The following is a 141378-nucleotide window of genomic DNA, read 5'->3' as shown; positions in this document are numbered from 1 at the left end:
AGCTAAAAAATGGTCAATTCTTGAGTGGCCAAGTCAATCACCCGATCTGAACCCAATTGAGCATGCCTTTTATATGCTGAAGAGAAAACTGAAGGGGACTAGCCCCCAAAACGAGCATAAGCTAAAGATGGCTGCAGTACACGCCTGGCAGAGCATCACCAGAGAAGACACCCAGCAAGTGGTGATGTCCATGAATCACAGACTTCAAGCAGTCATTGCATGCAAAGGATTTGCAACAAAATACTGAACATGACTAATTTCATTTTCATTACATTGCTGTGTCCCAAACATTATGGTGCCCTGAAATGGGGGGGACTATCTATAAACACTGCTGTAATTTCTACATGGTGAAACCAAAATGTATAAAAATGGCCTTTATTAAAATCTGACAATGTGCACTTTAACCACATGTGATTTTTTTTCTATTACAAATCTCAAATTGTGGAGTACAGAGGCAAATAAATAAATGGTGGGTCTTTGCCCCAAACATTATGGAGGGCACTGTATCTCTATCTCCTAATCCCATTCTCCTCAGAAGGGAGATAGATCAGCCACGATTGAATGGCAGAGTAGACTTGATGGGCCGAATGGCCTAATTCTGCTCCTGTTCCTTATCAAATGTCTTGCTGAACTCCATATGGACAATGTCTACAGCTTTGCCCTCATCAAATGTTTTGATTACTTCTTCAAAAAACGTAATCAGATTCGTAAGACACGATCTCCCATGTACAAAATGCTGATTATTCTAAACAACCTCTCTCTATCCAAATGCATGAATATTTTATCCCTCAGAATCCTCTCCAGTAACTAGCCTTCCGCAGACATTAGACACACTGGTCTACAGTTCCCAAGCTTTTCCTTGCAGCCCTTCCTAAATAGAGACACAACATTAGACACCCTCCAGTCTTCCTGCACTGAATCCACGATTCACATATCTCAGCCAGGGCTCCTGCAATTTCTTCTATAGTTTCCACAGTGTCCATGGATATATCTGATCAGATATCAGAACTCTCTTCCCTAGTTCTGGTGAAGGGTCCCAGACCCAAAAGGCTGACTGTTTCACTCTCCACAGATGCTACATGACCCACTAGGTATTTCAAGGAATGTTTGTCTTTTGTTTCAGGTTTCGATCATCTGCATGCTGCCTGGCATACTAAATAAATCCACGCCTATCTGTTTCTTTTGTTTTGGGTTTCCACCATCTGCAGTTTGCTTTTTGAATTTAGTTGTGAATCAATACTTTGCCACAGACTGTCTCTTGAATCATCTGGCATTTTTTAAACACAGAAACAGCATTGAAAACAAGGATAAAATTATCTCTTGATGAAGGTACTGGCAAGCTGACAATTACATGGAGTGCTGGAAACGCATGTTCCTTGAAGAGAACAAACTCACTGTATCTTTATGAAACTCAGAAGCAATAGAGACATTAAAGAGGATGCATTTATCATGTAGATGCACAGAAACTCGTGCCCAAGGGCAGCACAGTGGCGCAAAGGTAAAGTTGCTGCCTTACAGCGCCAGAGATCCGGGTTCAATCCTGACTACGGGTGCTGTATGTATGGAGTTTGGACGTTCTCCCTGTGGCCACATTGGTTTTCTCTGGGTGCTCCGGTTTCCTCCCGCACTCCACAAACGTATAGATTTGAAGGTTAATTGGCTTTAGTAAAATTGTAAATTATGCCTAGTGTGTAGGATAGTCTTGATGTGCAGGGATTGCTGACCGGCCCGGACTGGGTGGGCCGAAGGACCTGTTACTGCACTGTATCACTAAACTAAACTAAAGTAGGAGAATCGAGCACCAGAAGACTTAGGTATAAGTTGAAGGGGAAAAGATTTAATAGGAATCTGAGGGATAACGTTTTCACTTTTCACTGCATCCGCAGTTCCTTCCTACACATGTTAAATAGTTACTTCTCTTCAGTAGTTACCAGAAAGATAGAACGAGAATTTGTTATGGAGCATTAGTCACAGTCAAAGGATAAAATATATGGTAGACATCAATACAAACAAGAAGCAGTCTTCATAAGTTCTTAAGTTCAAAAGTGATAGGAGCTGAATTAGGCCATTCAGCCCATCATGTCAACTCTGCCAGTCAGTCATGGCTGATCTATCTTTCCCTCTCAACCCCATTCTCCTGCCTCCACCCCATAATCCCTGAAATACGTCTTCATCAACTGTTTTGAATAGTAAACCACAAGCAGTAATCAGTATTAACATTAAATGGACAGCTTTATAAACACCTGCAGAACACAGTCCACTTGTACACAACAGATGTCCGCTCAAAGCTTATGAACTGAAAGCTAACATGGCCACGAGACATTCTGGTAAGCATTGGCCTAACATACGGACGATGAAACAAGGATGACTGGCCAATATCCAAGCGGGTATCAGGCATCTTCAGCTGAGACAGTTGGCGCCAGTATAAACGATAACACAGTCGGGTCTGAAGATGGGCCTCCAGCCCGACACGTTGCCTGTCCATGTTCTCCAGAGATGCTGTCTGACCCTGATCCACCAAGTTACTCCTGCACTTTGTGTCCTTTTGACTGATATCAAGGATGGTTTCAGATGGGTTACCTTGTAACTCGCTGCATCAAACATGATCACCAGCTGTTAATCGAAAGCTCGGGTAGTTGTCTGCCCACTGAGACAACCCTCATTACACTAATATTAAATGTCTTTGGTTTCTGGCATTGGAACTTTTTAGACTGTCTATGTGAAGTTCTTTGTCGCAACAAAGGTCTTGTCAGTTAAGATGTGGTCCTGTTGTAAATATTTAATACAATGGAACCATTTGCCAGCTAATTCTATAACCAATTTAATGATACCTTACTGAAATAACATGCTGGGGTAACTCAGGAGGTCAGACAACATCTCTGGAGAAATGGCATAGGTGATGTCTAAAGAAGGATCATGCCTGAAACATCATCTATTTCTTCCCCCCAGAACTGACCCGCTGAGTTACCACAGCATTTTGTGTCTATCTTCGGTTTAAACCAGAATCTGCAGTTCTTTCCTACGTACTTTATTGTCACATGTACCGAGGTGCAATGAAAAGCTCTGTTTTGTATAAAACCCGGTAACATCATGTAGCAGACCTCACCTTGGCTGCAGGTAAGTGCTGCCACGTTTTGGCGCTGACAAAGTTACAAGAGCTCATTGGACAGTGCTATCTGCTCCCTGCGGCCGCACGTGGCCAAAAACAAGACCTGTCAAAGGGCGGATGAGCTTCTAGCGAGCCAACGGCCATCCACACTTCAGTGGAAGTTGCGATCACTGACATACATAGATAGCATTTTTAAGGAATGATGATAAAACACACACACCAAAATCCTGTACTTCCAGCGGCGGAAGTCCGCAGGAACTGGAGGACAGAGAAGTGTGGTGCGTCCGTCACCGTTCCCATTGGAAACCAGCACCACTGCGTCGCTAATGTTTTCAACGATGAGGAATGAATGAATTGGTTAAATGAATACAATAGAAGTATTGCCATCTGCATGGAAAGGCATAACGAGAAGCTATGAAACAAGGTTCAATGATTCAATGGTTCTTTATTGTAATGTATGCACTGCACAGTGAAATTCTTTTTGCATCGCTCACACATGCACAATGGCCATACTTTGGCGCCATTTACAAAAAGACTAAGTCCAAAGTACATGATGGATGTACTGGAGCGCCCCTGATCCAGGTAAGCCCAGGTAAGTCTTCAGGTTCTCCTCCATCACCCTCGACGGGCTCGGCCTGCGAACCAACGTCCCTCTCCTCGCCCACCCGCCTCTGTGCCTTCTGCAGCCGATCTTGAAGACATTGGGGGCAATACCCTGGTCTTTCTCCAACCAGCACTCGCTCCTCACGTCCATTATTGACAGCGACTCCCTCCTCCTCAAATCTCCGGTCCTCAGGGCTGAGCTCAGCTTCCCCGCTGGGTCCTTTTTTGCGGCGACAAGCCAGGCCTGCCGCCGCACGTTGCCATAGCGACCCGTCGGGTCTTTCTTCAATCGTGGCAGCAGCCTGGTCCATCTTTGTTCTCGACGGCCATTGAGTCCGTCCACACAACATTGTGGGAGCTTTCTGCCCGGAAAGAAAACGTTTTTTTCCTTTAATATAATATTTTGAAGACTCCATATAGTCCTGATTTGAGTACCCAGATACACTTCATTTGAACTTCATTCTTCGGTCTGAAGAAGGGTCTCGACCCGAAACGTCACCCATTCCTTCTCTCCAGAGATGCTGCCTGTCCCGCTGAGTTACTCCAACTTTTTGAGTCTATCTACATTTCATTTGATTAGGGTTCACTTATCCACACAAAAATGTAAGTGAAGGCAAGTAATTTTTTGTATTTTATTTGAATTAGTATTAATGTTTTAATTAATTGGTTGAATATGTTTTGAAATACGATACTTAGACATGGTTAAAGAGGGTCTTTAAATACATAGAAACATAGAAAATATGTGCAAGAGTAAGCCATTTGGCCCTTTGAGCCAGCACCGCCATTCAATATGATCATGGCTGATCATCCAAAATCAGTATCCCGTTCCTGTTTTCTCCTCATATCCCATGATTCCATTAGCCCTAAGAGCTATATCTAACTCTCTCTTAAATATATCAAGTGATGTGGCCTCCACTGCCTTCTGTGGCAGAGAATTCCACAGATTCACAACTCTGGGTGAAAAATGTTTTCCTCATCTCAGTCCTAAATGGCCTACCCCTTATTCTTAAACTGTGACCCTTGGTTCTGGACTCCCCCACCATCAGGAACATTTTTCCTGCATCTAGCCTGTCCTATCTCCTAAGAATTTAACATATAAGAATCCCTCTCATCCTTCTAAATTCCAGTAATTTTCAGACAATTTAAAAACAGGATATTTTAGGCATTTATCCTCTTTGGTTCTACAGACCATAACAGCACTCTTACTAGCATTATATTTAATGTCATGTTCCACACCATACACGGAACATATAGTAAGGAGCTGCTGGAGACCAGCGCTAGATGGACTAAAGACCACAAGATCATCTGCATACATAATATGGTTCACTAAAATATTACCAATCACGCACCCAGTGTTACAGGCTTTCAATTGTTTAGACAGATCATCAATATATAGATTAAAAAGGACTGGGGACAAAATTCCCCCTTGTCTAACACCATTGCTAACCCCAAATGGGGCTGAGACCCAATTGCCCCATTTTAATTGCATAGTCTGGTGGGCATACCAGTAGGCCAGAATTCTAACAATGTATTTAGGCACCCCTCTTTGACTCATTTTACCAAACAGCTTTCTGTGATTAACACGGTCAAAGGCTTTGGAAACATCAATAAAGCACATAAGGATTGAAGAGTTTTTGCCTCTATATATGTTTACAATCTCCTTTAGGTAGCAATGTTACAAAATTTTGAGATTTTAAAAATCAAGTCTGTAATTTATCCCCTCAGATAAAGCATAAAAATAAGTTTAATTTGACACCTAATTCACTTTCATATCTCAAGTATTTAAAAAGTTATGGCCATTTTCATACTCGGAAATGAGCATCTTGTTCCCTATTGATTTTCTATGGACATAACAAAAAAGTTGTGATCGTGAACAGTCAAAAGCCCATAACTTTCTTAAAAATTAAGAGAACTGAATGAAATTTTCAGTTATCATAGATTGAAGCATTCTGAAACAAATATAAAATAATCTTACTTGGATGACCTGAAATTAAAGCATATAATTAGTTAGTTACCTAATTGTAGCTAATTTCAGACTTCAATTACTAGATCTAAACATCTATCCATTTCTTAATAAATTATTAACATTTTTAAATAGCCTAAATGTCCAAATAATATTCACAAATAATTCACAATAAAACATGATTTTTAAATCTCATTTACATTAATTTATAGACCAAATGGAAGGAATTCAGTGTTTAATTGCTGTAAATAAATGCCCATTTAAATCAGCTTTCCAGTGGGTCCCTGTGGAACGCGCTGGTTTAAAACGTTCACATTGCGGTAGATTTGTGCCCCAAATGCCCAGAAAAATACTGCGCGACATAATGGGCCCAAATTGAGCTACTCGCAATATTAAATTTTGTATAAAGGGATCTTTAGAAGCCCTTTTTAATGTAAAAATATACAACCTAACTTCTGCTATTTGCTTTATGAGACTCTGCGGTTGCTGGCGGTCGCGGGTTTAGAGATTGATTTTTAAACTACTATAACTATTATACGAGGCCTTTAAACCTAATAATAGCTTTTGCGACGGGGTCTTCCAGCGATTTTTCGTTAATAATTAACTAGGCTGAACATCTTCGATTTGAACAGCCTAGAGAAAATCGCGTATTAAACCCGCCCCCTCTAAACGGCGCCAAAATCGCGCACACACGCAGCGGCAGATTTTCAAAGACGCTTCAGGTAGGCTTTGCAACATACCTACTTTAGGGCATATATGCATAAGTCAGTGCCATGTTTAGCTTTAAAGCCAAACTGATTATCTGTGGAGTTTACAAACTCATTTATTCTATCCAGCAGAACTCTTTCTAAATCTTTTAACAATATGCTGGCTAAAGCTATGGGCCTGTAATTATTTAGGCTGCCTACTTTACCAGCTTTGTCCTTAATGACCGGCACTAACAGGACAGACAACATTGAGTCTGGTAACAAGCCATGAATCATAAAGCCAGTAAAACAAATAGCTAGGAGAGGAGCTATCCTCATACTCGCATACTTAAGATGTTCAGCAGAGGTATGATCCAAGCCACTTGCTTTGTTGTTGGACAGCTTGTTCATGGCATGATACACCTCATGTGACATAATCACCATCGAGTCATTACTCTCAATTACTCTCAAGTAAACCGACCGGTAATGTTAAATGCCTGCTAAACTTTATTAAATGTTGTCTGGCTTCTTAAAAGTGTCTCCACTCCTTCTCCCCCCATTCTCCCCCCTTCTCCCCCATTCTCTCCACTTCTCTATCCTTCTCTCTCCTTCTCTCCCCTTCTCTCCCCTTCTCTCCTCCCCACCCTCTCCGCGCTCTCTAAAGGACTTACCGTAACTGTGCCAGTCGTCTTTTACCTTCCTGTTCATCGCGGGTGTGAATTTCAGACAGCGCTACCCCGCTTTCCCTGGCCCCCGCCTTTGCGATGTGTTTGTGTGTGTGCATACGGTCGATCCAGCTCACGGTTTCATCGCTGACGGTCGATCCAGCTCGAGGATTTTCAGGCGAGTGCCCTCGAGCTTGAAGGTCGAAGACAGTCGCTGAAAAGTCGTGTTAGTGGGACAGGCAGCATCTTGGAGAGAAGGAATGGGTGACGTTTCGGGTCCAGACCCTTCTGCAGACTCTCATACTTCAAACAGATTTGCATCTGTACATGTGCACATTTGCATGCGAACAATGAGAACATACAGTGCTGGAAGTTATCGGTACTTCAATCAGAATTAATTCAAGGTTTAAAATAGTCATAGAGTTTCATACAGCATGCAAGCCCTTTCATCCAACTCAATAATGTTGACTAAGTCACTGATCTGAGCTTGTCCCATCTGCCTGGATGTGGCCCACATCCCTCTAAACCTTCCATATCCATCTACCTGCCTCAACTGGCGGCCACGGTAGCACAGCTGTCGAGTTGCTGCCTTACAGCGAACACAGCGCTGGTGACCCGGGTTCGACCCCAACTACGGGTGCTGTCTGTACGGAGTTTGTGTGTTCTCCCCGTGACCTGTGTAGATTTTATCCGAGATCTTCGGTTTCCTCCCACACTCCAAAGACGTACAGATTTGTAGGTTAATTGGCTTGGTAAATGTAAACATTGTCCCCAGTGGGTGTAGGATGGTGTTAATGTGCGGGGATCGCTGTCCGGCGTGGACCCGATGGGCCGAAGGGCCTGTTATCTCTACACTAAACCAAGACAAACATCTGTTAAATGTTGCAATTTTAGCCGCCTCTGACACCTCCGCTGGCAGCTCGTTCCATGCACCCAACACCCTCTGGGTGAAACCGTTGTCCCTCATGTCCCCTTTAAATCTTTCCTCTCTCACTTTTAACATTTGACCTCTAGGCAGGTCGATGGATAGGAAAAGTTTATAGAGAGATAGGCCGAATGCAGGGAAATGGAACTAGCTCTGGGAGACAGACTTCATTCATTCATTCATTCATTGCAGAAGATTGTGGGCGCAGCCCAGACCATCACACAATCCAACCTCCCTTCCATTGACTTAATTTACACTTCACGCTGCCTCAGCAAGCCCAGCAGCATAATCACGGACGGGTCGCACCCTGGCCACTCCCTCTTCTCCCCTCTCCCATCAGACAAAAGGTATAGAATTGTGAAAGCGCACACCTCCGAATTCAGGGACAGTTTCTTCCCAGCCGTCATCAGGGAAATAAACCATCCTACCAACAACCAGAGAGCTGTGTTGAACTACTATTGGACTATCTTTAATCGGACTTTTTACTGGCTATACCATGCATAAACATTAGTCCCTTAACATGTATCTGTACGCTGTGAATGGCTCGATTGTAATCATGTATTGCCTTTCCGTTGGCTGGTTAGCACGCGGCAAAAGCTTTTCACTGTACCTCAGTACACGTGGCAATAAACTCAACTGAACATTCATTCATTCATTCACTCATTCACAATAGAGGGAGCTAGTAAAGATGTGAAAAATGAGTGCTAGAATCTGAGGGGGATTGATGGAGACAGGGAAAGAATAGGCTACAGGGAAACTTTGTGTGTGAAAGGTGTAAAGCGGCTTTTTCACGGGGCGACTTGACGCAAGATGTAACCAGAGTGAAGTGGTCGTGGTCTAGCACGATATCACACGATATAACGGGGGGGAGATAAAGAGTTCCCATGGTACTCGGCATTTCTGTTATTTGTGCGAGTGACTTGTCCGTCTCCCGAGCTTTCCCGTTAAATCTTGAATGAACATTGTGAAGTGTTGTTAAATCATCATGTGGCACAAATGATGTCACTTTTTTTTCACACACTATAAATATCCTCCCTTGGTTGAATTGGCTCATTTGGAGACATGTTTTACTGTGTGTGGGAGACACAGATGGACTGAGCACAGTACCTCGGTCTTACTGTGTGTGGGAGATGGGGAGAAAGAGACGTACACTCACAGAGGCAGAGTCTCTCAGCCTGTGTAAGAGGGAGGGAGGGAGAGAGAGAGAGAGGCACACACAAGGTGGATGTGAAATCTCACCTGCCTGTTTCAGTGACAGACACCCGCCGCCAGTAAATGAAGACACCCCCATCTGTCTCCCCCTCCTCTCCCTCGACTCCCCCACCTTTCCCTCCCAACTCCAGTCCCGTCCCGACCCCCTGGGAAACCGAATAGAGCAACAATCAACTGCTGCCTGTGCGCTGATATGACAATAAAGGCTACTTTACTTTACTTTACTTTACTGAGTTAAAGAGTTCCCACGGTAGACTGTAAAACTGGGACCCTGGTTCTGGACTCCCCCAACATCGGGAACATTCTTCCTGTATCTAGCCTGTCCAATCCCGTAGATACTGATTAGACCGGTATCTATTTATTTACTTTATTAATGATTTCAATTAAATATTGGGAACATCAGGCCGCAAACGTTATTTCTTGAGTGTTAGTGCTGGACTTTGACTCGACCTTCCTAGTTAGCCGGCGCCTGAGACTGAGCCAAGCAATGTCCAGACCTGACTTCAACACAAAGTGATAGAGGAACACAAAGGGTCAGGCTCGTCCAACGCTCTGTGTTTTGCTCGTGATTCCTGCATCTGCAGTTCCTCGTGTCTACAGACCAGAGTTGCCACTTGACTCCGAGATGACCATCACAGAGCATACGGAAGATAGACACGAAATGCTGGAGTAACACAGCGGGACGGGCAGCATCTCTGGAGACAAGGAATGTGTGACGTTTCGGTTCGAGACCCTTCTTCAGAGTCTCGTCCCGAAACGTCACCCATTCCTTTTATCCAGATGCTGCCCGTCCAGTATTTTATGTCTGTCTCCAGTATTACTGTGTCTATCATCGGCGCAAACCAACATCTACACTTCTTTCCGACACATTAGAGGATACCGTCTCGCCATCACTCGGATTACCCGCTTCATTTCCATAACGTTGCCACCTCTCTTTACTTTGCTTACTGAAGCCTGATCCTTGTCACACCCAGTGCTCTGTCGCCCAGCCTCTCATCTTTCAATCGGGTTCGGCCAGGAAGGAACTGCAGATGCTGGATTAAAACGAAGATAGACACAACCTGTAGATCAGCGGGACAGGCAGCATATCAGAAGGGTCTCGACCCGAAATGTCACCCATTCCTTCTCGCCAGAGATGCTGCCTGTTGCGCTGAGTTCCTCCATTTTGTGGCTACCTTGGGTTTATCCAGGATCTCCCCGTTGATGTCCTAACTCGCTTTGGTTTGTTATTATTGTCTCATATCGAGAACCAGCAGATACAGGTTTAGGTTCGGGGGGAATGATTTAATGAGAGCCTAAGGAGTAATTATTTTACGCAAAGGGTGGTGGGTGTATGGAATGAGCTATCCGTTAAGGTAGTTGAGGCAGGTACTGTCGCAATGTTTAAGACGCATTAGACTGAAGCATGGATAGGATAGGTTTAGATGGTTATGGGCCAAACGCGGGCAAGTGGGACTAGTGTAGATGGGACATATTGGTCGGTGTGGGCAAGTTGGGTCGAAGGGCCTGTTTCTACACTGTATGATTCTATGCAGGGAATAAACTTTTGTTTGCGTGCTATACAATCATATCAGATAATGCTATACATGAATATAACCAAGCCACGTACAGTCTGAAGAAGGGCCTCGACCCGAAACGTCACCCGTTCCTTCTCTTTAGAGATGCTGCATGTCCCGTTGAGTTACTCCAGCATTTTGAACCGTCGAGTTACTCCAGCATTCTCTTTAAACCGGCATCTGCTGTTCCTTCCGACACATGCACAAGAACACCAGGTAGAGCGAAGAGGAAAATACCAGAGTTCAGAATATATGTTTTCAGGACAGTTCCAGGGGGAAAAAGTCCAATGTCCGCATTGAGGTAGGTTGGTAGGTCGGGTCAGTGCCCAAACGAATGGAAGGAAGAACCGTTCTGAAGCCGGATAAGAATAGGTGGTCGGCGCGGACTCGGTGGGCCGAAGGGCCTGTTTCCGCGCTATATCTCTAAAATCTGAAGTTAGGTAATGTCTAAAGGAACTGCAGATGCTGGTTAATACGCACAAAAGGACACAAAATGTTGGTGTAACTCAGCAGGTAAGTCAGATCTGGGAAGAAAAACATAAAAAGCTGGAGTAAGTCAGCGGGTCAGGCAGCATCTCTGGAGAAAAAGAATAGGTGGCGATTCGAATCGGAACCCTTCTTCAGACATCCTAATCGGAATTGAGTCTGAAGGTGTGTCTCGTCCCGAAACATCAGCTATTTTTCTCCAGAGATGCTGCTTGACTCGCTGAGTTATTCCAGCTTTTTGTGTCTGTCTTCGGTTTAAACCAGCATGTGCAGTTCACTCCTTACACGGGTCTCTGGAGAACATTGATTGGTAGCGTTCCGGACCCTGCTTCAGAAAGGCATCGATCGCTAGTCGGCAAGGACTCCGAGCTGTATCTCTCAAAGAAGTACATGTGAAAAATTTCTCACGGACCATAAAAATGCGTAACCTTTCAGTAAAGTCCCTTTTAAAGTCCCTTTTAAAGATTATAGTTATTTTCTTGAATCTCATTAACATAACTCATGACTAAGTTGATGTCCATATGCGGATGCAAATCTTTATTTTTTAAATTCAATCCCACAGAAGACAATTTTTACTCACCTTCTGTCCCCTCTGTCCAGCTTCCGGGTTCACCGTTCGCAGGAGTTCCCACGGTAACCGCAAGAGTTAATACGGATATCGCACGGATATCGCACTGGCCACTACGTTCATATAATGTTGCAATACTCAACCACAAGTGTACAAGTCACTCTTGGAGAAATTCAAACTTTCTTGAATTTTCTCCCGAGTCACCAAGTTACACGATTACCTGCCGTTAGCGCCACGGTGGTCCACGGTGGTCCACGAATGCCGTACTGTTATCGCACGAGGTTCCCACGATGTTAAACTCTGGTTAACTCTTGCGTCAAGTCGCCCCGTGAAAAAGCCGTCTGGCCAAAATAGCCTCCTTCCGTGTCATAACGAGATGTGGAAAATAAACAATTCCTAATGAATTCTGAGTTTGAGACGATGAGGTATGGACAGTATAACATTTAGATGCCAAAACCTGAAGAGTGTTTCCTGAATGGAAAGGAACTGCAAATTCTGTGAAAGCATTATCGGACGTACACATATTTATCACAGTCACAAACATGAACAAAGCAGATGTGAATTGGGATTGCCTGAGAGCAAGTGGCAAAAATAATATCCTGCTGCTAAACACAAAGTACTGGAGTAGCTCAGTGGGTCAGCCAGCATCAGTGGAGGACATGAACAGGCGACGTTTTGAATCGAGAACGTTCCTGAGAAACCCTTCTTCAGTCTGAAGATGGGTTGCGACCCGAAACTTTGCCTTATCATTTCCTCCATTGGAAATGGAGTTTGGTTTAGTTCAGAGATACACCGCGGAAACGGGCCCTTCGGCCCACAGAGACCTCGCCGACCAGCGATCCCCACACGCTAACACTATCCTACACACACTGGGGACAATTTACAATGTTTTACCGAAGCCAATTCACCTACGAACCTGTACGTCTTTGGAGTATTGCAGGAAACCGGAGCACCTGGAGAAAACCCAAGCAGGTCACGGGGAGAACGTACAAACTCCATTCAGACAGCACCCATGGTCAGGATCGAACCCGGGTCTCCGGCGTTGTCAGCCAACAACTCTACCCCTGGCTGGCCCACCGAGTTCCTCCAGCACTTCGTGTTTTGCGCAAGATTCCAGCATCTGAATTCCTTGTAACTCCATATCCTGCTGCTGATCCATTACGGATGTGAAAATCATTAATTTGCTTACAATGGAAAAGACCATCAAAGCAAGTTGCAGCAAACAAAAACTGAAGATCAAAAGAACTTCAGTGTTGGTAAAGTGAAATATTAAAGTCATAAACATTCATCAGGTCAGGGACCGCCTATGGAAAGGGAAACAGTTAAAGATTTTTGAAAAAAAATCCACAAAGAAGCTGGACTAACTCAGTGGGTCAGACAGCATCTCCTGAGAAAAGGAAAAGGTGACATCTTGGGCCTCGACCCTTCTTCAGTCTCGACCCGAAACGTCACCTATTCCTTTTTTCCAGAGATGCTATCTGACCCGCTATCATAGAGTGATACAATATGGAAATAGGCCCTTTGCCCAACTTGCCCACACCGGTCAATATGTTCCAGCTACACTAGTCCCACCTGCTCGTGTTTGGTCCATATCCCTCCAAACTTGTCCCATCCATGTATCTATCTATCTCCTGCTTAAAGCAGCATCTGCAGTTCCTTCCTACGCATAAAGAGTTTAGTCCCAGGGTCACTTCATCAGAACGCATTCCCTTCACACAGATGTTTCCTGACCTGTTGAGTTTTTCCAGCATTCTTTGCACTGTTTACATCTTTTTGCTTCGCAAATGTCTTCCTGAGCAAAGTTTTCTTGCTCTCTTCCCCTTTGTTCCCTCCACTCCTTCTGTTCTTACTTTACTCAGTGCTCAAGGCTGTTTCTCTCTGTACAGTTAGATGCTGCCTGACTCATAATTTCCACCATTCATTTTATTTCATTTTGGATTCCCAGCTTTTGCGGTTTTTAGCCATTAATGAGTTGTGAACCATAGGTATTTTATATAAATTAATAGCACATTGATAATTCCTGCATGCAATTATGCTGATTATAATAACAATAACATGCAAACCAACATATCAAAGTATAAGAGGTATAGACGTTTGCAAAACATGTGTATGTTAGTTATTCTGTCATGCCGGTTCCATGTGTTTCTCAGTGCAAGTAAAGACCGTACCATTACACTACACTTTCTTCATAAACCTGGTTCTTACATGTATAGACACAAAATTGCTGGAATAATTCAGTGGGACAGACAGCGTCTCTGGAGAGAAGGAATGGGTGACGTTTCGGGTCGAGACCCTTCTTCAGGTCTCGACCCAAAACGTCATCCATTCCTTCTCTCCAGAGATGCTGCCTGTCCCGCTGAGTTACCTACAGCATTTTGTGTTTATCTTCAGTTTAAACCAGCATCTGCAGTTCCTTCCTACACATTTTGCCTTAACATATATATTCACATAAACAATAACAGATTAAATAATTGCCAGCTAAGATATCGCCATCAACACTGTAACAAAGCCCTTTACCCTTCTCCCACTTCTCAATGATAATATTAGTTTGATCTTTTAACATATGATTGCCAAATTGGAGGAAATCAGCTTTCCCCATTCACCTTATTAAAAGTTACATCAAATGGCGCCGAACCCAGGCAACTATTTGCATGTTAGCCACGGAAGCAGATCTACCAAACTCAAATTACAATCGCTCCACACTCTTAAATCTTGATTCCTAGAGAAACATTTATTTTACCTTGCACTAAACTTTATTTACTTATCATGTATCTATACACCGTAAATGGCTCGATTGTAATCATGTATTGTCTTTCTGTTGACTGGATAGCATGCAACAAAAGCTTTTCACTGCAACTCAGCAGGACGGGCAGCATCTCTGGATGCTGGAGAGAAGGAATGGGTGACGTTTTGGGTCTAGATCCTCCTCTCTTGGGCCTTTGGTGGAAATGGCTTTGATATCTCATCTGTCTCCTCAATTGGGTTTCATCATTCTTTCTTCCATTCTGGCCAACCCATGCTGCATGTTGACTCGATGGCTTTTACACTCTTTCTGCATAGCCTCCACTCTACTCTGGTGGGTGATAAGATGGTGCCATGTACCACCTCACATCTCTGGGGACTCATGTTTGACCCTGACCTTGGGTGCTGTCCGTGCAGAGTCTGCACATGCTTTCCATGACCTCGTTGTAGGGCAGCACAGTGGCGCAGCGGCAGAGTTGCTGCCTTACAGGACCAGAGACCCGGGTTCGATCCTGACTATGGGTGCTGTCTGTACGAACTTGGTACGTTCTCCCTGCGATCGCGTGGGTTTTCTCCCACATCCCAAAGGCGTGCAAATTTGTAGGTTAATTGGCTTCTGTAAATTGTAAATTGTCCCTATTGTGTGGGATAGTGTTAGTGTACTGGGTGGTCACCGGTTGGCATAGGCTCAGTGGGCCGAAGAGCCTGTTTCCACGCTGTATCTCTCAAATAAACTAAAGGTGATCCGATTTCCCCTCACATTGCAAAAATGTGTGGGTAGTTTAATTAAACATTACGAGTATAGTTTAATGACGACATGAATCAAAGGGGGATTGATAGGTATGTGTGTGAGAAGATAAGTTGCAAGGATACTGAGAAATTAGCAATGGGACTGATGGGATTATTTCTGAGACACAGCATGGACCCGATCGGCCAAATAGCCTCTTCCTGTATCACTATGTGTAAAGGTCTGATCATTGCCTGGTTCAAAGCTGTTAATCCTGCTTTACTCTTGGTGGCTTGATATTCCAACTTGAGATTGAGAGGTTCCTGTATGCTTGCTTTGTAGCACAGAATATTGTGACGTGCATTTCAGTGTGCTTGACATTCTATTGCACGTGACTTCAAACAGTGTCCCACGCTCATCAGTTATAACGTGTGAAATAGTACAGGAGAACTGCATTTCAATGCAGACCGTGAATCCAGAAGTGATGTTTCACTGGATTCCCCGCATTCACCGACACCACTATCAGCAAGTAACTTTTTCTACGGCTAGATTCCTCTTCACGTTTGTATTGTTAGTTCATAAATGTATAAGTTATAAGTGCAGAATTAGGCCATTTAGCCCATCTAATGTGAGCTGTTATGTTATGTTCTGTTATGTTGTCTGTTTATGATGTCTTGTTTGTTCTTCTGTACAGCACTTTGGTCAACATTGGTTGTCTTAAAGTGCTTAACAAATAAAGTTGGATTGGATTGGATCTAGTCTACTCTGACAGTCAATCGAGGCTGAGCTATCTTTCCCTCTCAACCCCATTCTCCTGCCTTCTCCCCATAACCCTTGTTACTAACCAAGAATTTGTCAATCTCCGCCTTAAAAATATCCATTGACTTGGCCTCCACAGCCTTATGTGGCAATGAGTTCCACAGATTCACCACCCTTTGACTAAAGAAATTCCACCTCAACTTCTTTCTAAAGGTATGTCCTTTTATTCTGAGGCTATGGTCTCTGGTCCTATACTCTCCCACTAGTGGAAACATCCTCTCCACAACCAATATATCCTGGCCATTCACTATTTGGTAAGTTTCAACGAGGTCCCCCCTCATGCTTCTCAACTCCAGTGAGTACAGGCCCACTACCGTCCAACACTCATCATATTGCAACTAAGTTACAGAGAAAGGTTGAATAAGTTAGGTCTTTATTCTTTGGAGCGCAGAAGGTTAAGGGGGAACTTGATAGAGGTCTTTAAATTGATGAGAGGGATAGACAGAGTTGACGTGGATAAGCTTTTCCCATTGAGAGTAGGGAAGATTCAAACAAGAGGACATGATTTCAGAATTAAGGGACAGAAGTTTAGGGGTAACATGAGGGGGAACTTCTTTACTCAGGGAGTGGTAGCTGTGTGGAATGAGCTTCCAGTGCAAGTGGTGGAGGCAGATTCGATTTTGTAATTTAAAAATATATTGGATAGGTATATGGATGGGAAAGGAATGGAGGGTTATGGTCTGAGTGCAGGTAGATGGGACTAGGGGAAAATAAGTGTTCGGCACGGACTTGTAGGGCCGAGATGGCTGTTTCCGTGCTGTAATTGTTATATGGTTATATGGTCATAAGTTAAACTCATCATTCCTAAAATAATTCTCGTAAACGTCATCTGCACCATCCGCAATGACAGCATATCCTTCCTCAGATATGGGGCCCAAAACTGCTCACAATACTCCAAATGCGGTCTGACCAGTGCCTCATAAGGCTTCCCCATTTAAGAAAGAATCCACGACTTTATTCCTACTACCAAAATAAACTATTGCTTCCACTGCACTAACCCACAATTCTTCCTTCCTGTAGATGTTTAGACTTTTCTTTACTTTAGACTTTAGAAATGCAGCATGAAAACAGGCCATTCGGCCCACTGACCAGCAATCCTGATACACTAGTTCTATCCCACACACTAGGGACAATATTTTACAGAAACCAATCAACCTAGAAATCTGAACATCTTTGGAAACCGGAGCACCCAAATAAAACCCTCATGGTCACAGGGAGAACGTACAAACTCCGTACAGACAGCAGCTGTGGTCAGAATTGTATCTGGGTCTCTGGCGCAGTAAGGCAGCAGCTCTACCACTGTGCCACCGTGTCACCCTGTGATGCCCCAAGACCCTGTTCTAAGAGTCCTCCATTCGTCTCCCCAGACCCACACTCTCCATCCCTATTATGGGGGATATCATTGAGGTACATTCCCTACTAGGAGGAAAGAAACTTATGACAGAGGATTGGAGAACTTCAAAGAATCACACTTGTTAACAAAGGGATTCAATTCAAATCCAACCCACCTGACCTCAGAAGTGATGGACCAGCAGGTAACAATTAATCTAGGTCACCAGTTTAGTTTTAGTTTAGATAGACACAAAATGCTGGAGTAATTCAGCGGGACAGGCAGCATCTCTGGGGTGGAAGATTGCAACCTTCACGTGGTTTGCCCTGTTTCGACTAATGCAATCAACTCGACGTGCACAAACGGAAGATTAAATAGAACAAGTTGTCCCAACAACTTTAAGCTGTGCACGCCACACGAAAGAAGAAGAAGCAGCATCTCTGGAGGTCTATCAGCCCATTGGGTCCGCTCTGACCAGCAATCACCCCGCACACTAACACTATCTTACAAACACTAGGGACAATTTACAATCTTGTACAAAAACCAATTAGCCTACAAAACTGTCCTTATTTGGGGTGTGTGAGGAAACTGGAGCACCAGGAGAAAACCCTCGCAGGTCACGTGGAGAATGTACAAACTCCGTAGAGACAAGCACGTGGTCAGAATCGAACCCGGGTCTCTAGCACTGTGAGGCCTCCAGTGCTGCTGTTTCCACCCACGCTCCAAAAACATGTAGGTTTATTGACTTTGGTAAAAGTAAGTCGCGCTTCTCCATAATCAACATTCCTAATTAATATTTAACGACAATCCCATGAACAATTTCCTTAATCACTAGTTCTGATGTAAGGTCATTGAGTGGAATCATGAAATAATGCAGGGTGTTGTCAGAGTTTCCTGTTTTGTTTCAAAATTATTAACCATTCCCAATGGTTTCCTCCCAAGTGTTCTGCAATTTCTTTGGCATCCCAATTTGCTATTTTTGGAATGTTATCTGTCTGTGAGGGAACTCCACGATATATTTGTTTAAATTTTGCTTTCTTTTCTCCGTTAAGGGAATCACCCATGGGAGTATCGGAAAATACTGTGTAGGAAGGAACTGCGGATGCTGGTTTACACTAATGATAGACACAAAATGCTGGAGTAACTCAGTGGGACAGGCAGCAAATCTGGATTGAAGGAATTCGTTTCGGGTCAAAGGTCCATTTATTGTCACGTGTACCAATTGAGATTCAGTGAAACTCGAATTATCATACAGTCATACTAAAAAAAGCAACAAGACACGCAACCATGTCCGGAAACGTGGCCAACGGGCAGGACTTCAGACTGAAGCGCAGGGGACTTCGGCCCCCTCTCCCTACTATCCCTACTAGGCTCGAAGGGCTGAATGGCCTACTCCTGCACCTATTTTCTATGCTACTGGCCAATGTACAGTCCCTTGAAAACAAAGTGGAGGACTTAAGGGCAAGGCTGCTTTATCAAAGGGAGCTGAGGGAATGCTCTGTGTTCTGTTTCACAGAGACATGGCTCACCCCCAGCTCCCCAGACTCAGCGGTCCAGCCTGAAGGGATCTCCATCCACCGTATGGACCGTACGCAGGCATCTGGGAAAGGGAGAGGAGGGGACGTCTGCCTCATGGTCAACTCTGCATGGTGTTCGGACGTGGCAGTCCTGTCCAACTCCTGCTCTCCACACCTGGAACATCTGGCAGTGAAACAGAACACAGTTCCCTCAGCTCCCTTTGATAAAGCAGCCTTGCCCTTAAGTCCTCCACTTTGATAAAGCAGCCTTGCCCTTAAGTCCTCCACTTTGATAAAGCAGCCTTGCCCTTAAGTCCTCCACTTTATTTTCTACCTTCCAAGGGAATTCACCTCCATCATCCTGACCGCGATCTACATCCCACCCCAGGCAGACGTCCGTCTGGCACTGGAGGAGTTGCACGCCGTGGTCAACAAACACCAGACGTCTTACCCCGAGGCATTTACCACCATAGCTGGGGACTTCAATGAAGCAAACCTTACGAAATAGCTCCCTAACTTCCACCAACATGTCTCCTGCTGCACCAGAGGACCAAACGCCCTCGACCACTGCTACACCACATTTTTGGCACGTGTACTGAGGTACAGTGAAAAGCTTTTTTGGTGTGTGCTATCCAATCAGCGAAATGACTAGGCATGATTACATTCAGGCCTATGAGCGGGTGAGACTCAAAGGGCTAAAGTGACCTCCTTCTATGTCGTTATGAAAAGTGGAAATGTTATTGTAATTATTGTTACCATAAATCAGTCACGGAGAGCACTTTGTTGATTTACGGTATGTTTGTAAGGTGATCATCTATTGAGGTAGTTGGCTACTGAGGGAACACCTACTTTGCTCCAAAGTATGTGGAGAGCAACCATTTCCAGATTTCAACCCATTGGGTCTCTGTGACTCATACATCAACACCATTTCTCTGTTACATTTCCCTGTAACCCAACCCAGGCGACTATTCTGCTAGCATATTACAATCGCTCCACACTCTTAAATCTCTACCACGCTATAAATGGCTCATTTGTAATCATGCATTGTCTTTCTGCTGACTGGACAGCACGCAACCAAAGCTTTTCTCTGTACCTCGGTATACGTGACAATAAACTAAACTGAACTGAAATGGAAACCCTTTCATAGAATCATGCAACATAGTATTAAACCATATTAAACCACCAAGTCCATATCGACCATTGATCACCCAATCACACTAGTTCTATGTTATTCTATTTTCCCATCCACTCCACCAACACCAGGGGATTTTTATGGTGGCCAATTAATCTACAAACCTTGAAGAAGGGTTCCAGCCCGAAACGTCAACCCAGAGATGCTGCCTGACCCATTGAGTTACTCCAGCACTTTGTGGTTATCTGTGGTAGAAAACAGCAACTGCAGTTCCTTTGTACACAAGCTACAAATCTCCATGTCTTTGGGATGTGGGAGAAAACTGGAGCACCCCGCGGAAACCCACACATTCACAGGGAGAATGAGCAAACTCCACACTAGTAGCACCCGAGGTCAGGATCGAACCTGGGTCTCTGTCGCTGTGGAGGCCTGAAGGTGAAACATGCTTTTATTTCAGGTTTTCAATTTTTGCTGTGTTTTGTCTTTGTGTTGAAATGCTGCCAGTTTTATTTTTAAAGTTTGGCATCAATTAAGCCAATATATTTTCAGTGGTATTCTCTTAGGACACAAAGTTTTCACATGAACTGGGTTCAAATTTGAATCATATTAATATAATTGAGAAGGAAAAACAAAATAACTGCCCTAAGGAAATGTCTGGAGATAGGTCCCGACCTGAAACGTCACCAATCCATGTTCTCCAAAGACCTTTCCTGACCTGCTGAGTATCTTTTTTATAGGAAATGTCTTTCCCTTCTCGATTTACCAGTCTCCTCCTTTTCTCAAACCATAATCGGATCGCTTAGGTTTAAGCTGCAAAGGTTACATTAGAGGCAAGAGAGCTTATATGATTACAGATGTTTCCACTGGTGGGAGACTCTAGGACCAGACTAGGATCAGAGCTTATAGCCTCAGAATTAAAGGGCGCTCTTTCAGTAAGGAGGTGAGGAGGAACTTCTTTAGTCAGAGGGTAGTTAATCTGTGGAACTCAATGCCACAGAGGGCTGTGGAGGGCGTCAGCAGATATTTTTAAGGCAGAGATAGACAAATTGTTGATTAGAACGGGTGTCAAGACTTCCGGTGGCGCTATGGCGACTTAGGACGTGCGCCATTTAGCTCCGTTCCGCTAAATCCGACAAAACCGCCGAAAATCGCATTCAGACAGAAGTAAAATCGCTTACCGGCAGACGCTCATTGTCGCGTAAGTGACGTCATCAGAAAGCAGCTCCGGTATTTTAAATGACCGGTAGACGTTACCCTAGAAGACTGCCTAAAGTACCATGGAAGAAATGGCTAGCAGAGACGGACGAAGGCCCTGAAGAAGCCTCGACTTTGAGTATGGAGCACCCCAGAGGGAAAGCAGCAAGACAACCTCTGATGGAGGACATCAAATCTCTATTGGGTGAGCAACTTGTGGCTATAGAGTTGGAAATTACAGCTGGGAAAGCAGAAATCTGTGATAAGATCGATAAGATTGATGCCCATATAGAGGCGGTGAATTCCTCTTTGAAGGGGGAAATTCAAAGGCTCAACACTCATATCAGCCGTAAGCTGGAGCCTATTCTTGCTACTTCAAAAAAATAAAAGCGAGGCTATTTGGGAACTGGAATCTGCTACTGCCGAAAATGCCCAGATAACACTCAGGCTGACGACTGAAGTGGGGCGTATTTCTGGGCTACTTGCCAAAGTGACTGAAAATGTCTTGATTTGGAAGGCCGTTCGAAGCGCTGGAATTTAAGGGTTGTTGGTGTGAAAGAAGGAAAAGAACATGATAAAAATCTTCGAGATTTTGCGGCTCAATTACTGCAAGATGCACTTAGTCTGGATGAGAAACCTAAACTGGACAGGGCTCACAGAGTTCTGAGAGCCCGGCCAGATCTCACAGCTCAACCAAGGCAGCTGGTTCTGAAGGTACATCACTGCAACGTTTTAGAAGACATCATGAAGAAAGTTGCCAACAACTGAAACCTAACCTTTGAAGGGGAAAACATCCGAATCTTCAAGACTATCCTGCTGAAGTCATTAAGAAAAGAGCACTCTTTACCAAGTCAAGAGCCATTTAGAGACACAAACCAAATCTCAAATTTGGTCTACTTTATCCAGCCAAACTGCGAGTTACATATAATGCGACCGAATACTTCTTCACCGATCCGGCCAAAGCATTCAAGTTTGCCCAAGACACTGCGGGTTTTGCCAAGGATAAGTAACTGTGTTACCGAGTTTCTGCTGTGATGCCAACCAAGAGGATTACACTATATCTATACTGAATTTATACTGTGTCTTTAATTCAACTATATTGTATGTGGCTTGCAAAAGTATTCATACCCCTTGAACTTTTCCACATTTTGTCACGTTACAACCACAAATGTAAATGATTTTTATTGGGATTTTATGTGATAGACCAACACAAAGTGGCACATAATTGTGAAGTGGAAGGAAAATGATACATGGTTTTCAATTTTTTTTACAAATAAACAACTGAACAGTGTGGCGTGCAAAAGTATTCAGCCCCCTTTACTCTGATGCCCCTAAATAAAATCCAGTGCAACCAATTGCCTTCAGAAGTCACCTAATTAGTAAATAGAGTCCACTTGTGTATAATCTAATCTCAGTATAAATACAGCTGTTCTGTGAAGGCCTCAGAGGTTTGTTAGAGAACATTAGTGAACAAACAGCATCATGAAGCCCAAGGAACACACCAGACAGGTCAGGGATAAAGTTGTGGAGAAGTTTAAAGCAGGGTTAGGTTATAAAAAAAATCCCAAGCTTTGAACATCTCACGGAGCACTGTTCAATCCATCATCCGAAAATGGAAAGAGTATGGCACAACTGCAAACCTACCAAGACATGGCCGTCCACCTAAACTGACTGGCCGGGCAAGGAGAGCATTGATCAGAGAAGCAGCCAAGAGGCCCATGGTAACTCTGGAGGAGCTGCAGAGATCCACAGCTCAGGTGGGAGAATCTGTCCACAGGACAACTATTAGTCGTGCACTCCACAAATCGGGCCTTTATGGAAGAGTGGCAAGAAGAAAAAAAGCCATAAGAAGTCCCGTTTGCAGTTTGCCACACGCCATGTGGGGGGCACAGCAAACATGTGGAGGAAGGTGCTCTGGTCAGATGAGACCAAAATTGAAGTTTTTGGCCTAAATGCAAAACGCTATGTGTGGCGGAAAACTAACACTGCACATCAGCCTGAACACACCATCCCCACTGTGAAACATGGTGGTGGCAGCATCATGCTGTGGGGATGCTTTTCTTCAGCAGGGACAGGGAAGCTGGTCAGAGTTGATGGGAAGATGGATGGAGCCAAATACAGGGCAATCTTGGAAGAAAACCTGTTAGAGTCTGCAAAAGACTTGAGACTGGGGCTGAGGTTCACCTTCCAGCAGGACAACGACCCTAAACATACAGCCGGAGCTACAATGGAATGGTTTAGATCAAAGCATATTCATGTGTTAGAATGGCCCAGTCAAAGTCCAGACCTAAATCCAATTGAGAATCTGTGGCAAGACTTGAAAATTGCTGTTCACAGACGCTCTCCATCCAATCTGACTGAGTTTGAACTATTTTGCAAAGAAGAATGGGCAAACATTTCAGTCTCTAGATGTGCAAAGCTGGTAGAGACATACCCCAAAAGACTTGCAGCTGTAATTGCAGCGAAAGGTGGTTCTACAAAGTATTGACTCAGGGGGGCTGAATACTTTTGCACGCCACACTTTTCAGTTTTTTATTTGTAAAAAAATTTGAAAACCATGTATCATTTTCCTTCCACTTCACAATTATGCACCACTTTGTGTTGGTCTATCACATAAAATCCCAATAAAATACATTTACGTTTGTGGTTGTAACGTGACAAAATGTGGAAAAGTTCAAGGGGTATGAATACTTTTGCAAGCCACTGTATATTGCGGTTATAATTAGGGTTAGGGTTTATACTGTGTCTATAATTCCCTTCAGAATCGTCACTGAAAAATGTAGATACCTCGGAGTTTACGTGACTAGAAAATACACCTCCCTATTTAAAACAAATTTCCCACCACTAATTACTAAACTAAATGCCCACATACAATTCTGGAAAACACTTCCTATTTCCCGTATAGGTAGAGTAAATGCCATAAAGATGATCTTCCTTCCACAACTCCTATATTTATTTCAATCAATACCGATATATCTCCTCAGAAGATTTTTCAAAAAAATTGACTATTATTACAAACTTCATCTGGGACTACAAAACCCACAGAATACGCAAAAGACATTTGTGTAAATCCAAAGAAAATGGAGGATTAGCTCTTCCTAATTTTCTTTTCTACTATTGGGCGACCAACATCAAAATATCATCTTCTGGATGGATGATACATGTCAACAGGTAAATTGGTTAAAAATGGAGAGGGACGATTGTTTGCCTTTTAACATAGGCGCGATTCTTCTTTCTCCAATACATCTGAATAAATCAACGTATGAGCAAAATCCGATAATACACAGTACCCTATGTATCTGGAAACAGTTGAAATTAAGTCTCAAACTGAGAAATTTGTCTCTCCTTTTACCTATTGCTAACAATCCTTTGTTTAAACCGTCTACTTTAGATAAGGCGTTTGCGTAATGGAAAAGCATAGGAATTAAAACAGTGGGAGACCTCTATAAGAAGGGGACTTCCCTCTCTTTTCAAGAACTACAGGAGAAATATCATTTGAAAACAAGCAATCATTTTAGAAATCTTCAAATCCGCGATTATGTGAAAACATACTCACAAGACTGTCGTCTTATGGGTCCAAATTTATTTTATCATTTTATCATTAGGATTGAGAGTGACATTGTTAATTCAGAAACAATGGTTCTGAACTTAAAGAAAGGTAACTTTGAGGGTATGAGACGTGAATTGGCCAAGATTGACTGGTAATTCATTCTAAAAGGGTTGACGGTGGATATGCAATGGAAGACATTTAAAGACTGCATGGATGAACTACAAAAATTGTTCATCCCAGTTTGGCAAAAGAATAAATCAGGGAAGGTAGTGCATCCGTGGATAACAAGGGAAATCAGGGATAGTATCAAAGCGAAGGATGATGCGTACAAATTAGCCAGAAAAAGCAGCATACCGGAGGACTGGGAGAAATTCAGAGACCAGCAGAGGAGGACAAAGGGCTTAATTAGGAAAGGAAAAATAGATTATGAAAGAAAACTGACAGGAACATAAAAACTGACTGCAAAAGATTTTATAGATATGTGAAAAGAAAGAGATTAGTTCAAACAAATGTAGGTCCCTTGCAGTCAGAAACAGGTGAGTTGATCATGGGGAAAAAGGATATGGCGGACCAATTGAATAACTACTTTGGTTCCGTCTTCACTAAGGAAGGCATAAATAATCTGCCGGAAATAGCAGGGGACCGCGGGTCAAAGGAGTTGGAGGAATTGAGTGAAATCCAGGTTAGCCGGGAAGTGGTGTTGGGTAAATTGAATGGATTAAAGGCCGATAAATCCCCAGGGCCAGATAGGCTGCATCCCAGAGTACTTAAGGAAGTAGCTCCAGAAATAGTGGATGCATTAGTAATAATCTTTTAAAACTCTTTAGATTCTGGAGTAGTTCCTGAGGATTGGCGGGTAGCAAACGTAACCCCACTTTTTAAGAAGGGAGGGAGAGAGAAAACGGGGAATTACAGACCAGTTAGTCTAACATCGGTAGTGGGGAAACTGCTAGAGTCAGTTATTAAAGATGGGATAGCAGCACATTTGGAAAGTGGTGAAATCATTGGACAAAGTCAGCATGGATTTACAAAAGGTAAATCATGTCTGACGAATCTTATAGAATTTTTCGAGGATGTAACTAGTAGGGTGGATAGGGGAGAACCAGTGGATGTGGTGTATCTGGACTTCCAGAAGGCTTTCGACAAGGTCCCACATAAGAGATTAGTATCCAAACTTAAAGCACACGGCATTGGGGGTTCAGTATTGATGTGGATAGAGAACTGGCTGGCAAACAGGAAGCAAAGAGTAGGAGTAAACGGGTCCTTTTCACAATGGCGGGCAGTGACTAGTGGGGTACCGCAAGGCTCAGTGCTGGGATCCCAGCTATTACAATATATATTAATGATCTGGATGAGGGAATTGAAGGCAATATCTCCAAGTTTGCGGATGACACTAAGCTGGGGGGCAGTGTTAGCTGTGAGGAGGATGCTAGGAGACTGCAAGGTGACTTGGATAGGCTGGGTGAGTGGGCAAATGTTTGGCAGATGCAGTATAATGTGGATAAATGTGAGGTTATCCATTTTGGTGGCAAAAACAGGAAAGCAGACTATTATCTAAATGGTGGCCGACTAGGAAAAGGGGAGATGCAGCGAGACCTGGGTGTCATGGTACACCAGTCATTGAAAGTAGGCATGCAGGTGCAGCAGGCAGTGAAGAAAGCGAATGGTATGTTAGCTTTCATAGCAAAAGGATTTGAGTATAGGAGCAGGGAGGTTCTACTGCAGTTGTACAGGGTCTTGGTGAGACCACACCTGGAGTATTGCGTACAGGGGATCTTATAGAAACTTACAAAATTCTTAAGGGGTTGGACAGGCTAGATGCAGGAAGATTGCTCCCGATGTTGGGGAAGTCCAGGACAAGGGGTCACAGCTTAAGGATAAGGGGGAAATCCTTTAAAACCGAGATGAGAAGAACTTTTTTCACACAGAGAGTGGTGAATCTCTGGAACTCTCTGCCGCAGAGGGTAGTCGAGGCCAGTTCATTGGCTATATTTAAGAGGGAGTTAGATGTGGCCCTTGTGGCTAAGGGGATCAGAGGGTATGGAGAGAAGGCAGGTACGGGATACTGAGTTGGATGATCAGCCATGATCATATTGAATGGCGGTGCAGGCTCGAAGGGCCGAATGGCCTACTCCTGCACCTAATTTCTATGTTTCTATGTTTTCTAAATATACTAGATGACTGTTTGAATAGACATGCTGACACAAGTAAATTAATATCTTATATTTATAATACTCTCCTAAATGTGGATACCCCACCTTCTGAGATGTATAGGCGAGCATGGGAAGACGAGTTGGGTTTATTAATTTCAAAAGATATATGGGAGGAAAGCCTACTGTATATACATTACTGCTCTCGCAATGTCAGGCACTCCCTGATACAATTTAAAATACTGCATAGGCTATACTATTCTAAGACTAAATTGAATAAGATCTTCCCAACTGTCTCCCCTATCTGTGATAAATGCCACCTCCAAGAAGCGACCTTAACCCATTCCTTTGCATCCTGTTTAAAGATACAAAACTTCTGGATGGGAATATTCAATATCTTCTCTAAAACACTTTAAATTAAACTGGAATCAGATACAAAACTAATAACTTTAGGTATGTCAGAGGCCCGTTCTAAGTTAACGATATTTCAAAGACGCTTCCTTGTCTACGGCCTAATAACTGCGAAAAAACTCATACTGAAATTCTGGAAAAAGACAACAGTTCCCACAGTGAATATGTGGAATACTGACATGTCCGAGACACTACATTTAGAAAACATTAGGCTAGTTTTGGCTGAAAAAAGCAGACCAATTCTTCAAAACATGATCTCCCTTCACTGAATTTCTTCAACAACAGAATGGTTTAACACAAATTTAAAACCAATGCTAGGGATGGGTGAGCGGGGGGAGGGGGGGGGGGGGGAGGGGGGGGGGGGAGGGGGGGAGGGGGTGGAGGGAAGGACAGTGGGGCATGTCTCCATCTCCTTTTTTCTCATTTCTTTTTTTTCTTCTTGCACTTCTTTGGTAGTTTAGGGGACTTTTCTTCTATCTCTTTTGCATTTTTTTTCTTTTCCTTCATTCTTTCCTTTTTTCTTGATTTATGTGTTAATGTTAAAAATCAAGCTGTACGAAAATTGTATAACTTTCATGTCGATTGCTTTATTCTTGTACAATTGCTTCTAATAAAATAAATTCAAAAAAAAAGAACGGGTATCAAGAGTTCTATGGGGAAGGCAGGAAAATGGGATTAGGAGGCAGAGATCAGCCATGATTGAATGGCGGAATGGACTCGATGGGCCGAATGGCCTAATTCTACTCCTATAACTTAAATTAAATATGACCATCTGTCCACTTTATTTAATGCCCTAAAGCAATTTCAATAAACGATTTCTTTGTATCGTTGATGTAAATTCCCAAAACAAGGTCTTCTTTTGATTTGAAATTAATATGTATATTTGATACATTAAAAATTAAAGGAATATTCCTTATTGACTTCAATCTAAAGTTTGGTACACTTTATTTAAATGAGCCTATTTTCCTTGAGGCCCCATAGCAGATGCGTCCACGACATGGGACTGGAAACTAGAAGTATCCTGAGCAAATTCTGCTTCAACCATCATCTATTGTGACAAGTGATGGCTCCCACTGATTGTCGCCGGAAGCTTGCGTCCTTTTCAGGATGGACGATGACAACAAGCTCAACATTTGTAACAAGATGGACATGAAAAGAAGATTTTCCTTCAGGCATTTTAATTGAGAATAGGCAATGTTTGATTTAGAAGTCACTTTCAAAGATGATTTTATGTGGAACTTAAGCAATCAAAAGAAAGGAGAAAAACCTTCTTCCCGACAGCCATCAGTAAAATACCTACGCTGGCCACAAGAACAGGAAGCACTGGGATTCTGCTCACAGGGAACCACTCAAGGTTTTTTGAGAATTGAATGATGGATTAAATGTTTTAAAATATAAGGTTTTAAAATGAATTCCAATCATGTGATCATAATATTATTTCCAAAATTATAGAGGAAATGTTCTTTAGACTTTAGATATACAGCGTGAAAACAAGCCCTTTGGCTCACCAAGTCCGTGCTGACCAGCGATCCCCGCTCACTTCCACTATCTCAAGGGGCTGTCTCACTTGGGCGACCTAATTGGCAAGTTTAGAAGAGTTTAGGAGAGTTTGAAAAAATGTCATGTTGAAGACCTCCTTCGACTATGTTGAAGACTAGCTTCGACTAGCTACGACTAGCTACTACTAGCTACGACTAACTTCGGGAAAATTGGACACCGAATAGCGAAGAGTGAAGACGACCTCCTTCGATCTCCTTCGACCTCCCTTCGACTATGATGAAGACTATCTACAACTACCTTCGACTACCTCGATTACCTATGACTAACATGCCGACCTACTACGACCTACTACGACTAACCCTACGAGTAAAAAAAGTATCGATTTTTTCCATGGCGACCCTTTTTTACTCGTGGGCATTTTTCAATCTAACTGAGGCCTCAAGTACGCGGGGACTACTCACGACCACGAAGGAGAGTTACAAAGACCTCCTACGACCTCGTGTCGACCATGCTGCGAGTATGAGTCGAGGGCAAACTCGACAGAACTCGCGGATTAGGTCGCCCAAGTGGGAGGGGCCCTTTACACTTGGGATAATTTACAATTATATCTAGTTAATTAAACAACAACCCTGTACCTCTTTGGAGTGTGGGAGGAAACCGGAGCACCCAGTGAAAACCCACGCTGTCACAGGGAGAATGCACAAATTCCGTACAGACAAGCACCCGTAGTCAGGATCGAACCCGGTTCTCTGGCGCTGTAAGGCAGCGACTCTACCGCTGCACCATCATGCTGCCCTGCAGTTCTTGCAGTTGATCCCCAATCTAATTTCATAACAAATGCATAAGAAGTAGAAGTGGGAGCTAAGGCATTCAGCTCACTTTGCCTACTCCACTCTTGAATGACATCATGACTGAGCTATTACCTCACCACTACTTTCCTGCACCAAGCTAATATCCCTTGATCCCCTTATTGTCTAAGAATGTTTCATTCTCTGCCTTAAATATGCTTAATGACTAAACCTCCATGGCATCTTTGGTGGAAAATTCCAAAGATCTGTCATCATCTGGGTAAGAAAATATCTTGTCAACTCCGTTCAAAATGGCTATCCCTTCAATGGTTCAATGAGTTCTTTTGTGTGTAGGATAGTGTTATTGTAATTGTAATCGTAATTAATTTATTAGCCAAGTATGTAAAAACATACAAAGAATTAGATTTGCCATACAGCCATACCAAAAAAGTAACGACACACAGCATAAAAATTAACATAAACATCCACCACAGCACACTGTGATGGAAGGCAATAACATATTATCTTCTTCCCTCCTTTTCTCCCGCGGTCGGTGCAGTCGAACCATCCGCAGTCGGGACGATCGAAGCTCCCGCAGCCGGAGAACGAAGTTCTCGCATTAGGGTGATCGAAGCTCCCTACGTTCACTGCTAGATTCCCCAAACCCCCACATAATACAAAACTAAAGATTCACTAAAACATACATTTAACAACAGACTAAAAACAAAAGAAGAAAAGGATGAGACCGACTATTGGCGAGGCTGCCATCGTACAGCACCACCTAGTGTTAGTGTACGGGCATCGCTGGTTGGTGCGGACCCGGTGGGCCGAAGGGCCTGTTTCCACACTGTATCGATCAACTAAAAAACTCAACATCAAGTCCAGTGTCAAGCCGCAAAATTTATTCTATATATTTCATTAAGATTACATTCTTTGAAACTCTAGACACTAAAAATCCAAATAACTTTCTCCACATAAGAGATTAGTATACAAACTTAAAGCACACGGCATTGGGGGTTCAGTATTGATGTGGATAGAGAACTGGCTGGCAAACAGGAAGCAAAGAGTAGGAGTAAACAGGTCCTTTTCACAATGGCAGGCAGTGACTAGTGGGGTACCGCAAGACTCAGTGCTGGGACCCCAGCTATTTACAATATATATTAATGATCTGGATGAGGGAATTGAAGGCAATATCTCCAAGTTTGCGGATGACACTAAGCTGGGGGGCAGTGTTAGCTGTGAGGAGGATGCTAGGAGACTGCAAAGTGACTTGGATAGGCTGGGTGAGTGGGCAAATGTTTGGCAGATGCAGTATAATGTGGATAAATGTGAGGTTATCCATTTTGGTGGCAAAAACAGGAAAGCAGATTATTATCTAAATGGTGGCCGACTAGGAAAAGGGGAGATGCAGCGAGACCTGGGTGTCATGGTACACCAGTCATTGAAAGTAGGCATGCAGGTGCAGCAGGCAGTGAAGAAAGCGAATGGTATGTTAGCTTTCATAGCAAAAGGATTTGAGGTTCTACTGCAGTTGTACAGGGTCTTGGTGAGACCACACCTGGAGTATTGCGTACAGTTTTGGTCTCCAAATCTGAGGAAGGACATTATTGCCATAGAGGGAGTGCAGAGAAGGTTCACCAGACTGATTCCTGGGATGTCAGGACTGTCTTCGGCCCACTGAGTCCGCTGCAGACTCCGCCCAGGACAGGAAGGCTCTGCAGGAACGGAAGGGACGTCACGACCGCGGTGCCACAGGTGCGGCCCGGGCTGTCGCCGAGGGAGGACGGACGGAGCCGCGGCTCGAGAGGCTAACAGAGGCTAAGAGGTTTGCCACGCACTGCAAGGGAGCAGTGGACCAGACAGGAAGAGCGGACGGAATTACCACTAGACAGCCAAACCAGTAGGTAATTTACGGCTGGGGTGAGTACTTTCCCATTTATAGGAGGTAGGATTATATAACTAAGGGGTGTATCAATACAGTAATCCGGGTAGGGGATTCTTAAATAGGACCAGTTAATTACTTATATAAGATGGGCGGCCAGGAGATGTGCCAATACTGTGAGATGTGGGAATTTGTCGACACCATTGATGTAGATGATCCCTACAGCTGCAGTAAGTGTTTGAGGCTAGTGGAACTCGAGCTCCGCATTGATGAGCTGGAGACCCAACTTCATACGCTGCGGTACATCAGGGAGGGGGAGTATTACCTGGATGTTTTGTGCCAGGGGATGGTCACACCAACCAGTTTAACTAATTCAGTAGTTAGTGAGCAAGGAAAGGAAGGTGTGGCCATAAGCGAGGCAGGTAGGGGGAACCAGGATGCGGCAGGAGCCACAGCCCTTGTCCCTGACGAGCATGACCGAGGCTCTTACTCAATGTGAGGACGGGATCAGGGGCTGTGGGAGGGATGAGCAACCTGGCTGCAGCACCGTGGAACAGGGGGCCATTCAAGAGGGGGGAGTTAGAAGAAATGCCGTTGTGATAGGGGATAGTATTATTCGGGGGGGTAGATAAGGTTCTCTGCGGCCAGCAGAACATGTCCCGAAGGCTGTGTTGCCTACCCGGTGCTAGGGTTAAGGATATCTCTGCGATGCTGGAGAGAAATTTGCAGAGGGAGGGGGAGGATCCAGTGGTCGTGGTCCATGTGGGGACCAATGACATAGGAAGGACGAGGAAGGAGGATCTGCTGAAGGAGTTTGAGCAGTTAGGGAATAAATTAAAAAGCAGAACCTCGAGGGTACTGATCTCCGGATTGCTACCTGAGCCACGGGCCAAATCGGCGAGGGTACGTAAAATTAAAAAGCTGAATGCGTGGCTCAAAGACTGGTGTGGGAAAAATGGGTTTGGTTTCTTGGGCCACTGGCACCAGTACTGGGACAGGGGGGATCTGTTCTGTAAGGACGGACTTCACCTGAACGGTGCTGGGACTGGGGTCCTGGCAAATCATATAACTAGGGCAGTAGAGAGGTCTTTAAACTAAGTAGCGGGGGGGAGGTATCAAGGGGGGTAATAACGGCAGGGGTAGAGGAAATAGAGCAGGGTATCAGTGGGGAAGCGGAAAATCAAAATGTGACAGGAGGATCCAGAATGTGTGAAGATAAAGCTCTAGATGTAAAAGGGGCAAAAACGGAAAGGAAGGGTAGTAAAAATCATCTGAAAGTGCTTTATCTAAATGCACGGAGTATTCGAAATAAGATAAATGAATTAACGGTGCAATTAAGTATATATAGTTATGATATCGTGGCCATTACGGAGACATGGCTGCAAGGGGATCAGGACTGGGAGTTAAATATAGAGGGGTACTCGACAATTAGAAAAGATAGACAGGAAAGAAAGGGAGGAGGGGTGGCCCTTTTAATAAGGGAGGGAATAACGGCAATAGAGAGGAAGGATATTGCGTTGAAGGATCAGGATAGTGAAACTGCTTGGGTACAGATAGAGAATAACAAGGGGAAAAAAACACTAGTGGGTGTAATTTATAGACCTCCAAATAGCTGTGACGCTGTTAGTCAGAACATAAATCTGCAAATAGTTGACGCATGTAAAAAGGGAACTGCTGTAATCATGGGGGACTTCAATTTTCATATTAATTGGGCAAACCAAACTGGGCAGGGTAGACTAGAGGAAGAGTTTATAGAATGTATTAGAGACGGGTTCCTAGAACAGTATGTCACAGAACCGACAAGGGGGGGAGGCAATCTTGGATCTGGTCCTGTGTAATGAAGTAGGATTAATTAAAAATGTCATAGTTAGGGACTCGTTGGGAACAAGTGACCACAATATGGTCGAATTCCATATTCAAATAGAAGGGGAGCAGGTTGAAACTCAGGCTAGGGTGCTTAGTCTAAATAAGGGGGATTATGAAGGTATGAGGACTGAGCTGATCAAAGTTGACTGGGATAGCAGACTCAAGAATAAGACGGTACATGAGCAGTGGTGTACGTTTAAGGATCTACTGTATAACCTTCAAGAAAAATTTATTCCTATGAAGAAAAAAAGGGGTAAGGGTAAGAACAGTCAGCCATGGCTCAGTAAAACTATAAAGGATAGTATTCGGCTGAAGGCAAGGGCATATAAGGTAGCCAGAGATAGTGGGAGGGTAGAGGATTGGGAAGCATTTAAAGGTCAGCAAAAAATAACTAAGAGATTAATTAAGACGGGGAAAATAGACTATGAAAGGAATTTAGCGAACAACATAAAAACTAATAGTAAGAGTTTTTATAGCTATATAAAAAGAAAAAGGGTGGCTAAGGTGAACGTTGGTCCATTGGAGGGTGAGACTGGAGAGTTGTTGGTGGGGAACATGGAAATGGCAAAGGCATTAAACGAGTATTTTGTATCAGTCTTCACCATAGAAGACACAAAAAATATTCCAACGCTGGATAAACAGGGGGCGGTAGGAATGGAGGAGCTAAATACTATTAAGATCACCAAGGAGGTGGTATTAGGGAAATTAATGAGACTGAAGGAGGATAAATCCCCTGGGCCTGATGGATTACATCCAAGGGTCTTGAGGGAGATAGCGGTGGGGATTGTGGATGCATTGGTGATAATTTTCCAAAACTCCCTGGAGGCAGGAACGGTCCCAGTGGATTGGAAAATGGCCAATGTAACACCTATATTTAAAAAAGGAAGTAAACAGAAGGCGGGTAACTATAGACCGGTTAGTCTAACATCGGTGGTGGGTAAAATGTTAGAGACAATTATTAAAGAAACACTAACGGGGCACTTGGATAAACATGACTTCATCGGACAGAACCAGCATGGTTTTGTGAAGGGGAAGTCCTGTTTAACGAATCTGCTCGAATTCTTTGAGGAAGTAACAACCCGGGTGGATAAAGGGGAACCGGTGGATGTGGTATACTTGGACTTCCAAAAGGCTTTTGACAAGGTGCCACATAAGAGACTATTGCTAAAAATAAAAAATTATGGGATTGGGGGTAATATATTAGCATGGGTAGAGGACTGGCTAACAAATAGGAAGCAGAGAGTGGGGATAAATGGTTCATACTCGGGATGGCAACCGGTAACTAGCGGGGTTCCGCAAGGGTCGGTGCTGGGACCCCAGTTGTTCACAATTTATATAAATGATTTGGAGGAGGGAACCAAGTGTAATATATCAAAATTTGCGGACGATACAAAAATGGGAGGAAAAGTAGGGGATGAGGAGGATAGGAAGAGTCTGCAAAAGGATATAGATAAGCTAGGTGAGTGGGCAACAACTTGGCAGATGAAATTTAATACTAATAAATGTGAAGTCATTCACTTTGGGAAAAAAAATGATAGGGCAAGTTATTTTCTAAATGAGGAGGAGCTGCGTTGTAATGCAACGCAAAGGGATCTAGGGGTATTAGTACATGAATCACTAAAAGTTAGTATGCAGGTGCAGCAAGCAATCAGGAAGGCCAATGGAGTTTTGGCCTTTATTGCTAGGGGGATTGAGTATAAAAACACGGAGGTCTTGCTGCAGCTGTACACAGTATTAGTGAGACCACATTTGGAATACTGTGTACAGTTCTGGGGTCCATACTTAAGAAAGGATGTACTAGCCCTGGAGGCAGTGCAGCGAAGGTTTACAAGATTAATTCCTGCAATGAGGGGATTGACATATGAGGAAAGGTTAAGTAGGCTGGAACTCTACTCTTTGGAGTTTAGAAGAATGAGAGGCGATCTCATTGAAACATATAAGATCGTGAGGGGCCTTGATCGGGTGGATGCACCGAGGATGTTCCCAATGATCGGGGAAACTAGAACTAGGGGACATAGTTGCAGAATAAGGGGGGGCTCTTTTAAAACTGAGATGAGGAAGAACTTCATCACCCAGAGGGTGGTTAATTTATGGAATTCACTGCCTGGGAGCAGTGGAAGCAGAAACGTTAAATATATTTAAGTCTAAAATAGATGGTTTTTTAGCTGCCAAGGGGATAAGGGGCTACGGGGAGAGGGCAGGGATATGGACCTAGGTATGGTTAGTATAGTAAGACCTGAGTGATCTCCTGGACAAGTGTCGATCGCCTGGATTGGGGTCGGAGAGGAATTTCCCGGATTTTTTTTCCCGAATTGGACCTGGGTTTTTATCCGTTTTTTTGCCTCCCCCAGGAGATCACGCGGTTCTTGGGGTGGAGAGGGGTGATAGCGGTATAAAGGGGAGGGTAGTGTCTTGTGTTCTGTGTCTTGTGTCTACTGTTTGTGGGTAAGTGTGTCTGTTTAGTGTTCAGCCATGAGCGAGTGGCGGTGCGGGCTCGACGGACCTGGTGGTCTACTCTCGCACCTACTTTCTATGTTTCTATGTTTCTATGACTGGATAGACTTGGTTTATACTCTCTAGAATTTAGGAGATTGAGAGGGGATCTTATAGAAACTTATAAAATTCTTAAGGGGTTGGACAGGCTAGATGCAGGAAGATTGCTCCCGATGTTGGGGGAGTCCATGACAATGGGTCACAGCTTAAGGATAAGGGGGAAATCCTTTAAAACCGAGATGAGAAGAACTTTTTTCACACAGAGAGTGGTGAATCTCTGGAACTCTCTGCCACAGAGGGTAGTCGAGGCCAGTTCATTGGCTATATTTAAGAGGGAGTTAGATGTGGCCCTTGTGGCTAAGGGGATCAGAGGGTATGGAGAGAAGGCAGGTACGGGATACTGAGTTGGATGATCAGCCATGATCATATTGAATGGCGGTGCAGGCTCGAAGGGCCGAATGGCCTACTCCTGCACCTAATTTCTATGTTTCTATGTGTAAAGGAGTGATGTCTGACACACTGTAACCTTTACTGGTAGTTTATTATAGCACATGGCACACACGTCCCAGCACTGACTGCATCCAGCCTTCAGGCGTACTGGGACCTAGTGGGAGGAACAAAGGGAGGATACTACAGTTATACTAATATGATGGGGCGTGGTTAGTGGTGATGAGGTAACTACATTATAGGTTGCATGCATAACCCATCTACACCCTTCCCCTTACAATTTAAACAAGTTACAACAATGGCAGGTTTGTTATACAGAACCTGCAAAGCTAAGCATACTCTCCGTAGCGAGCCGGAGGTTTTACAATCCGACCCGAGCGAGTGCGCACCGCACCTTCACCCTCCCCACCCGAAAGAAGAGGAGGAGGGACAGGAACAGAAACAGGACGGGGAGAGAAGGTGGGCGGAGAACCCAGCTTGGAGGGGGAACGGAGAGGCACAGGTGAGCCAGGTGAAACAGAAGGGGTAGAATGAGCAGAAGTGGGAGAAAGAGAAGACCTTGCAGGGGACAACAGAGCCTGGGGAGCAAAACCGGGAGGAGCAGGGGGGGGTACCCGAGGCAAAAGGACCGACCGTGGCATGCAGGGAGCAGAGGGTACGTTAGTGGAGGAAGGCTCGACACGCGACGGAGGGGTATACGGAATCGCAGGAGGTGGTTTGGGCTCGTTAATCGCCAACAGGTGCTGGCGGCTGCGTCGGTATACAGTCCCTTCAAAATCCACGAGGTAGGACCGTGGCGCGCTGTCAAACCCGACGACGGTGGCAAGTCGGGAGTAGCCGGTGGGCGTCTGCAAACGGACGACCTGTCCAGGCATCAGTGGCGAAAGAGGGCGGCAGGATTTGTCATGCGAGCGGCGCTGGATTTCGTGCTTCTGGGCAATACGTTGCTGGACATCAGCAGGCTGCAGGACTTTGGGCATCAGGGACTGCTGGGCAATAGGCATTGGAGGGCGGACAACACGGGACATGAGTCGCTGGGCAGGGGATCCCATGGTACTGTGTCTGGAAATGTTCCGAAGGTTCAGGAGACCCTGATAGAAATCCCCGTTCGAGAGGCGGGTTTGTTCAAGCAGATGCTTAGCGCTGCGGACCGCCCGTTCAGCTAGACCATTGCTCTGCGGGTACTCCGGGCTGCTGGTGAAATGATTAAAGTTCCACTTTGCAGCAAACGCACGAAATTCGGCGCTGGTGAACTGTCGTCCGTTGTCTGTCTGCAGCCGGACAGGGGAACCAAACGTGGCAAAGTGACGGCGAAGTTTGCTGATCACCATCTCGGAGGTGATGGCAGGGAGGAGGTCCACCTCGACCCAATTTGAGTAAGAGTCTACTAGCACAAGGTATTGCTTCCCACGCCAGTCGAAAATATCGGCAGCCAGAGAAGACCAGGGCATGTCAGGGGCAGCCTGCTGCAAATGCGGCTGGCTTTGCTGATGCGGGGCAAGAGAGTTACAGTCCGGACAGGAATCCACCCTGGCCTGGATGTACTTAGCCATGGCCGGCCAGTAGTACTGTTCCTGGGCATGCGAGATAGTGGCATCTGCCCCGGGATGCCCCATGTGGGCGGCGTCAAAATACCAGCCATGCAGCGAGGCAGGGACGACCACTTTGTGTCCTTTGATAATAATGCCGTCCCGGAGGACCAACTCATCGCGGACCAAAAAATAGGGGTGGACGCTAGCAGGCAACGAATTCCGTTTGGTGGGCCACCCGCGCTTGATGACAGCAGCAAGCTGCTGCAGGTCAGGGTCGTTTGCGGTATGTGCAACCAAGCACTGTAGTTGCTGAGAAGGGACGAAGTTAACATTCAGTACCTGTAAGTCCGACTGCTCGAAGGGGTGCCGGTCACAGGAGGCCCGGGAGGCCCGGGACAGCGCATCAGCAACATGCATCTCGGTGCCCCTCTTATATATGATTTTAAAGTCAAAGCGCTGTAGCTGCAGCATCATCCGCTGTAGCCTGGCAGGGGCGCAGTGTATTGGTTTGTTCAGTATCGTTACCAGTGGCTGGTGATCCGTCTCAACGGTGAACCTGGTGCCAAATAGGAAGTCCTTGAACTTCGAACACGCGAAAACCACCGCCAGCAGCTCCTTCTCTATCTGAGCATAGCGCTGCTCTGTGTCCGTCATGGTCCTAGAGGCATAGGAGATGGGCAGCAGCGAGTCATCAGCGTGGGGTTGCAGGCAGGCAGCACCCAGTCCAAAGCGAGAGGCGTCGCAAGTGACCACGATCGGGCGCAGTAGATCAAAGAACTTCAGGGTAGGTGTGCTGACCAGCCTCGTCTTTAGCAGGTCGAATGTCTGCTGGTGGTGTGGAAACCATGCCCAGGCAATGTCCTTTTTAGTGAGCTGTCTCAGGGGTGCGCTCAATTCGCTGAGGTCGGGGATAAACTTCCCCAGGTAATTCACCATACCCAGGAAACGCTGCAGACTGACAACGTCTGTCGGGGCGGGCAGCTCAGAGATGGCGCTGGTCTTTTGCGGGTCTGGCTTCAACCCTTGGGCCGTGAAAATGTGGCCAACATATGTGACCTCAGGCACCCGGAACTTGCACTTTGACCGATTAAGCTTCAAATTTATCTGCCGAGCACGGTCCAAAATCCGTTGGAGGTTGCGGTCATGTTCGGCCACATCCCTCCCATAGACCAGTATGTCGTCCACAATGATCGCGCAGGGCAGACCTGCAAACAATTGTTCCATTGAACGCTGAAATACCTCGCTGGCGGAGTTGATGCCAAACGGCATCCGCAAAAACTTAAACCTGCCGAAGGGCGTACTGAACGTGGTCAGGTCCGTGGAGCGTTTGTCCAGGGGTATCTGCCAGAACGAACTTCTGGCATCGAGGACGGAGAACACTGTGGCTTGTCCCACCTGGGCGGCAACATCTTCGACAGTCCTCATGGGGTAGTGGGGCCGTTTAATCGCCATATTCAAGTCCTTGGGGTTGATGCATACCCGTATCTCATTTTTTCCTTTCTTCAACGTGGCGACCATGGTGGAGACCCATTCGGTTGGATCGCTGACAGCCTCCAGCACTCCCATGTTGACCATGTCTTTCAGCATACTCTCCACCTTGCCCTTCATTGCGAATGACACCCTATGGGGTGGACGGATCACAGGCACCACAGATGGGTCAGTCACGATCTTGTACACCAACGGCAGCTTCCCCAACTTGTCGTCAAACAAGTCTGGGTACTCGGATAGTGGATCCATCACAGCTTGCACCTCGTGGACCGTACGGTCAAACGACACCAGACCAAGATCCTGGCATGCCTGGTTGCTCAGCAACGTCACACAGTCACTGTCCAGAATAAAGAAAGACAGGTCCTGGGAAGATTTCTGCAGCACGCAGTGGAAGGTCGCCCTCCCCACAGGTGTTAGTTCCTCTCCCCCATATGCACGCAAAACAGAGCGATCTGCAATCAGCAGCTCATTCTTCCTTATCTGGTGGAACAGCTTTGTTGACATTACGTTCACTTTCGCCCCCGTGTCCAGTTTAGCAGAGAAGGACTTGTTGTTTACAGTTATATTCACAGAAGGATCAGGGAGGCGAGATCGGCTGTGGAGGAGAGTGTAAATACTTACATCTCCCGTGGAATAACTGAGCTCAGAGTCGGGGGCAGCGTCAACAGAGGACTGAGAATCCATCTCGCTATCAACTTGCAGTAGGTTGTTTAGGAGTTGTCTGGGAGCTGAGGGCACTTTCCCACGGGACCGGCAGGCAGCTGCAAAATGGTTCCTTCTCCCGCAGAAATTGCAGGTCTTCCCAAGGGCTGGGCACTGTGATTCTGTGTAGTGCACATAATTGCAGTTTGGACACTTTTTAGATCTCGGGTCCCGGGATGTACGAACGGGCCGCGGTGGAGGGCGAAAGTTGTCCCTCATACGACGTTGTCCAGCAACACCAGTTAGATTTATGGCTCGGCTGTCAGACCCCCTCTGCCCATGCGGAGGGGTGACCACTTCGGCAATGTGACACGCATGCATTGCCTGAGTCAGGGTTAGGTCAGGCCGTTGCAGCAGGTCGGCACGTAGCTTCTGATCAATCATGCCAGTGACGAGAATGTCTCTGGTGAGCTGGTCGAGCATGGTTTCAAATCGGCACCGCTGGGCAAGGTGTCGCAGGTCGGCGATGAAGCACTCAACAGGTTCATCCGGCTGTTGCTTGCGTGAGAAGAACCTGGCCCGCTCCAGTATACGGTTGGAGGGCAGGTCACATATCTCCGCGAACTTGCGCAAAAGACATACCGGGTCGTCGGCCGATTCAGCTAGCTCGACCGGCTGCTCGTTGTCATCCAGGACTGCTGGTTCGTAGACAAAGGCTTGAGCTCTCTTCATTGCGTCGGGACCAGCCAGATTGAGCAGGAGTGATGCTTTAACCGCGGCTGGGTCGTTCTGGTGCGCAATATTGACGTAGTGAGTGTAGTCCATCACGAAAGTCGACCATCGCTCCGCAATGTCAGCGTCGAAGACAAGGGGAGATGGCTTTCGGCATGAGGATGCCATGTCAAGGGAAACCCAACACTGGGCACTAACGGGGACAAAATAAATGAAAACCGGTAAACGGGAAGCGCGAGTTTTAAACTTCTGACGCCATGTAAAGGAGTGATGTCTGACACACTGTAACCTTTACTGGTAGTTTATTATAGCACATGGCACACACGTCCCAGCACTGACTGCATCCAGCCTTCAGGCGTACTGGGACCTAGTGGGAGGAACAAAGGGAGGATACTACAGTTATACTAATATGATGGGGCGTGGTTAGTGGTGATGAGGTAACTACATTATAGGTTGCATGCATAACCCATCTACACTATGTTTGGTACAACATTATCCCAGAATCAATGCATTTCTTCCTCACGTTTATCCTTCCTTAGATAGGAGGGAGGTTCCACAGAGATATTCCTGACGCTCTTTCACCATGTAGTAATTGAACTATTTGTTGCTCGCCTTGTACTCAAATGCTTTTGCAATAAAGACCAACATATTGTTTGCCTTCCTAAATATCAAATTTAATCCATTACAAAATAACACAAAATTCAAATCTGAATGCAGAACATTAAAAATGCATTAATGAGAAAACAATTTGCATAAGCATCAAAGCAATTTCCTGACAACATCTCTAAAATATTTCACATGGAGTGAATTTAATATTTTTAGTTATTACTCACATGATGTAAGTGTCACTGGAAAGGTCACCATTTATTAGATCTCACAATTGTCCTTGAGGAAGTTTAGTTTAGTTTACTTTAGTTTAGTTTAGTTTAAACGCCAGAGGTCCAGCTTCGATCCTGACTACGGGTGCTGTCTGTATGGAGTTTGTACATTTTCCCCATGACCTGTGTGGGTTTTCTCCGGGTGCTCTGGTTTCCTCCCACATCCCAAAGACATACAGGCTCGTAGGTTAATTGGCTTCGGTAAAAATGTAAATTGTCCTTAGTGTGTGTAGGACGCCGTTTGTGTACGAGGGTCGCTGGTCAGCGCAGACGGGGTGGGCCGAAGGGCCTGTTTCTGCACTGTATCTCTAAAGTCTAAGTGATTTTATCTCCAGGCAAGTTTCCACTGGATGTGAGGTTAGGGCTGTGGGACAGTAGGTGGAGGTGTCGAGAGGCTTAGCAATGCTTAATTGGTGTTGCCATTCACTTAGCTAAGTGAGGAGAAAGAAGTTTTATTGAAGGATACAACATGGAAACAGGCCCTTCAGCCCAGCAAGTTCACGCCGACCATCGATCGTTCATCCATTCACACTAGTCTAGTTTAGTTTAGTTTAGAGATACAGTGCTAAACAAGTCCTACGGCCCACCGAGTCCGCATTGAGCAGCGATCACCCACCCATTAACACTATCCTACACACACTAGGGACAATTTACACTAAAACCAAGCCAATTAACCTACAAACCTGTACGTCTTTGGCGTGTGGGAGGAAACTGGAGATTCCGGAGAAAATCCACGCAGGTCACAGGGAGAACTTACAAACTCTATACAGACAGCACCCAGGACCGGCCTTAAGCCAATTACACCAATTGCTCCCAATTGGGCCCCGCACCTAAGGGGGGCTCCGCGCTAGAGTAATCTACTCCCTATGTACTTTTCAGAGGTGATCTACACATTTTGTTTGTTACTTGTAGGTTTACATGTATACAATTTTACATTAAAATGTCGCTTAGATCTGTTTGGTCCATTAACTCACATGCACTTTTTAAGCGCACATTTTAATTACTTTCCATTCTACCATAGAGATATAAAGTCTATAATAGACTTTATTTGGATTTCTATGATTCTACAGACCTTGGCTGGGAACCTGGGGCTCACCAAAATTGTTCCCAATTGGGTCCCGCACCTCCTAAAGCCGGCCCTGACAGCACCCATAGTCGGAATCGAATCCGGGTTTCTGTCGTTGCAAGCGCTGTAAGGCAGCAACTCTACCGTTGCGCCACCGTGCCGCACCATTAGTTCTATGTTGACTGACTTGCCGTGTGTTTACAATCCTTTTTGTTGTTATTTCCAGCATCAGTAACGCTTGATTTTCACTTATAAGTTGCTATTAAAGCACAAAGTACTTGTGCTATAACACCAGGATAAGCACTCAACCAAGAAAACCAAGCCCAAAGCCAAAGTAATATCTAAACAACTTATACACACTTACTGTATTCTATAGGACCACAACTAACTCCATGTGCAATAATAAGCTATCTACATGTGAACAAACACATAAAAACTGAATGTTTAGATGCCAGTATATCATTGAGGTTAACAAGTGGGTACGTGCCATCACTGATATATCAATGAGTCAGGCCCACAACACATCGGGAAGGCTCAACAGTTAGTTCTGGCGTCACAAAACTTCTCCGCTCAATACCTGCTCTCACAGCCAATGCTACCAGTATTTACTACAGAAAGGAAACGACAGATGATTAATTCACTCAAACATATAATGAGACTGTAGCCTTGCACTGTGTTGAGAGCATCCCCACCTTCAAAGAAACACAAGAGGTCAGCATATCCATGCAGAGTGAGATGCACTACAATAGGAACCTAGTCTTTCATAAAAAATGAATGGTAGTTTTTAAAGATAATCAGTAAATGCTCTGATTGCAGTTGATACAACATCTAACAATCACACTCATAAACAACCACAGTATAGATCATAAATAGATCATTCAAGATCTGTGTCACAAAATTGCAACCCAATCTTATATTTTGAACACTTTCCACTGATGAGCTGTTTGCTGCAGTGGTGTAGTCTAGTTTTTTGTAGTGGGTATACTGTGATGATTCCCTCCTAGCCTCTTCCACACCCGTCCTACAAACACCGCCACACTCACTGTCGCATACAGTAGCCTACAACCACCATAAGTAATTGAGATTATTCAACACTCGATATTGTCATCAGTTTCTAGGACAATAAACAGTCAAATTAAAATCACCATTAGGCACTAGCATCAAATAAACTATAAAGCATCAATAAATAAATAACTGTTGGCTATATAAACACTGTAAACATAGAAATTAGGTAACATAGAAATTAGGTGCAGGAGTAGGCCATTCGGCCCTTCGAGCCTGCACTGTACTACTGTATATGTAACCGGCCTGGCCTCAGTACTAATGTGCTAAGGAGACGACGGGATTCTTGAGCCTTTTGCACAGGACATTTATTGCTGCTGCTGCTGCATGCTCAGTTTAGAGTTTTGAGACAAGAAAAAACAGAGTTATTCATTTGTCAGAAACAATTACAACTCAATAAAATAAAATACCCTATATAAGAAACAATAAATGCAAAAATACAAAATAAAAACATGTTCTTTAGAATTATGTTTCCCATACAAAAATACTTAAATAATAAATTAAAATAAATAAAACATATCAGCAACTGTTCTAAGACGTCTCACACTCATACTTAATACAGCAATCACACAGCATCACAAAATACACGTTTTCAATCACAGTAAGTCCTATGCAAATAACATCTGTTCAGTGTTTAACAGAGAAGAAAAACAGTACATCCGCAAAAACGACCAGCGGAGGGCGCATGACCCATGCAAAATAAAACAAACACCACAATCCCTTCATTGTAAAAAAGTAACAAACAAAGGTGAATACACAGTTACATGAGGGATATTTAGTGGAATACAAACACTTTTCCATACCTGCTACTGTAGCAGGTATGGAAAAGTGTTTGTATTCCACTAAAAGGGATTTTGTCAACAATTGTTTTTCACTTTAAATGTAGTAGCCTGCTAGTTTACAAAACTTTCCAAATTTGCTTGTACTCAGGCATCTGAGGTGTACTCTGCCTTCTTGCTTGCGTGGCAGAGCGATGGCTTCGTAACCATGTTGATACATATTTGCTTGGCTCAAAAAGGCTTACAGGGGGCCCATTGATGCTGATCATCATCAAATTGCTGACACTAGACAACAACATTCTAGATCTTTGGTCTGTGTACACAATATTCATCAGACTGAAGCCCCTTTCACACTCTGCAGTGCTGCAAGGGATGGTCTGCATGCAGTGGATGAGTGGTTTGAGGCATTCAGGTTCACTCTCTGGGTGCTCGATGAAATCTCTCATTCCATTGACAGCTTGTTCTTGACAAAGATTGAATCGCCTGCACAGTCGTTTTACCTGTGACTCACCGTGCCGTATGCCAGGTGTTGATGGCCAGGTGCTTGAATCCAGAATGCTGAGATCATGAAGAATTTCATCCTTAAATGAGAGCCGCTTCTCCATGTTGTTGATCAGACTTTGTAGGAACTGCTTTGTATTGATCGGCATGAGCTTAGCATTTGACTCCAGGGACACTGATCCAAACTGTCCCAAAGCCTGTGCTTTCAATGCTTCCTCCAATTTCTCTCCTGGAGAATCTTTAAATGATGCCAGCACTTGGATGGTGCGCTTCAGCAGCTGTTCTGCTCTTAAAAGTGTGATTGAATGGGCCTGTAATTGCTGGGACAGGTTTGAAAGTTCAGATAGTGCATCATACATGAGTCGAAGGTCACAAAGAAATTCCTTGCTTTGCATACGACGTGCCAGGCCTCTGTAGGTTTGCCTCTCTTTGCCGTTTCTTGTTTGGTCTCCTGCAGCATTCTCAAAGTGTCTGTTAAGTGCTTCGTATGACCTCCACACAGCCTTTACAGAACGGAAACTGCTGGCAACCCATCGGGTATTTAAAACTCTGCAAACTTCAGGACTTGTGAGCCCACTTCTTGTGCTGCTTCCATAAGTTCTCATGAATTTTTATTGGACTGACTGTAGAGATTGTGGAGTTTGTCCATGAAAACTTTGAAGTGGTTGACTGCCTGAACCTCATCCACAGCATCATTTACAGCCAGTTCTAGATGGTGGTTCATACAATGCCATGTGAAGAGGTTAGGGTACCTTGCAGTCAGCCTGGTTGCCACACCAGAGTTTTTGCCTAACATAACACTGGCTCCATCAGAAACAAATGAGATCCAGTTGTTTTGAAGCCACTCTTCACTAAAGCCTGCAGTGTCCAAACAGTTTAATAGAGCTTCCTCTATAGACTCTGCCCTCTGGCTTTCCAGCTCCACCAGGTCCAAAAAAACAAATTCAGGAGTAGCTCCATCTAAAGAGGCCTTCACATTGACAATCATGGCTGATTTATGGCTGAGAGAAGTTGCCTCATCAATGAGAACAGACAGCTTGCTTGAAGATGACACAATGCTGTCAACTATTTTTGTCTGCATCTTTTTTGCTATGTGTTCCACAATTTTTGTTGAACTGAACCTTGAGTGCAGACTTGTGCCCATGTTGACGCCGTTTTTTTCCTGAAGCTCAATGAGATCGTCATGGTCAGAGAAAGATCGGTTCATCTTGGCAAGATAATATGCTGTTCTGAATACAGCAATTGTCTCAGCTAACACAGTGTCTGACACAGCTCTCACAAGATTCCCAAGTAAATCCTGTCCACCCTTTTCAGTGAGCTCCTGAGCTATTTCGTGTGCCCTGGACATCTCATGCCGTCTGATCTTGTTTCTCAAGGAGGCCAGGGCTGTTGGTCTGCTTGAGCCTGATGACTGGATCTTAAACATCGCCCACTCCTCAGATATGGACATTCTTTTCTCTGTTAAGACGCCAGTAGATTTTGTTGAGCTGCAAATAGCACAACCTGGAAGTAAACAAAAACATGACTAATTAACATCATACAAGTAGTCTTTTTTGAATCTATATTAGCAATAACACCTTCTGAACTGGATAAGAATCTATTCAAAATAATTGAATGAACTGTAAATAAGCTTCACTGTGACAATATCATTATAATTTAATTGTATAAACGTGAAATTAATGTATCTTTAAGATGAAAATAAACCAGCTATACTCTCATTTGCATAAAGTTGACTTCATGTGTTTATACCAGCTTTACAAGTTGGCTGATATTTACCTAACTTTCTGTCCTTCCATTTTAACCAAGAATGCCTGCTTTTAAACTCCCTAGCCTGACTCTCAGTCCATAGGGCTGGCCAGGAGTTATCATCTAGAAGGAACAAGGAGATATTCAGCACACACACACTCACAGTCTCACAGTAAAATGTGTAATAACTACGTTATTTACTACTTTACTACAACAAGATTGAGCTAGCAAGGCCGTTTAATGAATATATGTGTGGTATTCATTCAGTTTGGGAAATCTCTTATAAGCTAGTAGCTAGTAGTCTAATATCTGCTAAAGTTCACTTGTATACGACTTTCACTTAGCCGATACACTGCTGGCATCAGGCTCCGCTGTAGTTCCCTCTTCTTCATCTAACGTCCTAGTGACTGCTGGAGTGTCGTCCGAGGCAGCAGCAGGCTTGTTTTTGTTTATTAAATGGCTAAGGGTAGTTTGTTGCTTCCGCTTCATATTTAATGTTGAGCCGCTGGACATCACCTCGGCGCCGACTGAGTTGATATCGCTGTCGTCTAGGTGACGTGACGTCAGGTCTAGGTCACGGGCGGTCACCACGGGCACGGGCCATGGACGGAAGCCTCTGTATGGCTATTATAATGCTGCGTTCCATTGTACTCGGAACTCGGGACTTTCCGACTTCCGACAAGGAAAAGTGCGACTCTGACAGAGACACAGCGCACAGGTTGAATTTATGAATGAAAGTATGACAGTTCTGTGACAGAACTGTCATACTTTCATTCATAAAATAAACAGAACTTCTGTCACTATCGAAGTTGATACGTGTCATTTCGCATTTCTAAGTGGGCATACGGAAATGCTGGAGCTTTCTTAGTGGGTATACGGCATATACCTGCGTATCACGTAGACTACACCTCTGGTTTGTTGGTGTTCTTTTTAACTGCATAATTTGGTATACGATGAATCACGAAATGACAAAGCAAATTGATTTTAATTGGGAGCAAAAACAAAGGATTGTTGTGCCCAATGTTGCTGCATTAGCATTACTTGTCCTTTGAAATAAGACAGCTTTTCCCTGAGATAATAATCAATTTTAGACATTTTTCATCTTTAACTGTAGATCACAGCAATTAAGGAGGCATTACCTTAATTGACAGGCGAGAGGACCAATCAGCTGATCTCAAGATTTTTTAAACACTCATAATTTTTATTTTTTTCATCGATCGGAAAAATCCTCAGGGCTGACTCAGCGGAGGAGGACTGTGCGTAAGATGGCCAAAAACCATAGCGATATAGGGTAGCGTTTTTTCTAAAATCAATATACAGAGCAGACAGGAAGTGGTCAAGATGAGACTTTTAGTTATATATATGTTAAATTAGGCATACCAGGAATGCTGTTTGTACGGCACGGTGGCGCAGTGGTAGAGTTGCTGCCTTACGGTGCCAGAGACCCGGGTTCGATTCGGACCACGGTTGCTGTCTGAACGGAATTTGTACGTTGTCCCCGTGACTGTGTGGGTACTCCAAAAATGTACAGGTTTGTCGGTGAATTGGCTTTGATAATGTTGTAAATTGTCCCTAATGTGTACGAGGTGATCGCTGGTTGGCGCAGATTCAGTGGGCAAAGGGGCTTGTTTCCGCGTTTCTAAAGTTCTCAATATTTTGTAAATAGGATTTTAATCAACGTAAAATATAAAGCCTGATATTCATTCTGAAATTGCAACAAATGAGTCACCATTACCAATGTATTAAATCTTAATACATAATTCATGGTTGCATGATTAACTAACCACATTGTAATTTTTCAAGCACCATTACAAAGCTCTTTGTTATTTCTTCCAAATAACTAATTGTTATCATTTTGCATCATAAACACTTTGGTTAGACAATTGATACTTTCATTAGCATCACTGATTCACCGCTAACAATTTATTTTGTACTCTTCTTGTGGATAAGATTGTATTAAAATATCTCCTATTGGTAGAATCAAAAACATTGTACAAGGAATGGCCAGTTTCTGACTGATCAGAAAATGTCTCAAATTAAATACTTTTGCTAATGGAACTAAACGACACACTCCCTGTCTAATACAAGTAGCGTCAAGTTTGATGAGAAATTAAGCTGGATTAGAAATTAAATCAGTTCAGTTTAGTTTAATTTAGTTTATTGTCGCGTGTACAGTGTAAAGCTTTTGTTGCGTGCTGACCAGTCAGCGGAAAGACATGCATGATTACAATTGAGCCATTTACATTATATAGATACATGATAAGAGAAAAATGTTTAGTGCAAGGTAAAGCCAGTAAAGCCCAATCAAAGATAGCCCATAATCATGAAATTGCAAAGTGTCCCTCAAATAACATGAAAGATTTTATCCACCTGAACAGTGGGTAATATCTGTAGGAAGGGACTGCAAATGATGGTTTACACCGAAGATAGACACAAAATGCTGGACTGAGAGTCAAACGTGGGGAAACTAGAGGTACGAAAAGGTTCAGAACAAATCAGAGCCGACATCGATGACCAAGGATAGGTGGAGCCCACAATGATCCATTGTTGGCTGTCAAAGAGGTGATAACGAAGGGGTGTATGGATGCGAACAGTCGAACTAGTGGGGGAGAGGAGGACAGAGAGGGAATGCATTGGTTACTTGAAATTTCCCCCCTAACTCTCAGTCTAAAGAGGGGTTCCGATCAGAAAATTCACCTACTTCATTTCTCCGGAGATATTGCCTGACCCGCTGAGTTACTATGGCATTTTGTGTCTGTCCAGAGACTTTTGTTATTTTGCTTTGGTATTTTGAATTCCATTTTGTGTAATTTGACTCACTCTAATTTCCTTTTGATCACAGAATGTTTTACATTGATCCAATAAGTCTCAAGCCACAGTAAGATTATCGCCATCATCATTTGGATCTGTAAGATGGAGACAGACATCAGACTTAGTTAATTGGGCAGTGAAATGGCAAATGTAATTTAATGGGAGGTAAAAGGTCATGCAATTAGGGAAGGCAAACATGAAAAAGGAATATGCAGTAAATGGGATTATTGCAGGTAGAAGAACAGATCGATCAAGGAATGCAGGTTTAAAATAAGCAGGATGGATGGAATCAGCGAAGTATACAACATAGAAGGAAACTAATCAATGCATCATGGCCGCACAAGTCAAAAATGGACTTGGTTCTACTTCCCAACTGTATAGGAAGGAACTGCAGATGCTGGTTTACACCGAAGATGGACACAAAATGCTGGAGTAACTCAGCAGGACAGGCAGCATCTCTGGTGAGAAGGAGTGGGTGATGTTTCAGGTCGAGACCCTTCTTCGGATATGAAGTAAGGGTCTGTACTAGGGTCACAACCCAAAACGTCACCCATTCCTTCTCTCCAGAGATGCTACCTGCCCCGCTGAGTTACTCCAGCATTTTGTGCCTATCTATTCCCCAGCTGTTGGTTCTATATGTTAAGACTCTACAAGTTATCATCCAGGTAGTTATAAGAAGGTTTGTGCCTACACCATTCTACCAAGCAGTGAATCCCAGTCTTCCACCATTTGTTTAGTGATTTATTTTCTCAACTCCCTTCTAATCCTTTTACCAAGTAACTTAAATTTATGCCACATATCACCAACCTTTTTGTTGCAACAATCCAGTATTTTGTAGCTACCGTCTCTGTAGCTGGATCGCTGGAAAACTAATTGCTTGGATTTAAATTTCTCAGCTGCTATTGTGAAGTTTGAAATCCTCCACAGTGGTGCAGCAGTAGAGTTGCTGCCTAACAGCGCCGGGTTCGATCCTGACTACTGGTGCTGTCTGTATGGAGTTTGTACGTTCTCCCTGTGACCGCGTGGGTTTTTCTTGAGTGCTGCGGTTTCCTCTCGCACTCCAAAGACGCACAGGTTTGTAGGCTAGCTGGCTTTGTTAAAATTGTAAATTGTCCCTAGTGTGCAGGGTAGGTGCTAGTGTATGGGGTGACCTCTGATCGGCGCGGACTCGGTGGGCCAAAAGGCCTGTTTCCATGCTGTATCTCCAAAGTCTCAAGCCTAAAGTCTCTAGATCAATGGTACAAACCTTAGGTTGTTGACTCCAGTAACTTTAACCACATTGCTGCTCCAATACAGCAAACACATACAGTAAGTTACAAGTCTGGACCTTTTGACACTGTAGCTTGATACCATAATTAAAGCCATTGTCTGTCCAGCGGGACTGTTGATAAGGAGCAGAGTTGACATGTTTATTCTGCATTACATGCTCATTCCAAGATAACAGCTGTTGCAAAATGAAAATTAATATCAAATTATTCTATCTGAAGTTGACAACTTATTTCCTGAAAATGTAATCTAAAACATGAGCTGGCCACAGCCACCTGCTTGAATGTTTTTTTAATTTATTTATTTTTTAGGTTGTAGTCATCACTGCCAAGGTCCACATTTACATTAAAGGTCCCGACCCGAAACGTAACCTATCCGTGTTCTCTAGTGAAACTGCCTGACCACCTGAGTTACTAGAGCACTTTGTGTCTTTCTTCAACATTTAAGTATTGCACTTTCCAAATTACCTCTAGGGAAGTGGATGATGAGACACTCAGAACTCAATTGTTATTTAAGCCATTTAGTCATCCAGATAGTGGTAAATCTGGGAACACAGAAAAGACACACCAGGTAATGACAGCAGATTTTCTTCGCTCTCTGAAGGGCATCAGTGAGTCAGATGGTTTAGAGTCATACAGTCATACAGGCTCTTTGGCCCAACTTGCCCATACTGACCAACATGCCCCATCACACTATTCCCCTCTGCCTGCATTTGGCCCATATCCCTCTAGATTTATTCTATCCACGTTCCTATTTCAATGTTTCTTCAACATTGTGATTGTACCTGCCTCACCTACCTCCTCTGGCAGTTTATTCCACATACCTAACCCTTTGTGTAAAATAGTTGCCCCTCAGGTTCCCATTTAAATTTGTCCCCCCTCATCTTCAACCTATGGGGTCAAGGAAAGAGCGTTCACATCACGGCCCTGTTTCCACCAATCTTTCCACCACCACGCACCAGCACAAGAAGCGACAAGAAAGGCACTATTGTATGCAGATGCTGAGAAGTGTGTTCAGCTCTGGCTGAACAACTTCTAATCTTGTGTGTGGACTCGATAAGAAAAAACCTTCAACCTATGTTCTCTGGCTTTCTATTCCCTGTCCATCTGTGACCATGACTGTGCATTTATCCTCTCTATTCCTCTCATGATTTTATACATCTCTATAAGATCACCCCTCATCCTTCTGTGCTCCAAGGAATAGAGTCCTAGGCTGGTCGACTTCTCCCTAGAGCTCAGACATTCTGGCACTGGTAAAATCCTCGTAAATCTTTTCTGCACGCTTTCCAGCATTCTACCTCAATCCTACGCCTTATGTACTCATCATCATTCAGGCCTGTGTCACCCCCCCAGATTATTAACTCAATTTAAATTCCACAGCCCCCAGATTGTTACTCCAGATCTCTGGATTATTGGTCCAGTTATTTATCCCTTAGTTCTCAGTGCCCCTCTCTCTTTGATGTCTCTGGCCCTGTATTCATTGGAGGATGAAGGGGTACTTCATTGATACTTATCGAAGAGTGAAAGGCCTGGATAGAGTGGATGTGGGGAGGACTTTTCCACTAGTGGGAGAGTCTAGCACCAGATGTCATGGCCTCAGTTGTTGGGTATTTTTAAGGCAGAGATTGACAGATACTTGATTGGTAAGGGTATCAAGGGTTATGGGGAGAAGGCAGGAGCATGGGGTTGAGATGAGCCATGATTGAATGGTGGAGTAGACTTGATGGGCCAAATGACATAATTCTGCTCCTATGATCTCTGAACTTTGTTCCTTGTATGCAAAACCTCTCTCCTGTGAAATTACAAACATTTAGGTCATTTCAAGTATCTTTTCACATGAAAACTCCCAGTAGCACACACATGCACACGCGTGCCCACACATAATTTGCAATTATAAAGCCACTGAGACTGTTAAAATAACAAGCCACCCGTACTAACAGTCCATTTCTTTAGCATTGGGAGTGCTGCTGTTTTATACATTAGGTGATACGGTTAGTTCATATCACAGAAACTGTTCAGCGGGAGTTTTAAACAATTTTTAAAAAGTGCTGGAGGAATGGGACAGGGATGGACAGGAATGGACATCTGTGGAGGGAGGGAATGGACAGGCAACATTTTGGGTCAGGAACCTTCTTCACACTGAAAGTTGGACAAGCGAGGTGGACAAAGCCTGGCAAGTGACAGGTGGATACAGGTGAAGGGATGGGGGTTGGAGGGCAGATTGGCAGATGGGTGGCAAAGTGACAACGGCTGGAGGTGAAACGGTGACGGAATAGGAGTGGGCAATACACAAAGCGCTGAAGTAACTCCGCGGGTCAGGTAGCATCTGTGGAGGGAATGGGCAGACAATGTTTCTGGCCGGGACCCTTCCGTAAAAAGGAGTGAAGTATAAAGCCAGGGGGGAGGATATAGGTAGGACAGGAGAAAGGAAGGAAAGTGTGGTTTTCGGAGATGGGAGATGAGTGCACTAAAGGGGGGGGGGGACAGGGTGACGGTGGGGAGTGGGAGGTAACGGTGAAAATGGGTGCGCACCGGAATGTGGTGGGAGGCATGTATATTAGTAATTACACCTGTCCTCTTGTTCTTTATATAAATTGCTGACATTAGTTTTCACTTGGTACACAAAAAAGCTGGAGAAACTCAGCGGGTGCAGCAGCATCTATGGAGCAAAGGAAATAGGCAACGTTTTGGGCCGAAACCCTTCTTCAGACTGATGGGTGGTGGGGGGATGGGGAGAAGAAAGGAAAAAGGAGGAGGAGCCCGAAGGCTGGGGGATGGGAGGAGACTACAGGAGGGCTGAGGAAGGGGAGGAGGCAGCAAGGACTAACAAAATTGGGAGAATTCAATGTTCAAAAAAATAGTTTTCACTTGTCATGTTTGCTTGTCATGAAGAATAATGCGTTGGGGGGGGGGGGGTGTATTTTAACGTTATTGCCTGACAGATAATATTTGGGGAGGCACTTCGAAACTTTTGAAGTCTAGAAGGGAAAGAATGGCCCTGTGTATAAATCCATTCGCCTGGACATAGGGACAGGGCAAATATTTCCTTTCCAGTCCTATATAGTTTGGAGAGTTTTTGCATTTCACTGGTTATGGACCGGGCAATTATATTGTGTCGGGAGGAACTGCAGGTGCTAGTTTAAACCGAAGCCGAACACAAAATGTTGGAGTAACTCACTCAGTGGGTCAGGAAGCATCTACGGAGGAAAGGAATAGGTGACGTTTCGGGTCAAGAGTCGACCCTTCTTCAGACTATCGTTGAATTATAATAATTATTGTATTGTATTATACTCCTGAACTATCATGTATTGTGTTATATTCTTGAATTATATTATATATTTTTTAAATTTAATTTAACCTTTATTTAACCAGGAGAAGTCTCATTGAGATTAAAAATCTCTTTTACAAGAGAGTCCTGGCCAAGACAGGCAGCAGCACAGTTCCACAGTTACAGACAATAATTTAAAAACAACAGAGAACATATAAATAGAGTCATAGTCAGAACATCATCAAACAATGCATGTACAGACAGAAGAGCCCGCTTCAACATCATTAAGAAGGGATTTAAATCTGTTTATAGAAACCAGCTCCTTAAGTTTCAATTAATTCTGCAGCTGGTTCCATGCGAAGGGAGCAGCATAACTAAATGCCCTTTTCCCCAGTTCAGTACGGACTTTAGGTACAGTTAGTAAGAACAAGTCCTCAGAGCGGAGCTGATAAGTTCCTGTGCTTTTTCGAATTACATACTTCTGCAGGTATGAAGGAAGAACACCGAGGATAGTCTTATAAATAAGGATATGTCAATGATGGAGTCTGCGGGTGGACAGGGCAAACCATCCAACTTGAGCATACAAAGAGCAGTGGTGCGTGAGGGTTTTAAAATTAGTAACAAATCTCAGTGCTCCGTGGTAGACCGTGTCCAAAGACTGTAGGCATTTTGAAGATGCATTCATATATAAAACATCACCATAGTCCAACACAGACATAAACGTTGCAGCAACAAGTCTTTTTTTGGCTTCAAAAGAAAAACAAGATTTGTTTCTAAAGTAAAAACCTAATTTTATCTTTAGTTTTTTCACAAGTTGCTGGATATGAGGTTTAAAAGAGAGAGAATCATCAATTATAATTCTTAGATATTTATATTGAGACACAGATTCAATCACAGAGCTCTGCAAAGTGGTGATAGGAGGGAGGTCCGAGGGCTTTGATTTAGCTTTAGTGAACAGCATGAGCTTTGTCTTGTCAGCATTTAAAACAAGTTTTAAATCACACAGGTTACGTTGCACAGTGTTAAAAGCAGTTTGGAGCTGACAGAGAGCCTGATTTGGGGTAGACGAAGAGCAATATATCACTGTATCGTAAGCATAAAAGTGAAAATTTGCGTTCGATGTATGTTTCTATGTTTCTATGGCCCGAAACGTCGCATATTCCTTTCCTCCAGAGATGCTGCCTGTCCCCGCTGAGTTACTCCAGCATTCTGTGTCTATCTTCAATCATACCCATTCCAGTCCTCCTTCGCTTCAGTCTGAAGGAGTGTCCCGTCCCTAAACGTCACCTGTGTCTTCTCTCCAGAGAGGCTGCCTGTCCCGCTGAGTTGCAGCTCCAGCATTCTGTGTCTCTCATCTCCATAGTTATGAGTTCCTCTGCATTTTATCCTTGTTCTTGATTATGGACAACGTGATTATTTCCTTTCCAGTCCTCATCGCCGAATGGAAAGGTGACTGTTTCCGGGTTTAGTCTATGGCTGTAGCGGTCAGCAGTGCGTCGTGAAGGTGAGCGAGGTGGGAAGGGTTTGGGGTGGAGGGAGGTGCGGGCGGAGGGGGCGAGTCCCACACAGTCTCAGTGTCTCGGCGCTCAGTCGCTGCCTCGATGTAGTGCGGCGCTTGTCCCATCGCTCCTTCCTGCTGCCGGAGTCAGCACAGTCTCCAGGAAGAGTAAAGGCTTGCACCTCCTCCTTGGGTTCTGTCTGTCGGGAAGACAGTCACCATGAGCTCCAGCAACCTCAGCGCTTCCAGGGAGAACGCCGACTTGCCGCTCTTGGGGCCAGGAGTGGTCGTACCGGTGATATTTGGCTTCATATTTCTTCTGGGCATCACTGGGAACACTCTGGTGTTGGTCGTCTTGGGACGGACCAAGTCGAAGAAGGCGCGGAGTACAACCAATGTCTTCATTCTGAACCTCAGTATCTCCAGCATTGCGTTCCTGGTCTTCTGTGTGCCCTTCGAAGCCACCATCTACACGCTGCCCGACTGGATCTTCGGCGCTTTCCTCTGCAAGACGGTGCACTACTTTAAAATGGTCACCATGCTGGTGAGCATCTTCACCATGGTGGCCATGTCGGTGGACAGATACATCGCCGTGGTCCGCTCCATGCGCCCCCCGTCCATCAGGACTACGAGGAACGCCACGGTCGGGGTGGGCTTGACTTGGTTGCTGTCTTTGTTGGTTGCCGTCCCCGTAGCTCAGCAACAGAACCTGCTGGGACACCACGGAGCGCCCAATAACTCCTTCTGCTGGAACTCGTGGCACAACAAACCCCAGGAACGCGTCTACAAAGTTGGCATCTTGGTGATCGGTTACTTGCTGCCTCTTCTGCTGATCTGCTACTGCTATGCCAAGGTAACTGTACCCTTGTGGAGTACACGCCATGTCCCGGGGTGTCGGGGTTCAACGGCCAGCCCAAGCGCAGCAAGTTGTGGGGGAAGGTACGGCAGATGCTGGTTTGCACCGAAGATAGACACGAAAGAAGCTGGAGTTAACTCAGTGGGTCGGGCAGCATCTCTGTAGAAAAGGAATAGCTGACGGGTTCGGGTCGAGACCCTTCTTCAGAGTCAAGGGGAAGGGGAACGAGAGATATAGACGGCACATTGAATAAATGAATGAAAGATGGTCAAGGAAATGTGGCTGTGGGCTAGGTGACAATGAGTTAGAGACAGTGAAACTCAACAGGACGACTAGAGTGGGGGAGGGATGGAGAGAGGGGGGGGGGGGGGGGTGCAAATTGTTGCGGGGAAAGTGATCTCGAGAGCTACTGTGAGAAGAGGAGCGAGCCGGAGAATGGTGGCAGCTCACAAATTAGTAATCAGGTCCCAGTTCGCATTCGGTAACGTGCCGCCTCGTGTAGCTCAGTCCCGAGGTCTCTGAAAAGCCCTTCTTATCGCAACTGGTGAACTATTCTGTAGCACGGTCCCGACCCGAAACGTCCTCTGTCCATTCCTTCCACAGATGCTGCCTGACCCGCCGAGTTCCTCCAGCACTTTGTGTTTCCCTCCACAGATCCACTGCCTGGCCTAATGAGTTTCTCCAGCACTTCGTTTTTCCCCTCTCCCTGCTGTGTTATTCCGTGCGTTTAAAAGTCTGGGAAATCTCAGTACAATCCTACAATGTAAGGTTAGAATTAAGAATTAAAATACATCTGACTGGTGTTCATATTCTGAAGTTAAGGAAAAAACAATAATGTTAGAAACGCTCAGCGAGTCAGCTAACTATCTGTGCAGATAAATAGTTAACATTTCAGATCCAAGATCCTTCATCAGATTGCAATACCCGGGCACGGTTAGTGCAACAGAGTTGTATCCAAGGGTTGATATGGTCTGACGGTACTGTGGTGCATACGGGCTCGTTGCTAGGATCAATCCCTTATCGAACAGGATCTGCAGAGAATCTATCTGATATATTATTGAAAATGCGTCATTAACCCGCTTAATATTTAGCGAAGTGTTCAAGAAGGAACTGCAGATGCTGGAAGATCGAAGGTACACAAAAATGCTGGAGAAACTCAGCGGCATCTATGGAGCGAAGGAAATAGGCGACGCCGAAACCCTTCTTCAGACTGAGGGGTCAGGAGAAAGGCTGAGTTTCTCCAGCATTTTTTGTGTACCTTTAATATTTAGCGAAGTTGGGTGTTTATTTTAAGCCTCACACTGGGTCGAACTGTACACAAACCTGCTTGCTTTACTTTATCAACGGTGGTAAACAAACACTTGTAAATCATAGATAGACACAAAATGCTGGAGTAACCAAGCGGGTCAAGCAGCATCTCTGGAGAGAGGGAATAGGTGACGTTTGGGGTCGAGAACCTTCTTCAGACTGAGGGGTCAGGGGAAAGGGAGGCGAGAGATATGGACGGCACATAGAACAAAGGAATGAAAGATATGCAAAAAACAACGTTGATCAAGGAAAGGTGGAGCCCACAATGGTCCATTGTTGGCAGTGGGCTAGATGATAATGAGGCAGTGAAACTCAACAGGCCGAATAGTACGACGACGAGGGTAGGGGAGTGACAGAGAGTGAGGGGATGCAAGGGTTACTTGAAGTTAGAGAAATCAATATTCGTACCGCTGGGGTGTAAGCTGCCCAAATGTGACGTTATCCACTGGTATAAAAACCAGGAAGGCAGATTACTATCTAAATGGCGTCAAGTTGGGAAAAGGGGAAGTACAACGGGATCTATGGGTCCTTGTTCATCAGTCTATGATGGTAAGCATGCAGGTTCAGCAGGCAGTGAAGAAAGCGAATGGCATGTTGGCCTTTATAACACGAGGAGTCGAATAAAGGAGCAAAGAGGTCCTTCTGCAGTTGTACAGAGCCCTATTGAGACCACACCTGGAGTATTGTGTGCAGTTTTGGTCCACTAATTTGAGGAAGGACATTCTAGCTCTTGAGGGAGTGCAGCGTAGGATGAAAGCCCTGTCCCACGGTACGAGTTAATTCCAAGAGCTCTTCCTACTTTGCCCTGATTCGAACTCGGAGATTTACGGTAATGGCCACTCGTCGGTACTCGAGCTCTCGTGGACATTTTTCAACATGTTGAAAAATCTTCACAAGTCTTCCCGTGCTTACCTGCCGTTAGCAAGTCTTCCCGGGTACCTGCCGTTAGTGTTATGAGCCGCTAAGAGACGTCCCCGAGTTCTGACGTACCCGCTACGTTCATTCTCCGTGCTTACCACGAGTTTGATTTTTTTAAAACTCGGGAGAGCTCTTGGAATAAACTCGTACCGTGGAACAGGGCTATTACAAGGTTAATTCCCGGGATGGTGGGACTGTCATATGCTGATGGAGAATGGATCGGCTGGGCTTGTACATTCTGGAGTTTAGAAGGATGAGTGGGTTCTTATTGAAACATATAAGATTGTTAAGGGTTTGGACACACTAGAGGCAGGAAACATGTTCCCAATGTTGGGGGAGTCCAGAACCAGGGGCCACAGTTTAAGAATATGGGGTAAGCCATTTAGAATGGAGACGAGGAAACACTTTTTCTCACAGAGAGTTGTGAGTCTGTGGAATTCTCTGCCTCAGACGGCAGTGGAGGCAGGTTCTCTGGATGCTTTCAAGAGAGAGCTAGATAGGGCTCTTAAAGATAGCGGAGTCAGGGGATATGGGGAGAAGGCAGGAACGGGGTACTGATTGGGAATGATCAGCCATGATCACATTGAATGGCGGTGCTGGCTCGAAGGGCCGAATGGCCTACTCCTGCACCTATTGTCTATTGAATCATAAGTGTGCTACACATGAGAGCTACTCTTTCGTCACTTCTTATCTCTCCTCCAGATCTTGTTCCATCTCCACAAAAAGATGAGGAATGTTTCAAAAAAATCAAAGCGCTCCAAGAAAAAGGTAAGAACGCAGCGTGGATTCCAGACTTCTGAAACATTGCCATTCTTTCAAGGCATATAGGATACTTTGAATAGTAGAAACAAGGAAACTTCCACTAACTTCCCTTTGGAAACTCCTCTGACACCACTCCTGGTAGCATTCAACCCATACCATCGTAACCCTGAATTCATTGCCCAACTTCCAAAAAGCTTTGGCTCAAAATACTATTCCATAACGCAAGAGTCAGGAGTTTCCTAATGTAGAAGATAGAAACAAAATGCTGGACTAACTCAGCGGATCAGGCAACATCTCTGGAGAACATGGATAGGTGATGGTCTGAGAAGGGTTCCGATCCAAAACATCACTTATTGTTTTTCTCCATAGATGCTGCCTGTCCCGCTGAGACTTACTCTAGTATTTTGTGTCTATCTTCGGTATAAATCAGCATTTGCAATTCCTTCCTGTACATACAGCTTCTTAATATAGCCAGCTAGGTTCATAATTCACTTTGTGCCTTTCAATCTATTCTTGAAAACAAAAATCAAATTCCATTCTGATACCTGTTGTTATTCACGGACAGATCAAGCAAAACAGATTGTCACAATTACTTTTGTACACATTTTCTTCAGAAGACAACAGAACTCAAAGTGAAAGCAGACACAACATTGTCAAGATTTCTATTAAATTTTACACCATTGAATAAGTGAAGAGATATCCCTACAATATTGTTACATCATAAAAGCAAGTAATGCTTTCAAATGGTCTCAAATTACGTATTTCCCTTTACTTTCTTTCACCTAAAAATGTAACCATGTTTAAATCAAAGAATAAGGCAGAACTCATACACTTTGTGTATGCTATATAATAGACAATAGATGCAGGAGTAGGCCATTCGGTCCTTCAATTAATTGTTTTTCTTGAAAATAAATCACAAAATTAGCAAGCGATTTGATAGGATACTGTGGATTGAACATAGAAGATAGGAAAGTATAGTGCAGGAAAAGACCCCTCCATATGACCATAAAACAAGCACACACATAGCTTGTTTCCAAATGTCGATCACCTAGTTTCCAATGTCAAGAAAATCTTCCTCAAAGTACCATCAAGTATGCAGTTGTTCAAGGAAATGGCACTCGAGATTCCGCTACCTCCTCAGCCCATTTTGATTAGGTGGGGGGTACATGGCTCTCTATTGAACTCTACTATGCTGCAAATTTTGAAAAGATAAAATAAATCGCCAACTGTTTTGAAAAAGAAGAATCTGCTGCAGTCAGGATCGTCAGTGAAATCATGCAAAAAAAGTCCCTCCAAGCGATCTTGTGTTTATTGCTTCCAATTTTGTAAACTTCTCACAAGCTATCACTTCCCTTGAGAAACGTGGCAAAACATTAGTGACTAACTTGCAGATTTTTAACAAAGTAACTGACGATATTTGTAAAGTTCTTGGCGATGTAGGTAAAGACATACAAGGAAAACGTGAGAGTGATTTTAGCTAACAAAGATCTTAAAGAAATACAAAACATAGCTAAAGTTCTCAAAGGTAGTTGTAATGAATATAGAATCTGTAGCTTGTTTCGGGTATGCACCAGTGACCCCAGTGAAGCATATTCTGTCTGACAGACAGCATATTTTAACACAAGATCATTTGAAAAAAAGCTAGTAATTATGTGCAACCAGGCAACTTTGGTCATTTAATGGAGTATACCTTTATTTTATTATTTTGAACCATATTTTGGTGGTGGAAATAAATGTGTTATGCCTTTTTGTCAATAAATGCCTTTTTCGTGCCTTTTTTGTCATTTTATTATGCCTTTTTGCCTGCCTATTTCAGAGTATTTTAGTGCCCAAACATCCTGGCTCTAGACATAACAGTCTTAAAACATAATAGTTTAGTTTAGAGATAGTGTGGAAACAGGCTCTTAGGCCCAGCTAGTCTGCTGCTGACCTGCAATCCCCGCACATTAACATTATCCTATACACACTAGGGATAATTTACAATTTTACCCATCCAATCAACCGACAAATCTAAGATGAGTCTGAAGGGTTTCGACCCGAAATGTCACCCATTCCTTCTCTCCAGAGATGCTGACTGTCTCGTTGAGTTACTCCAGTATTTTGTGTCCACGGTTTCAACCAGCATCTGCAGTTCCTTCCTATACAACCTACATGTCTTTGGAGTGTGGGAGGAAACTGGAGCACCCGTTTTTTTCCACCATGGGAGAAAACCCATGTAGTCATGTGGAGAATTCCATACAGATCACCTGTAGTCAGGATCAAACCCGGGTCTCTGGTGCTGTAATGCAGCAACTGTACTGCTGCGCCACCGTGCCTCTAGATATATTTATTAAGATATCACCTAGTATTTACATAAATCTAGTATTTTTAAAGATACTGATATCTCTGAATATCAGAAACAGTTGCAGCACTTTTAGCATAAAACATTAAAAAGGCTTTCGGGAACAGGCTCAGCTGTCTGAGGTGTAGTCACCATGTGCACATCACTCTGTTTCACGAGATCAGTGTAAGGTGAGATCTGTAGCTCAATTTGTTCCAATGAACACGGTGCATGAGTGCACTTGAGGTTTATGCTGGGGCAGGTTGCAAAAGCAAGGCATGGGGCAGATTGAATATCAGGTACATGTTTTATTATTCTCATGTCCAGCCAGTTTTGCTGGCATGTACTGAGAGAAAATGCCTGATCAATAGTTCTGTCATTTTGCTGTCATTGCCTATGAGTTGGTCTTCCTTAGTCTATATTCATTAGTCTTAGGATTTCTGTCATGATTTCATTATGATGTGGTTGTACACCATTTATTTATTGAGCATTTATTCATTTTTTAGTATTTAACTTACAGTATTCCTGATTTTTTTTTTCATTTGCATGCTTCTTAACCCTCTCAAGTTCCATTTTCACTCTCGCTTTTCTCATTAATCCTTGTTATTACATCCTGTCCAACTGGAAAGGAATAGATGAAGTTTCATCAAAAAGTAGATAAATGTTACAGCCTTCTGATGAATTTCAGACACGAACATTTACATTATTCTTTTGTCTGAATTTGCATTTAACAGTCTTTCACTATAATAATACGACATATAAAGGATAATTTTTGCGGGATGGGTGTTTTCAAATACCTTATTTCTATGGCTGTTTCCAGATGCTCCTAAAATTCATTTCATTTTTTTTATTGGCCCCTCAAATGCAAAATGATCTGATAGTTAACACTGAGGAAATATGTCACCAGGAAAGAATTTCTAAAGAATGATAATCTTATGGTTTAATATTTCTTGCTTGTATATATTATCGAAAGTTTTTCTTTCAAGCCATTTTAATAGAAGGGAAGAAAATGAAATGGACTTTGCGTATAACTGAGAACTCTTCACAATCAAATTTGTGTAGATTAATTAACTTCGATCAGTCTTAAGTTATGTTGATGGGAGATTTGGTGCAGATTTTCAGAATGATATTTGCAGTAATGCATAATGACATAACATTATGGTGATACCTGTAATGAAATATCCCCATATAAAGAAATCAGAAAGCTGAGATGTCAGAGCAGCTTTTTATTGCCAGATTAATCGTAAACTAATGAAATAAATGTTGCTAAGTTTTCCTTATGGTAATGTTTATTTGATAATACCAATCTTACGGGTCCAAACAGAAAACAGTCAAGCCGAGTAATATTCAAGATCAAAGCTATTTTATGGTAACTAGGAATCGTGATTAATGCCTATCTTCATATTAAAGCAGGTTGGGTGCACATGTTTGAAACTGACATGTGCTGGTTTCAAATTCATTGTAAAAATATCTTTTGCCTCAGGTGAAGAATTGAAAGTTGGTGTAAGAATGCTCACTAAATTGGCAGTATCCTCTGATGTTACTCGGTGATTGAGTTTTTGATCATTCTGTAACTTACTGCAATTCCTATTCCATCATCTATCTATATTACTAAATCTCTGTTCTTGACCGCTTTTGGCCGTCTGTGCTGCGATTTCCGAGGGAACGCCGCCACCTACGGCCGTCATTTTTGGCCACCTCGCTCAGAGCCCCCCTCCGCTGCATGTGTGCCGAGGATTTTTTCCGTCGATGAAAAATGACGGAGATATTAATGTTTTTACAAAATTCACCATTCTCTCTGCTGCCCCTGCTGGAGGGAGGGGGAGGGACTATAAAACCAGGAAGTGGTGGCCTTAATTAGTCTCTGCAAGATGGAGCTCTGTCAATTAGTCTCTGTCACTCTGAATGACACTGAACAAATGTCTACATCACTGTGAGTACCCTTAATGTGGTTTGAAAATGAATATATGGTTAGTTTGAAGTAAAAAAGCACTGCCTGCAAATGGTTGTTTGGGTTTGGGTTGAAGTAAAAAGGCACTCTCTCTCTCTCCTCCTCTCTCTCCCCACCTCTCTCTCCCTTTCTTTCTCTCTCTCTCCCCCCGTCTCTCTCCCTTTCTCTCTCCCCCCTCCTCTCCACCCCTCTCCTTTCCCCCCCTCTCCTCTCTCCCCCCCTCTCCTCTTACCCCTCCTCTCCCCCCTCTTCCCCCCCCCTCTCCTCTCCCCCCTCTCCCTCCTCTCCCCCTCTCCCTCCTCTCCCCCTCATCCCCCCTCTCCTCTCCCTCTCCTCTCCCTCTCCTCCCCCTCACCTCCTCTCACCTCCTCTCCTCCCCCCTCACCTCCTCTCCCCCCCCTCACCTCTTCTCCCCCCCTCACCTCCTCTGCCCCCTCTCCACTTCTCCCACCCCCTCCTCCTCCCCCCTCCTCTCCCCTCTCCTCTCCCCCACCGTCCCTCCCCTAAACCCCCCTCCCCTCCACACACCCCTACCCCCTTCCCTCCACCCTCCCTGCTCCCCACCTCTCCCCCTCCCCTCACCTCACCCCCCTCTCAGCACACCCTCTCTCTCCCCTCCATCACCCTCCCCTAAACCCCCTCCCCTCCACACCCCCTACCCCCTCCCCCCCCCCCCCCCCCCTCCTTCCCCGCTCCCCACCTCTCCCCCCTCTCAGCACCCCCTCACTCTCTACTCCCGCCCCCCCCCTCTAGATGTGACTGCAAGTTGGGGGCTATGCGCCAGTAGATAGGGTGGTTATGGGGTAAAAGGAGCAAATTAATAATATTAATATATCAAGGGGGGTAATTAGCGTGAGTGCGGGGGGGGGGGGTAGTTAGTGTGTGTGACGCTGCATGCCACCTCCCCCCCACAATCGCACGTTGGGGGGACAGACCCAACGGGTCTGCACTTGGTCTAGTATATTACTAAATCTCTGATCTTGACCTCTTTTGGCCTACTGTGCTGCGATTTCTGACAGAACGCCGCCACCTACGGCCGTCATTTTTGGCCACCACGCTCAGAGCCCCCCTCCGCCTTACGGGTGCGGAGGATTTTTCCCATCGATGACAAATCAGAGAGATATTAATGTTTTTTAAAAATTCGCCATTCTCTCTGCTGCCCCTGCTGGAGGGATGGGGAAGGACTATAAAACCAGGAAGTGGTGTGCCTCACAGTCTCTGCAAGATGGATGAAGCCAAGGGTCACGTCTCTCTGAGCTCTGAATAACACTGAACAAATGTCTACACAACTGTGAGTACCCTTAATGTGGTTTGAAAATGAAAATATAGTTTGTTTGAAGTAAAAAGGCACTGCCTGCAAATGGTTGTTTGGGTGCTTTGGCTTGAAGTTGCAAGGCATACTTACTGCAAATGGTGGCTTGGGTGCTTTGCTTGAAGTTGAAAGGCACTTACTGCAAATTGTGGCATGAAGTTGAAAGGCACTACTTACTGGAAATGGTAGTTTGGGTTCCTTGGCTTGAAGTTGAAATGCACTATTTATTGCAAATGGTGGCTTGGGAGCTTTGGTTCAAAGTTGAAAGGCACTACTTACTGCAAATGGTGGCTTGGGTGCTTTGGCTTGAAGTTGAAAGGCACTACTTACTGCAAATGGTGGCGGGCGATTTGGCTTGAAGTTGAAAGGCACTTTTTACTGCAAATGGTGGCTTGGGTGCTTTGGCTTGAAGTTGAAAGGCACTACTTACTGCAAATGGTGGCATGAAGTTGAAAGGCACTACATACTGCAAATGGTGGCTTGGGTGCTTTGCCTTGAGGTTGGAAGGCACTACTTACTGCAAATGGTGGCTTGGGTGCTTTGCTTGAAGTTGAAAGGCACTACTTACTGCAAATGCTGGCTTGGGTGCTTTGGCTTGAGGTTGAAAGGCACCACTTACTGCAAATGGTGGCTTGTGTGCTTTGGCTTGAAGTTGGAATGCACTATTTACGGCAAATGGTGGCGGGCGCTTTGGCTTGAAGTTGAAAGGCACTACTTACTGCTAATGGTGGCTTGGGTGCTTTGGCTTGAAGTTGAAAGGCACTACTTACTGCTAATGGTGGCTTGGGTGCTTTGGCTTGAAGTTGAAAGGCACTACTTACTGCAAATGGTGGCATGAAGTTGAAAGGCACTACTTACTGCAAATCGTGGCTTGGGTGATTTGGCTTGAAGTTAAAAGGCACTACCACAAATGCACTTACTTCCTGTTTGTACTGTATATTGATTTTAGATAAAAAGCTACACTTACGGCTGTGATTTTTTGGCCATCTTACTCAGTCCCCCCTCCGCTGAGCAGGTGCAGAGAATTCTTCCCATCAATGAAAAATAAAAGTGTTATTAGTGTTTAAAAAATGTAGAGAATCTCTCTCCTGTCAATCACGCCCTGAAAGCCACACCTTTTCCGGTGGGAGGGGGAGGGGTTATAAAACCCAGAAGTGTGGGTATGGCTCAGTCTCTGCATGATGGGTGGGGGAGAGGTCATGACTGTCTGAGCTGTGAATCAACTGAACACACTGAATGTCTACTGAACTGTGAGTTTGGTGTTTTGTGTGGTTTTATGGTGGTTTCACCCTGCATGAAATGGTATGAAGCTGCATTTGAATTTGGTGGCCTTGGACCCTGGTTGAAGGGGAATAAAACTGCACTGAATTTGGTGGCCTTGCACCCTGCTGAAAGTGGTATGAAACTGCACTTGAATTTGGTGGCCTTGGATCCAGCTTGAAGTGGTATGAAACTGCACTTGAATTTGGTGGCCTTGCACCCTGCTTGAAATGGTAGGAACATGGATTTGAATTTGGTGGCCTTGCACCCTGCTTGAAATGGAACTTCAAGGAATAGTGGCGGCGCGGCTCTGGCTGCAGCGGCTCACCGGCAGTCCTGTTTGTTTTGTGTTTTTTGTGTTGTTTATTTCGTTTTTGGTTAGTCTAGTTTTGGTTTTTAGTTTGTGTTTGGGGGGGGGGGGGTTGAAACGGGGATTGCTGTCTCTCCCTGTGGGGGAATGCGACTTTTTTGTCGTATTCCCCTTCTCTGCCTCCGTCTGCGCTGAGGCCTAATGGCGGAGCTGGCGACCTCGAGGCTCAGGAGGCAGAGCCCGCCAGGACTCGCCCTGAGCTCGCTCCCGTGAGGGCGGCCCAGCTCGGGGCTGGAGCAGTGCTTCCGTGAGGGGCTGTGATGCTCCCGGGAGGGCAGCCTGGCCCGAGGAAGGAACGGTGCTCCCGTCGGAGTGGCCGAGCTCGGGGAGGTATGGCGTTCCCAGCCCGAGGGAGGAGCGGCGCCCATGTCGGGGCGGCCCGGCCCGGGGAAGCGACGCCCAAGTCGGGGCGGCCCAGCCTGAGGGTGGTACGGCGCCCATGTCGGGGCGGCCCAGCCCGAGGGAGGTACGGCGCCCATGTCGGGGCGGCCCAGCCCGAGGGAGGTACGGTGCCCATGTCGGGGCGGCCCAGCCCGAGGGAGGTACGGCGCCCATGTCGGGGACGGCCCAGCCCGAGGCTGAAGACGGCACGATACTCACGTGAGGGTGGCTGGGACGGTGTTCTGGCGGTGGTGGCCTGAGTCCGGGGTTCGGCCGCGGGCCAGCGGCTGCGTCAGCAGGACTGGTGGGCGGCAGCTTCGACCACCCCGGGGTGCGGTGATTGAGCCGCGGGACAGTTTTTAACATCGCCCGGTGGGGGATCGCCTCAGCGCAGAGGGAGAAGAGGAGGGAAGAGACTGCAGACCTAAAGACTTTTGCCTCCATCAGTGAGGAGATGCTGGGTGGACTCACTGTGATGGATGTTAATGTGTTTATTGTTGTTTTTTATTGTATTGTATTGTATGTATGACTGCTGCAATTTCGTTCAGACTTCGGTCTGAATGACAATAAAGGCTATCTAATCTAATCTAATCTAGTCATGAGTCAACTGCCAGCCCACCAGCTGTGAGTGAGCTGCCAGCAGATCAGGCTTGAGGGACTGAGCTGCCACCCCAAGAACCCATACCAGCACTCCAGAAAGCCCCCCCCCCCCCACTGGCCACCAATATTGGAATTGGTGGAGAGGTGGAATATTGCATCGGGGGACCAGCCCTCCCATGTGAACATGGGACCCAACGGGTCCCACTTAGTCTAGTAACCTATAAAGCCTTTCCTTGTCATGAGAGGAATCGATAGTGTAAATGCAAAAAGTCCAGGAGTAGGGGAATCAGGAACCAGAGGACATAGGTTTAAGGTGCGGAGGGAAAGATTTAATAGGAAACTGAGGCGTACATTTTTTAGACAAAGGGCAGTAGGTATATGGAATGAGCTGCCGGTGGAGGTAGTTGAGGCAGGTTTTGTCACAACGTTTCAAGAACATTGGACGGGTACACTGACAGGATTAGTTTAGAGGGAAATGGGCCAAACGCACGCTAAGGGCCTGTTTTCACATTGCATCACTGTATGACCGTGACTTGGATTTCAAGATCATAATGGTGTGCTTTTTCTAGCTCATGGTATTTTGTTTTGTATTTGTTTTTATTTTCAATATTTTTTTAATTGGGATTTGCAAAGCACTGTTGAAAGAAGTCTGCTCTAGTGCATTCTATGGACACGGTGATAAAGGGCATGAATATTTAAGGCAGTGGATGTGGTTCCAATCTGGTTATTTGATCAACTGTTCAGCCCTGAAGCTATAAGGGAAGGTTAGACAAACTTGGATTGCTTTCTCTGGACAATTGATGGTTGATAGACCTGATCGAAGTTTAGAAAATTATGAGAGATAGCACAGTCAGAATCTTTTTCCAGTGTAGAAACATCAAATACTGGATGGCAGAGCTTTAAGGGTAAAAAAGGGAAGTTCAAAGAAGATGTGCATGGCAATTTCTTTTACACGCAGAAAGCAGTAAGTACCTGGAACACACTGTGGCGGTTGTTGGAAGCACATAAGATTGTGGCATTTAAAGGGCTTTAGATAGCACATGAATATGCAGGAAATTAAGGTATAAAATCAAGTGCGGGCAGAAGGAATTAGTTTAAATGTGTAGAAAGGAAATAAAGATGCTGGTTTATACCAAAGATAGACACAAAGTGCTGGAGTAACTCAGAGGGTCAGGCAGCATCTCTGGAGAAAAAGGATGGGGGATGTTTTGGGTTGGGACTCTTCTTCAAACTGAAAGCAAACGGAACTGAACTGGAGGTAAGAAAGGCCAGAACCAAGCAGGGCTGGTAACAGATGACCAAGGAAGGGTGGAGCCATGACGACCCATTGTTAGCGAGGGAAGAGGTGGTAATAAAGAGATACAAGGATGTGAACAGTGGAACTAGCAAGATGACTAGGGTGGGAAAGAGGGGGAGAGAACGCAGGAGTTACTTGAAATTAGAGAAATCAATGTTCATACCGCTGGGTTGTAAGCTGCCCAAGCAAAATATGAGGTGCTGTTTCTCCAATTTGCATGAGGCTTCACACTGACAGTGGAGGATAGAAAGGTCAGTATAGGGGCTGTCCCACTGCGGCGACCTAATCTGCGAGTTCTGGCGAGTTTGCCCATAACTCATACTCGCAGCATGGTTGACATGAGGTCCTAGGTCTTTGTAACTCTCCTTCATGCTCGAGAGTAGACCCCGTGTACTCGAGGCCTCAGCTAGGTCGCGGCATATTTTCCAACATGTTGAAAAATGCCCGCGAGTAAAAATAGTCGCCATGGAACAAAAATCAATACTTTTACTCGTACGTTTAGTCAAAGTAGGTCGGCATGCTATTCGTAGGTAATCGAAGGTAGTCGAAGGTAATTGAAGGTAGTCGAAGGTAGTCGTAGATAGTCTTCAACATAGTCGAAGGGAGGCTGAAGGAGGTAGTCTTCAATCTCCACTATTCGGTGACCAATTTTCCCGAAGCTAGTCTTCAACATAGTTGAAGGAGGTTGTAGGAGGTCTTCTACATAGTCGAAGGAGGTCTTCAACATGACATTTTTTCAATATCTCCTAAACTCGCCAATTAGGCTGCCGCAGTGGGACAGCCCCTTATGGGAATTTAAGTGACTTAAATTTGTTTAAAATCCTGAGCTGATCCTGTGCTCCAGTGCACTCTGTTTACTTGTACATGGAGAATATGCAATCAATTCAGGTTATCTGCATGGAAATGATATAAAGCCTCACTAATAATTACAACTGAATAATGCAATTGTCCTCAGTATTTGAATTTTATTTGAGCTAATTATGAAATTAAATTATGTTTCTTCTTTACTCTCTCCACAGACTGCCCAGACAGTCATGCTAGTTGTGGCCACTTTTCTTCTGTCTTGGCTGCCTCAACACATCATAACCATGTGGGCCCAATTTGGAACTTTCCCGATGACTGATGCATCCTTTGCATTCAGGATCATCTCGCATTGCATGGTGTATGGAAATTCCTGCATCAATCCCATAATATATGCATTCCTGTCGGAAAACTTTCGGAAAGCCTGCCATCAGGCCTTTGTGTGTAAATTCCTTTCCCCACATCCCATTGAGGAAAAAGTTGTCAGGATCCGCATGGACAACTTCTCTGCTGCCCCTACAAGGACAAACACTTGAAAGCATTGCCTTCAGATGCGACCACCAGCCGAACGCACAGCCTGTGAATATGCACATCTATCTAGAATGCAAACAACGATGATAGCAGATGTCTGCATTATACAGACACCTAATGCTGGGATCATAAACTAACTCCATCATAGTTAGGTTAACATTGGTCATAAATCATCCAATGTGAACAGATAATGGTAACTATACTGGAGCACGTTACAAATATTGAATGGGTATGTACTTCACACTCTTGTAAGACAGGAGACATGCATTGAGATTTAGCAGTTGGTAATAAGTGGAATTCTGAACAGATGCAAAAGAAAGGTTCTTGAATGGTAAGCTTTAACTATCACTGTGACATTTTCCCATTTTAGAATTTAACAAATTTTTGGTTATTGTTTGTAGGTGTCTAATCAATAAGACCGCTTCTCATAGTTCAATCTGGGAACTGATCTCCATTTGAATTCTTCCAGATTTCTAAACCAGCTTGTAAATCATTCTTGTGCAGTTTGATTTCGCTTTACGCTCCAGTTCGACTCAAAACTTGGTGACAGTGCTTAAAAATATGTTTTGAATTAGAATTCATAAACCTGTTTAATTTTTCCACCTTTACCTTAGAGCAAGAACACTCAAATTATAGCCCAGAGGCCAACATTGTCTTGGGAGAACATTTGGATTTTCTTGCTAAGGTGCCTCTGATATTATGCCATGTACTAGGTCTATGGTAGACCATTGTTTATGATCTCCCTCACTGGTCACACAGGGTAGGTGGGAAGAAGTGACAGAGAATGGTATGGGTTAGGGTTTAGATTTATGAATTGGATGTGGGGGCTGCCAGGGAGATGGTAGAGTCATTAGACCTGGTAAGGTGTATGCAAGTAGAAACAAACAGCTGCAGTTGCTGGTTTATACCACAGATAGACACAAAGTGGTGGAGTAACTCTGCAGGTCTCTGGAGGAAAAGAATAAGAGACGTTTCGGGTCAGCAAATGTCTTCAGAATATAAGATATAAGGTTGGGTAGATGATCATAGGGACCAGATGGATAGTGGGGTAACACAGATAATTGGAAAGTCATTAGGATCATTGAGTCCTAGCAGTACAACCAACAGTCACCATGATGAAGGTAACGTTCCTTCCGGGGGGGGGGGGGGGGGGGGGGGGGGGGGGCAGGACTATAAAACCCCGGATGCCTGGACGCGAGTCAGTCACTCTGGAAGATCCCGAGGGAGAGTTAACAACTCTGAGTCTGCTGTGAGTCTACTGAACTGTGAGTCTGCAATGTACTTGCAATAAATGATTTGTTAGCCCATAATGAAAATGAAATGAGTTGTTTGGCCTGCCCTGTGCTTGAAACTGCAATGAGCTGTTTGGCCTGCCCTGTGCTTGAAATTGAAATGGAAATGAGTTGTTTGGCCTGCCCTGTGCTTTAAATTGAAATGGAAATGAAATTAGTTGTTTGGCTTGCCTAGAACCACTAATTTCGGCCCACAAAGCCCCCATTAGCAGAGAATCCTGTCACTTTTGCCCAAAATGCCAGTATTAGCCCAGGAGGAGCGTTTTGGCCTAAAAGGCCCATGCCAGGCCAGGAAAAGTGCTTTTCACTGAGATTACTCAAATTTTTTTTTTGAGTGCCCCTTCGGCCCATCAGGCCTGTGCTAGTCCAGGAGGAGTCCCTTTGGCCCATCAGTAAGTATTCCCCCTGCAAGTATTAGACCTCACCCCAGTATTTTTTCTCCCACCCTTCATTGGCTCCATGTGCACAGGCCAGGATAGACTTTTCCCCTTCATTGCTATGATCTGCAGGAAAAAAAATGAAAAATGTCTAAAATTGCTTCTCCACCCTTCCCCCCTTCTCTATGAGTCCCTCACCTGTTTTGGGCAGAATTTCTGGCAGTTTATGAGCTGCCAGCCCACCAGGCCGAGTGACTGAGCTGCCAGCCCACCAGGCCGAGTGACTGAGCTACCAGCCCACCAGGCTTGAGTAACTCAGCTGCCAGCCCACCAGGCCTGAGTGACTGAGCTGCCAGCCCAAGAATCCATTTGGTCCACAATGTCCATACTAGCCCTCTGGAAACCAGCCCCTTTGGCCCACAACACCTATACTAGCGCTCCAGAAAGCGCCCCCACCCACTGGCCACCAATATTGGAATTGGTGGAGGTAGAATATTGCGTTGGGGGACCAGCCCTCCCGTGTGAACATGGGACCCAACGGATCCCACTTAATCTAGTTCAAATATATATTTGTTCTTGACTATTCCCTGGGTCTAAATCTAATCAATGCTATTTTTAAGTATAGCTTCTCTCTCTCTTGCTCTTATTTGTCCTCCCTCATTCTGTTTCTCTTTCTGTTTGTCTTTTCTGTCTCTTGCTCCGTCTCTGACCTTCACTCTGCGTTTCTTTTCTCTCTCACTCTTTCTCTCTCCGTGCTATCTGTCTTTCTCACCCTCCCTCTGTCTCCATTTATCTTTCTAATTCTCGCTCTTGGTTCTGTGGTAAGTCTGAAGTCAACCTTTGCTAGATGCACATGTCTGAGTGTGGCCTAGAAAATGGTACAAAGATAATTTCCTGCTATCTTAGTTCCATGGCCATCCAAATGAAACTGAATGATGCCAAGGGCAAGATATAAATAAAGTATATTCATGATTAAACCTCTAATAATACACTCTCCTAAATGGATCTAAACGCGTTTCAATATAAATGGTATCGTAATTTGCAATATTATTTGATTTTTTTAAATAACTGCTGTCATGTTATACTGTGCTTATCTCACCTGCTGAAGTTCCTGCTATTGCCTGGCAATCCACAAGCTATTCATTTAGTCAAGCATAATTAGTCGGAGAAGGACATGTTGGAATGTTCAGCAAGGAAATAAATTTTGTAGATTATAAAATTACAAGAGCGCACTTGACCTTTGTTGGTCCAGCAAAAATAAATAATCCATAAAGGCTCTGGAATCAAGGGTGCTAGGAAATTGGCAGTGGACCTGTAATAGAAAGGGTTTTAATCCCAAGTGCCACAACACACTTAGACAGGAGAAAACTTCTACCGGTGAGATAAGCACAGTATAATGTGACAGTACTTCTTTTAAAAAATCAAATAAAATTGTAAATTACAATACCATTTATAATGAATCACATTTTGATCCATTTAGGAGAGAGTATTTTAGAGATTTAATAATGAACCATGTATTGTATTATTTGTATCTTGCCCTTGGCATCATTTAGTTTCATTTGGTTGGCCATGGACACAAGATCTAGTGCCTTGGAGTTTTGATTGATGGCATTGGGAAATGAATCCTACATTTAGTAATTAAAAGTAAAATTTTCACATGAATTTAAATGGAATTTTTATTTTAATATTAAGCGTAAGACTATTAAATGTGCAAGTTTAACAGTACAACTACATTATTATCCCAAAAGCCCAATACAAATAATTGTGCTTTAATCCGTATAATTCTAATTGTATCTTTCCAATATCAAGAGAAGGAGACTATTTTATAAAGAGGAAGCAGTTATTGTAAAATGAATTTGGTTCTTTTGCCTTGCGAAATGATGTGGGGTGTAATACTGTACATTTTAAACTTCTCAAATCTGTGGAATATATTTGTAGCTACAAAAAATATTGAATATAAATATAACTAGACAAAATCTACTTCTAATGTTCAACGTATTATACTGAATTAGTGTGAATAGATGGTTCTGTGCCTCTGAAATCACCTTGACAATGTTGAAATGGGTTCATGTCCACATTTAATGATATATAACTTTATCCTTCTGGAATAGTCTGGGTGAGAAATTAATATTGTCTATTATTTTTGGTTGCAGTAATGTGTCTAATGTTGAGAAATATTTATCACTGTTGTTCACAATCTATCAGTATTTTTGTTTTAAAATAAGTATCAGTTACTTTCTGAATTTCAATCATGCACACAGAATGATTTTACTGTTTATTAGGAGTGAAAATGCTTCCCAAAAGCCTTTTGGGAAAAGGTATTCATTGAAATGCATTTATTGTTCATGCTTTCTGGTGAAGAGTTAGTATCACGCTGTTTATAGTTTATGTTGCTAAATTGTTACCGATATACTCAATGTCAAACCTGTACTGAAAAATAAATTGCAGTTCATCATGGAAATAACTGCATAAAACTATACCATATGGTGTGAATGGGAATTTCAAAGTTGATAAAAATAAGATCTCTTGTAGGCAATTTGCTTTTAAAGCCTGATTTTTTTTCTCCCTCGTTACCTTAATGTTCTAAATGATCCGGAAACAAATCATCGGACAAGTCTCATTAGAATATTAGAACCCTCATATTTAAAGAAAAATAAAGGAAAAATCAGAATGCTTAATGAGGTTTGTTACGCTTCCAAATCTTTAAACTAGTCATCTATTATCACCTCCCTATTGGCTGCAATCTTATTGAATTTTCAAATATTCAGTTATATTAATTGTCCAAAAATCAAACACCATACAAACGCTTAATGAAAGCCCTTGTTTTAAAAACAATTTAGTTTATATTGTTGACTAATTTGTTAAATGTGGCTACACCTAGTATTAGATAGAGTTGACCATGACTATTATTAAATAATTCTAAAAGAATATTAAGTTTTCTGAGCCAAAGCAAAAAAACTCAGGATTTAGAGTAGATTAGGATAATTTAATTAGGAGGAAAGATAGCTTTTATTCAAAATACTTTGCAACGTTTAAGAAATATTTAGACAGGTACATGGATAGGACGGGTTTAGAGGGATATGGGCCAAACGCAGGCAGGTGGGAGTAGTGTAGATGGGACATGTTGGTCGGTGTGGACAAGTTGAGCCAAAGTGCCAGTTTCCACGCTATATGACCCTACTGAATAAATCAAATAGGCCATCATCAACAACTTACCTTGTATACTGCCGTTCACAATTAAACTTTCAAAAGGGCTTCTTAGGTATGATGCAAATGAAATCGACATTCAACAAGATATTAAGAACCAAGGTAGACATTAGGTAGCTTCAAGACAAACTGGAGGTGAAAACAGAAAGTCTCGTAACTTTTGTTGCTTAAGACAAGGTTTCAAGGTTCAAGGTCAGTTTATTGTTACATGTACCAATTATGGTGCAGTGAAATTTGACAAAACCTCACACAATAGACTGGTGCGCAAGGAGAAAAGCACATGGGGTTAAAGAGCTTTGAGAAACTGTATCCAAAATCGGCTTGATGATAGGAGTAGGGGGTTGTGGCAAGTGGTTGTTATTCTGACAGGAATTCGGTAACCAGTGGTGTAACACAGGTAAGGGTGCTGGGACTTATGTTGTTTTCCATATAAAAGCAACCCACAACCCCCCAACATTACAGCCGGTCAGATAAATGACATTTTGTGTTACAGAATTAACAAATCACAAAGAGAGAGAGAGAGATCATTTGGGGTGCAAATTCATAATTTCCTGGGAACAATTATTTAGGTGGAATTGAGTGGTGAAGGCAGCACTTAGTGTGATTGCTGTCATAGGCTGAGATATTGAGTACAAGGATTGGTTCATCACGAAACACCTATACAAAATATTTGTCAGACTGCACTGGAGAACATTGTGTGCAGTTCTAGTCACCAATGGAAGGATGTGTTTGCATTAGAGAGGGTGCAGATGAGATTCTACAGGACACTGCCTGGAAAGGAAGAATTCAGTTACAAAGCAAGATTAGGTAGACTGGATATCTTTTCACTCACTTCCCTCTAAACCTTTCCTATGCACGTACCTGTCCAAATGCATTTTAAATATTGATAGAGTACCACCAAAAGAGAACACAATACTCTTAAGGTGCAGTCTCGCCAATGTCTCTTAAAACTGCAACACAACATTCTAACTTCTGTGCACAATACGATGACAGCCATTATACCAAAAGCCTTCTTGATCACCCTATCTAACAGTGACACCTGAAACTTATGGACACAACTTATATCACATCTTGTTTAAGAAGGAACTGCAGATGCTGGAAAATCGAAGGTACACAAAAATGCTGGAGAAACTCAGCGGGTGGAGCAGCATCTATGGAGCGAAGGAGATAGGCAACGTTTCGGGCCGAGGTTTAGGCCTGAAACGTTGCCTATCTCCTTCGCTCCATAGATGCTGCTGCACCCGCTGAGTTTCTCCAGCATTTTTGTGCACTTTATATGTCTTCTTACTTTTCAATGCATAATACTATTGTCTCTAAGAATCTGTTTCATTTTTGTAAACAATTTAAGTTTACTTCAAAAGCCGAACTTACTAAAATTGTTACAGCCAATGTGAATTTGTCAGTCTGAACATCTCACTTCTCATAATTCTGCTATGATTTTCGTTGTTGCCTCGCTGATTTTGGACTCCATGCCAGGGAGCATCAATTTTTGACGTGCTGAAGCTTCAATTTTCTGCACCAGTTCAACATCCCAAGGGTGCGTAACAAAACTGATAACAGTACCCAAAACCTTGCCCCCAACACGCCCCACTCTCCCAGCTCTGTGGATGTAATCACACAGAGTTGGTGGGAAGTCATAATTAATTACAATTTCCACCCTCCGAGTGTCCAAGCCTCGGGATGCAATGTCTGTGCAAAGTAGGACATCTACGAGACCCCTCTGAAAAGTATCAAAGATGCTGCTTCGCTTTTCAGCCACCATATTCCCCTGCAGCCGGAAGTGTTTGATGCGATGGTCTTCCAAGATATAACCAAGCCAATTAACAGTTGCTGCATTGTTGCAAAACACAAGAATTCCAAACTCAGGTCTTTTTGCAAGTTGCTTCAAGACTTGCAGGAGCTCAGACAATTTATCAGCCCGCTTCACCTTCGTAAATTTTTGCTTCACGTGCGGCATGAGGTAGTGAAGGCCTTTGCTCTTTATTGTGGTGATGCTGCCCAAATCCGTGATTTTGCTGAGGAGTTCTCCCACTCCACCTGGGAATGTTGCCCCTGTCACCACCAGCTGAGCTTTCCTTTCCACCCCATGGGTTTCAGAGACGTTGGAAGCTATTTGGGTATGGTTGAGAATGCCCTCCAGCAGCTCCACAAAGCTCGCATCAAACAGAGTGTCCGCCTCATCCAGTACCAGGTAGGTCAACTCACGTAGACTGATAAAGTCCCTTTTCAGTGCCTTCCAAAGGATACCAGGTGTGGATATTAGGAGGTCAATCTGTCCTCGGGACAGGGTGAGTTTTACGTTGCCCAACCCACGACCTCCACCGACCGTCTGCACATTCAGATTGAGGTTGGATGCCAGGGACTGTGCCACTTGGCAGACCTGGTCGGCCAGCTCCCGGGACGGGACCAACACTAGACCATGCGGACCAGTCCAGTCGGCATCGGTGGGCACAAGCCTTTCAGAGATCAAGGTATGCATCAAGGGCAGCAGGTAGCTCAGGGTCTTGCCGCTGCCAGTCTCGGCGGCACACAGAATATTCTTCCTTCTCATGAGGGCCGCGATGGCCTGGGATTGAACCGTGGTGGGGCGAGAGATGCCCATTTTGTCCAAGGCGTCCTGCAACTCAATGCACAGCCCCAGCGAACTGAAGCTCGGCGCCTTTCCACTGGACTTCTGCCTTTCCTCCTCTTCCTCCTCCTCCCCCTGGTCTCCGGGCAAGGCCGGGGGCCGAGTACGGGTGTTGTTGATGGTGAAGTAATCCCCGGCTGCCTTCATGTGCTTCCATCCCTTGGAGACCAGCGGCACCTGGTCGAACTTGCCGAAGATGCGGCCGGAGTGCTGGTTGAGTTGAGGACGCTTGCCCACGATCAGCAGACGGCCGGGCTTGGCCAACGTGAGCCCCACCGCCGCCACCTGGTTCCCCGCCCCGCGCTTCAGCTTCTGCTGCAGCTGCTGCGGGACGCGGATAACGGGCAACTGGTCATCGTCAACGGCGGTAATGGTGGAGGAGGAGGAGGAGGAGGAGGAGACCATCCTCAGTTGCCCCCAGAGTCCCACAGCCGGGCACCGCGGGTGAGGGGGGAACGTGTACCTGAGCGCCAACATGTCGGGTCAGGGTCGCGGGCGGGCGGGCGGTGACTCTGGGGGCGGCTCGAGCCTCTTGGCCAGGAGGGAGCGCGCGCTTGACTGCAACGGCCGGGGGGGAGGGGGAGGGGGACCTGAGCCCGCGCACGCGCACGCGCCCCGACCTCAGGCCTCCAGTGGAGCTCGAGCCCGGTCAGGAGAAGCGCGCCAAACCCGCGGCATCTCACGGGCAAAGATCATCTGCGAGCAAACGGCGGCGCGCGAGACTGACGCGGCGCAGGCGGCGGACGTGACCTGTGCGCGGCGGAAGTGCCGTACCTTGCCCCGCAGCGAGCGTGTGAGCGCCGCTCAGGTGAGCGTCCCACCTCTCCCCCTCTCTCCCCCTCAGTTGAGCGCCCCATCCCCTCCATCTCTCTCCCTCCCCTCTCCCCCCCCCCCCTCCCCAACCCAACCCCCTCCCTATTCCCCTCCCCCCCCCAGGTGAGCGCCCCATCCTCTTTACCCCCCTCCCTCTCTTCCAACTCTCCTTCCTTCTCCCTCTCTCCCCTCCCTCCCTCCTCCTCTCCCCCCTCCCTCTCTCCCCCCCCCCCCCCTCTCTCTCCCCCCCCCCTCTCTCTCCCCCCCCCCTCTCTCTCCTCCCCCCCCCTCTCTCCCCCCCCCTCTCTCTCTCCCCCCCCCTCTCTCTCTCCCCCCCCCTCTCCCTCCCCCCCCCCTCTCTCCCCCCCTCTCTCTCCCCCCCTCTCTCTCTCCCCCCCCCCTCTCTCCCCCCCCCTCTCTCCCCCCCCCCTCTCCCTCCCCCCCCTCTCTTCCCCCCCCCTCTCCCTCCCCCCCCCTCTCCCTCCCCCCCCCTCTCTCCCCCCCCCCCCTCTCTCCCTCCCCCCCTCTCTCTCCCCCCCCCCTCCCTCTCCCCCTCCCTCTCCCCCCCCCTCTCTCTCTTTCCCCCTCTCTCCCCCTCGCTCTCTCTCCCCCTCTCCCCCCTCCCTCCTCTCCCTCCCTCCCCTCTCTCCCCCTCCCTCCACGACAGTCTGAAGATCTCGGGTGAATGGCCTAATTCTGATACTATCACATGACTTGCATATCTCTGTGACTTCTCCATCCTGACGTTCAGTCTGAAGAAGGGTCTCGACCCGAAACGTCACCCATTCCTTCTCTCCATAGATGCTGCCCTATCCCGCTGTCACTCCAGCATGTTGTGTCTGCGTTAAGTGTAAACCGGCACCTGCAGTTTCTTCCTACACACTTCTTTCAGTCTTACTTCTTTTTCCCGTCTCTCTCTCCCATCCCTCCCCCTCCTGGTTCTCCGAGCAGTCTGACTGTCCCACTGATTACATTTTGTCCGAGCTAACAATGGTCTATTCTATATTTTCCTTGAACTTCATCGCTTTAGATCTCTTATACTTCATTATCTCTGTGACTCCCTCTTCCCTGACTCTCAGTCTGAAGAAGGGTCTCGACCAGAAAAGTCACCCAGTCCTTCTCTCCTCTACAGAGATGCTGCCTGTCCCGCTGAGTTACTCCACCTTTTTGCGTCTGTATCTTCTTTCAATCACGTTGCCCATTTGCCCCGCTCCCCGCACTCCCACCATGTGACGTGCAACCATTCACTGTTTTCCACAGCAGCCCCGGCGCCTGATGGCCCCAGTCATTTAATTTGCTCCTCTAACTATTGAAGTTCTTGTAAATCCTGTAAATATTAAAGTTCTAAAATATTAAACCTCACGAGATTTAAAAAGCAATCCATTTTGTTTGGCACAGAACATAAAGAATGGGAGGAAACAAACTAGTTCTTTTAACAGGACTTGAATTTGACGTCACTTCATCTTGACTCGTGGGTTAAACTCAGGAAAAGCTGAAAGCTGCGGATAGAGCTGTACAGCGCAGAAACAAGCCCTTCGGAAACTGGGCCATGCCAACCATCACTTACATACTCATCCCATGTACCTTTTATATCCTTAAGTCACGACTTTTTGTCTTTTCATCCCTGGACTTTGTTCAACCATCTGCCAATCAAGCAACCCCCTCCCCCCCCCCCCTCCCACCTGTATCCACCTATCACTTGTCAGACTTTATCCTGCCCCCACCTCTCTTCCAGCTTTCTCCCCAGATCCCTCCACCATCAGTCTGAGGAAGGGTTCTGACCCGAACTGTCACCTATTCATATTCTCCAGATATGCTGCCTAAGGCATTGAGTTTCTCCAGCACTTTGTGTCTCTTTTTGTAAATCGGCATCCGCAGTTCCTTGTGTGTCTGAAATATTCATCAGGTTAGGAACGATCTGTGGACAGGTGCAGAATTAACCTTTTTGGTTGTTTCCCTTTCATCTAAACTGTTCTCATGCAACCTCCCGCAGCAATCAGACACGCTTCACTTTCAAGAAGACAGTCTGCCAGTTTTACTGTGGGAGGCCATTGAAATCAACAAACATTCGCTGTAACTGCCACTTGTGCAATGATGCTCCATTAAACAACGTAACAGACAGACAGCCTTCAATATTTTTTTAAATGCAGAGATAACCCCCTGTTCCCAGTGACAAAATTATTTAGTTTATAGTTTTAGAGATAAAGCACGGAAACAAGCCCTTTGGCCCACTGAGTCCGCGCCGACCAGCGATCATCCCGTACACTAGCACTATCCCACTCACTAGGAGTAATTTATCATTTTACGAAAGCTAATTAGCCTACAAATCTGTACATCTTTGGAGTGTGGGAGGAAACCAGAGTATCCAGAGAAATCCCACGTGGTCACAGGGAGAACGTACATACTCCATACAGAGAACACCCATAGTTAGGATCGAACCTGTGTCTCTGGCACTGTAAGGTAGCAACTCTACAGCTGCGCCACTGTACTGCCCCTATAGAGCGATTTTCTTTCACACAAGGTTTCATAGGAATGTTACTATTGATTTATAGCAGAATAGCCTGTATTAATTATAGCACTCTGGCGAAGTAAACATTATTGTCTTGGATGCTTAATATGTAGCAATTGGGCAATCAAAAGAGCTGGTATTAGTGAATATAAATAATGCCAATTTTACAGTTAAAATGCTTTGTGTCCTCTGAATCATCGCTGATCTATATTTTCTCTCTCATCCCCATTCTCCTGCCTTCTCCCCATAACCCTTGACACTCTTGCCAATCAAGAATCTGTCAATCTCCACCCTAAAAATACCCAATGACTTGGTCTCCACAGCCATCTGTGGCATTGAATTCTTAAGGTATGTCCTTGAATTCGGGGAGGAATACAGGAATATGATTTCTCCTCCCTAATATTATCCTTCTTTTGATACATTATCCTTCAAATTAAACATAATGACACTTTAAAGCAGGTTTTCATTAAGTGCTGAATATTTGCTGACTCAGTGGGGCATTCAGGAAAAATTATTTAACCTGCTCCTCTGTCCAACCACCCCCACCCACCCACCTCCCAAACCAGATCTTTGGACGCGAAATGGTCAACCAAGTTATTGGCAGACTTTGTTACGGAAACAAGATGATTCTGGCCCCCATGGTGCGTGTGGGCACTTTACCAATGAGACTGCTGGCACTCGAGTACGGAGCAGATATTGTCTACTGCGAGGTAAGGAAAAGTTCCCGTATTGTACCCGGAGATGATGCAGTGCATTTGGCAATGTAATGTGGGGGTACTTTATAACAAATAGTTGTGAGACCATACGAAACAGAAGCAGAATTAGGCCATTCGGCCCATCAAGTCTGTTCCACCATTCAATCATGGCTGATGTTTTTTTTAACCTTTCACACCTTTACTAATCAATCTGTTTTAAAAATAACCAATTATTTGGCCTGCACAGTAGTCTGTGGCAATTAATGCCACAGATTCACCACCCTCTTGCTTCTCATCTCCATTCTAAACGTACATCCTTTTTGCTGAGGCTGTGCCCTCTGGTCCTAGAGACGCTCCTATGCTTGTCATGCTTTCTCAATTGAAAGACCTATTTGTTATTATAGCTGTGACAACAACCATAGATGAGTATTTTCAGGTCTCTGTGTCAAATTTTAAACTGATTTAAATGTCTGAGAATGTTCTCTGTCACAGATCTAATGTTACTTGTTCATTACTAAATGAATACTGAGAATGCTGGAAAAACAAAGCAGGGGTCAGCCTCAATAGAGAAGCAGGGTTGTGACATTTGGCTATTGAGTCTACTTTTGGAACAGAAATACATTAGGATAGTCTTTTGTGGAGCTTGAGCCAAGGTACAATTTTGTCAGCTTTCTGCTTTCTAATTTTAATCTTTTTCATTGTCATTGCTGAGGGGATTATCAATCATCGCTATCAAAATAGATGAAAATCTCAGCACAAAAGTTAGGATCAGTGAGCTGGTCTAATTGAACCAAGTTCTTCTGAATACGTCAATAAAAAGCCCGTAAGAAAGCAAAATATGATCTTAAATTCTATATTCAGCACAATAGAACTGGATTTATGAAACTTTGACTGCAGGGATTTAAAAAGAAAGCTCTAATCTCCTTACTCTGGCATCAAATGTAAAACCTATACACTCGACAAGAAGCAGTCTGCTACCTAGATGTGGAACTAATGTACAAAACTTGCTTTGTTTTACAATTTGGTGAATACTGAATTGTGCGAATTCAGATAACAAAATATAAGACCTTGGCGGAAGAGCCTTGCTATATTCCAAATTCATGAGGTGACAAGAAGATTTTTACCTTTCACAATGGGTGAGAGTGATGACTGGCTGTGCTCCAGTGGCTCCTGTGTACATCGATCAGTGATTAGTCTGTCATTGGTCGCACATGAGCATGAAATCAGTGGTGTCGACACATTCACTTTTACCACTCCAGGCTGCTCTTGCCGACATCTCTAGGATTACTTCCACTGGCATTGATGGGTTCTACATTAAACACTGAGTATCTGTTCCTGTCTGGTGCTGATTAGAAACATAGAAAATAGGTCCAGGAGGAGGCCATTTGGCCCTTCGAGCCTGCACCGCCATTCATTGTGATCATGGCTGATCATCCACAATCATTAACCCGTGTCTGTCTTCCCATATCCCTTGATTCCGCAGATAGACTGCAGATAACAATACACCTGTTCTTACCAGTTTTCAACCACTGCATTGTATATTGTAAGGAAAAAATGAAGCATTTCTTTTTGAAAGGTGATTAAAATTTGAAACAGTTTATTACAAACCATGAGGGATGCACAAAATGCAATTTGACACAGTCATGTAGAAGGAATCCTGGAGAGCTCAGTCAAGGTTCAAAATGATTTTTTCCATATACCCTGACCATGTTATTTAAACCTCTTTGATCGTTGTGGTAAATGTTTTGTGAAATAGTCAGGTTACCCCGTGCCTTTGACATTGTTCTTTATTCATTTGATGAATTAAATTGGCAGATGAGTAATACTGTAACAAGGATTGAATTTAATAATTTTTTTCTCTTTTAAATAGGAATTAATTGATTTAAAAATGATGCAATGTAGGCGAGTTGTCAATGGTGAGTTTGCAAATATTTGTCTTAATATATCTGTTCCTTCCTTCACCTTTCTGCTTAGAAATGAATAATGAGTTGTTTTTCATGTATTTAGAAATAAAAATTGGACAATTGATTGATTGAAATATAAAACATGGAAACAGGCCCTTTGGCCCACTGAGTCCACACCAACCTTCAATCACAGTGATAATGAGATGCATCAGTTATCCAGTATAGATTGAGATACCACAAAAAGCAAAGATGGGAAATATGTCCTGATGTGTGGTTGGGAAGACTTTATCAAAACGTTTCGAGTCCAACAAGGCAGGAGGTCACTGCCTGATCCTGATCTGGGAGTCAAGTGGAGCTAGTGTCAGTGAGGGAACATTTAAGGAATTGTAATCACGCTATCATAAGGTCTGGTTTTGCTGTGAAATCGGACAAAGATCAATTTGAAATGGATCTGGCCTGGATGGCGACTGGCAGATGAAGCTGTAATTGAACATTTATTGGGCAGATTTTCAAGTGGATGTGGTTGAATAAATTCTTCCATTTATTTTTGAAACATTTTTCCACAGTAATAAAAACTGTAAAACGTTTCATGGTATTCAATAATGTGGATATAGTATTGTTTCATTATCAAGTGTTTGGATGATTATTCAATGAAGTAAAAGATTAATAGCAAATATATGAGGAAAGACGTAATATTTGATCGAGTCACGACAGAAAATTGATGTTTCAGACTGACGGAGAAATCATCTTACAGCATTTTTCAGGAACGGATCCCTTGCAGAACCCTGGGACTGCCTGTATTGCAAGTCTAGGTTGTAACAGGAATATCGAGCACTGTACGTTATGTATCTCTAAATACTCGTTGAACTCGATTTGCAAAGTTGTCAATTTGTCAGTTGCTGTCTCTTCCACATACTTTAGTTTAATTTAGAGATACAGCACGGAAACAGGCCCTTCGGCCCACCGGTTCCGCGCCGACCAGCGATCCCCGCACATTAACATTATCCTACACTCACTAGGGACAATTTTTACATTTACCAAGCCAATTAACCTACAAATCTGTACGTCTTTGGAATGTGGGAGGAAACCGAGGATTTCGGTGAAAACCCACACAGGTCACGGGGAGAACGTACAAACTCCGTACAGACAGCATCCGTAGTCGGGATCGAGCCTGGGTCTCCGGCGCTGCATTAGCTGTTAGGCAGCAACTACCGCTGCACCATCGTGACTGCTGCTGTTCATAGTTACTTGCAGACTGTCACACATCCACATTTCTAAGCCAGTCTTCCCATTTATCTTCCTCAGAGGCCCTGGAAACAATAGATTATGTTGCAACTGACGACCGAGTTGTTTTTCGGACCTGTGAAAGAGAAAAGAATCATGTTGTTTTCCAAATGGTAAGAAAGAAACATCTGTGGAGAAACATAAGAACCACTGCTGGTTTCCAGTAGCTGATTAATTTGAATGGATGCAAGTTCTTTGGTTGAGTTATTTCTTGATCAGTTGCCTATTTATCTCACAATTATACAGAAAATGGAAAGGGTGCCACTAAGAATATGATGGCATCATGGCCCGCGGCTGCATTTCACTGAATGCAACTGCTTTGTTTTTTTTAAAGGTCATTCATAGTGATATAAAAACTCTGATAACCCCAAGGCTTTCTTTGTGTCGTCTGACCTGATCTGGCAATCCTTGTATTTTTCTTTCTGTTGCAGGGTACAGCAGATGCACAGAGAGCATTGACGGTCGCACAGCTTGTGTAAGTCTTTAAACTACTAGTGACAATCTCAATATTTGCGCAATTATCACGTCATGAGATTTAAAGAAAACAATTACATAATACATCGAGACGGGGGATCTAAACTATGAGATTTGGAAAGTTTAGTGTAATAAATCAGAAATGTTACATGTAATTGGTGAAGAGCTAGAGATGGTGAAGAGCTAGAGATGGTGAAGAGTTGAATACTGCTTTTGGTTATGATGTACTGTCCTGTTTCCTCGTGAACCTAGTAATGAAGCAATTAATTTTTGAGGCATTTTACAGACTTGGGAACAAAGTTAAACACGCCACACAAACGGGGGAAGTAAGGCTCCCACATTTGTTGTTATTCACACCATTGTTGTAAATTTATATGTCCTACAAAGCAAAAAATACTTGAATCTGAAGAAGGGTTCTGACCCAAAACATCATCTATTCCTTTTCTAAAAGAGATGCTGCCTGACCCGCTGAGTTGCTCAACGCTTTGTGTCTATCTTCAGTATAAACCAGCAGCTGCAGTTCCTTACTACGCAAAAAATAAAGTTATTGAGGAACTCAGCAGGTCAGGCAGCATCTGTGGAGGCAAAGGGGTAGTGAACATTTCGACTCGAAACCCTGCAACAGGATTGAGAGCATAGAGAGAAGATTACAATATATAGAGAGGTGAGAATGAGGGGTAAGTCAGGGGCTGGCAGGGTGAAAGGAGAGGTTAAAGGAAACTCTATCTCTGTCTTTTCAGACATTTCAGATGTTCTGGAATGGAAAGCCTCATCTTGAAAACAGATGTGGTGGAGAAAGCGAGAGAAAGACCTGATGTCCTTGCAAGTGAATGGGTGGGAAGAGGTGTGGTCAATGCAGTGGTGAAGCTAGTGGGTTTATAATAAATGCCTCCAGATAATTTGTTTTCTGAGATGGGGACAGAGATCCAGCAAAATATGTCAGAAATGGTTCAAATTAATTTGTGCCTGGGATGGAAGTTCGTAGCGAAAGTGATAAAATTGACAAATTCTGCACAAATGCCTGATGCATCACCAATGCTGTCGTTGATGTAACTGAGAAAAGAGTTGGTAGCAATTGCGTGTTTGACTTGTACCTTGAATATGGCTTTGATGTGGGGCCCTGTCACCCTCTTACAGCAGTTCAGGGCAGCTCACAGAAAATAAATCTCAGATGCACACAATATTCCAGGTATGGTCTCACTAGGGCCCTATACAACTGCAGATGGACCTCTTTGCTCCTATACTGAACTCCTCTTGTTATGAAGGCCAACATGCCATTCGCTTTCTTCACTGCCTGCTGTACCTGCATGTTTACTTTCATTGACTGATGAACAAGGACCCCCAGATCCGGTAGTACTTCCCCTTGTCCCAACTTGACACCATTTAGATAATAATTTGCTTTCCTGTTCTTGCTACCAAAGTGGATAACCTCACATTTATCTACATTAAACTGTATCTGCCATGCATCTGCCCACTCACCCAACCTGTCCAAGTCACCCTGCATTCTCATAGCATCCTCCTCACAGTTCACACTGCCACCCAGCTTTGTGTCATCTGCAAATTTGCTAATTTTACTTTGAATCCATTCATCTAAATAATTGATGTATATTGTAAATGGCTGCGGTCCCAGCACCGAGCCTTGCTACATCCACTGGCTCTCCCTTGTTCATTTTCCTAGTTACATCGTCAAAATATTCCAGAAGATTAGTCAGGGTTTATGCGGAGAAGGCACGAGAATGGGGTTAGGAGGGAAAGATAGATCAGCCATGATTGAATGATGGAGCAGACTTGATAGGCCGAATGGTCTAATTCTGCTCCTATCACTTATGACCTTATGTTTCGCCAGTATGTACGCTCCTAGGTGAAACATATCACTATTATAATTTTCCTATAATTTTCCAAATGTTCTTATAATTTCCAAAAGATCAGGGAGTATGTATCCCACAACTCATCTGAGGAACATCCTAGAAGATTAGGTTAGATGCCATGTTTAAGAAAGAACTGCAGATGCTGGAAAAATCGTAGGTAGACAAAAAAAAGGAATAGGCGATGTTTGGGGAGAAATCATGGAAGTTCTCAACATTTCCAACTAAAGCTTTATGAAAGATTATGAAAATACATATTTCAATATTATATACCCTGGCAAAAAAAAAAAGCTTCATTCTAGAACAAGATGTTGTTTTCCCTATCGCAAGAACTGCAAGGCTTGTATCAAGAGTCCTGCGTTTCGTGTGCATTGATGTATCTCACTTGTGTTGAATGTGTAATCATTGCAGATCATGTGAAACAATGTTGACTATCGCAAGTATGCAAAATATAATTGTCAGGAGTGTAAAAATAATGAAACTAGAACATTTGTCAGAGAGTACTTTCCATAGATATTCATTTATTAAATGTATTTTAACTGTCCTTGCAGGGAAAATGATGTGGCTGGTATTGATGTAAATATGGGCTGTCCTAAAGAATATTCAACCAAGGTAAGATAGCCTTTTGTTTTCACCCATCATAACTGATATTTCCTAAGATTAAAAATCTTACACATACAATATCTATGTTTACACCCATAATACTGAAACAAAATCTTCATTACAAGTTGATCAAGTATTGCTTTTGTTCGTTGTGCACCAATTTGGTGTAATAACAAAGGCATTGAGGTGGGGACAAACTGCACCTACTTCACAGCTAATTACCTAGCATCCACTGGAATCTTTTTGGATGTTTCCCTGGTTATTTTCATAGATAGGTCACTCTCGTTAGTTGGGTCATATCCATAATTTATCAAGCTTGCAGAACCTTCAATGCAAGGTGATTAATAAAGTTCAATGTACACCAAACAAAATGTCAAAACATTTTTTTAAATCCTGGCCAATCAAATAACCTGTAAATCTGCCATGCCATATCCATTTTACTGAGTTGCCACCAATAAAGTTATATTTGGTGGTACACAAAAAAGCTGGAGAAACTCAGCGGGTGCAGCAGCATCTATGGAGCGAAGGCATTAAATCTTTCAATAGCTGTTTAGCTTAAGGTGCAACATAATGCATTTTCCATTTGTTTCAATAGCCCTCCAAATTTCTCAATGATCGCACTTGATTATATATTCTCTATGAAGAGAATTTAGAGCCAAGAGAATATAACTGTCATATGTACTGACAGCAGAACAATGGAATTCTTACTTGTCACAGTTCACTGGGGAATCCTATGTAATATTACTATGCTTTGCCTATAACATTATGCAATTGTCAAACTTAATGTCTCCAACTAATTTTCTTATTTTATATTTATGCAGGGTGGCATGGGAGTAGCATTGTTAACCAACCCTGACAAAATTGAGACGGTAAGTAGTTATGAGGACCCATATTGAAATAGTTTGCTATCGATTCAAAAACAAATACAGAATTGATGTAATAAATGCTAATCTAGTTAAGTGAGGGTATTTATTCCTTGAACTTAGACTGTGTTTCCCATGCTGTTGTGTGGGAAATGATACATTGTCAGGGAAATGTGAAAGCTAAAGCAGAGTCAGGACTTGGTGGTGTATGAAGTCTGCATCTCTGGTAACGCTGCGATGAAAGGCCTAGATAGACACAATGGCATCCTGTTACTTTCAGTTGTGCATGCGTGTCTGTGAATGGAAAGTGTGGTTCAGAAACAAGCAGACCTCCACAATGCTGTTCAATTCTTGTTTAGTGTTAATGAAAAGATATTCAAAATTAAAATATTGGAGATTTTGTCAATCTTAAATTTAAAAAAAAGAAAATGCTGGCAATATACGGAGGGTCAAGCAGCATCTTTGGAGAGGGATAGATGTTTAATGTTTCAGGTTGATGACCTTTGATTACCATTCATCAACTTAAGACAAAAAGTGCTGGGGTAACTCAGCGGGTGTCTTTTTTGTAAACCAGCATCTGCAGTTCCTTGTATCCACATCTTATATGGTTAACACTGACTTAGCTTAGATGGGGCAACTCAGTTGGCATGGACGAGTTGGGTCGAAGGGCCAGTTTGTATGTTATATGACTTGATGGCATGTTTTAAAAAGTACCTTAAAGGAGGAAGATCGGTGATGAGACAAAGATTTGGAGAGGGAACCTTTAGGAAGATGATGGTATAGTTATCAGTAACAAAATGATTAAAATCAGAAATGTTCAAGGGTCCAGAATTAGAAGATCACAGGAAGCTTGCAGAAACACAGAGCTGTGGAAGAAATTGCATGGCATCACCTGCTTCACCAGCTTCTTGTGCAGAGGAAACACAGAGTTTATTATAGACAAAATTGCTGGAGAAACTCAGCGGGTGCGGCAGCATCTATGGAGCGATGGAAAGAGGCAACGTTTCGGGCCGAAACCCTTCTTCAATCTGCGTTGCCTCTTTCCATCGCTCCATAGATGCTGCCGCACCCGCTGAGTTTCTCCAGCAATTTTAGCAACTGACCATTCATTTTGATCAGTCTATCCCACTGCTCATGCTTCACTGAAGCCACTTCTCGGTCTAACAGTGGACTCCACAACCACCCGTGACATTCAAGCACTCCTTCCTGTCTTATATCCATTTTTTTCTCCTCTCTCGTCTCCACTTTCTCTGAAACTTAAAACTTATACTCTGCTTCTCTTGCCACAGCTGCTACTTGACCTGCTGAGCTTTTCCAGCATTTTCCATTTGATTGGCCTGAAGGTTTGTTTGACATACTAAAAATCCAACTCAGTGACTGTGGACAACTTTCCCACCACAGTTCACAGACAATGCCAATCTCCACTTGTAGCAATCAAAAAGGCTTGTTCTTTATTTAGTACGTCAAAAGCATCAGGGAGTAAGCATACATTTACATTTCCTACAGTTACACACAGGATGACATGAGGATTTGAAGGGTCTACTCAAGAATAAAAGCATTTTACCAGAAATCACTGCAAGTAATCTATTCTGCACCATTAATGACCTATATGGAATTGTAATTAGTGGCTGGATTATTTTTATCACTGCATAAAACGGAGGTATCTCTCTCTACAGAGCCTCTGGTTTGTGAATAGGGAAATTGACTATGTCTCTCAATAGACAATAGGTGCAGGAGTAGGCCATTTGGCCCTTCGAGCCAGCACCGCCATTCAATGTGATCATGGCTGAGCATCCCCAATCAGTACCCCGTTCCTGCCTTCTCCGCATATCCCCTGACTCCGCTATTTTTAAGACCCTATTTAAGACCGCTATTTTTAAGACTATAACCCATAAGATGGAGGAACTGAGGACTGAACAGCACTGTGTTTGATTCACAAAGGGGCACAGTGCTGGAGTAACTTAGCGAGACAGGCAGCATCTCTGGTGAATATGGATAGGTGACGTTTTGGGTCGGGACCTTTCTACAGTCTTGTGTATCATTGAATTGTACAGAAAGCTTAATAAATGGATGGAAAGAAAAAATGGATTAAGAGCAAGGAAAAATAGAATAAAAGAAATGAAAGTTGAAACAAGCATCTGTTAAGCGTCAAGAAGGTTGTAATTGGGTCAAGCACTGGGAGAGGAACAATTAAATTATTTCTTGCTGCGGCCTTGCAGGCACATTAACACAACAATAAGTATACAATACAATAAATTCTCAGTAATACTAGGTAATCAGACCATATTAGTATGTGGTGCAACCAATACTAAGTCCATAGTAGTTGATTGTAGAGGTAGGGTTGTGCAGCATGGTTCAGAACCTATTGGTTGATACGAAGAAGCTGTTCTTGAACCTGGCGGTCACGGTTTTCAAGCTCCTGTACCTTCCTCCTGATGGCAGCTGCAAGATGAGAGCGTGTCAAAGGTGGGTTCATGATAATAGCTACCCTCTTGAGGCAGTGCTTTCTATAGATCTCTTCGATGGTGGGGGGGGTCAATACCCGTGATGGACCAGACTTTCTGCAGCTTCCTTTGTTCCAGGGCATTCAAATCATTGGTTATAATGCAACCAGTCAATAATGTTCTCTACTGCACACCTGTAGGAGTTCGATGGTGTATTCGGCCACATGCCGAATATGTGATTGTTAAATTTGAGGACCAAAGATGTTTTCTGCCAGTAGTTAACACGATTGTGTTTAAATACATTCACATCTTTGCATGAATTTGCTGTGCAATATGTTCTTGAATAACAATGAACACAATTAGCTTTTATGCTAATACTGTGTTTTTATTTGTAAACAACCTTTGTCCATGGGAAGCTATTTTTTGGGATTCAGGATTACACAAGCTGTGTGAAATGTTATCAATTCTCTCATTTGCTCCTGCACTTGGAGCAGCAATTAAATGGCATTCTTCCTCATCAAAGATGCTCAATGAAACCAAAGATTTCCTTTTTAAAGCAACCAGTAACTGCTGAAATGTCAAATACTGAATCATGGAATGTTTTTGAATAATTTTGTAAAACATTTAAACTTGAGGGAATAATTCCCAGATAGAACTATATTTGGATAAAGTAAACAATCTGACAGATGTTTTGAGACAACTGGCTTCTGTTTGAGTTATGACGCTGACACATTTTGTCCAATCCTTTCCTGAGCATTGCTGTTTTCTTGTATGTCAAAGTTACACACTGACTTCCCCTTTATCCTTAATTAATAACTGAAAAGCATAGAAGGTCAGCAAGATTTAAGTTAGTTCTGCAACTTGGACTACCGTCTGAACTGGCCTGGCGTATATCTTTATGATCTATTTTCACCAGATCATTATACGTAACCCACTGAATCTGGAAAACATAAATGTTTTCGCTCAAATCACACTTGGAGGCATCAAGAAGATGGCTGCACACCTTGCTGCACACCACATGAAGCACCTGCATTATTAAAAAGCAATAGTAAATGTTAATTAATGGCTGGGTTTGTGTAATCAATGCACAAACACAAGCTTGCACATCAGGACTGACATTATCAATAGGTCACAAAATACATATTTTAACCGCCTGATCGTTAATTTGAGCAAAACTGTCGTATTCTTCATGTGTATGAATTTTGAGTTAATTGCACTCACTCAGTTTGACATTTGGCAGAAGAACCACATTTATGTATGAGACAAGACTATTTATGGATATACAGTAGGAGTTTTCGTATTGGTTGTCTTTCACTGGTGCTCGAGTAACATTTAATCTTTTCTGGCATTCTTCATGATCAAAAGACAATTCTCTTGTACTATTTACACTCTGAAATTTTGTCTCTGTTTTACTCGCCTGCTTGTTATAAATTATATTCATTAATTTTTAAATAATAAAATGTTGATTTCCTCTTAATTTACATTTATTTACAGACGGTTACTATATTTTGTGTGGTAATTTCCCCCGAGAAAAAAAATATTTGAAGCTGTTCCACATTATCCAAAACGTATTCAGAATTCTGTACCCACAAGACTTGTTTTCCAGAGTTCACCAGTTTAATTTGCACTTTAAGTTACAGATACATATATATATATTCATGTATAAAATCATGAAGGGGATAGATAGGTGAATGCACAGCCTTTTACCCAGAGAAGGGGAATCAAGAACTAGAGGGCATAGATTTAAGGTGAGAGGGGAAAGATTTAATAGGAACCTGAGGAGCACCTTTTTCCACACAGAGGATGGTGGGTATATGGAACGAGCAGCCGGAAGAGGTAGTTGAGGCAACATTTAGAACAACATTTAAGAGACATTTGGACACGTGCATGGGTAAGAAATGTTTGGAGAGATATGGGCCAAATGGGCAGGTGAGAATAGTGTATTTGGGGCATCTTGGTCGGCATGGACAATTTGGGCCAAAGGACCTGTTTCTGTGTTGTATGACACTTAGGCTGTCTAGCTTGACTTTGTTTTGAACTGCACACTTATATATTGAAATTATTACAAAACATGCTCTCTTTGCCTCTGCCTATGAAGCTCGGGGGTTTGGAAAATGTTTCTTGAAGTATTTTCTGACGCTGTTCAGCAAAATATGATATTTTATCTTCCATTAAAATACAATTTTATTCTGATTGACTCAACATGACACAGACTCCTTACCTCTGAGGGACAACCCTTAAAGACACTGCTCATGTTAAACATTGTGAAGATTCTGCAACTATAAAATGTTAGAATTGTTGAATTAACATAGTAGAGGATATTGTCTGTAAGGACCAGCCAGAAGCTGTACATTGATTTTCACCTTGTTAAAGTATTGCTCTCTGCTGACTTAACTTATAGTTAACAGGGATCAATGCTTGTGTTCTGTTTTAACCTGCAGCAAGTAGGATTGTATTTTATTAAATTAAGGCTTTATTGTTTTTGGATCACCTTTTACTATGTCTCTTTTATATTTGTGCACATTTAATCTTCCCAGTTCCTTGGCGTGCTTGCTTTTGGTAGTCCAGGCCTCAGGAGCATATAGGAGGGCAGGGATCATACATATCAGTGGCTTCTGTAGTTATGTAACTCATAACTTGTCAGGGTTGTATAATTTGGCTGCTCCTTAAATTCACTGAGCCATCACAAGAGGGCAGTGTGTTCCCATGACTGGTGTTCTTTGGATCAAATCCTCAATTGCTGAAATTCAGAATTGTTTTATTCTTATTTGAATTACTGGCAATTCTTAAAGTATTATATTAAACATAAATTAAGATGATCAATTATTTGCTGAATCGCAGCATTATTTGAAAATTAGTTCATCTTTTATTACTCCGTTAATCAAAATAAAACTAACATGTGGATGCGCAGCTGCCACGCATGCTTCTGTGCTCTAATTCAATGAAATGTGTATTTAATGGCTAACCATCAAACGTTTTTGCAAAGTATTTTTATGCTGGAACTGGCTTTTATCAGCAATGCAAAAGTGTACTTCGCTGTGGGATTTTCTTATGAAATTATGTGCTTGTTGGCCGTTTTAACCACACATGAGTAATCTGATGGAAGGAGAAATGGAACACATCGACAAGGTTGGATTTGTATTGCAAACATAACAGCAGGCTTGGAATACAGGTCGAGGCATTGTTTATGTGGTCGATCATGTGGCAATGCATGACCCCCCTTTGGCCTCATCTGCTAGTCACAGTGTGACAGAAAATCATTCTGTCCTCGCAGTGCGTTTGCGCATGGCCACATTTTCCTACTAGACTGGCCATACTTGAAAGTACTTCACAGCGAGGTCTTAAAGTCATGAGCGGAGTACATTTTTTTTTCATGCCATGACTTCTTGGTGTAAATCGGCAGTGAGGAAAGTGCCATTTCTAATTCTCTTGCTTTTGAGGGGAATCTATTGGGGGTGGGTATTTTGTATCTGGTTCTTGCAGCTGGGGAGAACATTCTATGTAGTTCACAATGATTTATGACATGCTATGATGCCTTAAAACATTGTCTGCACTGTCTTAGTGTCAGTGCTCCAGCTTTCAACTCCATTAGGTAGACATAGATGCTGCCTCACCCGCTGGGTTTCTCCAGCATTTTTGGTCTACCTTCGATTTTTCCAGCATCTGCAGTTCTTTCTTAAACATTTCAACTCCATTAGCCTGCCTGTCTGTGTGTTGGTCTCCTTCTCCTAGGCTTCTAATTAAGTAGTTGACCTCCACTGTGTTGGTCTGATTGTCTTGGGCTTCCACTCAGTGCTTAAAGCCAGGAGATCTGAGCAGATCTTCTGATGTTCAAGGGGAAAATCAGCAGGAGGATGCAGAATAAAAAGGAAGAGGCTGGAAGAGAGGAGAGTGAACGAGAAACAAAAAGCAACATGGAGGGAGAGAAACCGTGCCAGATGATGTGAGAAAGCCACACAAACAAACGTTAGAAAAAGATAGACACAAAGATAGACATAGTCTTCAGTGTCTGAAGAAGGTTCCCAGCCCGAAATGTCACCCAACAATTTTCTCCAGAGATGCTGCATGACCGTCTGAATTACTTCAGCGCTTTGTGTCAATCTTTGGTATATACCAGCATCTTCAGTTCCAACATCAGAAAAATTCACATGTAAGAAATAGAAGCAGGAATGGGCCAGAACCCATCAATTCCTTCTCTCCAGAGATGCTGCCTGTCCAGCTGAGTTACTCCAGCATTTTGTGTCCTCCATCAATTAAGATAATGATTGACGTTTACAGCCTCGGCTCTACTTCTCTTGATCTTTCCTCATAAACCTCAACAATCTATGACTTGAATATATTCAATGATTCTATCTCCACAGCTCTCTAGTGCACAGAATTCCAAAGTTTCTCTCTGGGAGGAGTAACACTGCCTCACCTTAAATGGATGACTTCTTATTCTGAAGCCTTGCACCCAGTCCTGGACTCCCTAATAAGAGGAGATATCTTGTCAACATCCACCTGTCAGGCCACCTCCAAATCTGACACATTCAATAAGCTCAAAATAGGGCAAGAGATCAAGAGAGAGAAGCTGCAAGAAAGATAGACGATTGCACGCTGGGGTGAAGGGGGAGTTTGTGTCAACCTGTGCCCAGCATTTATTCACACAAAGGGTGGTGTATATTTGGAGCAAGCTAGGGGAGGTAGTTGAGGCAGGGACTATCTCAACATTTAAGAAGCAGTTAGACAGGTACATGGACAGGATAGGTTTAGTGGGTTATGGGCAAATGCTGGCAGGTGGGACTAGTGTAGCTGGGACATGTAGGCCGGTGTGGGCAAGTTGGGCCGAAGGACCTGTTTCCACACTGTATCACTATAACTCTCGTACACTTTTAACTTTAAAGTAAATTCAGTGCTGGGAAAGGAAGGGACGGAAACATTTTGAGACCCTTAGGTTTCTCCCCATAATGGAGTTTATTTTGGAGGAATAACCTTATGCAGTACATAAATATACATTAAAGAATCAGTGCTTGATTAGCACCAACATTGGTGCTAACGTGCTGTTGTTTACTTGCTGCATGTGATTGAAGATTTCAGTCCTGTGAGTCGGTTTTTTTCATCTTGAGTACATTTTGGCTGAGAAGCTGAAAGCTTTTCCCTTCAGTTTGTTATTACAGATGTTTGAATTCCTTATGTGATACCTGACAGGTAGGCAATGATAGAAAAACAGAACGATGATGGATGATAAGGTTGGAAAAACAGTCAGGCTATTCTTGAAACGTATTTCTGCCCAAGGTGCTTATTTCCAAACAATCTGTGGAATGTTTAAATCTGCGCTTAACTTGAGTAAATTGAAACTGTCAAGTGTGCACTGACTTCAGTGAAAAAGGTCATAACTTGACAGTTATTGGATCCTGTTTATTCTCTTCTCCATTGAGAATAATTCACTGATGGATGATGAATTGATGAGTGTATGACAGCTATTAAAGGTGGCCAGGCTGGTAAGCATGGTTTGGCAACAGCTCCATCCAAGGCTGCAAGAAATTGCAGAGAATTGCAGATGCAGCCTAGACCACTCAAACCAACCTCCCTTCCATTGACTCCATCTACACTTCACGTTGCCTCGGCAAGGCCGCCAGCATAATCGAGGACGAGTCTCACTGCGGACACTCTCTCTTCTCTCCTCTCCCATCAGGCAAGAATGTACAGAAGTGTGAAAACACATACCTCAAGGTCCAGGGACATTCTTCCCAGCTGTTATCAGACAACTGAGTCACCCTATCAATGACTAGTGAAAGGTCCTGAGCTACCATCTACCCCTCATTGGAGAAAAGAAAGAAGTAAAAGTGAGAGAAAAATAGAGGAATCAGGGGTAGAAAAGCAAGGGCATAAGTAGTAAGTACCATGGAAACTTCTGAGACTTCCCGATTGTGGAAATTGCCTTGAAGCACTTGAGAGTTGAACAGGAGATAATATGATGGTGAAGTGGAGTGAGGAAAGAGACAAAATTGGCCAGACACAAATTGGAAGAGAAGTATAGATGTCTCCGTTGTCGTTGGGGCTGCAACGAGGAGCGGCCTCCAACAGGAAGACCGGGGACTCCAGTGCCGACACTCACCTCACCGTCGCGGAGCTGGCCGAGTCCAGAGCGGGTGGAGCTGTGGTGGACGCTGCTGCGACCCGACCCCCGGAGATTCGGTGGCTGCAACTGCGGGTTTGGCGGACGGCACCGGGAGCCCGCGGGTACCTGGAGGGAGACCGCTTTTCAGGGCTCCCGCAACGGCGACTTCTCCCGCCGAGTTGCGGGGTTGAAGAGCTCCTGGAGCGGGGCCTACAGCACCGCCCCGCGCGGCTTGGAATGGCCGCGGGAGTTTGCGAGCGCGCGCCGGGGGCTCTAACACCAAGACCCGGTGTGCGACCTTGCATCACCTGGCGTGGTTTAATGGCCACGGGACAATCGCCATCGCCCGCCGGGGGCTTTGACTTTGACTCTGACATCGGGGGGGGGAGTGCAGTGGAGAGATAATTTTTTTTGGCCTTCCATCACAGTAATGTGATGGATGTTTATGTAAAATATGTTGTGTCTTGGGTCTATTTGTTTGTAATGTATGGCTGCAGAAACGGCATTTCGTTTGGACCTCAAGGGGTCCAAATGACAATAAATTGAATTGAATTGAGATGGACAGGGTGGGTGGAGATCCCCTGACCAGTACACTGCTCATTAGATGCTGAGAAGAGGGTCCCACTCGCAAGTACTGGTTTCCATTTTCCTCAGAAGTGATGCTCCACACCATCCCTGGTAGAACTAATGAGGAGCAACAACTGTGGTGTGAAGTTATCCATATTGACATTCAGACCAAATGACAACAACACATTTTATGCACAGACATAGACCTAATAGACCAATCGGAATCTGGAACAACAAACAAGTCTGCTGGAGGAACTCAGTGAGTTGAACAGCATCTTTTTTTTAAGAGATACAGCACAGAAACAGACCCTTCGGCCCACCGACCGCGCCGACCAGCAATCCCCGCACATTAATACTATCCTACACCCACTAGGGACAATTTTTACATTCACCAAGCAAATTAACCTACAAACCTTGACGTCTTTTACCCTGGATGTCATTGCTGCCAGCTACCATATTACCACTCAGGTAATCAATATTATTAGTCGTGTGGCCAGCATAATCCCATCTGTAAAGTGAATTTATTGAAGGCTTATTCTGTCCCTTCTTAAATACAGAACAGTACTAGGAATCTGAGGGATAATTTATTCACACAAAGGGTGGTGGATATCTGGAACAAGCTGCCAGAGGACATAGTTGAGGCAGAGACTATCTCAACATTGAAGAAGCAGTTAGACAGGTACATGGATAGGACAGGTTCCCTCTGTGGAGGGAAAGAGACAGTTAACATTTCGGGTCAGGATCCTTCATCTGAATAGTCATCACTCCAGCTGGCAGCATCATTAAGGACCCACACCATCCTGGCCACACACTCATCTCTCCGCTGCCTTCAGGTAGAAGGTACAGGAGCCTGAAATCTGCAACATCCAGGTTCAGGAACAGCTTTTTCCCCTCAGCCATCAGACTACTCAACTCCTCAAACAAAAATCTGAACTTTAATAGCCTTTTGCACTTTATATACGTGTGTGTGTGTGTGTGTGTGTGTGTGTGTGTGTGTGTGTGTATACAATGGTATATGGACACACTGATCTGTTCTGTATTTATTTATGCCTACAATATTCTGTTGTGCTGAAGCAAAGCAAGAATTTCATTGTCCTATGTGGAACACAGGACAATAAACGCTCTTGAAATTGTTTGTTTGTTAACGTAAAGACCTAGTTTTGTTTCTCGAAATTCTCCTATAATGGGTGTTCCTAGGAGAATTTACAAAGAGGTTCAGGTGCTGAAATTCTTACCTGGGCGAAACCACTCAATCCAGCCAAAAGGACCATCCATAAGCCAGGGTACTGTTCAATTCACCATTACCCCATGGCGGACGTTGGACTTTGTCCATGGAACTGATGTGCAACAACGCTGAGAAGTATATTCTTCCCCTTTGCACTATCTATTGTATCTATAATGGTATATCTGATCTGTTTGGAAAGCATGCAAAACAAAGGTTTTTGCTGTACCTCTACACACGTGACAATAAAACCTAAAATTTAAAAATAAAAACGAGTTTTCTCACACCTTCAGCGTATTTCTCAGATAAGTTTACAGTTTACAATGTATGTACTCTTGCATAAGCACTAAATGTTACACAGTGGATTAATAGACCTGGTTGACCAGAGGCATTTCTCCCATTAGTGTGCCTGATCAAACCAGCCAGCTGTCAGCAGTATAAATGGCACTCTGGTGCGGTGCAGTCAGAAGTTATATTCCCAGATATGGCCTTTAGCCAAGTAATAGGTGGGGTAGCAATGTTAATAGCTGAACAGGCAGTGGCTGACATTTAAAGAACACGTGCAGGAACTACTGCACCTATGCCTTCCAGCATAAACACACAAATAGAAAAACAACACAATTAATAAAGTAAATAAACTATTAGATCCAAGGAGGAGTCCTATAATATTACCAGACAAAATTGCAAAGTTGAAGATTTGAGTCAATTTACATTATCAATCTACAGGACAAAGAATTTATAAAGAATGCAAAAATCAGTTTGGAATCAATAGACAATACATGCAGGAGTAGGCCATTCGGCCCCTCAAGCCTGCACCGCCATTCAATGTGATCATGGCTGAGCATCCACAATCAGTACCCCATTCCTGCCTTCTCCCCATATCCCTTGACTCCACTATCTTTAAGAGCTCTGTCTAGCTCTCTCTTGAAAGTATCCAGAGAACCAGCCTCCACCGCCCTATGAGGCAGAGAATTCCACAGACTCACATCTCACTGTGTAAATTGTTTTTTCCTCATCTCGGTTCTAAATGGCTTACCCCTTATTCTTAAATTGTGGCCCCTGGTTCTGGACTCCTCCAACTTCGGGAACATGTTTCCTGCCTCTAGCGTGTCCAAACCCTTAATAATCTTATATGTTTCAATTAGATCCCCTCTCATCCTTCTAAATTCCAGAGTATACAAGCCCAGCCGCTCCATTCTATCAACACATGACAGTCCCGCCATCCCGGGAATTAACTTGGTGAACCTACGCTGCACTCCCTCAATAGCAAGAATGTCGTTCCTCAATTTGGGAGACCAAAACTGCACACAATACTCCAGGTGTGGTCTCACTAGGGCCCTGTACAACTGCAGAAGAACTTCTTTGCTCCTATACACAACTCCTCTTGTTATGATGGCCAACATGCAATTTGCTTACTTCACTGCCTGCTGTACCTTTTATTGACTGATGAACAAGGACCCCCAGATCCTGTGCCACCCTGTGTCGGCAGAAGCGTCATGAAATTTTAGAGAAGGCGCTTGTTTTGTTCTTTGGTTTAATTTTGCTTGGAGTTGTGAAATCTTTGGAGCTTGTGCTCTTAAGGATCATGAGGTTCAGATTGCTGGCTTTCCTTTTGTCCGTCAGATGGTCATGCCACATGGAATGTTACATTTAATGTGCATAAGAGGTTTGTGCCATCCTGAAATAAGAGTTTCCTTTATGCTACAAAAATGGTATGATGCATCTAGCTATGTGTTTCCCTGTGAAACATTAACTTAGGGAAACATAATAAGAATTAAAGATAATAATGATAATTAATTGAATTCAGAGATGAAAAACGTTTTGATAACATTTCTCCAAATATTAATTTCATTTTTACTCCATCATTTTAGATCCTTTCCACTCTAGTTAAAGGAATCTCAAAGCCAGTGACATGCAAGATTCGTATTTTGCCATCTGTAAGTGACCAAATATTTGCTCATGTTGTCATAACTCTCATTGTCATAATTTGTCTTTATTGCTTTTGGTATTGATAGAAGTAATTTAGTTTCATCATAAATTGGCTCGTAATCCAGAGACTTGGACTAAAAAGCCAGTGAACACAAATTTAAATTTTGCTTTTATTTTAATAAAATCTGGAAATAAATACCTTATTCCTCTAAAAGAGACGGTGAAACCATCAGACTGGTATTAAACTCCAATTGTACCATTAATGACAATAACATTAGATCTGGCCTTGTATTATTCTAATCATGTGCCCTACCTACCTTCTGGTGATAAGACTGCATTAAGAACTTTGGAAAGTTTGTCAGCATCAGAAACAGGACGACTGTCTGCTGTATTATTTTAGCGGATTGTATGCAAAAACAAAGAATTTCACTGTACCTAGATACATGTGAAAATAAAATATCATTGAATGAGTGTAGCTAGCCATTCACTTACAGTTGACCTCTCTGTTTTGGCCGTTTAGGTTACAGAAATTCACCTATCAGTATTGATGAATCACACCCAAAAATGTTGATACACGGAACAAAATTCACGCTCAATACTTCTCCTTGCTCTCTTTCAGCCTTATAACCCCTCACTTAACCGTCCCTCCCTCCATATACTTTACCTTCTGTTTGCCCACTGTCAACAGAGGAGCATCTGGGCTCTTCTTTCTGAAAATTTGCTGATGCCACAATGGTTTGGCAAAGACCACAATTGACCAACATATAGGGGAAGAAGGGACGTGTGGAATACGCTGACTGGTGACAGATGCACCTTTAATTTGTGAGCTGCGAGTTGATATGGTGTCAGATGCAAGCCAAATGTACGAGAGAAAGCACGAAAAGAAAATTACTAAAGTGTGTTGATAATAGAGGTCAAGTAGTTAAAGTAACCACCAGTAGTGTGGACTTTAAAAATAAACGTAAAGCATTAATAAATGAGTACAAAGTGGTTATGACCCGGTTATGGGACCATTTGCAGTCTGGCTCCTGATTGTAGCAAGCCAACAGCACAGACAACTGCCAGGTGGTAAATGTATTTCACAAGAGATGAATGACACAGTGGTGTTTTTATTGCCACAGCACTTAAGATGACATTTAACAGAGGCATTTAAAAGTTTGAAGGGTTTTCATGGTGATTATCATAGCTATTTGCATTGGTTGCGAACTTTGATACAAGCCTCAACAATTTAAACTTATCATTGTATGGAAGCAGAGAGGGATAGAACAGTAAAGCACAGGGACAGTCCCTTTGGCCCACGATGCCTGCTGAACATGACGCCAAGATGAACCCTTATACATCTGCATATAATCCTTATCCCTCCTTTCCCTGCATACCCATATGCTTATCCAAAAGTCTTTTAAATGCCACAATCGTATCTGCCTCCACTTACCACCCCCAGCTCAAGGCACTCACCACCCACTGTTTAAAAACGTACCCAGCATATCTTCCTTAAACTTTGCCCCTCTCACCATAAAGCTACGCCCTCCAGTATTTGATATTTCCATCCTGGGTAACGGTTCTGACTATCTTCCCCTATCAACGCCTCTCATGATCTCTGCAACTGCCGGCATTCTAGAGAAAACCATCCTGTCTGTTCAACCTCTCCCTGTAGTTAATACCCTTAATTCAGCCATCCTCTGCACCCTTTCCAAAGCCTTCACAGCCTTCCTTTAATGGGCAATCAGAATTGCATACGATATAGTCTAACCTCGTTATTACCGACCTCCATAACGGATTTCAGTTATAGCAGACGGACTGACTGCTCGGTGGTGGTAATAAGCAAGAACAACAGCACTCATTTATAAAGAATTAACTGCGCTACTTTCACTGTTTATATGAATCTCTTTCCAAATACATTACAATCCATGATGGAATATGTGAAGCACTGCAGGAAGTTGGTGTTATTATCGTGCTTTCAGTATTAATTTTATCTTTCATATGCCACTAGATCTAATGTTTAAAATATATGAACTAACATCCCCTTACTCGATTATAGCGGACAATTGACAATAACCAATACCATTCCCCTACCTCCCTACCCCTCCCCTCCCAGTCCATTACAATGAGGGTTATCTGTACTCCAAATGTGGTATAAGCTGCATCATAACATCCTGACTCTTATACTCAATGCCCTGACCATTGAAGGCAAGCAAACCATATTCCTTCTTTACCACTCGATCTGGTGTGTTGCCAGTTTTTTTTGAAGATTTTTTCTCTCTCATTGGGTAGTTAGAACACCCAGCGGCATGGTGGCACAATGGTAGAGTATTTGCCATACAGCGCTTGCAGTACTGGAGACCCGGGTTCGATCCCGACTACGGGTGCTGTCTGTACGGAGTTTGTACATTCTCCCCGTGACCGCGTGGGTTTTCTTCGAGATCTTCGGTTTCCTCCCACACATCAAAGACGTACAGGTATGTAGGAAAATTGGCTAGGTATAAGTGTAAATTGTTCCTAGTGTTCAGAGACTGCGGGGATCGCTGGTCGGTGCGGACTCGGTAGGTTGAAGGGCATGTTTCCTCGCTGTATCTCTAAACTAAACACAGAATTTTCTTTTTGTGTTGGTGCAGCAGATTAAATTCAAATATATATATTAAACAGAGAGGGTATAAGGTTATGACAGGAGCACATAGAGTTTTTAGAGATACAGCGCGGAAACAGGCCCTTCGGCCCACCGGTACCGCGCTGACCAGCGATCCCCGCACATTAACACTATCCTAAACCCACTAGTGACAATTTTTACATTTACCAAGCCAATTAACCTACAAACCTGTACGTCTGACGTGTGGAAGGAAATCGAAGATCTCGGTGAAAACCCACGCAGATCACGGGCCGAACTTACAAACTCCGTACAGACAGCACCTGTAGTCGGGATCAAACGTGGGTCTCCGGCGCTGCATTCGCTGTAAGGCAGCAACTCTACTGCTGCGCCACCGTGACTGGGATGGATTCCCAGTCAATGCAGAGGCAGAGAAGGCACAGATGGGCTTGATTTCCTTTTGCAAAATATTTAAATCCATCTTTTCTACTATGTATATGACTTCTCCTCCATAACCTCATTCTGCGTTCCCAAAAGTCTGTTTTCCATCTTCAGAACACCTTGGGACAAGTTAAAACCATAAAGTGTTATGCAATTTACATGTTTTAAAACTAATTGGTTATTCAGGGCCCTACTAAACTAGTCCTGCATATTATTTTGTATAAATGCTCCCCCTTAGTTGTTGTCATTGAGCAGTCAAATGTTTCATAGCTAGCCTTAAATAACATATTATTTTGCTATTGCAAATCCATTGAAATTGTGATGGTATACTGGCGTAGGAATTGTTACTGTGCGAAATGGTTGTTATGCATTACACAAAAATAGGTTGCGGTCTCAAGGTTTCAATCGTCATTGGCACCCAGGACCCAAGAAAACCAGATGTTATTTCCTAAACAAAATGATTCAGTCAGATAAAGCAAAATTTTCCTGTTTAAACTACTCTTGTTCGCAGGCTGTTGCTGAACAACACATTTAGACATCAAGCTGCAGTAGCTCCTTCAAAAAGCAATTATTCCCAACGCTTTCTCCGCACACACAGCTCAACAGCATGGATGCGGGGAGCACTTTACTCCAGCTGAGGAGAGGGGGAAGCAGGCTATTTAGGACTAAGGCAATACGTTAAAAGACTACAAAAAGTTGTGACCACTGCCCAGTTCATCACCGGCTTTGACCTCCCCACCGTCGAAGGGATCTATCGTATTCGCTGTCTCAAAAAGGCAGCCAAAATCATCAAGGACCCACACCATCCTGGCCACACACTTATCTCACCGCTGCCATCAGGAAGAAGGTACAGGAGCCTGAAGACTGTAACGTCCAGGTTCAAGAACAGCTTCTTCCCCACAGCCATCAGGCTATTAAACACAACGAATAATCTCTGAGCTCTGAACTGCAATAAAATATATTATTATTTGTTATTAGCACTATATTTGTTATTTATTGAACTTTTTCTTATTTTTTCCCGTTATATCCAATGTTTACATATTCACATATTCTGTTGTGCTGCAGCAAGTAAGAATTTCATTGTCCCGGTTGGGACCTATGACAGTAAACCACTCTTGACTCTCTTGACTCGTGATGTTTCTTCAATCAGAGGGTGGTGATGTTTTGGAATTCTCTACCCGGGAGGCTGTGGAGCCTCAGTCATTGAGTTCATTCAGAATAAAGATCAGCAAACTTCTGAATATTAAGGAAACAAGGGGTGTGAAGATAGTGCATGAAATACTTTAGAGATTTAGACTTTAGAGATACTGCACGGAAACAGGCCCTTTTGGGCCACCGAATCCACGCCAACCAAAGATCACCCCGTACACGAGCACTATCCTACACAGGAGGGACCATTTACAATTTTACCGAAGCCAATTACCCTACACACCAGTACATTTTTGGACATATGATAGAAGGTCAACCATGATCTTGATGAATGGTAGAGCACACTCACAGGGTTCGTCAGCCAGCTCCTATTTTTATTTTCTTAGTTTTCATTAGATTCCACTGGACTTTATTCCAAATATTTCATTTTGTTGATGGCGATATTTGCTGCTTAAAGTATCGTGGTTGAATCAATAACATTTGCCCGAAAACTTTGTTTCATCTCTTGATTTTGTGATTTGTTTTGCCTTTAATTGCAGCTGGAAGACACCATTAACCTGGTAAAACGTATCGAAAGAACAGGCGTTGCAGCCGTGGCTGTACACGGAAGGTAAGACTAAAGTCTAGCCACAATAATCAGATTCAAGTCTGATTGATGACTTGCAGTGAGTAATGGGAAGACCTGTGAGAAACCAGGAAGAACACCATTAGCTGAGCCCTTAAAATAATGGATTAGATTTCTGGAATTTGCAGTCAGTTTAGTTTATTGTCACGTGTACCGAGGTACAGTGAAAAGCTCTTGTTGCGTGCTATTCAGTCAACAGAAAGACAAAACATGATTACAATCAAGCCATTTACAGTGTATAGATATATGAACAGCATCTTCCAGCTTCCCATTGCTATTCTTTGTGGATGTTAGAACATTCAAAGTGTTTGAAAGATTCAATAACTTATCTAATTTATCACCAGACAACAGAAGTCATGGTGTCCATGCCAGCTCCCAGCAGAGCAATCTCATCAGCTCTGTTTTCCACTCCCCTGCACCATTCTTGGTTACACCTATCTCCTCCCCCTTTGATTCTTGTTACCACATCCACAATTAGGGTCATTTTTCTAAGTCATCCCAATCTGCCCCTGCCTTCCCCCAAACTCCCACTCCTCCCTTTGATTCTTTTAGCCACATCTGCAATTGGCGTAATTTGCCATTGCCAATTAGCCTCTCAGTGAAAGTGGATCATCCAGGGGAAGGTGCGTAGTCACAGGGAAGTTGTGCAGTCTCTCGAGGTCAGGATTGAACCTGGTCGCTGAGTCTGTGAGGCAACACCACTAACTGCTGCAACACATTGCTGCACTAGTAATGTCAGGGAGTGTGGCATCCCCAGGGGTCAACAGATTTTCAACCATTAATATGTTCAGGGCTACTTGTGATCCCAGGTTTGGTCATGAGTGAGCAGGGCTGACTTCATTCCACAAATTTGTGCTGGGGAAATGCTCCAACTAGGTTTGTGCATTGGCCAGCATCACAGCTGGTAAGGCAGTAGTCCCTGACTTGAGGAGGGCTCAGGGGGATAATAACGTTGCTACCTTTAGTTGTACTGCAGCCATTACTAATTCCAGGCAATTAGATCACTGCTATGGCTTATTACAGACTTCCTGTCTGACTCTTATGCAATGGCATAACCTAGGCCTGAGTGTTGAAAAGCGAGACACATGCAGTTCTCCAGGCTCCCCTGCAGAAATCCTGGATTTAAGTAGGGCATGGGCTTAAGTCAACAACAGTATCTTCCAGCTTCCCTTTTGCTGTGCTTTTCATGGAGTCCAAAGAGGCAGTGTGTAAACCTCCGCAGGCGTCCCAGATCAGCTGAGAAGTAACCTTTCAAATAAATACAAGCAATTGATTCCTGGCATTTAGTTTAGTTTATTATTACATGCGGTGAAGTGCAGTGAAAAGCTTTTTTGTTGCCTGCTATCCAGACAACGGAGAGATTATACATGATTACAATCAAGCCATCCACAGCGTACGGATACAGGATAAAGAGAATGATGTTTAGTTCACGATAAAGTCCAGTAAAATCCAATTAAAGATAGTCCAAGTGTCTCCAATGAGGTCGATGGTAACTCAGGGCCCCTCCCTAGTGGGTGTTAGGATGGTTCAGTTGCCTGTTAACAGCTGGGAAGAAACTGTCCCTTCTGAGAGGAGATTAAGAAGAGCATAGTTAGTGTACCTCTGCGCTTGGGGTAGAGGTTTAAAAGAGTGGAGCGATTGTAATGAATAATTGCAAATCCGCTTCTGGAACCAGCACTCATAAAGTCGCCTGGCTTAGGTTGGAAGACTTGGTGGAGTTATTTTTTAAATATTCTTCAGTTTGTTGAAACATTTTTCCTTCACTTTGTGTGACTCTTGGTACATTAAATGTTTTAAAAATTGTCTTTTTATCAATAGTTTTAGCAGTTTGGCTCAATATCTGTGACTATCTGATATTTGCGCTAATTTCTCTGATAATGACAGCTGGTGAGCAGAGAGGTGGGGGAGGGAAGTGTTCACCATTGTATGAGAGCAGCCAGCTGCTGTCACGATGACAACTCCTGTATTGAAGTGATGGGGGCTGGCGGAAACAAATCATTCAAGGTCATGGTTGAAAACAACATGTCCCACAGGCAGGTTTCCTACAGCTTCTGCTCCAATATGATGAGAGTTTTCATCCCAGTCTAGTTAGCATCCGTCCATCTGCGGGAGATGATGGTGCGGCTTTGACTTTAAAGGCACAGCGTGGAAACAGACCCTTCGGCCCTCCAAGTCCATGCCGATCTGCCATCTCCATTCACCAGCACTATCTTACACAATAGGGGCAATTTACAATTCTTCCCAAGCCATTTAACCTACAAATCTGTACGCCTTTAGAATGTGGGAGGAAACGAGCTCCTGGAGAAAACCCACATGTTCAGATTGAGAACGTACAGACTCGGTACCGACAGCACCTGCAGTGAGGATCGAACCCAGATCTCTGGTGCCGTAAGGCAGCAACTCGACCATTACACCAATATGTCGCCCTTTGATAACAATGCGTAGTGTCACGGAATGAAAATCAAAGAACTGGAGTTGCAAGAAGTCTGAAACAAAAATGAAAAATGCCATGTTTATAATAATAATAATAATAATAACAATAATAATAATAATATCTTTTATTGTCATTGCACGTCAGTGCAACGAGATTTAGTATGCAGCTTCCAACCGATGAAAAAGAAAAGTAAAATAAATAAATAAGCTGTGTGTCGTGACCATCCGAGGGAGACAGTCCAGGGGGGGTGGGGGGCACTCAGCAGGGCCGGTTCAGAGCCGCTATAGCTCTTGGAATAAAGCTGTTTCTGAGTCTGAAGGTTCGGGCGTAGAAGGCCTTGTAACGTCTGCCGGAGGGAAGTAGTTCGAACAGACCGTTACAGGGGTGTGATGAGTCTTTATGGATGCTGACGGCCTCCCTGAGGCACCGTGTGTGGTAGATGCCCTCCAAGGCTGGTAGCTCTGTCCCAATGATCCTCTGCGTTCTGTGGACGACGCGCTGAAGAGCTCTCCTCTCCGCCTCCGTGCAGCTGAGATACCACACAGAGATGCCATACGTTAATATGCTCTCTGTGGTGCAGCGGTAAAACGTTGTCAGCAGCTGTTGGGGCAGACCAGTCTTTTTTAATGTCCTCAGGAAGAACAGTTGTTGCTGTGCCTTCTTGACCAGCGCAGCGGCGTTGGTGGACCATGTGAGGTCCTCTGAAATGTGAGTGCCCAGAAACTTAAAGCTGGACGCTCTCTCCACACTTTCCCCGTAAATGGAGATTGGGGCGTATTCTCCATTATGGGACCTCCTGAAGTCAATAATCAGCTCCTTGGTGTTGGAGGTGTTTAGTGCCAAGTTGTTATTGGCGCACCAGTCTGCCAGGTTCTGCACCTCCGCTCTGTATTTTGTTTCATCACCGTTGGTGATCAGCCCAATCACTGTTGTGTCATCTGCAAACTTCACGATGGTGTTGGTGTCGAATGCAGGAACACAGTCGTGAGTGAAGAGGGAGTAGAGCATGGGGCTTAGTACACAGCCCTGTGGTGTGCCGGTGCTCATGGTGATAGTGGAGGACAGGTGCGGGCCCAGTCTCACTGCCTGCGGTCGCTCCGTCAGAAAGTTCAGGATCCAATCGCATATCGGCGAGCTGAGGCCTAGCTGGTGGAGTTTGGTGGTGAGCTTGGTGGGGATGACCGTATTGAATGCAGAGCTATAGTCAACGAAGAGCATCCTCACGTACGTGCCCTGTCTGTCCAGGTGAGTCAGGACTGTGAAGAGCCAGAGAGATGGCATCCTCTGTTGATCAATTTGCCCTGTATGCAAATTGATGAGAGTCCAGTGAGGCAGGGATGCTGGATTTGATATGGGAGAGGACCAGCCTTTCGAAGCACTTCATTGGGATTGGAGTTAGGGCAACCGGGCGGTAGTCGTTCAGGTTGGTGACTTTGGACTTTTTCGGCACCGGCACTATGGTGGCTGTTTTCAGGCACTTGGGGACCGTTGCCAGAGATAGAGATAGATTGAAGATTCTCGTGAATACCTCCGCCAGCTGTACAGCACAGCCCTTTAGTACCCTTCCCTGGACTCCATCCGGGCCTGCAGCCTTGCGTGGATTGATCCTATGCAGAGCGCACTGTACCTCCTGAGTGCTCAGTGTTAAGGCCTGTCCCTCCGCCATGGCCGGGGTTATTCCACTCCTGGTGGTGTTGACAGTTTCGAACCGGGCAAAGAAGGTGTTCAGTTTGTTGGCCAGTGTGATATCACCGTGGGGGCAGGCGGGGCTGCTCTTGTAGTCAGTGATGTCCCTGACACCCTGCCACATGCTTCTGGTGTCCGCGGCATTGAAGTGTTCTTCTACCCTTTGCCTGTGGATGTCTTTGGCCTTTTTTATGCCTTTGTTCAGGTTCGACCTGGCCACACTGTAGGCAGAAGTGTTCCTGGATTTAAAGGCATTGTTGCGTGCCCTTAGCAGATCCTGAACCTCCTTGTTCATCCAGGGTTTCCGGTTTGGGAACATCTTTATTTGCTTGTCCACTGTGACAGTCTCCACACAGCAGTTGATGTAGGAGAGCACAGTGGATGTGTACTCCTCCAAGTCTACCTCTGTAGGGACTGATACTGCCTGACTTAATAGACAATAAACAATAGGTGCAGGAGTAGGCCATTCAGCCCTTCGAGCCAGCACCGCCATTCACTGTGATCATGGCTGATCATCCACAATCAGTACCCCGTTCCTGCCTTCTCCCCATATCCCTTGACTCCGCTATCTTTAAGAGCTCCATCTAATTCTCTCTTGAAAGCATCCAGAGAATTGGCCTCCACTGCCTTCTGAGCCAGAGAATTCCACAGATTCATAACTCTCTGGGTGAAAACTTTTTCCTCATCTCCGTTCTAAATGGCTGAATGTTTCCAACATTTTCCAATCCTTTGATTTTCAATCTGAAGCACTACGCTGTGTTATCAAAGGGAATTTAACAGTGGCTATATATTGTGGGGTGCTCACAAGGGGAAGTTTTAATGAGCTTTTATAGTGCATTGAACACTTTTACATAGATTCCAGGGTTTGGGAACTGGGAAACTAAAGGCATGTAGGAAGGACCTGCAGATGCTGGTTTGATTTTAATTAGACACCAAATGCTGGAGTAACTCAGCAGTTCGGGCAGGGTAGAAGGATAAAAGGAATAGGTAACATTTCGGGTCGGTACCCTTCTTCCAAAGGCTTACAATGGCTGAAATGCCAAAAAATCAAGGATGTGCACGAAGGCAGAATTAGAGGAACACGGGAGATGTGACAACTGGGAGTTAGTCTGGAGTTAGTCTGGAGGAGGAATTTGGAACAATGATATTTATTGGTTCAGCTTCTACTGGGGGAAATATGTGGAAAGAGGCCATGTCTGCCTTCTGTAAACACTGCACAATGTTTAATGTGCTTTTTCAACAGAAGGAAGGAGGAAAGACCGCAGCATCCTGTGCACTGTGACGTAATTAAAGCGGTCTCTGAAGCTGTGTCAATCCCTGTAATAGCAAAGTAAGTACAGTAAACCATCCAGCCCGACACAGACTTAGATCTACGAGTACAACTGGACTTATTTGTTTCGGAAAACAACCAGCCCATTATACTCCACAATCATATGAAAGGGAAAATCAGTCTGGGGTTGACGACTGGGCAACCATTAATTTGGTAGTTTAGATTAGCCCTTACATTTTTAGTGAATGTTTTATAAATTAATAGCCAAGCTTTTGGTAGAACGGAATAATATTATCTTCATAAGCAAAAGACCTTGACCTACAAATTCTCAGCTGCTCAGTAAAAGTGGTGTTGTGGACTCACTGTTTTATTATCTGCCACTGTCTGTGAGTAAACAAGTTGTTTTCAGTTCATACACTTAGTTATACCCTACCCTTTAATTTGATCAATGATCGTATTGTACCCTCTTGCTCTCACATAAAGCTACGCAGTGTTTCTTTTTAATCCCTTTTGAGAAATTAATTTTAGTAAACCTTCACTGAAAATTAAACTTTACACATCCTCCATGTTAGATGCACCGAGAAAAATGAACAGAAACAATAGGGCTCTCTGACTGGATAATTACAGATGGCTTTATGATACAAACTCAGGTTAGCTAGCCAGGTAAGGGAAGTAAAAAATACTATTGAGTTGCAATTTTCCATAATATGTTAGAAAAATGTTGCTGTAAGATGTCTCACCCCTGCTATTCTTACAGAAAATTAGAGCAACTGAACTAGTCTTTAATGAAATAACAGTTGTTAATGCAATACCCACCAACCTCCCCAGCGCAGGGAATGAATGGTTTAAACTGTTTCATTTCCACATGCAATAAATTTAACTTTGACAAAGAAATGTTAATTTTCTTTCTTGCCTTTCCTTCGTCATTTTTTCCTCTTTCATAATCTGATCATTCTTCCCATTTTTCTTACTTATTTTCTGTGGATTGAATTAATTTTTTTACATCTCTCTCCCTCTATTATTTTCATTCATTGATCCCAAATGCCCCATTGTAAATTGCAATTCCAGAATATAATCAAGCTGAAGGGTATAGGAAATGTTAGTCATTCGTGGTGCAAGCAGCAAGAAGCCCTGCTAGGTTTAGCCCACTCTCATAAACCCACAAGCATAGCATTGTTATTTTTTTTGTCACATAAAACCAGATGCTAATAAATTTAAATCATGCGAATAACACAAATCCCTCTTCCCCTTCCACTGCTGAAAAAAATAAGCTTTAGATCACAGAAAATTGAAAGGACAAAACAAAAAATCATCAGTATGTTACCTGGGCTTGCAGGCTTAAGTAACAGGAAGAGGTTGGTTTGGCTGAGACATTTTACTTTGGAGCATAGAAGGGTGAGGGGTGATCTTATTGAGGTGTACAAGATCATAAAGGGCATGGATAAAGTGAGCACTCAGTCTTTTTTACAAGGTTAGAGGATTCTAAAACGAGAGGGCACAGAAAGATCTAAGAGGGACCTCAGGGACAATTTTTTCATTCAGAGGGTAATCCATACCAAGAATGAGCTACCAGAGGAAGCTGTAGAAGTGGATGCAATTATGACTTTTAAACACATTTGGACAGATGTGTGGCCAGGAAGAGTTTGGAGGGTGCTGGCTCATTGCAGGCAAATGGGGCCAGTCCAGTATGCCAACTTGATTGGCATAGTCAAGATGCTACTCTAATGCTTCCTTGATTGGTAGGCAAGCTAAATTAGTTGGATAGAAAATATAGTTTGATCTATTTTAGAGCTGCACAAGATTTAAAACAGAACTTTAACAATATTTGCAAATCATGACGTCTGGTTTGATATTGGTGTCATAGTGAACCATCCAGAGATCTCTTATGTGGTACCACATTATGTAATACACAACATTGTTGTGTACCAAAGATAAATACAAACTGCTGGAGTAACCCAGCAGGACAGGCAGCATCTCAGGATAGAAAACACGGATAGAAGGAATCCCGAGATGCTGTCTGTCCTGCTGAGCTATTCCAGCATCTTTGTTTTAAACCAGCATATGTAGTTCCTTCCTACATATTGTTCTGTACCACACGTCCATAGGTCACAGGAGCAGAAGCATTCAGCCCATTGAGTCTACTCCACCATTCAATCATGGCTGCTCTGTCTTTCTCTCTCAACCCCATTCTCCCCATAACCCTTGACACCCTTACCAATCAAGTATCCGTTAATCTCCCCCTGAAAAATATCCAATGACTTGACCTCCACACCGTCTGGGGTAATGAATTCTGCAGGTTCACCACCCTCTGACATTGTAAGAGATTATCCACTGGTAAAATAGATTATTTTGTTTTATGGTATTTCATTATCCGTTGGGCAGCATGGTGGCACAGTGGTAGAGTTGGTGCCTTACAGCACTTTCAGCGTCAGAGACCTGGGTTCGATCCTGACTACGGGTGTTGTCTGTACGGCGTTTGTATGTTCTCCCCATGACCGAGTCGGTTTTCTTTGGATTGATCTCTGGGTTCCTCCCACATTCCAAAGACGTACAGGTTTGCAGGTTAATTGGCTTGGGATGAATGTCAATTGTCCCTAGTGTGTGAGGGGCAGTGTTAATGTGTGAGGATCGCTGGTCAGTGCGGACTTGGAAGAGCCTGTTTCCGCGCTGTATCTGTAAACTAAACTAAATGCAAAATTACCTCAACTTATTAAAATGGCCATGCTCTCTCTCCCTCTCCCTCTCCCTCTCCCTCTCCCTCTCCCTCTCCCTCTCCCTCTCTCTCTCTCTCCCCCCTCTCCCTCTCCCTCTCTCTCTCTCTCTCCCTCTCCCTCTCTCCCTCTCTCCCTCCCTCTCCCTCTCCCTCTCCCTCTCCCTCTCCCTCTCTCTGTCTCTCTCAGTGGAGGATCTCAGGAGATTATCAAAGATTTTGCAGGCATTGAAGAATTCCGCTGGGCAACAAATGCTTCTTCAGTGATGATAGCCCGGGCAGCGATGTGGAATCCGTCCATCTTCAGGAAGGAAGGACTGTTACCAGCAGAAAAGGTGTTGAAGGAATATCTCACATACGTGAGTATTTTAGTTGCAACTATCTTGGAAGCAATGTAACATGCCTGTGCTAAGTGTAGAAGGAAATACGTCCCAGACTTGCAACTTGCATCCTAAATGGAGCAATTTCAGGGTGTGATTAATTGAATGTTTTATTTCAGATTCCACATACAAATAGTAAGCAGAGTACTTGCCTAAATGTTTCGGAATATTAGAATCAATGGTAATCTTGGTCTTTTGGTGCACTTTGGTCTTTTTAGAATCTGGCTGTGTTGAAACTAAATCAAAACGAAAATGGTCATAAAATCGATCGATCAAAAATATTGTAGTTGCTAGAAATCTAAATCAAAACAGAAAATGCTGGAAATACTCTGCAGGTCAGGCAGCATCTGTGGGAAAGGAACATGGTCATAATTTCAGGTTGGAGATCCATCTCTATCAGTCATCCATCTGCAATATTAGCTTAACTTGGCCTTTTTTTTGCTCCTTTCTTTTCTCTCTGGAACTGAACTTGCACCCTGATCTGCTGGCCTTATCGTCCTGCTCCACATTTCACAACTCCCATATTTGTTAGTCTGGGCTAGACACAAAATGCTGGAGTAACTCAGCGGGACAGGCAGAATCTCTGGGAGAAGGAATGGGTCGTGACCCTTTTTCAGACTCAGATTTATTAGTCTGGGTTCTTTTCTCAATGTTCACACCGTCTAACTGCTCCCATTCACTCATTGACCAGATAACCTTGTTTACTGATTATCCCCACGTTCTCCCCGGCTTTTATCCTACCAGAGCTAGGGCGCCACAGTGGCGCAGCGGTAGAGTTGCTGCCTTACATCGCCAGAGACCCGGGTTTGATCCTGACTACGGGTGCTGTCTCGATGGAGTTTGTACATTCTCCCTGTGACCGTAAAGGTTTTTTCTAGGTGCTCCAGTTTCCTCCAAAGACGTATAAGTTTGTAGGTTAATTTGCTTTTGTAAATTGTCCCTGGTATGTAGTATAGTGTTAGTGTATGGGGTGATTGCTGTTCGACATGGACTCGGTGGGCTGTCGCGCCTGTTTCCGCTCTGTATGTCTAAAGTGACATCGCCTTAGGTTTAGATAATCAGTCTCTTTCCCTGGAGTGGAGATGTGTAGTACCAGAAGGTATAGATTTACGGTGAAGGAGGGAAAGTTCAAAGGAGATTTACGAGGCAACATTTTTTTTTACACAGAGATAATTTTAGGTGCCTGGAATGCACTGCGGGGAGGTGGGTGGGTAGTGGAAATAGATAAGACAGTGTTCTTTAATTTAGATGGGCACATGAACAGGGATGGAGGGATATAGACCATGTGCCGTTTATATTGGCATCATGGTCAGTATAGGCACCATGGGCCAAAGGTATAACATGTTCCATTATTATACTGTTCTATGTTCTCTGTTAAATATGCGTTTCTAAAGCAAAAAAATAGTTTTACATTGATATAACCTGCTATTAATTGAGATATATTTCCAATTGCAGTCTTCATTCATCCTACAATATGCTCATATATCTGCTACATTAATTAAGCAGAAGAATATCGAAAGGGATGGAAGTTGATTTTAGCCTTAAGTGGACAGCGTTTCACTGGCGATTTGAAATCCCTGAGACTGGAATCTAAGATTTAACCCAAGTTTCACTTGCTATACATTAATTTGACTCAAACGAAGTCACAATTACACAAAATAATGGAAACAGATAAAGGGAAAAATAAACCTGGATAGATTATTTTAGATAAAGTGCTATAAACGCGTGTGTGTTACATTAACATGGCTGATACTACACAAACATTATTATACACAATTTTACAAGATATTGAACTACTTTGAAACAAATTGTATGATTTGTTTTTAAAAAAAAGTATACACTTTTCATCAAATTATGAACCTTTGAGAAAGTATTGGTGTAATCATATTCTTTCATTAATTCCTATTCTCTAGGCAATTAAATATGACAGCCATTACTCAAACACTAAATACTGTCTCTGCCAAATGTTGAGAGATAAATTAGAATCAGCTCAAGGAAAAAAGTTACACGCTGCACAATCAAATGAGGAGCTTTGGTAAGTACAGAATTTACAGATTGTCGAGGAAACCATGTATCTGTCGTAACACAGAATCTTTATATGTGAAAAGAGAGTTGTGTAATAATTTTCATTTAATTCCATTTCAGAAACACTTAAAGTTGAGGACAGATTTAGTCAATTAGACAGGTACATGTATAGTGTAGGAAGGAACTGCAGATGCTGGTTTAAACCAAAGGTAGACACAAAATGCTGGAATAGCTCAGCGGGACAGGCAGCATCTCTGGATAGAATGAATGGGTGACGTTTCGGGTCGAGACCCTTCTTCAGTCTGAAGTCTGAAGAAGGGTCTCGACCCGAAACGTCACCCAGGCTTGACTGGACGGAGTTTGTACTTGCTCCCTGTGTGGGTTTTCTCCGGGTGCTCCGGTTTCCTCCCATACTCCAAAGACGTACAGATTTGTAGGTTAATTGGCTTCAGTAAAATTGCAAATTGTCCCTAGTGTATAGGATAGTGCTAGTGTATGGGTGATCGCTGGGCGGCGCGGACCTGGTGGGCCGAAGGGCCTGCTTTCGCACTGTATCTCTAACGTCTAAGGTAAAGTTCTTGTTCAAGATTCCACCATGATACAATGATACAATTTATTTGTTGTCATTTGAACCTCATTGACGTTCAAACGAAATTTGGTTTCTGCAGTTATACACACAAGTTGAAGAATCAAGACACAACACAATTTACACAAACATCCATCACAGCAAATCTCCTCCTCGCTGTGATGGAAGGCAAAGTCTTATCTCTCCATTGCAATGCAGCTGTATGAATTTCTTTGGAAAAACTATATGTATGTTGTATGTGCTTTTTACAACCCTTTGAAGATCGTGGCTCTATTATGGCCCTTCTTTTTGACAAATAGCTTTTTCTGGTTTCATTAAAATACAGTTATTTTTTGTTTAAACTCAATGTGCATAAAATCAAGCTCTTGATTGAAAGTCTCATTATAAAAGCATCCTATCTGATACTGGAAACTAGCACAATGCTTCCAAGCTGGCTTAAGCAACTGATACCATATGTGACCAACCATATATTGAGATCTATAGTTTAGTTGGCCTTCCGTTCATTAAGCTGGGAACTGACTGGAAAATTAAATCCAAATGAGTCAATGTTTACACCATTTGTTGATGGAGTATTCAGTTCCTGTTGCATGCTGACATCTCACCAAATCAACCTACATTACATGTGCTAATAGTGCTTTGCTCGAAATTTCTCCTAATACTATAATAGTTTACAGTTGGGCATTGGAGAATAATGAATATCAAGTTATCGGATTCAGCAGAACTGCTGTGCGAAATAAAAAGGAAACATAACATTAACTTTTATATTTCTAATAATACCAGCAGAGTATTTATTGATCAGTTTTTTATATTGGTCTAGTTTCTCCAGGTTAAAATTATTTTAACAGTTTTAATGAACTGACCTGTAAATTAACCAAAGTGTTCAAGCCGTAATGTTGAATTTTGAGCGGGAGAATTATGTTTTCCCCCACATAGGAATTTTCTTTCACTCATCATTGCCACGTCGCATTTGATTAATAACAGACCCAACGTACCCCAAACTCTTCATTAACACTCTAATGCAGCAGGGTGCTTCTCCTACTGATCGTCACATGGATACAGTACAGCAATTTGCAATGCTACTCATGCTTTTTTTTTAGTTAGCTAATCATGCTGTAAATCAGTTGGCACATGATCAATGTGTCCAGTCTAAAAACAGGTCCAGAATTGCAAAAGAAAATAAAAATAGAAAAACCTGAACATAAAACCTGTCAACTTGTCTAAAAAAAACTAACATATTGATATTCCTGATAAAAGATCCTTCCACAAATCTTTCTCTTTATATTTCACTGTTGTTTTTGCATGTCTATCCTTTCATTATTGCAAGACAGCTAGGCCCAAGCTAAGTGCAATTTTCTGAAGATTATTATCCTTGAAAATGCTTATTGCAGCTGCTTTGCAATAACTGAACATTTTTCTTGTAAATGTTTGCCTCTACAATCATTTTCTCTGAGCTCACATCTAACAAACTTGTCTAACAATGTAAATCACTCTGATTCTTCACTGTTATTTGGCGCGACTTCTTGAATTTCATACACATATACCTTTATCCGTGGTCACATTTAATGTTGAATTTACTCATTCTAATGTTGCCCGTTGTGTTTCATTGTGCTCACAATTTTCTGATAGCATTTTCACATTTGGTCATCAATAGTATTTAAGCAAATGTAAAAATTTATAAAACTAATACTTTCAAATAGCTCCAAGAAATTGGAGTTGCGTACAGCAGTAATTCAGTATTAGGATAAACAAGGGACCTTGGCTGTATTTGATGGATTGTTAACTATTGGATTATTTTATAACCTAACATTTTAATTGTGGAATCAGTCTAGTTTGGAGATACAGCATGGAAACACACCCTTCCACCCAGAGTGTCCATGCCAACCATCGACCACTTGTTCATACTAGTTACAATACAATACAATACAATTTTATTGTCATTTGAGCCTCAGTGAGGCTCAAACGAAATTTCGTTTCCACAGCCATACAAACAGACAATTTCTAGACATACACACAATTTAGTTCACACAAACATCCATCACAGTGAACCCACTGTGATGGAAGGCAAAGTCTTTTCTCTCCCCTGCTCTCCATGTCTCTCCCGATGTCGAAGCCCCAGGCGGGCGATGATAAGTCCCACGGCCATTTTAGGCCGTGCCGGGCGATTTACGGCCCCGCTCCCGGTCTAGAAGTCTCGAAGTTGGAGCCCCGGCGGGCGCTGGAATGTCCCACGGCCATGAAGCCGTGCCGGGTGATGTACTTCCCCGCTCCGGGTCCGACACGGGCTGGAGAAGTCGCGTTGCGGGAGCTCCGGGAAGCGGTCTCTCTCTCCCCCCGGACCCGTGAGCTCCCGATGTCCCAGTCCATCGGACCTGCGGCTGCGTTGCTGGAGCCTCCGAACCCCAGGAGTCGAGTCGCAGCAGCGAGTCACCACCGCTCCCCACGTTCCGAGGCCGGCCAGCCGCACGATGGTGAGTAGTCCGCAGCTCCGCAGTCTCCCGAGCCCCCGGGTCGTTCAGGTTGGAGGCCGCTCCACGGTGCTAGGCCCCAATGACAACGGAGACCCGACAGGGAAAAGGTCGGGTCTCCCGGACAGGGAAGAGATTTCAAACAGTTTCCCCCGCCCCCCACATATACACATTTAAAACCAGTATTAAAAAACACCAAACACTGCATTTAACTAGACAAAAAAAAAGACAGACAGGCTGTAGGGGCCGCTGCAACGGGTGAGTCGCGCCGCCACCCTTTGGTCTATGTTCTATGTTATTCCACTTTCTAATCCAATCCCTACGCATTAGGGGCAATTTACAGAGGCCAATTAGCCTGCCAACCCACTTTGGGATATGGGTGGAAACCAGAGCACCCGGAGGAAACCCAGTTGACCACCCATTTGCTGAATGGGGACATAGAACAGTGCAGCACAGGGATGGACCCTTCGACCAAACATGATGCCTATTTAAACTGATCTAATCTGCCTGTACTTGTTGTCTGTACTCACTATTGCCTTGACCTCATCTGCTCCACATCGGGATGTCTGATTCTTGGAGCTGAACAGTGAACTCCTGAACCTTGGCCGGTTCTCGAGGACCATAATCGGTTGATGGGGGCATCCAGAAAAAAGTCGCCCCATTCATCTTAATTTGTAAAAGTTATCAATATGTTTCAGCTATTCAGAAGCATTTAAAATTGATTAAAATCAGATCAAAGGATATAATATGAAATCATTTTTCAAAAACATGAAAATAATAATCGTACAACAAATAAACAGATTTAAATAAGGAAAAACATTAACATTAAAAGAACTATCACTTGCCTTATGTTTCTTGTCGTAGTTCTACAATCCCTATTCCAATAAACAGCTGATCCCACACCAGGGCTAACTTGGCACAGGATGTGCAGTCAAAATGTGTCGGAAGGAACTGGAGATGCTGGTTTACACCGACGTCTCGACCATAAAAGTCACCTATTTTTTTTCTCCAGAGATGCTGCCTGACCCACTGAGTTACTCCAGCATTTTGTATCTATTGCAGGAAGTGAAGACTTCCGAAGATAGGTGGCAGCACAGAGACACCGCTGGTGGATCTGCCTTACAGCACCTGAGACCCATATTCAATCCTGACCTTAGTTGCTATCTGTGTGGAGTTTGCATGTTGCCCTGTGACCGCATTGTTTTCCTTCAGGTCCCAAAGACGTGCAAATTGGTGGCCATTGTAAATCGCCCCTAGTGTACGTTAGCAAGTGGTGGAATCTGGGTTGATAAAAATGTGTGGAGAATTTTTTGTTTAATTGGATTAATGAAGGATTTGTGTACCTGGGTGGTTGATGGTTGACGTGGACTCAGCAGGCAAATGGACCTTCTGCTTCCATGTATCTCCCTGTAACTCTTGACTACGAATGGGAAACCTCAGCAAATTCCTGCCATGTTTGCGAGCCAAGCTGAGGACAACCAGAAAGTAGCTGTGAGATTGCAGTCAATAAATTCAGGACCTCCATGTGAAAATCCAGGGGTGATGTTGGAAGGTGGTAGTTGTGAGGATAAGAGGATTCTGCAATGATGCCAAACTACGTTTTGAGGTTGATGAACCACAGTTGCCATCTAATGGCACAGATAGCAAATTACAAGCTAGCTTGATTTAATATTGCCTCGAGATAGATACAAAATGCTGGAGTAACTCAGGGGGTCAGGCACCATCTCTGGAGAAAATGTGTAGGTGATGTTTCAAGTTGGGTCCGACTTACTCCAGTATTTTGTGTCCATCTTTGGTATAAACCAGCATATACAGTTCCTTTTTATTTTACATCAATATTGTCAAGTCTTGGTTTAATCTTGCTCTTTGCTTCATCACATGATCCCATTTATTTATTTCATGACCTCAATTTTATTTCGTTTAACATAGCTGCATCTTAACTATTCTTTCTTAGATTTAATATGAGAATTTTCTGTAATTTATGTTCAAACTTTCAAACAATTTCTCACTTTGTTTTATTTTAAGAACTAACCCTTTCTAATGCAATTGCAAAAACCCTTAAAATGAGCATTGCTTGCTGTGAGAAAAATGCAAGATTTAAAAAAAATATGCAGCATGTTTTCTTATGATTGACGTTTGGATCTCGACCCAAAACGTCACCCATTCCTTCTCTCCAGAGATTATGCCTGTCCCGCTGAGTTACTCCAGCTATTTCTGTCTATTTTCTATATTAGCTGTTTATTTGCAAGAAAAACCGTGAATATCATGGAGGTTGACCTGGAGGTTTGAATCAAATGGTCACATGCAGTACATGGTTTAGTTTTATTCCTGTTGGATTAGCTTTTGGGATTTTGTGAGGTGGAACCATGTTGGTTTGGGAAACCCATGTGGTCACAGGGAGAATTCATAGACAGCACCAGTGGTCAGGATCGAACCTGGGTCTCTGGCGCTGTGTTATATCATTGGATAACTGAGGCCAAGGATTGATCTCTGTTGGCAAAGCATTGTGAGAAACTGCTCATCTTCTCTGCTGTTGCAAAGAAGCTGAACAGTCACTTCTGTTTTTTTTGCCCCTCCCTGTTCTGGGCTACCTACTCCTGCCAGGTTGGAAGGAAGAAGGCTGCAATTGGGAATAATGGTGTGTGTTGGATGAATGGACGGAGAGCCTTCATAGAGGAACCAAGAGGCAAAGGCATAAAATGAGAAAGTGGGAGAGTTAAGTGTGAGTGGCATTAGGACAGTTAGGGAAGTGAGGAAGAATATATAAAGGAATGACTTTGCTTGCAAGATGAATTGGTGTGATGAACTAAACTCGAGAAGGCCGATTGAGCGTGGTTGGAATAGTACAGGATATGGGTGAGTGTGCCACCTTGCTCATCTTTCCGGATACGATTAGGCTGCTATACTGTTTTTGGCATTAAATCCATGAGTGTGGAACGATGCTCCTGCTGCTAACATCGCTGACAATCTCAACCACTCCTCCTTACAGACACTGGCAGATTACCTCTGTTTACTCATACAGCCCCATTATCAAATTCAGTAAGGTATTGTGAAAATGAGCATAAACTGTTGAATGTCTGCACTGCATTCTGTCAATTCTTTGTCACCTTCCAGAATCCATCAAACATCACATTTGAATTGTCCTTCTACCTTATGGAGTTAGAATGGCCTCCTCTGTGTTGTTGTCAAGTTTGCAAGGATGAGATTTATAGATTTTGTACCTAATAAGAAATTGTGAGAAACTCAGCGGGTGCAGCAGCATCTATGGAGCGAAGGAAATGGCAACGTTTCATCCCGAAACGTTACCTATTTCCTTCGCTCCATAGATGCTGCTGCACCCGCTGAGTTTCTCCAGCACTTTTGTCTACCTTCGATTTTCCCGCATCTGCAGTTCCATCTTAAAGAAATTGTGAGATTGGGGATTAGTGCAAGAAAGTAGTGCTGATGTGTAAGATCAGGCATGATTCTATTCAACGGCAGTACGGGGGCAGAAGAACCAAATGGCCTGTTCCTGCTCCAAGTTCTTGTGTTCTGGTGGAATTGGGAATTCATACAAAAATTCGGTTAATTAACTGTTGACACAAGCTGATGACCGGCAGACTGGACTTAGAGTCATACATTGTGGAAACGAGCCCTTCGGCCCAACTTGCCCACACCAACGAATATGTCCCTGCCTGCTTTTGTCCCAGACTTGCTTCAAGACGTTCTGAATATTACCAGTTCATCCCACCCATTTAACACCCCTTCGATCACACCCTTAGCTTAGAATTCTAGCTCTGTTGATATATCCATCTTTACTTTGACGAGAATACAAAAGAAAACAACACATCTGGGGTGATTTGCTGTTCATGACCTTAACTGGTCTCTGCCCTCAGCTGCCTTTCACCTTAACTTAATATTTAGGCTTTCCATTTGAGGTGTTTAGATAGTTTCAATGTTAAATACTGGCTTAAAACCGTATCCAAGAATTACAACAAGAGGAAGTGGAAATGTGAACAAGATGTTTCGTTATACAATCCAAAAACATTTAAGCAATGGGGACAACATAAAACATCACACTGATGGAAAACCCTTATTTAATGCGTCACACAGTGTGAATTTTATACGCAGCAATATTTATGTCTCAGCCACTATCAGAAAAGAGGAAAAAATGATCACCAGTTTTTGAGTGTTTTTGGAAAAAACATCTTCCCCAAAAATATTATGTTTCAATTTTGCCTAAATCCATGTTGTAATTCTGTCACATAAACTGAATTGAACCAATAAACCTAAAAGAAAACAAATTGTACTTGCTCATTTTTTAATTTCCATTCAATTTATTGCCCACGAATAGACTTTCCAATTGTACTGCCAGTGACCAAAAGGTTGAATAAACATCAAATTTCTGAATGTTACAGAAAACCACGATCTGGATCATGTCAATTTTTTGGGGACTGTAGGCGACCAGGGTCATTACAAAGGTAAATGCCACAGCCAGTTTGTGCATTGGAATTACACATGGCCTTTGGCCTGTTTTGGAGTTGATAATGCTAGCCAGGGCATCAAGATCAGTCTGAAGAAGGGTCCCAGCCCGAAACATCACTTACCTACCCATGTTCTTCAGAGATACAGCCTGACCCGTTAAGTTTCACCCAGCAAATTTGTCTTTTTTATAAACCGGCATCTGCAGTTCCTTGTTTCAACACCAAGAGCACACCCTTGATCTTCAAGTTAACCAGGGGAACTTTTGTGTTAATTGAACAGGGGAGATGGGCAATGGTGAAAATAAAAGAAATACTAACCTGCCCCCATCATTATTTAACGTTAATGTCAGCAACAAGTTTGAACTGGGATGGCAGACTGGTGAAGCACAATCCCTGCAGGAGTGTGCACTTTGCGGAAGTCCAGAATTCTTGCGAATCTGTGTTGCCCACCCTATGTATTCCTGTACAGAATGTGAAGTGGACGAAGTCTCCTGCTTTTGCCTATGAACTTGGGTGACTTTACTGAAGCAGCCAACCTTTGAGATGTGGCTTAACTCAGTTGAAGCAGCCTGGAATAATCCTGAGTTTGTGCAGCTAAGAGTGACCATGAATTTAGCCTTGACAGGCAGACAGTCCAGGCCTGTGAACTTGCTTGTTTTTGCACTCAACAAAGAGTTTCTCAGTGAAGCATAACGTGTCTCGACATTGTTGTTTAGAGAGTTCTACATCTGAGCAAGGATGTCTGGAAATCCTGACAGGATAAGATATTGGATAATGAGCCCAATTGTGCCTCTTTTTATATACCAAATTGTGGCTCCTTTAATATACCACCCCGTCCTACAGCTCTTCCCCGTGTGAGATGCCTGTGGTTCATTTCTGTGCCATCCAGTAAAATAAGTTTACTATTTTTGCAGACAAATCCCTGTGGGAGATCATTTTTAATTGCAGAAATGTGTAATGATGTAAGCCCCAAGGAATGTTTAGACCTGGTGTGAGGGGTGTGTGGAGTGAGCAGTGAAGTTGCAGAGTGCTGTGAAGCAGCTTGACGACTTCCTTAGAAGGCTTAGGATGTTCAGCATGTCCCCAACCACTCTCACCCACTTCTGCAGTTGCGCAGTGGAAAGCATTTTTATCGGGATGCATCACAGCATAGCTTGGGAACAGCTCCATCCATGAACCAAAAAATTGCAGAGAGTTGTGGACGTAGCCCAGACCATCACACAAACCAACCACTCCATCTACACTTCACGCTGCCTCGGCAAGGCCACCGGCATAATCAAGGACCAGTCTCATCCCTGTCACTCCCTCTTCTCCCCTCTCCCATCAGGCAAGAGGTGCAGAAGTTTGAAAATGCATACCGCCAGATTCAGAGACAGTTTCTTCCCAGCTGATATCAGGCAACTGAACGGTTCTCTCACCAACCAGAGCGGTCCTGACCTCCCATCTACCTCATTGGAGACCTTTGAACTGTCATTAATCGGACTTTACAGGAATGATCTTGCACTAAATGTTATATCATCTCGATTGTAATCATGTATAGTCTTTTCGCTGACTGGATAACACACAACACAAAGCTTTTCACTGTACCTCGGTACACATGACAATAATAAACGAAACTAAATTTGACAAACTACTCATTCTATGAGCAAATAAGAACTGTTGCCTTTCATACCACTGAGATTGAATGACATGCTGGCAACTAATTTGTTTGTTGCATTATTATTTATGTTATTTGGGTGAGTTGTACGCTAGCACTTTTTCCTACTGCTAATGAAAATCCCACTGGGAATCCTCACAGCACCAAAGACCCGAGTTTAATCCTGACCTCGGTTGCTGTTTGTGTGGAGTTAGCACGTTCACACTGTGACCGCATGGGTTTACTCCGGGTGCTCCGGTTTTCTTCCACATCCCAAAGACATGTGGGTTTGTAGGTTAATTGGCTTGTGTAAAATTGTCCCCAGTGTGTAGGAAGTGGATGAGAAAGTGGGATAACATAGAACTAGTGTGATCGGTGGTCGACATGGAGGGCCAAAGGGCCTGTTTCTATGCTGTGTCTCTGAGCTAAACTAAATTCTCATAGCAGTAAAAAATGAAAAAAATGTTGAATATTGGTAATGTAACTTGTTAAAACAATTGTTTTTGTAACTAATATTAAAGACCATTCGTTGATTGTGGCTGGATTCTAATACAGTGAGGCTTTTGAAATGATCGATTTTTACAAAGAAGTTATGGCTGACTTGGAGTCAAAAAGGGATCGGCTGAAATCAAGAGATGAAGGGAAGTCAGAACAAAATCCTGAAGATAAAGAATACACTGATACCATACAGATGGCTGTCAGATTCAACAAGTAAGCAACAAAGTATTTCATTTGTTGGAATGGCGATGTTGATTGTTCGCAGTATGTACATGTACTTCAATATTTATGTAAATTTAGATATGCATACAAACACATTTACTTTCAAAATGGTTGGGGGTTTTTTGCACACAGTTTCAAAATCGAATTCCTTTAGTGGGTTATAAAGTGTAGTCCCCTCTTCCCCCCCCCCCCCCCCCCCCCCCATCCCCCAGGCAAACTTTTATATTATGAAAGTGAAAGAAGTCTAACTACTTAATTTCATCAGGGCTTTCTCATGATAACACATTTTTAATCATGCAGCAATTATGTGGATTGATTTAATGAAGGAGTAAGTAATTAGATGGCCCTGGTGTCTTTGTTTAGTAAACTCTTGAAAACCCCACACATGCAGTGTCCCTGTGCAAGCAGACGTCTGGTGATCAGTTCCAAACACGGGGCTGATTAATGGTAAAAATCCAATAAATGTTTTATCAGCTTTGAATCAAATTGGATTCTTTGGGAATCGCAAAATAAAGTAGCATTACTCAGATGAACTTTGTTAAATCTCACTCAGATTTTAGTTCTTAATTTTATATTCTTAAATGTTGGTTTACTCGTCAGGCACAGTTGGTTCAGAGAAGGGCAAGATGTTTAGCTGTTGGTTAGGCTGGGAAGCCTATGATCCTTCCCCTTTGGAATGTAGTATTTTTCAAAACACTTTTGTAATTTTCACCCAAACTAAACAAAATAAATCAGGAGGAGAGGGAATAAGGAAAATAAAAAAGTTTCAGGGGAAATTGGTAATTCCTATCATTGGTTATGTTTATTTAGAATGGAAAATATAATTTAACAAGTCTAATAATAATCTAATAATTTCCCACAAGATTGTTTAGTAGTATATGGGCTGTTGTAGGAAAGTCCTTGTTTGAGTTAAACTCCACTGCTTTCCATAGCTACTGATTTCCCTATGCATTACGTACATACATACGTACATGCACATATGAATCACTTCAACAGATACATGAACGCACATATCTATAAACACACATATGCAAACAATGTATTTGCTCGCACAGATGCACATAGCCACATGCGCCAAAAAGACACACATGCACACGCACACATTTTTGTTGACTTATAGCCCTGTCCCACGGTGCGAGTTCATTCCGAGAGCTTTCCCGAGTTTAAAATAAAATCAAACTCGTGGGAAGCACGGATAATGAACGTAGCAGGTACGTCGGAGCTCGGGGAAGTCTCTTAGCACTAACGGCAGGTACTCGGGAAGACTCGTGAAGATTTTTCAACATGATGAAACGTCCACGAGAGCCCCGAGTACCGACGAGTGGCCATTACCGTAAATCTCCGAGTTCGAATCAGGCAGATTCTGGAGAGCTCTTGGAATGAACCTGTACCGTGGGACAGGGGTTTTACTGTGTTTCAACTGAGGGAGCACTCTAGTTCCAATCATGTTGGGTTCCTTTTCCTGATCATCAACCACTCCTAGGAAGAATAGGAATGCAAAGCCAGCATTCTGTGGATGTTATACTCATCCAAAAGGGCCCATGAACTGCAACAATGAAGAATGTGAAGCCAAAGGAATACTTAAGCCTTAGAAATTGATTGCTGATCAAAGTTCCTGTCAGTTCAACAAACTACTATTTTCCTGAGTTTGGGCAATGAACTGTGTTTCCTGGCAGAGGCACCACCCATGTGTACATGCGATGTGGCTTAAGGCTGAGTCATAGGTGCTGATTTGATAAGCTGTGAGGATGGGAAAGTTACGCTTCCCTGCCTTGGCAATGGAGAACCTTTTCCACTGTTTGCTGCATCCAGCATGGGTAATAATGTCATTCCTTCACACTGCACATCAATCGTTGCCGGAAGGCAGATTGCACTAGCTTTCTCTTCAAATGAAGAGTTTATCAAATTAATTACAATAGTTGTGTTAGTGAACAAAAAGCTTGAGTGAACCTGATACAAAACAAACAGAGGGAATTAGCTGCTGGAATGTAGGAGTAGCTGCTGCATGTGGCAGTCGTCCACTAACCATTTTTCCATCATTCTTCATGTTTTCCAACTGGCAGCAGGAATACTTAGGCAGATTTAAGTGCAATTTAACGGGAATTGTAAAGTCATAATAGTTTGCCAAAAAATGCAAACACTTTGTCTTAAAAGATAATTGCAAAATATCCAGAAATGGTACGATACGATACAATAAAACTTTATTCATCCCCGTAGGTAAATTGTTCTGCCGACAGTCACAACACACAAGGTACACGAAAACCTGAAATTAAAATTAAATTAAAAGTGAGGGGGAAAAAGAAAAAGTCAAAAAAAGCAAAAGACTGGGGCAGGTATAGGCTGTGTATAAAATCTAATCTTATATCCAATGAGTTCAGTGAGTGGTAATAAAAAAATTTGGGTTTTCTTTTGTCAACTCAGCAATTTATCGTAATATTGTAAAATGAAAATAATTTTTCACTGTTTACATTTCAAGCAACTGTTGTATGAAGTCTGTGTGCTTTCTTCTAGGCGTGAGTACCCTCCTCAAATCACGCCCAAAATGATATTGCTTGAATGGTCTCGAAAACAAAAGCTTCCTCAACCAGTGTATGAGACAGTAAGTTTTAAACCAATAGTTTTAACCAAAGTAATCCTCCTGCATTCCCTCTCTCTCCATCCCCCCCCCCCCCCCCCCCCCCCCCCCCCCCCCCCCACTCTAGTCGCCCTGCTAGTTTCACTGTTTGCATCCAGGCATCCCTTTGTTATCACCTCTACCACAGTCAACAATGGAACATTGTGGGCTCAACCTTTTCTTGGTCATCGGTGCTGGCTCTGATTTGTTCTGAGCTTAATCATTCCTCTAGTTTCCCTCTCCCCTGACTCTCAATCTGATGAAGAGTTCTGACCTGAAATGTCGCCTGTCCATGTTCTCCAGGGATGCTGCCTGACACACTGAGTTACTACAGCATTTTGTGACTCTTTGGTATAAACCAGCATCCGCAGTTCCTTGTAATTACAAACTGGTAACCTAACTGGTTTAAAAGTAAAATACTGCAGATGCTGTGAATCTGAAATAAAAACAGAAAAACGTACAAACATTTAATATGGCTGATTTCACGAAGAAAACAACAGAGACAACTACAACAGAGTTAACATTTCAGTTTCTTCAAAATTAGAGGAGGCAATTGTTTTTGTCTGTTCTCCTTGGCTCTGACCCAACACGAAAATTAAGTCTGTAACCGTTTCACAAATGAGCTTGATGACTTGAAAGTGTTCAGCATTTTCTATTGTTTCAGAAGGAACTGCAGATGCTGGAACAATCGAAGGTAGACGAACATGCTGGAGAAACTCAGCGGGTGAGGCAGACTGATCAGTCTGAAGAAGGGTCTCGACCCGAAACGTCACCCATTCCTTTGCTCCACAGATGCTGCCTCACCCACTGAGTTTCTCCAGCATTTTTGTCGACCAGCATTTCCTATTTAGTTTTTTATCAAATGTCGTGCTTTGTGCTTAGTATCGCCCTCACTGGCTATCTAACTGGATGCAAAATCTAACTCCTATTGTTGGTGGACACAGGAAAATCCAAAAATCTTTTTGTTAAACAGGATGTCTCGTTGTGTTTTAGGTTGAAAGGTTTGTGTACAGATTATTTAACAATGGCTTTGCTCTGTGCTAGGTACAGAGACCATCAGACAGGCTATTTAACTCAGTTGTGACAGTGGCAGACCAAAAGTACAGATCCTCTTGTTGGTAAGTGACATTGATTCTTTGTCTCACTGAATTTTAACTCCTGCACTGAATTTAAACTAAATATAATCAAGTGTAAGCAGTCTACTGTGAAATGTTTTACATATTGATTCAATCCACAATATGAAATTGGACGCAGCGGTAGAGTTGCTGCCTTACAGCCCCAGAGACCCGAGTTACGGGTGCTATCTATATGGAGTTTGTACCTTCTCCCTGTGACTGCGTGGGTTTTTTCTGGGTCCTCCGGTTTCCTCGCATATTCCAAAGATGGGAAGTTTAGTAGGTTAATTGGCTTCTGTAAACCGTCACTAGTTATAGAATGCAAAATTGGGATAACATTGAACTAGTGTACAGGGTGATCGTTGGTCAGAGCGGACTCAGTGGGCCAAAGGGCCTGGTTCCATGCTGCATCTCTAAACCAAACCTATTTACGAATAAAAACATCTGAAGGAAAACCAAATCTTGCAAACATTTGAATCAGTTAAGTAAACGGTGCTAAAGATGAGTCAATAAAGAGCTGCCACTTACTCCTAATAAATAATTCTTCAGTGCTGTGAACATTTCTTTCTGGGAATGTTTACTTCACAATGCAGAGATTTAATTCCAGCTGCATTCTTTGAAAGATTTGGTCTATAGCCACGTATTTTTGCAAGGCACCTCCTGATGCTAAACAAAAGGAAACTATTGGAAACAAGGAACTGCAGACACTGGTTTACAAAAAAAGGCATAAATTGCTGGAGTAAGTTAATGGATCAGGCAGCATTTCTGGAGAGAATGGATAGGTAACGTTAAGAAAATGGATAAGAAATTATTCTGCCTTTTATGTGAGATAATCACAGATCATGATTATATTTCGAAAGCTATCTAAATGGAACAGCTTCCTGAGGCAGTTCCTCATAGGCGAGGGTGATATGTTGCCACCCCAGTTCCATCAGTGTCAAACTGGCTGCTGACACTGAAGTTCAGCAGTGATGGGGGCAGGTTGGTAGAGACCTTTCTTTTGCTGATATTTGCGGCAAGGCCTATTCTCGCAAGGGCTGGACATTTCCCATTTCTTCAGTGGAATAGCTCCATCATTTGGTAATTTAATAGATGCTAGGTGCACCTATCTAATTAGAAAGATCGATAGAAGTGTTAGGCAATGTTGCAACTTTTTTTGACACCAGCTTGCACTGAGGTTAGATTTGCCATTGACCCCTTTACTAAGATTATAGCATGCACCCCATCGACAGATGTAAGGTGGAGATGAATTTCTGCGAGCATCCAAATTAAGGAAATCTCTCTGTGTGGCTTTGTCAAAGATTTTTGTAAGTCAAGAACAGGCCACATCTTGAGGTTGGTGGCTGGTCCCTGCATTTTTCACGCACGGTATAAATCACATCCGCTGTGCCTCATGACGGGACGAGATCTAGACTGTGATTTGGAGAGCAGCTGTTGGACCACTGGGATGAGACGACTAGAGGGGACCCTGGTGATTACTTTCCTGTGGCAGACAGCAGGAAATCCCTGTGTAGTCATCACATTCAGATTTGTCTCCTTTGCTAAAGATGGTGAAGAACATAAACTTATCATGGATGATGGGACAGTCAGCGCCCTCTGGAAGAACTGAACAGGAACTTTGTCATTGAGAACACCCTTGATTCCTTTCCACAGAATATATAACGTCCCGTCTTGCCTCTTTTCCAACCTACAAAAGGTTGCAGTTGGAAAAGTGATGTAAAGTTCCGAAACCTGGCGGAGAACAGCTCTGCTCACAAATTCACGCTCATCCCCCACATCTTAGAAGAGGAGGACATGCCAAGGGACCTCAGAGGCACTTAGACATGTAACAGCTAGAGAACAGACTGTCCTGAAACGTACAATTAAACATGTCGCTTCATGCTAGTAAGAATACATTTATTAAATGTTTTCATTCAGTGATTAAATATTGTGAAACCATGGACACAAATAACCATATAACCATATAACAATTACAGCACGGAAACAGGCCATCTCGACCCTTCTAGTCCGTGCCGAACACATAATCTCCCCTAGTCCCATATACCTGCGCTCAGACCATAACCCTCCATTCCTTTCCCATCCATATAACTATCCAATTTATTTTTAAATGATAAAAACGAACCTGCCTCCACCACCTTCACTGGAAGCTCATTCCACACAGCTACCACTCTCTGAGTAAAGAAGTTCCCCCTCATGTTACCCCTAAACTTCAGTCCCTTAATTCTCAAGTCATGCCCCCTTGTTTGAATCTTCCCTACTCTCAGTGGGAAAAGCTTTTCCACGTCAACTCTGTCTATCCCTCTCATCATTTTAAAAACCTCTATCAAGTCCCCCCTTAACCTTCTGCGCTCCAAAGAATAAAGCCCTAACTTGTTCAACCTTTCTCTGTAACTTAGTTGCTGAAACCCAGGCAACATTCTAGTAAATCTCCTCTGTACTCTCTCTATTTTGTTGACATCCTTCCTATAATTAGGCGACCAAAATTGTACACCATACTCCAGAATTGGCCTCACCAATGCCTTGTACAATTTTAACATTACATCCCAACTTCTATACTCAATGCTCTGATTTATAAAGGCCAGCACACCAAAAGCTTTCTTTACCACCCTATCTACATGAGATTCCACTTTCAGGGAACTGTGCACAGTTATTCCCAGATCCCTCTGTTCACCTACATTCTTCAATTCCCTACCATTTACCATGTACGTCCTATTTGATTTGTCCTGCCAAGATGTAGCACCTCACACTTATCAGCATTAAACTCCATCTGCCATCTTTCAGCCCACTCTTCCAACTGGCATAAATCTCTCTGTAGACTTTGAAACTCTACTTCATTACCCGCAACCCCACCTATCTTAGTATCATCTGCATACTTACTAATCCAATTTACCACGCCATCGTCCAGATCATTGATGTACATGACAAACAACAGTGGACCCAACACAGATCCCTGTGGCACCCCACTCGTCACTGGCCTCCAACCTGACAAACAACCATCCACCATTACTCTCTGGCATCTCCCATTCAGCCACTGTTGAATCCATCTTGCTACTCCACCATTAACACCCAACCATTGAACCTTCTTAACCAACCTTCCATGAGGAACCTTGTCAAAGGCCTTACTGAAGTCCATATACACAACATCCACTGCTTTACCCTCATCAATTTCGCGAGTAACATCTTCAAAAAATTCAAGAAGATTAGTTAAACATGACCTTCCAGGCACAAATCCATGTTGACTGTTCCTAATCAGACCTAGTTTATCCAGATGCTTATATATATTATCTCTAAGTATTCTTTCCATTAATTTGCCCACCACTGACGTCAAACTAACAGGTCTATAATTGCTAGGTTTACTCTTAGACCCCTTTTTAAACAATGGAACAACATGCGCAGTACGCCAATCCTCCGGCACTATTCCCGTTTCTAATGACATTTGAAATATTTCTGCCATAGCCCCTGCTATTTCTACACTAACTTCCCTCAATGTCCTAGGGAATATCCTGTCCGGACCTGGAGACTTATCCACTTTTATATTTCTCAAAAGTGTCAGTACTTCCTCTTCTTTGATCCTCATAGTTTCCATAGCTACTCTACTTGTTTCCCTTACCTCACATAATTCAATATCCTTCTCCTTGGTGAATACCGAAGAAAAGAAACTGTTCAATATCTCCCCCATCTCTTTTGGCTCTGCAGATAGTTGGCCACTCGGACTCTCTAATGGACCAATTTTATCCCTCGTTATCCTTTTGCTATTAATATAGCGGTAGAAACCCTTCGGATTTACTTTTACCTTACTTGCCAAAGCAACCTCATATCTTCTTTTAGCTTTTCTAATTTCTTTCTTAAGATTCTTTTTACATTCTTTATACTCCTCAAGCACCTCATTTACTCCATGCTGCCTATAACTATTGTAGATCTCCCTCTTTTTCCAAACCAAGTGTCCAATTTCCCTTGAAAACCATGGCTCTTTACAATTTTTACGATTTCCTTTCAACCGAACAGGGACATAAAGATTCTGTACTCTTAAAATTTCACCTTTAAATGTACTCCATTTCTCTTCCACATCTTTCCCATAAAACAAACTGTCCCAATTTACTCCTTTTAAATCCTTTCGCATCTCCTCAAAGTTAGCCTTTCTCCAATCAAAAATCTCAACCCTAGGTCCAGTTTTGTCCCTCTCCAAAATTATATTGAAACTAATGGTATTGTGATCACTGGACCCGAACTGTTCCCCAACGCATACCTCTGCCACCTGACCCATCTCATTTCCTAACAGGAGGTCCAGTACCGCCCCTTCTCTAGTAGGTACTTCTATATATTGTTGCAAAAAACTATCCTGCACACATTTTACAAACTCCAACCCATCCAGCCCATTTACAGAATGTGTTTCCCAGTCTATGTGTGGAAAATTGAAATCTCCCACAATCACTACCTTGTGCTTACTACTAATATCTGCAATCTCCTTACATATTTGCTCTTCCAATTCTCGCTCCCCATTTGGCGGTCTATAATACACCCCTATAAGTGTTGCTACCCCTTTCCCATTTCTCAGTTCCACCCAAATAGCCTCCCTAGACGAGCCCTCTAATCTATCCTGTCAAAGCACTGCTGTAATATCTTCCCTGATAAGCAATGCAACACCTCCACCTCTTGCCCCTCCAATTCTATCACACCTGAAGCAATGAAATCCTGGAATATTTAGTTTCCAATCACAGCCCTCCTGCAACCATGTTTCACTGATCGCCACAACATCATACTTCCAGGTGTCAATCCAGGCTCTAAGTTCATCCACTTTTCTTACAATGCTCCTAGCATTAAAATGAATCACATTTTTATAAAGGGAAGGTTATAAAGGTATCAAGCAAACAAAAGCTTCAATTTTTGAGAAATTGGCATCAAATAAGGCGCCACGATCTACTTACAAAGGAAAAGCATAGAGAAAAAAGGAACAAACAACATTGGTTTTGTTGGTGGTGACACGGGCTAGGAGGGACAGTTCTATGGTGTTGGCGGCACAGTGGTGCAGCAGTAGAGTTGCTGCCTCCCAGCGCCAGAGACCAGGGTTCGATTCCGACTACTGGTGCTGTCTGTACGGAGTTTGTACGTTCTCCCTGTGACAGCGTGGGTTTTCTCCAGATGATCCGGTTTCCTCCTTCGTTCCAAGACGTACAGGTTTGTAGGTTAATTGGCTTCTGTAAAATTGTAAATTGTCCCTAGTGTGTAAGATAGTGCTAGTGTACGGGGTCGCCAGAAGGTGTGGACTCAATGGGCTGAAGGGCCTGTTTCAGCGCTGTATCTCCAAAGTCTAAACTGTTGTGGTCTGAGTGCCCAGCCACTTACTGGGAGGATGATGTTAGGAAGAGAGCTGATCAAACGGAGCGAACCACAGTGGTCTAAGCTGCAGAAACTTAGAACTTGTGGGGTGGGGAAAGATCTACTGGAGTAGATTCTAAAGGTGGGAGTGGGTTATGGGTAGGGATGGCCAATACTATATGATTTAAACAAAGATGAAAATGTTATATATGCGATGCTGGAGAATCAGGAGACAAGGGATGTTACTGAGCACAAGAGTGATGAACGAGTGAGACTTAGAAACATAGAAACAAAGAAACATCGAAAATAGGTGCAGGAGTAGGCCATTCGACCCTTCGAGCCTGCACCGCCATTCAATATGATCATGGCTAATCATCCAACTCAGTATCCTGTACCTGCCTTCTCTCCATACCCCCTGATCCCTTTAGCCACAAGGGCCACATCTAACTCCGTCTTAAATATAGCCAATGAACTTGCTGCATGATGTTACGGAGGTGGACATTTGGATGAAGAGATTATGAAACTGGATGCTAAACGTGGCTCTAGTCGTATATTACGATCTAATTTAGTGTGAGACAACGTTTGCATAAAGGAATAAAATCGATGGCAAGTTTACACCACTTGTGACGATGGAGAAAACTGACCCAACCAAAGCTCGACATTTAGAGCATGTCATCAACTTCAGGGAACAAGGTCGAATACACGGTCCCGTCTGTATAAATGGTGCTGAGGTGGAGATGGTTAAGAGCTTCTCGTTGCTTGGAGTAAATATCACCAACAATTTGTCCTTACCACATTGACACGAGAGCTAAGAAAGCATCCGTGCGCCTGTACTTCCTTAGCCTGTACTTCCTTAGAAATTCAGCATGTCTCCAATGACTCACTCTACTTTCTATATATGCACTATATATCCATATAAAGCATCTTATCTAGTGTGGCATCACAGCTTGGTAGAGGAAATGCTGTGCCCAAGAATAGAAGAAATTGTAGAGAGTTGCGAATGCGGCACACTCCTACACTCAAACTACCCAGCCCCTGACCCCCAGCTCCCCACACCTTGACCCCATCTACCATCTCTGTAGCATCGTTACTATTTTGCATATCTTTCATTTCTTTGTATTATATATCTCTATATGGCCTTCTATATCTCTCGTTTCTCTTTCTCCTGACTCTTAGTCTAAAGATGTGTTTCAACCCGAAACATCACCCATTCCTTCTCTCCAGAGATTCTGGCTGTCCCGCTGAGTTACTCTAGCATTTTGTGTCTTCTACACTATATACTGCATTCTGCTTATTTTCTCTTTTGCATTCATTGTAGTCATGTATGGTATAATTTGCACGGATAGCACACAAAACAATGTCTTTCCCTGTATCTCAGTACATGTGACAATAATTTAAAAGAAAACAATCGATTATTCTGACGAGTATCTGATTTTCAAAGCGTATCAAGCTCACTCTGCATTCAACACATTTATTGAATAATTACTTATGAACTATTGAGCTTTATGTAAATATGATCCCCTTAATAAATTACATTTTGTTTTGTAATTGAGTGAGAGGAGTGTAATCTGAATGCAGGCTGGCTTTTATTGGGTCTAGATGATTAAATGATAAACCATCACATCTAGTGTATGTGGAAACAATTCTTTCATTGACTCATCGTGAAGGTGCTGTTATACACTGTGGCACTGGTTCAAATTAACTTGTTCATTAAGAAGATGTAAATTGAAGTTTCCAGTAGGAGCTCAATGGTCTTTGGTCACTAGTGCAAAGCAAGTGCAAGTTGGCAGGTCACAGTTTATACTAGGGCGGCACTATGGTGCAGCGGTAGAGTTGCTGCCTCACAATGCCAGAGACCCAGGTTCAATCCTGACTACCAGTGCTATTTTTACGGAGTTTGTACATTCTCCCTGTGACTGTAAATTTTCTTTGGGTGCTCCGGTTTCCTCCCACTCTACAAAAAACATACAGGTTTGTTTGTCAATTGGCTTCTGTAAGTTGTCCCTAGTGTGTAGGATAGAACTAGTGTATGGGTGATTGCTGGTCAGCACAGACTCAGTGGGCCGAAGGGCCTGTTCCCACGCTGTATCTTTAAACTAAACTAGCTTCCCCACATTCAGTTGCGGTCTTTATAGAAACTAAAGAAGACACAGAGTGCTGGAGTAGCTCAGCAGGTCAGGCAACATCCGAGGAGAACATGGATAGGCGATACTTCGGGTTGGGATCTTTCCTCTCCGAAGAAGGGTCTCGACCTTTGGCGTCACCTATCCATGTTTGCCTGGGATGCTGCCCGAACGGCTGAGCTACTCCAGCACTCTGTGTCTTCCCTTGTAAACCAGCATTTGTAGTTCCTTGTTTCTCTGTAGAAACCAGCTCTTGTGAGCCGAATACAACACCCTCTAACTGTTTACCATCAGTGAAAAAATACAAATTTATGCCCCTTGGGGGCTGATTGTAGATATGCTTTGTGTAAATGCTGACACTGTTAGCCAACAAGGACTTTTATTAAGTAAAATGGACAATATTCTCAAATCAATTGCATTTGGTTTAATTTTAGGCCAATTATTTAGTTTAAGAGAGATGCTGCTGTTTTATCTTTTCTCCAGTTTCCATCCTTTTTCTCAAATAACATGCTTCCACACCAGCACCTCACGAAGTGATTACTCCCCATTGTACTGTGTCATCATTTGAATCAGATTTGACTTTATTTAAAACAAAAACAGAAAATACTCTGGAAGTAGCCAACTGGTCAGGCCGCATCTGTGGAAAGAGAAACAGAGTTGACATGTCATGTTGGAGACCCTTTATCAAGGAGCGTCATTCATTTTGACTTTAAATTTTCCTGGCTTCCGTGAATATGTGCATGTGGTGGTTTGTGCCACCAAACAAGTTAGAGACAATAGTTTTGTTGTTCTCGAGTGCATGTTTGTTCAACCAGTGAGGTTCCCTCCTGTTAAAAATGCAACATTATGCAGAATACAAAAAATATCCTCAATGCCACATATGACTTTATTATTAATTATGAATATCCACAATGCCACTTATATGACTTCATATGATTGTGGTGGGTATCTATCTCTCTCTCTTGACAACAACACTGCGCCTTGTTTAAATGGATATTTTTTTTCAGATAGGCCAAGATCTTATCAAATGGCAGAGCAACATCGAGGTGCTGAGTGACCTTCTTGGGCTTGTATTTAACCTTGTTATTTCACTTTTTTTGTGTTTCTCAGGGATAAAACAAAGAAGGCAGCGGAGCAGTCAACAGCCATCGTGTGCCTGCGATCTCTCAGGGTTCCTGAGGGAAACTTGTGTGAGGGAGAAAACCCCCTGAAAAACAAACGGAAAAGAGGTGAGGCAGGAGTCCCCAATGGCACAGAACGACAGATGCTCCCTGTCCGGACGCCAATAAAAGAAGCAGCCCTTCACTGAAGAAAGTATAACAACTGACATCACAGGAGTAATGGAATACGCTGGAATTCTCTGAAGTGGAATGGCAATTCAAAAGTGGTTTTATATATTCATAAAATGACTTTTAAGTTGTACATATATTTATATACATATATAAACGTGTGTGTGTGTGTATATATATATCATATAAATATATACACATTTAATCAGCCAGTACTCCTGCCTTGATCTTTCTTGTGGTCAGTCTCCATGAGCTCCACTGATGCTGAAATGTTGTTTTAATATGGTGGCCACATGCCTCAAGAGCAACAGAGAACCTGGTGTGCCTGAGGAACTTTCTGCAAGAGCTAAAGTGTTTGTTTTCTTTCCTGTTTGATTATGCCTTACACAAATATCTGCATAGTGTTTCCAAACCACTAACTGTGCCAGAGTGTACAATTTAATATGGCACCAGTTCTGCACAAACCATCAGTTCTCTGGCTTCACTTACAACCTGGAAGCATTTATTTAACATTTAATTTTACTATTCGCTGCATTATCAATAGTAGACTTCATCTGTTCATCAATTTATCCCCTTTCTTCCATATGTTTTCTTTATATCTATTTCAGTTGACTTCTCTGTATCTTTCTGTGTAAATAAAAAGTGAACGTACCAAGAAAGTATAAAATCAAACCCAATCCTTTGAATGCCTAGCAGTTCTGTATTCGTAAAATTTCGGTTGAAGATGAAGCATATCAAATATAATCAGGTACTTTTTGTTTTAATTGGCTTTTCAATTTCTTTTCAAATTCTGATCTGCTTCTCTTCACTTTTTATAACTACTTTGTCTCCTATGTTTCTGTTTGTTTGTGCTCTCTCTCTCTCTCACTCTCACTCTCTCTGTGACACACTCATGTCCCCTGTTGTTACTTCTTGTTTAGTTTAGAGATACAATATGGAGACAAACCCCTTTGGATCACCGAGTCCACACTGACCATCCATCACCCATTCATACCAGTTCTATATTATCCCACTTTCTCGTCTGCTCCCTAGAAACTAGGGGCAATTTTACAGAGGACAATTACTCTACAAATCCACACATCTTTGAGACGTGGGAGGAAACCCGCGCAGTCACAGGGAGAACGTGCAAATTCCACACACAGAGCATCCTCTGGGATCAGGATCGAAGCTGGGTTTCTAGTGTTGTGAGGCAACACCTCTACCAGCTATGTCACAGTGACACCCCCGTTTGTTTTCCTCACATCCTCTCTTGCTTTTTTTTTACCCTGTCAATGCTTTGTTCTCTCTCCCCTCCTATGCCGCTTCCTCTTTTGATAAACCTAATGAGAGCGGTTTCAAACCCAATACCTGGATGTTACCTTGTATGATCAATGTAATGTTCACATAAACTAAATCGATGCCAATAACGTTTAGAACTTAAACCATTGAGTTTCTTGAGTGAAATCCCATTGCTTGTTTTGTGGTCTGGGCCACCTTCAAGCTGTTTCATTCTGGCCTCTGACCTGCTTCAAGAATGTTTTTGTGTGGAGCCCAATCTAGTTTAATGCTAAACACAACAATGTTTTTGTACACCAATAACAAGGGCAATCCCCAGCCTCATCTCCCAACTGAGTCGAGGAGAGGATCATAAATGGCAATGGCTACAAGGAGCTCTCCACGGAAGAGCAGCTTCTAAGGAGCCTGCAAACTGCATAAGATCCTCTCCAATTTACTGACCCCAATCGTTAACATCAATATAGGGATATATATTTGCAGAGGCACGCGTGTATCTCTGGAAACCACTTATCAAAAGCATTTGTTGCAGAGGACATGGGGATGAAAGTTGCAAATCTGCAGCTTTCCAGATGGAAAAAAAAATCCCCAAGAGAGTCACTATTGGGGACACAAGCAAACGCCAAAAGAGCTGACATTCACAAAGTAATGGTAAGAGTCACGATGTTAGAGTCATGCAGCACGGAAACAGGCCCTCTGGCCCAACATGCCTATGCCAAACCTAGATGCCCCATCTAAGCTACTCTGTTTGCCCCATATCCCTCTAAACTTTCCTATCATATGTACCTGTCCATAGACACAAAAAGCTGGAGTAATTCATCGGGTCAGGCAGCATCTCTGAAGAGACCCTTCTTCAGACTGATATACACCTGACTGTCCAAGTGTCCTTTAAATACTGTTAAAGTACCTGCCTCAACTCATTCCATGTACCCACTACCCCTTGAGTAAAACCATTGTCCCACAGATTCCTATTAATTCTTTCCCCTCTCACCATAAACCCACGTCCTCTGGTTTTTGATTCCCCTCCCTTGGGTAAAAGACTGCATTCTCCCTATTTATTCCCCCCTATAAGATCCCCCCCCCCCCCCCCAAGTCCTTGCCTGCCCAACCTCTCCCTGCAGCTTAGCCCTTCAAGCCCTGACAACACCCTTGTACATGTTCACTGCACTCTTTCCAGCTTAATGGCATATTCGAAAGGGGAATAATATTCTCAGCAAAATTCCATTAATTATTTAACTATAGAAGTAAATTGGCAGTGGCTGAGAAAAATGGCAAATTATTTGCAGTGGAAATTTATTGAAGACTTTCTACGTTACACAAGACTATTCCCAGCATCTCAACTCTTTCTTGCACTCCTAGTCTGAAGTGACGAGCGGGGTTTGGCTGGGGGAAAATACATGGTCTCTTTCGTTCCCCACCATTTTACATTATGTTTCCCACATCTT

General features: G+C 43.5%; 3 protein-coding genes across 4 annotated transcripts; 2 read left to right on the top strand and 1 right to left on the bottom strand.

Annotated features, from left to right (window-relative positions):
- Positions 1 to 55809: 55809 nt before the first annotated feature.
- LOC116982923 (galanin receptor type 1-like) lies at positions 55810 to 70344 on the top strand. Its single transcript, XM_033036479.1, has 3 exons — positions 55810 to 56442; positions 59374 to 59439; positions 69944 to 70344. The coding sequence occupies exons 1-3, from the start codon at positions 55810 to 55812 to the stop codon at positions 70259 to 70261; spliced, it is 1017 nt and encodes a 338-aa protein (XP_032892370.1). The 3' UTR covers positions 70262 to 70344.
- A 3846-nt stretch (positions 70345 to 74190) lies between these two features.
- On the bottom strand, positions 74191 to 78364 carry ddx28 (DEAD-box helicase 28). The gene is made up of 2 exons (XM_033036304.1): positions 76404 to 78364; positions 74191 to 76190 (listed from the first exon to the last, which is right to left on the bottom strand). The coding sequence occupies exon 1, from the start codon at positions 78236 to 78238 to the stop codon at positions 76553 to 76555; it is 1686 nt and encodes a 561-aa protein (XP_032892195.1). The 5' UTR covers positions 78239 to 78364; the 3' UTR covers positions 74191 to 76190; positions 76404 to 76552.
- Positions 78365 to 78370: 6 nt separating this feature from the next.
- Positions 78371 to 139347, top strand: dus2 (dihydrouridine synthase 2). 2 transcript variants are annotated; one of them, XM_033036305.1, is made up of 16 exons: positions 78371 to 78569; positions 81650 to 81793; positions 83649 to 83694; positions 84988 to 85079; positions 85398 to 85441; positions 87857 to 87917; positions 88730 to 88777; positions 100976 to 101041; positions 105744 to 105814; positions 111193 to 111279; positions 114120 to 114288; positions 116223 to 116344; positions 126040 to 126195; positions 128716 to 128803; positions 129863 to 129936; positions 138483 to 139347. In XM_033036305.1, the coding sequence occupies exons 2-16, from the start codon at positions 81665 to 81667 to the stop codon at positions 138679 to 138681; spliced, it is 1452 nt and encodes a 483-aa protein (XP_032892196.1). In that variant the 5' UTR covers positions 78371 to 78569; positions 81650 to 81664; the 3' UTR covers positions 138682 to 139347. The 2 variants fall into 2 exon arrangements, with proteins under 2 accessions (XP_032892196.1, XP_032892197.1); XM_033036306.1 differs by lacking the exon at positions 129863 to 129936 and having other exon boundaries at positions 138483 to 138610.
- Positions 139348 to 141378: the final 2031 nt, after the last annotated feature.

Source organism: Amblyraja radiata, chromosome 17, assembly GCF_010909765.2.
Source record: "Amblyraja radiata isolate CabotCenter1 chromosome 17, sAmbRad1.1.pri, whole genome shotgun sequence".
In the NCBI taxonomy this organism is placed as follows: Eukaryota; Metazoa; Chordata; class Chondrichthyes; order Rajiformes; family Rajidae; genus Amblyraja; species Amblyraja radiata.
The sequence above is the reverse complement of the archived record's forward strand: the minus strand, read 5'-3'. Positions and strand labels throughout refer to the sequence as shown.

Excerpts from the sequence above, each read along its gene's own strand:
- LOC116982923 (XM_033036479.1), top strand. The coding sequence starts at position 55,810 with ATGAGCTCCAGCAACCTCAGCGCTTCCAGGGAGAACGCCGACTTGCCG. Across the intron at positions 56,443-59,373 it reads TCTGCTACTGCTATGCCAAG|ATCTTGTTCCATCTCCACAA; the intron begins GTAACTGTACCC and ends TCTCTCCTCCAG. Across the intron at positions 59,440-69,943 it reads CAAAGCGCTCCAAGAAAAAG|ACTGCCCAGACAGTCATGCT; the intron begins GTAAGAACGCAG and ends CTCTCTCCACAG.
- ddx28 (XM_033036304.1), bottom strand. The coding sequence starts at position 78,238 with ATGTTGGCGCTCAGGTACACGTTCCCCCCTCACCCGCGGTGCCCGGCT.
- dus2 (XM_033036305.1), top strand. The coding sequence starts at position 81,665 with ATGGTCAACCAAGTTATTGGCAGACTTTGTTACGGAAACAAGATGATT. Across the intron at positions 83,695-84,987 it reads ATGTAGGCGAGTTGTCAATG|AGGCCCTGGAAACAATAGAT; the intron begins GTGAGTTTGCAA and ends TATCTTCCTCAG. Across the intron at positions 126,196-128,715 it reads ATGGCTGTCAGATTCAACAA|GCGTGAGTACCCTCCTCAAA; the intron begins GTAAGCAACAAA and ends GCTTTCTTCTAG.